The sequence below is a fragment of the Lepisma saccharinum genome, chromosome 11 (genome assembly GCF_977018435.1).
Source record: "Lepisma saccharinum chromosome 11, izLepSacc3.1, whole genome shotgun sequence".
Classification (NCBI taxonomy): domain Eukaryota; kingdom Metazoa; phylum Arthropoda; class Insecta; order Zygentoma; family Lepismatidae; genus Lepisma; species Lepisma saccharinum.
The window spans coordinates 81,862,958-82,007,136 of NC_139239.1; the positions used below are offsets into that span (position 1 = coordinate 81,862,958).

Here is a 144,179-nt window from a genome sequence, read left to right on the forward strand (position 1 = left end):
AGGCGCTCACGAATCAAGACATTGAATCTTTAGTTAAAATATTTAAAATTCGACGTTTCATGTCTGATTCTCTCCTTAAAGATAGTCCCCCTTTTTCACGATCATGTGGCGTGGTGAATTTGGATAAGTCCGAAAAAATTGGTATCCACTGGATATGCTATTATAAACAAAATAACAATGCCTTTATTTTCGATTCTTTCGGAGGGGTACCGCCTACAGAATTATTTCATTATTTAAAACATGTTAAGATTTATTACAACGACGAACGTATTCAAGATTTCGATCAAATTGTATGTTGTCATGTTTGCAATACGATGCTTAGAATATTAAATAAAATACACAACATCAAATTACAAGATTTTCAAAAAGCAGTGCGGAATGTTAAATATGGGAATTTTTCATCTCTCCAGCGAGACTTCGCTCTTGAAACTACATCTCCACAATGATATTATCTATCCAAAATCCATAGCTCTGAGAGCCTTCTACAGCATGTATCTCATTCCAAATGTAACTACCTACAACAATTCTATATTTGTAGGTAATGAAAAAAATATTATTTCTCCTGGCCAATATAATTTATCTACTTTACAATCTGAACTTCCTAACACTATATTGATATCTCAAAACTCTGTAACACACAGAGTGGAGATCGTATCCACCAAAGAAACAGTAGACCTTTCTAACATGGGCGAACTTCTAGGTTTCCCCAACAATAGCAAATTAGGAGCAGGTATTAGGCACATAGGTACATTTATACCAAAATTCTTAGCTATAGAAACATTGAATATTCACTGCAACATTGCCAAGGGAATGATTATCAAAGCTGAAGAAAATTCAGTTGGTAGCCACAAGGAGACAGGTACCATTGCTACATTTAAGCCAAATTCAGAATTTATGGAACCTATCATCTATTCCCCAATCCCACCAGTCTATTTCTCTGTTTGTCTTGAGGAAGTGAATTACATAGAGATAACAATTACAAATGGGAAAAACGAGATCATCTATTTTGCCGGTGCTAATACCACTGCAATAATAGAAATTAATATTTAAAATAAATAAATAAATACCAATGGAAAATATCGAGAGTTATGAGTTGCAGTCAATCCATCCAAACAGGAGGACATTTGCTAACCTCATTGAACCGAATAAAGATATTCAATTTGACATTACAATAGGGGACGGTTTTATTCATCCACATAGATTAGATCTGTATATAAAATTTGACATCGTCAAGAAAAGTAATGGTGAAGAATATCCAGCTACTGCTAATGTAAAACTTATAGATAATTTTGTTCCATTTTTATTCTCACAAATTGAAATCAGAAAGCATGGTACAGTCATAGACAGAATTGATTATCCTGGGATTAAATCCACTACAGTGGGGACATTAAAATTATCCAAATCATAGACTGTATATTATAAAGTTAGTGGGTTCGAGGCTGGAACAAAAAATCAAGTAAAAAGTCACACACTATTGTTCCCCATGAGATTGCTATTTGGCTTTTTCACATATACAAAACTATCAGTATCCATGTATGCTATTTCAATTTTATCTTTGTATCTAAGTTTCATAACATGATCAAATTTATACATCTCTAATTTAGCTAATTCAAGAATTGCAACACCCACAGCTGTTGGTGCATTACACATTACATTGGTACTAAATCTTTCAATGAGAGTCAGATTATCAGTAATTCTTGTAAAACCTTTGTATGTGGGATCGGCAATACGTTTCTGAAGTTTTTTTCGATCGGACACCAAATTATACCTTACTCGATTTTCTTTGTTCTCTATACATTTTCCAAATATGGAGTTACTCCTTAATTTATAATATTTTTTTTCAACTTTCGAATTTGTTTGTCACACACTATTGTTCCCCATGAGATTGCTATTTGGCTTTTTCTCTGATTACAAAGAAATTATGTTGAAAGGTGGTTTAAGTATCATTTGATTTGATTTTTGATTTGTTTTAGTTTATTTTACTTCGCGTTTTGTGCCTCTTGGCTAATTTGCGAAGATGGGGATGAGTGATGAAATGATGAAATTCATGAATGGACATTCACAAACAACCAAGACCGACCGGGATTCTAACCTGGGACCCTTGGCGTCGCAGCGCGATGTGCTAACCACTCGGCCACAGGGTCGGGCGGTTTAAGTATCATATTTCGCAGATCACCCAATGATCATAATTCGATAATGAGATACAAAACTTTGAATCCAGATTGAACAGCCAATGATGCTAGTTTACCCGAAGCTGCAAAATGTGTGATGCAGTCTATGGAGTTACGCATGCCTATAGTTGAATATGAATCGAATTATGCTCTCAAATACAAAGCCAACATTTTGAAAAATCCTCAAATTCCGATTCACTTTTATACATATCAATGCATACAGAGGTCAGTGGAGGGAAAATTCTTCAAATTCGATATTACTAATCAGTTTCAATCTCTACAATACGATATGCCAGAGTATGTAGCTGTATTGTTTCAGACAGGGAGCGACGATCAAGATTATTTGAAATTATATGAAGCATTTTGTACATTTAAAAGGGTAACTGAAGGAAATATTGATATGTATTATAATCCAGACGAGTTTATAATTCACAGACCAATGTTTTTAATAAATGCATCAAAAAGAAAATTGGTAGTTATTAATGATCAAACAAATATTAAGTTAATATGTAGGTTTCTGAAACTTTACCTGAAAGTAGCATATGCAATGCAATTTTAATTGTAGAGAAATCATATATATATGATGTAAAGAATGAGAGAGCGATAGAACAATTTTAATTTTCATACTATTTAATACTAATATATATAATACAATATAGTACAATATATTTTTATTTTTTACTTTAGAACAAAAATTTAGCCTTAGGGCCACTCTACCACCACCTAACGCTGCAAATAGATATTATAATAAATAAGAAAAATATTAAAAAATATAATATTAATATTTAATATAATATAATAAAAATAGAACAATTTTAATACTATTTAAAAAATACTTTTTAATTCATAAACATTTATCACATTTTTTACTTATGTTATAATGTCCATATTCTCTAGTATGGACAATGCAATCTAATATTTCCATTTTATTATCATCCCCATTAAGAGCTATTTTGTTTCTTTTTATTGTATGCACACTAGCTAATTTGCTAGACAGATGATATGAAGACCTCTTTATTGTTTTCTTTTCAAATAAACATTCTTTAAAATGTTCCGTTATAAAATTTCTTATACATGGTCGACTTACACCCTTACCTTTTTAATTTCTTCTTTGCCTTTAATATTTATGTAATACATTTTTGGTCTTAGACCAGTAAATTCTGTTATTATAGACCCTGCTGCCTCATCTTTCATTTTCCCAGGGATCATCTGATTTTCGAGACTGTATAATAAATTATTTTCTGGATAGTTGCTAAAATCAAAATATTCTTTCATAGAAAGCAAGTCACTGTATAAATCAGGTGTTTCTATCACATACACAAAACTATCAGTATCCATGTATGCTATTTCAATTTTATCTTTGTATCTAAGTTTCATAACATGATCAAATTTATACATCTCTAATTTAGCTAATTCAAGAATTGCAACACCCACAGCTGTTGGTGCATTACACATTACATTGGTACTAGATCTTTCAATGAGAGTCAGATTATCAGTAATTCTTGTAAAACCTTTGTATGTGGGATCGGCAATAAGTTTCTGAAGTTTTTTCGATCGGACACCAAATTACACCTTACTCAATTTTCTTTGTTCTCTATGCATTATCCAAATATGGAGTTACTCCTTAATTTATAATATTTTTTTTTCAACTTTCGAATTTGTTTGTATTCGATTGTCTGTATTTTTCTTAATATATTGAGCTAACAATTTTTCTTGGTCAAATTTTAACCCCTTATGGATTTTTATTAATTTCATACCATGTTCCAAGTAAAATTTTAACAGTCGATAATGAAGAACGTAATTAGTTTTGTTCTCAAATGAGAATATTAATTTTGTTTCCTTTGTACCTGGGACCTTTTGAGAAACTGGTGCCATAGCTAATCCATGGTGTTTGTCATGAAGATCTGATGGATATTCCAAATCAACTTCCAGTAGACAACCTTTTGGATGATCTTCAGACCAGTTTAAGGTATCTCTGTTTTCCAGTTCTATATCGGTCATCCATTCGTAATTACGAATTGGGAGCGATTGAGTCATGACACACGCATATAAAGCGTTCATATCGATGTAAAATATGTATTTAGATGGTTGCAGAGGATCATAGCTAGGTAAATATTTATTGTTTGCTTTTGCATATCTTAAAAGACACTGGACTATACCACCACGTTTAGCAGATTTAACGAACATGGGCTGGTCGATATCGTTAATAGACCAATTTCAACTTTTGTATTTAAAAGCATATCCTGCCAGGATAAACCGGGTGTTGTGTACATAAATACAGGATCTAGTTCATATAGTTTAAAACAACGTTCTCGAAAAGTTTCGAACACATCAGATAACAAGAGAACATCTAGAAACAAGTACTTGTCATGATAATCTCCCATTGTTTTGCAATTTAGTGTTTTCCAGATTGTTACCCCTTCCATAAAATATTGACAGGCATCTATCACATATAGTAATTTTATAATGAACTGATGTTATTTGTTTTCTTACCAATTTTGGGAGATCCTGTATGAGACAACAGTGTTTCTTGTTTCCCTTTTTAACATATAATAATCTTATAATATGTGCACCATATGGTTGTGAATGGTGTTTAAGTATATTAATATCATGATTTTCATTATAACAATAAACATGCAAAGCTATCGATTGATTATTATACTGTTTATATTGTTTTTTTAAATTGCTCGATAGCTGAGATGTGTACTGGATATTTCATTCCTGACATGGCTTTTTTAAATTTTGTTTCAAAATTTTTTGTATTGGAGACACGGTATTTATGATTTTTATCTGGATTAAAATATGCTACGATGCACCAGAAAAAACATTTATTATCATTATTTTTAATATTCAGTACAGCTATTTTGCTTTCAATCTGTTCAGGCAGTTTAATATAACTAGATCCACCCCCAAGGGGGGTATATTTTGCTATTTTCAATTCAAGTTTATGGTTTGTGTCACAAAGTGACCAACCTGAACCTCTCCCTTGGAACTCTTGTTGTTTTAACTTGAGTTCGTCACAAATTCTATCATAAATATCATCTAATTTAAGAATGTCATCCTTGTGTAAAATTAACACACGGGTAGGATGAAAATATTTTTCTTTTTCATTCCGAGGATTTTTATACATTGATGATAAAATGAAATATATTTTGAGGGAAAATTCTGTAAGTTTCTTATAGATTTCATATTTAATTTTGGATTTAAGATTAGCTACAAAATTTGGAATATCTAATGCTTCATTATTTATATCTGTTGTTTCATATACAACGCGAGCCAGTATTATTGATGTGACATTCTTAACAGGTCAATGTTTACATGCAGCTGTAAGTGCATCAATACACACACACACACACACCATCACACACACACACACACACACACACACACACACACACACACACACTCGGGAATGTTTGGAATGCAAAGAAATCTCGTGACAAGACTATTAATGGGAAATTCCCCTTAGCCAACCAATCATCACAAGTCACATGACATTCCCCGAGCCAGTATTATTGATGTGACATTCTTAACGGGTCAATGTCTTAATGTTTACACGCACCCGTAAGTGCATCAATCTCTACACACACACGCACACACTCAGGAATGTTTGGAATGCAAGGAATTCTCGTGACAAAACTATTGATTTGTCTGAGTAAAAAAAAACACTAGGTTACATGAGAATTCTTTCCAACATTTCTGTTAATATTTAATTTGCTTAGAAAAATCTGCAGTAGAAAAAGGATTTTGAAATTCAACCCTGTTCAAAACAAATAAATAACATTTTTTATAAAATTAGAATTTTAAAAAAGTGAAATTTTAAAAAAATAAGGGGAAATTATCTAAATCTTGCGAGTTTACTCTATAAAAATTGAATGTTGAACTCTTGCGTGAAGCAAATTTTCACTTTTTTACACTTAGAAAAACAGCTAATTTATTTTTTTGATTAAATTACTCTTGAAGAGATCACTATACAATGGTTAGAGTTTGGGAGGTGGCCCAGAACGTATCGTTTACTCTACTGCTGTTCATGTTGCTTTCCTAATGTTAAGTAACACGTTTTAGTCATATTCACTAAGGCACCAGATTCTATTTCATATTTTCGTATACATTCTATTAAATTCTTAATCGCTGTATGATTTTGGCATATGACTGTGACATCATCGATATAAGCTCCAATCGTAAGTTTTTCATTATTCCCTCGAATACGTTATTATGTGACACTTCAATTCGGTGCAAGTTCCTTGGAATGTAGAATATCATTCGAAGAAATATTTTGACTATACAGGGTAATAAACTAAGGATGTGCTATACGACACCCTAGATTATCAGATCTTCGCGGCCACAGTTTGGGCATGAGGGAATTTTTAAATTTTCCCCTTATACTCGGTACGTATGATTCCATTCAAAATGCCCTAAAACCTAGAATCCGATTCGAAGAAATATATGAAGCATACAGGGTGATTGGCGAAGGAACGTGCTATGACTTCATGGTGAAACCAAATCCTCGCGGGCCACAGGTTCGGTACCGTGGGACATTAAGTTTTTCATTATTTCCTCGTATACGTTATTTTATGACATTTCAATTCGGTGCAAGTTCTCTGGAAGGTAGAATATCATTCGAATAAATATTTTGACTATACAGGATGATAAACAAAGAATGTGCTTATGACACCCTAGATTATCAGATCTTCGCGGGCCACAGTTTGAACATGAGGGAATTTTATAATTTTCCCCTTATACTCGGTACGTATGATTCCATTGAAAATGAACTAGAACCTAGAGTCCGATTCGAAGAAATATATGGAGCATACAGGGTGTTTGGGGAAGGAACCTGCTTTTATTTCATTGGGAAACCAAATCCTCGCGGGCCACAGGTTGAGTACGGTGGGACATTAAGTTTTTCATCATTCCCTCGTATACGTTATTTTGTGACATTTCAATTCGGTGCAAGTTCCCTAGAGGCAAGAATATCGTTCGAAGAAATATTTTGACTATACAGGGTGATAAACAAAGGACGTGCTTACGACACCCTAGATTATCAGATCTTCGCGGGCCACAGTTTGTACATGAGGGGATTTTAAAATTTCCACCTTATACTCGGTACGTATGATTCCATTGAAAATGCCCTATAACCTAGAATCCGATTCGAAGAAATATATGGAGCATACAGGGTGTTTGTGGAAGGAACCTGCTTTGATTTCATGAATCCTCGCGGGCCACAGGTTAGGTACCCTGGGACATTAAGCTTTTCATTATTCCCTCGTATACGTTATTATGTGGCATTTCAATTCGGTGCAAGTTCCCTAGAAGAAAGAATATCGTTCGAAGAAATATTTTGACTATACAGGGTGATAAACAAAGGATGTGCTTACGACACCCTAGATTATCAGATCTTCGCTGGCCACAGTTTGGACATGAGGGAATTTTAAAATTTCCACCTTATACTCGGTACGTATGATTCCATTGAAAATGCCCTATAACCTAGAATCCGATTCGAAGAAATATATGGAGCATACAGGATGATTGGCGAAGGAACGTGCTTTGACTTCATGGTAAAACCAAATCCTAGCGGGCCACGGATTGGTAGCGCGCGACATTAAATTTTTCATTATTCCCTCGTATACGTTATTTTGTGACATTTCAATTCGGTGCGATCATCCTAGATGCTAAAGTCGTTTTCACGTTCAGAAGACACAATGGGCTCTTATGGACAATGCTTTTCTTATGGGAAATACGAGTGCGCTGTTGTGAAATTTCTCGATTTACAAATTTAGCTTACGTAAAATCGGTACCTGCAGTTTTGCAGGAAATTTTGTAGACAATACGATGGTGAGCACAAAAAAGTGGTAACTTGTTTACATATTTTTAGATAAATTAAAAACGCAAATTTTCTGTGAAAACAAAATTTTTACATTGTTTTCATTCCTAACGTTGAAACATGCCGTAAAATTGAAGCATTCATTGTAGTATGTGTTAACGGAGCGAATTGACAATATAGAGAAAGTCTCCAATTTTGTTAATTTTCGGTATACTAACTAATTTTAGCCTCCTAATCACGAATCTGTTGTAAAAAACCGGGGGTCACGTCTGGAACTTTGAAAAAAAGCCGATTGATTTTTTTTATATATATAGGTGTATATGCGTAGTTTTACGAACGAAAATGTTATCTCCTGTCATTGTTTCCAACGACACCGTTGTTTTACAAGAAAATGATTTATAATGTTCAATTTTAGTACGAACCCTATTTTTTCGATGAATTTAGGGGTGAAATGAGTGCTAATGGAACCTAACCTAACAGGCCTAACCTAACCTCGTGTGAATGGTTCGTGGGGATACTCGTGGATGGTTTTTGGGGCTAACGTCAATGGTTTTTTGGGCTACCCATGTACGGTTTAGGGGGCTAACGTCAATGGTTTGTGGGTACCCGTGGATGGTTTTTGGGGCTAACGAACAATGTTTCATCAAAATGTACAATTTCCAGACGTGACCTCCGGTTTTTTACAACAGATTCGTGATTAGGAGGCCAAAATTAGTTAGTATACCGAAAATAAACAAAATTGGAAAGATTTCTCTATATTGTCAATTCTTACCGTGTTAACAGACGTAAATCGAAATCGAACCATGCAAAAATTACGTACTTAGCATGATGAAATCGCAATAAAACAAAAGGAACTTGGGCCCCAAAATCACTACAAATTGGGCATTTATGAAAAAATGTGGGGGTTGTACGGATATATCATTGCCTCACATAACACACTCATATCAACATATTTCAAGAAGCTTGCACTAAAATATCATTAACTATTTAATGTAAAAAAAAAACAGTGCATTACAGCCCCTCACAGAAGAGGTTTATTCGGAAATATTAATTTGGCGTCTGAACTCATCCAGTATAATCTTATGTTGGGTTTGTGTCTGTTGTCCCTGTATGTTTGTGACTGTCCCTTCATCCATCTTATCTTACCACCGTTCATCCTCATCTTCGCGATTAACCAAAGGGGTAGAAAAAGTTAAGTAAAATAAACTAAATCAGTCATTGTGATAAAATTCTTGACCACAAGAATAATTTATTGCCTTTTTATTGATTTCTTTACTTTTTCTTGACTTCCATTACTCTCTTGACTGGCAGGCACACTGAATAACTTTGTTCTCCATACCCCTGCTTTACAATCAAAATATTGAATAAGAATGGGAAGCACCTTATTTCATCAGTATAAACCCAAAGACAAGAAATTCCGCTTAGGCATTGAATAGTAACATCATTAGAAAGTGGTCCGAAAACTTTGTTCATTAATTGCTTCCATTTTATCGTTTGTTTTCTAGCAGGACAAACTTTTATTTTCTTTTTGGGCAATGACTGAATCAAAATAAATTTCACTAATGAGTTTGGAAGCGCAGTCCATAGAATTGTAACTTGCATGATTTTTTTTGTTATGTATTTCCCTAATTTAACTAATATTATATGATGCTCAAAATGTAGGACATTTACGATATTTTTCAAATTCCTCCCGGACACCGGACATAAGGCTAGAATGTAGGACATGTCCGGGAAAACCGGACGTCTGGTAACCCTAGGTTAGGCAGGCTAGCTATGTATGCACAAGGTAGCAAAACCGACAAGAAAGACCCGTGCTTTACTGTAGAATTCGAAACTTCTCAGTTCTTTGTTTCGTACCGTCCTATAAATTTGAGACTGGTGGAAGCTGGAAACTAATATCTGAATACACAATGCGTGATTTTGATCATGACGTGATTTTTTTTCTCTTGGGATACGATTCATTGGTTTGTATAACTGAATGAAGCACAGATGCTTACTTTTGGTAACATAATTTTGTACTTGGAAAGATAAATTGATCTGGAGAATCTATTATCACACTGCAGGTTGTTTTCTGCTATATAAACTGTTCAGGCAGAGGGAAATATTTCACTCTGATTTTTCCAGGACGAGGATAGTAATTCTATAATATTTAGTTTCTTGAAATTTAGATGAATATGAATCCTAACCTACTTCAGCAGTGGCGGAAAAAGGGGGGCTATTACCCCCAACTTTTGTCTTTTTGAGAATTTTCCCCGTCCCAAATGTCGGGATTTAAAGAATTTCCCGCCCCGACCCAAAAAATTCTGCCCCGCAGTATGGTAAACCTTATCTCCAAAGGGAAATAAACTGTCCTTGCCGCCACTGTACTCATAAAAATGAGTATTTTATATTTAACGACTTTAACTATAATTTACTGGGAAAAGGTTGACTTTCTGTTGTTTAAAAAATGTTTAAAACATGTTTAAACAATTTTTAACTCATGTTTAAAACTATGTTTAAAAAAACATGTTTTAAACAAAAAAACAGTTTGTTTTGTTCCTTTTAAAAAACACAAATTTTGCCAACCCTGACCGGGATAGACCTCACCAATGTTTATGTTTACATTTTTAACACGGTCTATAGTCGATTCTTAGTAGACGGTTTCGTGAATCGCACTTTACTACATCTTTTACTACTAAAAACTACTACTTCGTTGTGGACTCGATTTTGTAGACATTTTCGTGAATCGCCCTGCAGAAGATCTGCTACAAAATCCGATGATCTAATAGTAGCGGATGAACAACGTTCTCGTTGGCGGGGGGGGGGCTAGGCGTGCGCACTGGGGGGCAAGGGGACGTCCAAAGATTTTTTCCAGCGAGGGGGAAACAATGTATTTTTATCAGGTGGGTAAACAAGGCATATTATCCCGTAATAATGTTGCCCTCTCAGAAAACACCAATTGAATTTGAAATTATCACGTTCCTACATCCAATATATATCTGCAAAGGCGTTGTGGGCCAAAAGAGGAAGAACACGAGAAGGACTTTTCTAATTTTGATCTGGCAACACTGCAGCCATTTTGGCGCTTTGGTTAGTGTTTTGTTTCTTCATCTTTCTTGTTTACCTCGAACACATGGAGTTGTGTCAGGCTGTTTACATTCTGTGTGGGTAAATACCCCCAGTTTCTATAATAAAATCAGGCTGTTTACTTTGTTCCCGTGTAAGAAAGTTAGTACCATAGACGTTAGTACCTTCAGTGGCGTATACTTTAGGTGTAAAGTAATTCCACTGCGTATCAGTGCCAGGGGTTTATGCAGAACTTTTCATGTGTGTGTGATCTTTAGAGGGGTGAAATTATCATTGAATTCAAGCAGGAAGAGAGCGGAGCCTAAAACCAAAGGGGCTCAAGTTCCTTTTGTTTTATTGCGATTTCATCATGCTACGAATGCAATTTTTTGATGGTTCGATTGCGATTTTCGTCTGTTAGGTAAGACTCTAGTTTACGTCCTTTTCCTAAGGAATACGTGTCATATATCGTTGGAAAGCTTATTTTATAAGGAATTCAACAACGTAAATCCCAATGACGCACATATTTAGGGTGAAATGAGTGCTAATGGAACCTAACCTAACAGGCCTAACCTAACCTCGTAGGCATACCTCGTCCCCGTGAATGGATAGTGGGGCTATTGTGAACAGAAAGTGTAAAAATAAAAAGGTACTTACCCGAAGAGATGCCGGCTGCCGCACCACGAACGTGAACCGCGAATGCAGAGAAGCAATCACCATGCAGATAAGGACGTAAAGTAGAGTCTAGCCGTGTGTTAACATCAGTGACGTGCGGTGACCTCGACACTTGGGGTTGTGAAGGTTGGTTGGTGTGGGTCATACCCTCCCCCCCCCCCCAACACACACAAATCTGAAATTTGGCAGTTTTTGTCCTCTTGAATTTCAGCTGCAGCAAAATCTTTATTAGCATCCGCCTGTCCAAGTGCCTATTGTTTACTTCCAGTTCTTTCATGGCCACTACATTTTTTACGTAGTAAGGCAAAGGTAAAGCACCATGCCATGAAGCCACATTTAGGGGATGTGGAGGTGGGGCTCCACGCATTTTCGATCTGCTCTTTTGGAGGTGATGTGCTCAGCACATGCTTCATCTGCCTTTGTCCCCCAAGGTTGCCCCCAGGTACCCATTGGTTTAAGGTTGGGCAAACCCCAGAACCACTTTTTGCAGGGACAAGGCCAGAAAAACCCGACCTTAGATAACCCACCCTGCAAGCCGAACCTGGGTCTCCCATGTGGCAGTCAAGTGGGTAACAGTTGTCAATTTCATTTGTTCATTTTTACACAAGAAAGTACTTACTGAAATGAGTTTCTGTAGCATTATCGAAGTTGGTGGAGATGTTTTCTTTCATCGTTGAATCTGTTTTATGGGGAATTCATGTATTTTTGAAGAGAAATATCTCTCAGATGCACAATTGGCGTTGCTTCCATTTGCTTTCTCGTGAACCGGATGTTGCACATGCTTGATGACGTAATATCCTGTCATAGTTTTCAACCATGCCATTGATTTACAGGAAAATAATTAAGGGAATTTTTCGATGAATTTAGAGGTGAAATGAGTGCTAATGGAACCTAAGCTAACAGGCCTAACCTAACCTCGTGTGAATGGTTCATGGGGCTACCCATGGATGGTTTTTGTGGCTAACGTCAATGGTTTGTGAGGATAGCGTGAATGGTTTGTGGGTCTACCTGTGGATGGTTTTTGAGGCTAACGTCAATGGTTTTGGGGCTATCTGTTGGGCATTTTTCGGTTAGTAAAGTTGGAAACACTGCATGTCCACTATGCAAATCAAGCTGCGTGGCATATTGTGTGTTATCCGCTACGCAAGTCAAGCTGTGTATAGCGGAAGGGAAACAAGGAAGAATATTGGGGCTATTATCGACATTATTTTCGTCAGAAAAGCAGAGTAACACCTAAAAGAATGTTTCGCAATGCACGATAGGTAAGTTCCAATGTAAGAAGTGACGAAATAAATGAGTGCGGCGTGTTCGGCCGATAGACAACTGGTAATGTCAAATGCCCTACCGACTAGTGTGAGTTCTTTGCTTTTTGTGCCATTTTTGGCTAATTTCCGAAGAAGGGGATGAGTGATGATATAAAATTGATGAATGGGCACTCACAAACATTCATGCTCAGCCTGGATTCATAGCATCGTAGCACGATGTGCTAATCACTCCGTCACGGAGAATGGTCCTTACCGACTAGACCGCTGTGGTATTTTACGTGGTTTTATTTCTAATTATGTCTGTTAACACATATCATGCTTCAGAGGTTTCGTGACTACTTACTGCACGTTTTATGGAGAACAATTTTTCCCTCCCATGCACTTCTATCTGATTGTTTGCAAGCAGTCATTCATTTACTATTGTCTTAGTTACAGACTTCTGCTACCATCTTCTTTCACGTGTGTGGGATGTGAAGGAGTATTATTTCACTCCTAAATGTTTTTGTTGTTATGTTAGTCAGGTCAGGTTTAGGGCTCTTGGAATTAATACAATATTCTGAAATCCTTTCATTGTTAGATTAGGTGGATCACCTTTAGGTCTCTTAGCAGTAGAATAATTGGTAACAGTTAGATATAGCGAAAACACATTTCTTCAAATTTACAGGAGAAAAGACTGAAAAGTACTTACGGAATTGAGTTCCTGTGGACTTTTGGAAGCTGGGAATAGTGTTTTTTCCATTCATGCAACTTATTCAGCCAGTAAATAATGTAATTTTCGACATTCATGTATCTCCGTTGCACGATAGCTCGTGCCACCATTACCGTCGTCTACGTGAATCAAATGTTCCGTGCGTTTGATTATGTAACCCTCTGTCAGTGTAGCAACCATGCGGTAGTTTTACAAGATGACGTGTGAGCATTGTTTTTTTTCAATTTAATTTTCTATGTTTGCCTAACCTAACTGAACCTAACCTAACCTTCCGTGAATGGTTTGTGGATCAATTTTTGCTTAAAAACCTGTTGTGAATAGGTTGTGAGGCATTTATCGGTTCATAAGTTTGGTAACACTGCATATCAGCTGACGATAGACAACGTGAGTCAAGATTTGGCTGCCAATTAGCAACGACCAATAAATACTTATAATGTTAAAAATAACGCTTTATTCATTGAAAAAAAAGTAATCCCAAGTTGAAAAATGTTCTGCTATGCATATGAGGTAAGTACAAATGAAATTAATTTGAAAATAAACGAGTTAAATGTGTTTTCGCTATATCTAACTAGTACCAAATAATTAATGCCCCTAAATGCTTTACACACCTGATCACTTCTTGATCTGGATTTGAGCACAAATCTTCCTTTGAGCCTCTCATAATAATTTGCAAATAATTGAAGAAAGTTCAGCAGGGGGAAGGAGAGACTACATTCCATCTTACTATTTCACAAATTCGGTATTACATCCAAAACAGGGGTATAGCTAGTATGACTCCCAAAATTCCCATTCCTGTCTACATTTAGTGTAATTTTACATGTAATTATATAGTGTACATTTGATACCTCTGATGCAGAAATGGAACCTGTATTAACCGTGTAAACAAAACCAAACTAAAAGTTTCACTACTCACCTGGTTGCAAATGACTGCACGTATATGTACAAAAATTGGATAGCATATGAAACACAGTTGGTACACATGAGAATGAATTTGTCCAGCTTTTCAAAATTATTCTATCACAGTGGTTCCCCAAGTGTGCGTCGCGGTGGGGTGGGCCACCATTGATAGCTTACAGGGGTGCCTCGAAATGTTCCAATATTTTCACTGAAATGACACTTCCAGATATGTGCTTATTTAGTACTTTTGGTACCTGTTCGATCTCTGACGAACACCTCTCACTCGTTTATTTCGTCATTTTTAACATACCTACTTATCTATTCTGCATTGCGGAACATTCTTTAAGGTGGGATTATGCTTTTTTCATTAAAATAATGTCACTTTTTCACATTATGAGTAATTATTGTTCTTCCTTTTTTCGCTTGCGTAACACACAATATGGCATGCACAGCTGTGGTATTCTAGATCATTGCGTGTCGTGATTGTCGATTTGCAGCATTTCCAACCTTCTTAACCAAAAAATACCTACTATTATGCTTTATCGTTTTACATGTTTCGATGATTTCTTGCACGGGTAGCCCCACGAACCATGCACGGTAAGGGGTTAGGTTAGGCAAACATAGTTAAAATTTGGGGTCATAGTAATGTCATCTTCTTGCATGGGTAGCCCCACAAACCATTCACGGATAATCCCAAAAACCGTTCACGGATAGCACCATGCATGATAAGGTTAGGTTACGTTAGGAAATCATAGTTAAAATTGGGGGTCGTAATAATGTCAGGAAGTACACATCAGGAAATCATAGTTAAAATTGGGGGTCGTAATAATGTCAGGAAGTACACATCACCTTCTTGCAAAACCACTGCATGGTTGACAGGGGGTTACGTCATCAAACGCACACAACATCCGATTCAGGTAGAGGAAGCAAATGAAAGGAACGGCAATTGCGTGTTGGGGAGATATTTCTCAAGAATATATATATATATATATATATATATATATATATATAAAAGAATTCACACTCAAACAGATTACATGATGAGAGAAAACACCTTCACGAACTTTAACAATGCTACAGAAAGTGATTTCCGTAAGTAGTTTCTTCCGTAAAAATGAAGAAATCTGTTCAGCAGACATCGAACAGTTACTGTACTTTTTACATGTAAAATGTTTGTGAATTTCATATATATGTTTATTTTTTAACATAAGGCAAGCAACATAACTACACTAACTGAGCATAGCAAGTTATCTAATAGGCTTACATTCTGACTTGGGTGCTGCAGAAAAATTTTCAAACATAAGGGCCCCATGAAATGAAAAAGTTTGGGACGTACGTTACGTACCTTTCACCAAGTTCAGGAATTTACCCGTCACTCCGCATGTCGTTGTCACAAGACTCATTATCAATGAAATGAACTTTAAGTCACATATTGCAATTTTTCAAGACATCTTTTTCCACTATATTTTTTTAGTTGCTATGGTATTTCTTGCTTGTTGATAAATCTATTAGTTTCTTACATGTTGCCAGGTCCTTTCACATCAAGGTTAGTTTATTTTCTATCTGACACTAGTTCTCTATGGCATCATAAATATTTGCCAAATTGAAAACGCACAAATACTATATTTTTACTACATAACAAAGAGTCACAATGTAATGTTCAGAACATTACACCCTGTTCTATCATACAGTCTTCATTCTGTTGGTCCAAGAGTTTTAAACATCTCAACTATGTCACTGATGAATTTGATCACATAAGAAAAATGCTCCCTCATTGCTTGAAACTTTTATGAGCTTGAAAATGCTTCATCTTTTTATTTTCAAGAGTATAATATTGTATATTAACATGCAATCGGTCTTGGGTGCACGCCACACTCACTTACAATTTAATAAAGTGTCATTTTAACAATATTTAAAATATTGACCTGCAGCACACACTACCAAATTTTAGAGTACCACTGGAAGTACAACAAATTAATTTCAAACAATTAAAATTTGGATTTGAAATTCTTATACAATTAACAATTATTTTTGTATATTAATGTATTCCTTAACATTTGTGACTTGTGTTTGTAGATGTAAGTATTTCGAGCATGAACTAGTGAAATGGCAAATGTAAACCACTCTGCACCTGAAATTAAATATTATGTAGAGATAGATGTGTGTGTGTGTGTGTACGTATGCCATTTAATTAATTTAGTATTTTGTGGATACGTTGTAATCACAGACACAGACCCTTTATATTTGTTTGGGGAGTTGAGAGGTGGTAATTTGTAAGGTTGCAATAGAGAAAACATCTGTTTATACCCTTGAATTTTTGGATAGTTCACCTTAAACCAGGAATTATACAGTAGTGGCCATACTGAGTAAGAGATGTGAATGTATCTAGGAAAGTGAGGACATGCAATATATAATACGGGAATGACCAAAATATAGTAGAAATAGAAATATATAAAGCTTTGTATAATTTAAAAATACAGTTTACAACAAATTTTTGCATGTTTGGTAGGGAATCCAGATGTTCAACTGTAACAATTGCTAAGAGGAATGTTTATATTTTTGTCTCAGTACAAAATATAAACGGGAACATTTAATTTGTAATAAATATCTACTTTTGAGGTACATAACTAAAATAGAGAAAGGCACATCGGGTGATAGGGAGGTATAAAGCTCCACATATTCTTGATTGTGACCAAAGTTGTGATGGCAATCAGTTTCCTGCCTGGATGCCTTTACCCTCCAGGATTGCCCCCAGGTACCCATTTATACGAGGCTGGGTGATCCTCGGAGCCATGCAGATAGAGGGAATTGACTGGAAAATTTTCCTTGTACAGATCTCCTGCCGTGAAATGAGCCTAGGTCTTCCGAGTGATAGCCAGATGCTCTACGAACTGAGCTATGGCGTGGTGGCTCTTGGTAGATGACTAAAGTTTTAATAAATACCCAGTATTTACCCAATACTACCCAGTGTTTAAATACCCATGTCCCAACCCTATCCTACTTATGACTTCAGTTTTCTTCATTCTAGGTTTCAGAGGATGACAGTTTGCGAAAGTTCGTGTGCTATCCATGCATAGACAAGCCAGAGAATCTTGCAGGACTTCCATAACATGTCTTCTGAATCGGAAAACCTTCTCAATGAATACCCATCATCTGCAGAAGAGAAGCAGAGAGGGGAGACGGACTTTGAGGTAAAGTTAATTTTTTTTACTTGAATATATTGTAATACTAACAAATAGTCGATCTGGCTAGACTGCACAATCGACCCTTGGGTTTTACGGTTTGAAAGTAAAAGAAAGAAATGTTCGCTAATAGTACGTATTTCACACTACGATTTGCCACTGTTCATTTCTTAATTTGAAGTTACACTTCTATGAAATAATAAAAAAATTACTACTACATTACTCACCATAGATTGTTTCCTTTAAACTAATCCATGTTAGTTTTAAACACACAGTATTGCCAGGTCGAACTTTGGTTTTCAACGTAGATATATATACGAATTTTCACTAGGATTGAACTTTTTTAAAATCATGTTTTCATTTGTATTTCTTTGCGCAGGTTCTAACATGCCTTTAAAGGATATCTTTAGAGAAAGGCTGGGCCGCGGTAGTGGTAGGGGGCGTAGGTCAATTACCCCAGGGGGGGAGCCTGGAATCGGGGGGACGGGGCAATTTTTATGAAATTTTTACACTTCCAATTGTTCCTTACCTTAAATCATACATATCTGGAATCCTTGACTCCTACCCTTTCCAACGATATATGACCGTCGAATCTTATTTGCTCTTGGTGTGGTAATAGATGTATTTCTAAGGTATAGAAAGTATTATTTTTACACCTGCTGTTACTAATAATGAAATCATGTATACTTCTTGAAGAACCACTGTGAAAGGAATATGTAAGGATCAGGGTTCTTGTGAATAACATTGTATTTCATTCTACTCTATTCTGTTGTATTTTCATATGTGTGTGTGGCGTGGACTTCATTGTAAAACTCTTTCAAAATGCATGAGGAATGGAATATATGTAACTAGTATTTTGTAGGGAGAAGTTTCTGACCTTGGTGCCTATTAATATATATATGTAACTAGAACAAGATATTGCCATGCTTAAATAAAATTTAAATTCATTATATTTTACCCTACATTTTTGATAATAAAATGATGATAAATTAAGGCCAAGGGATCACGACCAACAAGGAGCAATGTCCGTGTGAAGAACGATGCTTTATTGTCGTTGCGTCTCCCACATTATTCTAAGGGCCGTGCATTATGTTTCCTGCATCTAGTTCGTTGCAAATGCCAAAAATAGGATAACGTGTAGCCTAATTAAAATAAAATGGCATCCTTTCACGCACATCTCACTACCAGGAGTCATATCAAAGAAAATCAAGTCTGATATCATATTGTAGATTTAACTATTTTAGACTGGTAGAGTCTGTGTTAAAATGATTTGAATTTGCTCCAAGTATGAGATTAACATCACATAACTTAATTTGGAAAACGTAAATGACTAAATTATAAGAACTTTTTGTTTTATTACATTATTATTTAATTAATTAATCAATGTAAGGGGAGTAGAAGTACGTGATTCATGTTTATGAAACTAAATATATGATTTCCCTTTATTACATTCACCTGTTAAAATTATATATGTTTAAAGTACAGAAAATATAAACATATTAATATTACATAAGAAAAAAAAATAGAATACCAATTTTGCATATTGTTTGTGAATATTATATTGTGAAAGATATATATATATATATATATATATATATATATATAATAAAATTACGTTATATTATATAATGTAAAGAAGAAAGAAAAGTATGTAATTATCATTACCACGTTACCTTCCCCTATTGGAATAATATATGCGTAAATACAGGAAATATGAGCATTTTAACATTTCATGAAGAACAAAAACTAATTTTGCAAATTTTTAACGAATATTTTCACACAAGATACATATATTGAATACTGAAAGTATGTTAAACCATCCTAAGCGTACAACTTGTGTAAGTTAATTGAACGCAATGAACATAGTTAATTACAAAGATTGCATAGAGCTCTATAATAAATTATAAATTAGATACATATGTTAGTTGTTGTTAAATTATAATCTTAAATTCCAATCTCAGTCCCGAGCTTAATTCCGAGGGAGTCCACTGGCTTCCAGCGGTGATTCATTTATTTGATTTAATTTGATCAGATAAGCTTTCTTAAGTAAATTAAAAATCTCCAGTAGGGAAGCTCCCGGGATGTCAGTTTCTTTGTTTTGGGAATTTTGTTTAAAGTTGTTTCATTAGCATTTTTTGGTCCTCCCCGGGGATCGAGCTGAGATCGTTTACTTAATACTGCTTGTTCCTCCTAACGCCGTCTCATGTAGTCCCTGTGTCGCTCCCCAGGTGTGCGGGGTGGGTGAATTAGTCTTCTCTCGGCCACCTCCTTCATCCAGCGCTGACAACGCAGCAGCGACGGCCCAACGCACCCTCCGGCGACTCCTCTTCGTGTTACCCCTCTTCGGGGAGGGGCTTGGGAGGGGGTGTAGGGATTCCTCTCCTCGGATTCCTTCTTGGTGTTTCGGTTGGGGCAGGGGGGCAAAAGGTTGCCGACGATTTTCTCGTATGAATATCTTCAGCTCTGTATCAGACACCGTGTCTGCCAGAGCATTTAGTTTATCAAAATGTGGACTCCTTCCGTGTAGGGAAGTTCCCACCTCGCTGCGATGATACTTTCGTCCGAAGCTTGGCAGAAAAATACCTTGTGCTCTGGGGTGTCGATTTCTGTCGTGCAGGACCTGCAGAGATCATTGTCTCGTCTCTCCATTTTTAAAAGATGGGTGCCGTATGGGCTGTGGCCCGTGAGAAAATAGATCAAGCCCTTTGAGAACCCCTTGTTTTTATGCACCAAAGGCTCGTTCGTGTTCGGCATGAAGTGGTAGAGTCTCCTACCGTTCTCGGAAGAGCTCCATTCCCTCTGCCAATCCTCTCTTACTCTTTGCTTATGTCACAGAATGTTGGGTAGAAGTTTCCTAGCATCTCGGTTATCTTTCTTTCGTTGCCCTTCCTGAAAAAGTAGGAAAGGGCCCAGAGCTTTATAATGTATTCTAATGGCAAGGTGTCCGTTACTGTGAGCAAGGCTTCGGTAGATGTTGTTCTGAACGCCCCGGTTAGCCTGAGCAGAACCTTTCTCTGCGACGATCTGAGTTTATGTACATATGTCGATTTCCCCAGGGATGTCGATGCACCATACGATACTATTGAGTCATAAATGGAGACCAAGTACGTTTTCCAGGTTGTGGGTGGCAGATGGAATTTGTTGGAGGCTATCGTGGCCACCTTGTTCATTATTAACCATAACCCCACAGCTCTACAGCACCTTGGCGGGCCTTGGCTTACCTACCGACTGCTGGTCTCCCTCCCACACTGTTCCGCCGTCACCTGTTATAGCGTGGAGGTCTCAGACCAGTGTTGGGGTGACGGGTGATCAGCCCGACGAACCCCCAGCCGTTGTTGTAGGTCTTCTCGACCGGGTTACGCTCACTCACTCGGAGCTTCCCAATTTCCTCACGATGGTGGGTTGCCACCGGCCCTATACGTAGGCCGAATAAATTCCGACCAGAGCCGGATTCGAACCTACGCCATCCCGCAGCGAACGATCTCAAGACGAGTGAACGCCTTAACCCGCTCGACTACGGAGGAGGACACCTTGTTCATTATTAGTTCTGCTTTAGAGGTAATGGTTTCGATGTGCCTCTTGAAAAGCAGCCCCTCGTAAAGAGTAACTCCGAACTATTTTACTTCCTTCACTCTTTTGATGGAATTATTATTTATTTTAATTGTAGGGTTTCTGTTAAAACTTAATTTTCCTTTTAGTAAAACATAGTTGGTTTTATTCGCAGAAAGATCTAATTTGACTTTGTTACACCATTGCGTTAATCTATTAAGAGCAGTAGAAGTGCGTGATTCAATCTCCCGTCTGGAATTTCCAGTTATCACCAGCAATAAGTCATCTGCATACGCAATACACTTGTGTACTACCTGTAGACCCTTCATGACTTGGAGACATGGTTCGAAATTAGAATTCCACAAGTGTGGACCAAGGACTGATCCCTGTGGGCACCCTTTAGATATAAGTTTGTTGATTTTTCCTTCTAGAAGAGATAAAAACATCTCCTGTCGGTGAGGTAGTCAAGTAAGATAGTGTACAGTGTCCCAGGACAGTCCAAGTTCCGCAAAGTTTGGAAGAGGTAGGGCCACCAGAGGTTGTCGAAGGCCCCCGATATATCTGCCAGCTCCGCCACTGCATATTTCTCATCAACCAAGCCAATCGTGTTTGATAGATTGTTTATAGCATCTTCGGTAGATCTGCCTTTTGTGAAGCCGAATTGAGTGTCTCAGCTGTTTGTTAAAGCTGTGAATTCCAAAAGTCTTTTAGTCAGTAATTTTTCGAATATTTTTCCCAATATATTGATAAAGACAGATCTGTCTGTACGACTTGGGGTATGTTTCCTCTTTTTTCCCGGCAGGAATTTTGTCTGGACCAGGCGATTTTTTGCTTCTTGTGGCCGTGATTACAGTTATGACCTCCTCCACGCTGAAGGGAAGAAGGGGTCTGTTGTTGTTTTTTCTTTATAATTACTTCTGATGTATTTATGGGTGTCGTTATCTTCATTTGCATTATCATCTGGAAGTAGAGTGTTAAGTAGCAATTCCGCTGTGTCTTGCAGGTCCTTGGTGTAGGTGCCGTCTTCTTTCTGCAGAGTTGTAAAACCAGTTCCAATCTTTATCTTGTCCATTGCAGCCCTATAGGGGAGTCCCCATTTGTCTTTTTTTAATATTGATTCGACAAAGCGTTTCCAGCTATTTGTTTTAAAGTTCTTCAGCTCGGCTTTGTATCTGCTTTTTTCCCTCCTGTAGAGATCTAAGTTTGTTACCCTCAGAGCGTGTATTCGCATCCTCTGCTACAGCTTACATGCTTTCTTCATGACTTACTTTAGGTTTTTAAGTTTTTTGGTCAAGAGCTTACCAGATTGTCTCCCGCTGGACGATATTTTTGGGGTTGATTGATCTATTGCATTTTTTAGTTCTTCTTCTGTCACGTATTTTGCCCATTCATGCACGGTCTTTGTAAAGTCCACTTGTGGTGGGAGATTTATTGTTTGCATAAGAAGCCTATGATTAGTTTTTCTCCAGTCGTACGTATTTTCGGCATTGGTTGTGGGTTCGTTGATGTCGGTTAATAAACAGAAGGTGATTATGTTATGGTCACTCGTGGTTTCCATGTCGAAGACCTTCCACTCTCGCACTTTTCCTGAGAGTTTGTTGTTTGATAAAGTGATGTCTATATTGCTGGAGGCCCCCGTTCTTCTCCTGTACGTTGGTGGATTTCCAGGAGCATTTTTGACAAAGAGGTTGTGGCTCGCAATAAAATCTTCCATCAACACTCCATTAGGATCCGTTGTGTCGCTGTGCCACCAAGGGGAGGAAGAGTTCGCATCCGCAGTTATCAGTAATTTGTGGATGTTGTAGGCATCGCATGCTTCCTCAATCTTGTCAAGAAAAAATTCAAGGTTAGTGCTGAATTGACAGTAACTATTTATAAGGATGAACGTAAAGTTTTCTAGGGAGAGTTGTACACAATTAATGTGAGAGTTCGAAAATTGAGCGATTTTGGTTGGAATGATGTTCTTGTTCATTAAAATTATAGCAGCTTGTGGTTTCTCGCTGTCATGTAATACTTTTATTCCTGACGGTACGTATGGTATTTTACTATTAATAGTATACGGTTCTTGTATGGACAGTATATCAATTTTATTTATATTTGCGAATTTGAATATTTCCTGCGTAGCTAGTTTTGCACCATTGAGGTTAGACCGGTAAGACTCTTATTTGGCTGTTCATGGATGCCTGACGATCTGGTAACATTGCGGCCATTCTTTATGGTAGATAAACGCGACTCTTCCCTATGCCCTTGCGAAGTCAGCATAAATGTCTTCCAGCTTGAAGGGCAATTCCCTACGTGAGAAAACCTTTTCAAGGAGTTCAAAGAGTTTGTTCTCCGTAATTGGTATGTTATTCGATGCTAGAGTTATTTTGTCTATAGCCTCCGGATATGGAAAAGTAATGTTTCTGCCTTTCTTATGTTTATATCTGATTATTAGTCTCAGTGCGGTTGCCAGGTTATCTTTCTGTTCCAGCCGACTGAGGTGTAAAGACGTTTCGAAATCTTTATATATTGTATCTGGGTTTATGTTATTGAAAGTGACTTCCGGTTTAGGTGGGTTTAGGAGAGTCGGTTTGCAAAAGTTAGCGTATTTACTGGAAGGTTGGAACTCAGGAGCATTGGGGTTGAGGTTCTTTTCTGCAGCAGAGGTTATGTTTACAAGGTTTGTTCACGGAAGTTCTGAGGGGGTGGGCTCCAGGTGCAGTTGCCCAAGGATGTTTGTTGGCGAGGGGGGTGAGGGAGTAGTCCTTTTGAGTTTACTAGAATAGTAGATAGTGTGAGGTCTCTCGGGTGATTCCGATGGGGAATCGGGTGGGGTCATAGGCAGAGTTAAAAGATTGTTTGTATTAGGTTCATGGACTGGTGAGGAGAAACTGTTGATGGCAGGGTGGATGAGGAAAGTGGGGAATAACTGTGTGACATTTCCGAGTAGGATGACTCCGGGGAGCCATATGGGGGTTAAGTGTGGGGAAAATGCAGGGCAAGGCGGTGAAAACACTCATGGGTAGCCCGGGAATATTTCGACTAATTATTTGGTAAGGTAGTCTCGCTAGAGGGGTGGATTGATTGTTGGTTAGGTAAAAATTTGATAGTGGATTGTTATTGCAGTGAGTATTGCAATGCTCTGAGTTAAGTATTGTCGATTTTAGCAGGTTAATAATTAGATCGTCAATCGGTTTCTCTTCTTTAGCAGCTAAGATTAGTTTCCATTCTCTTATCTTTTTTTCTCTGTATGCTGCGGCCCTTGCTGCATTGCGGCGAACACGGCTGGTTGTTTTCCTGTTCTTGGCCCTGAATGACTGTTTGGAGTTTGTCTTATAGTCCATAATCGGTTCTTTCAATTAGTCTTTGTAAATGGATGTTATATGTGGGGCAGTCTTTGCCATCACATTCTTTTTTCCTTCTGAGGCAGGGTATACACTTCTTTGGTTCTTCGATCCTGGGGCACTTATTTCTGGTATGCCCCTCGCAAGCACAGTGAGTGCAGATTTCGTTGTCCTTGCACTTTTTGCTTACGTGTCCTAAATTTCCACATTTATGGCAGTTTGACACGGCAATGTAGTCTTTTATAGACAATGACTGGAAGGATATGAAAACCTGGCCTGTTTTTAGTAGGATATTTCTTATGTCAGGGGTAGCTTCGAATGCGCAATGACAATATGCCCTGTTGCGTGGTCCTGTTTTAAATCTGAGATTAAACTTTTTGATGTAGTCCTCCCATGATATATGATTCTCTAAATTCAACAAGAAAATCTCCTCATAAAGTTCCATTTCAGTTTTATTTGAAGGGACATCGTAGACAATGAGAAGCGGATTTCTCTTTTTAGGAAATTTGGCCTTGATCTTGAGTTTGGCAATTTGGTGATGATTTATTATCTTCTCTGCCTCTTCTTTGGTCTCTGTTTCCACTATAAGCATTTTGTTAGTCGTACGCATTTGCTTTATTTTAATACCATCCCTGGGGTGTTTAATTGCCTTTGTAAATACCTCCTGCACCTTTTTTGAATCTTTTGTTCGATTCTCATCTGATATGAAGATAGTGTGCTTGGGTTTCTGCACTGTCTTCTGTATTTGCACAGTTTTCCCTGATTGTGTTACCGCCGGTTGGGCCAGCGTTTGAGCATAGGAGGGTTTTGAGTCTGCTTTGGCAGTGCTCTGCAGAATGTCGCATGCTATTTTTAGAGACTTGTTCTCCGCCACTGTGTCTTGGTGTACCTGAGCCATTTTAGCAACTATTTCCAGAATAGGTGTCTTATTCTCTGATGCGATGTTCCTGTCTTTGGTTATCATCAGGTTTAGCTGTAGTGACAGTTTAATGAAGTGTCCAAGCTGTATATCCGCAGTATCTGGAATATTTTCCATTATGGGGTTCATTGTATCCAATTTCTTTCCCTTTGCCCTTGTAAATATGGGGGGTGGGGGGCTGGACTGGGGACCGCCCCCTATCTGCTTGTGTCTCTTCTTTCTTGGGTCCTCTAATGTTTCCTGGGAGTGCAGTCTTTTATTAACTACTGCTGTTTGTGAGTGGAGGCCAGACCGATCGGAGACTGGACCGCCAATTTGGAAGGATGGAGTATCATTTTCTCTTGTTTTATTCTGTGTGGGGGTTTTCCGATTTGATTCCCCTTCTTGGGGCATTCGGAATTGTTTTTCACTAAACAGGTGTGTAATTTGTCTGCGATTATAAGTTCAAAGTTTATTTTTCAGTGTGGTGTCGACGGTTTGCTGACTGTTCCGAAAAGTCAACGCGTGGGAAAACTCGGAGGATAGTTCTCATAAAGCAAATTGTGTATAAAAGCTCAATACTTACGGCTTCCTGGAGAGCTGGCTTCCAGATCTCCACACAACACCAAAAACAAAACACTCACCACACACACCGCACTAACCCCCGGCACATTTGGACACACAAAACATACGTTCCAACTCGATTTAAACGAACTAAGACAGAGCTCGCGATCGAGACGTCTTCTTCCTAGCACGTCACTCAGCGAAGAGAAGATTGTAAAATGAACAATGACTACTAAAAACAGTACACGTAACTCCCACCTCCTTTCGAGAATCAAAAACGATTTGATTTGACTAGTAAGCCAGAGAGAGATCACAGCTTGGTCATGGGTGTTCTTTGTGTATGTCCCTTCATCAATTTTATCTTATCATCTTCGCGATTAGCCAAAAGTGGCAGGAAACCGAAGTAAAATGAACCCAATCAATCAATCAATGATTTGATTTTTGTTACTTAGCGTTGATTTTTTGTCACATTTGATTAATCGTGAAGATGATACAATAAAATTAGTGAAGGGACAAACACAAAGAACACCCATGACCAGGTCGAGGTTCGAAACCGGAACTCCTGGTGTCGTAGAACACTGTGATAACCACTCTGCCATGGTTGGTTGATTTGTTTTTTTAAGTCCACATTATGCACAGAAAGGCTAATCGGGACTGGTCCTACAGTTTAAAGTGGAATCCGAACCACTATGTGCCTCCACCGGTTGCTGACCCAGGACCACTTGCACCCCCCCCCCCACCCCAGCACGTAGATCGGCCGATGACAAAGATATGAGGAAAGCACTAACCATTTGGATACGTGAGTATCGGTAATGCAAACTGCATTTTCGCTCAGTGGTAATTGTCAATTGGATTTTTGAAACACCATCTTTGTGTATGATTAATGTTTTTTTTTTTAAAAAAAACTTCTCGACCTCAGCATCCGACGACACCAAGACAAATTCATCACATCCATATACAGGAAACCAGGTTCGGGCACCCAGTACATCCATGCAAAATCCAACCACCCACCAAAACAGAAAGCTGGAGTATGGATGAACTTTTACAGAAGAGCCTTCACACAACTGCATAGAAGATGACCTCCTTGATGAAATAGCATGCGTAACTGAAATAGGACTAAACAACAGTTACACCGAACACCAACTATCCATGTGGTGTGCAAAAACAGAAGCCCAACAGAGATAACCCGAACCAAAATCCTAAACCCAAATGGATCGCTTTTCCATACCACCACACCACATCTGGCAAATTTGCCAAGGTTCTCAAACCTTTCAACAACCGAGTGGCACACAAACCCATATCCCAAATCGGAAGAGCACTACCCAACTTCAAGAGATACTACCTACCCAAAGTTGCATCCCCTGGTGTCTACAAGACCACACGCCAATGCTACAACACCTACATTGGCAGAACCATCTGCACTGTCCAAGAACGGATTAATGAACACGTAAAACATGCCAAAAATGACACACCAAAAATCAGGCCTCTCTCAACACCTCCACTCCACTAACCACACCATCTCCTCCATATCCATACTTCACCCAACCGGCTCTGTCATAGAAAACACTGTCAAAGAAACCCATGCTATCATCCAACAGAAACCAGCACTGAACCTGGACAATGGAGAGCCACACCCGTGTTGTCACCCTGTCCTCAGAAAGATCCCCGACCTGAAAAAGAAAAGATGAGGTGCACATACTCGACCCCCCTTCAGCCATGCAGGGAACAGGAACGGCACCATGCAAAGCAGCACAGCCCAGCCCCCCAACCACCAACTGGCAACACCACCTGACAACAGGAAGCAGATGGCACAAACCAGGATAAGCGTGCCAGCGCTGCTGAATGGGAGAAATCGCAACTACCGCTGCCCGGGAACAAACAATGCAGTGACGCGGTACCATCTCTGCTTCAAATGCTGTACCATTTTCTGAATGAAGGCAGTGGATCTTTGAAATAAATAGGATTTAACAACTAAATTGTGCAACGGGGAAGTGCGAAATTTTCTAAATTTCACGTAAGAAATTTTAAACCACGTTTACCGCAACCATCATGAATACATTCCATATTATACATACACATTGTACAATGTTTAAAAGTTGTGGTGTAAATACAGAGAACATAAGTAATGCAGAAATTTTTTTCCCCGAGTTCTTTAGAGGATTTGCAATGGAATGGGGGGAGGGGGAAACCAATCCCCTATCTGTTCCTATAAGAGATAGACTGGAGCACTTGAAACCACGACCTTTAAGCCATTGCAGCAGGGGGTGAGAGGGCAAGGGAGATAGAGGCAGGAATCTTCCCTTTCCCTACCGTCGGCTGTTCCTACCTGGAACTGGTGAGGTCGAGGAACAGTCAGCTAAGGCAGCCTTGTCCGCAGATCGCGAGAAGCACGTGAAAAACAGTGTTGCATATGGACTGTGGCTTCAACAAGACAATAAATATTGTGATTTGATAATAATTAGAGATGTGAGATTGATTGATCTTTCTCTACTAGACTAGCTACTCCTCAGTGCATGTCACTGGCTATAGCCTAGTATCAAATACCCACTGCTTCTATTTAAGAAAAGCAGGAAGACTAGTGTGCTTGCTTTTATGCTATATTTTTCATGCTAGTTTGTTCTATGCATTGGCTCGAGAACTATTTACGAAGTAAAATGACTCAAAAGCATGTAAACTTTGTGGCACTGTGTCAAGTACACATAAGGAGAAACTGCATAATATTAATACTATATGGACCATGAAATATTTCATTGAATGTTGTTTCCTTTCATAGAAGTCGAGTAGTAGTTGAAAATATTTTGTTTTGCAAAATGCCACTGCTTTGTTTAATCAGGATTAGTAAAATTTTACTCATACGTATGCCTGTAAACGTGTGTGTGCTTCTTCGTACTGCATTACTTTTGGTAGTGTCACTTATACAATCTGTAACTAATGTATATATATGTGTGAGCAACTGAGCATGTGCGAAGATATTAATATTAAACTCCCATAAAGGATTGTGGCAAGAAGTACAGCATATAAGCAGTTTATGATAATCAAATTCTCAATCAAAAGTTGCAGAGAAAATATTATGTTAAGCATTGGCGTCGGCAGAATTACTTGTAAATGTGTGCACCCAGTTTATAATCATATTTTTGCTAACATCGACTCTTTTAGATACCCTATTTTACGCTTGCTTAAATATATTACACATACTTAATTCAAGAAAAGTAAATATGTAATTTAGAAGACTAATTTACTCTACTTTTAAATCTAACTAAATACACATGCCGAAATTGAAAACAATTGTTTTTTGCAGCTAGCGTTGTAATCCAGGCAGTCTCAATAGCAATGTGAAATGATGACACTTGACACCTCTCAACAACCACATACACACACACACACAAAGGTGGTTGGAAATATCAAGTGACACCTGCAGTCAACATGCATGTGACTATGTGCAACACGGGTTGAATTCAAATTGTTAAAACAGAAAGGTTTTTAAGACACATTAAATAATTTTTCGAGTCCTACTTTGCAACCCACCAAATGCCCTCTCAGGACCCACCAGTGGGCAGCACCCATAGGTTGAGAAACGATGCACTGGGTGTATCAAACCTCACATCCATTTTTTTCTTTAGAAAGTCAAAGGCATAAAGTGCGTAGAAGTTTGTGTGTGTTCATTTTTTTTAAATTATAAACTGTGACAGAGAAAATCTGATTAAATATTTTTTAAATAAAAATCGTGATTTTAATCCACCCTCCTTGTGATTGTATTTCAGAAGTGGTGCTGGTCTCATGATAGTCAAGAAAATTTGGCTGCTCCAATGTCTGATACGGGTTTCTCTTCTGTGGAAGTGCGCATTGAGTCTGAAACAGAAAGTGCTGATCCATTAGTTTGTGAACAAACATCTCTGGAGAATGTTTGGCTTCCGGATGTGTCGTGTGTCAAGACTGAAACAGAATCATTCGAGGAGCCTCCTGATGTTGATATTTCTGTTGACATCAAACCATCTAACGAGTGCATAGAGGATGCTTCTGTTGACATCAAACCATCTAATCAGTGCATACATGATGCTTCTCTTGACATCAAACTATCTAGTGGGTACATGAAAGAAATGTCAGTTTGTAAAGTGGAAAGTGTGAATGGTGATAGTTGGATGCACTTTGAAGGCAAAACTCCGGAAGTTCCTGGTGGACAAAATGTTCCTAAAAGTGAAGGATTTTATCCATGTGATCATGGACAATTTGTTGAAAAAATGCCAGCTGAAGACGGCGACAATGGTGAATTAATTTTAAGTGAAGATAAAGACATGAAGTATAGTGTAGAGAATCCTGACCAAGTAGAAAGTGAAGTGGTAGATCCTGGAGAAAGGTAGGTGAAGGAATTTTTAGTACTTGGATTGAAAATGAGCATGAGAGCACTAAGGTTCAAGATTGGATGTTATTACTTACGAGTTATGATTCACGTAATTTCTGTATTGTGCCACCAGTGCTGCAGGGTTACATATAAGATTGTCCATGAGTGTCCATCCCACCATGTCAGATTAGAATGAAATTTGTTACAGGTACTTATCTGATAACCGAACACCTCTCACTCGTTTATTTCCTTAATTTTAGCATTGATACTTACCTATTCTGCATAGCGGAAGATTCTTTAAGGTGAGGTTATGCCTTTTTCCATAAAATAATGTCAACTTTTCATATTACGAGTCATTATTTGTCTTCCTTGTTATGTTTCCACTTTTCACAATTACAGTTACAATTACAATTGAAATAAGCTCGTACCTTGTCGCAAGGATGCTGGAAGAGGTGTCCTCCCAAATACAAATATTTCTGGAACCTTATTTCTGACATCTAATCTTAGATTAGACATCGCTACTTTATCCTCAGTTGACAGAAAGGGAAGACAGCATCCCGGCGCATAAAGCAAACCGAAAGCATAAAATGTTATTTAAAAGTAATAATAATGATCACTATGGATCGACCACAAGGGAAAAAACCGTGGGACGAAAAGTCCCTGCGCAGCTTTCCCTTCTTCCCTCCACCTCGGGCCATATGGAAGCATGGCCCCTACTCGTGGGAGTACGGTGCACAGGAGTCGCAGGTCTGCGCAGGTTGTTTTGCTCGTGGTTCCACTATAACATCCTGTGTTATAAGAGATGTTGAAAATAACCTCCTTCAACAGCAATACAACACGGTTTCATAGGTTCAAGAGATCCTGTCTCTCATAATTGCCTGACCACTTTTCTGCTAGAGTTCGTTTTCACGTAATTATCGTACATAAAAACTCTTTGTTCAAGACTATATTTGTTTAGCAGAATAACTAATGAATGAATAACAATTAACACACAATAAAGCACTAGCACTGAATAACAGACCTATTCAATGACACAGTGTAAACAACACATGTACTGATAAACCCTAACAGAAGTGAACATAGCGTAGACTCACTACGTCTGGTAGCCGACAGTGTTGCTAACCATTTTCCGGCAATGTCCCTACAGACGTAGTCAAAATCTCCCTATAACTGACCAAATGTTCCTACGCCAAGTAAAGCGACTAAAAAAAACAACATCTCATGAACTTGCAAAACGGAAGATAAAAGATACACATTTACTTACCAAATCTTTCTGCTCGGTGCTTCCGCAATTAATGAAGGAGCGAATTTACAGGACCCCTCCCCGATTTTTTTAATATTTCGCATACTCACGAATTGAGGCCTCTTAATCACAAATTTGAAGTTAAAATTTGGGGGTCACGTGTAGAAATTGCAAAATAAGTTAAATTGAGTAGTCTGTTGCTCGTTATTTACCGGAATATTTTGTGTTTCCAATACTTAAAAAACAAAATATACATTCCTGGTATTACTACGGCCCCAAATTTTAACTGTTTGCCTATCCTAACCTAACCTTACCATCAATGGTTCGTGGGGCTATCCGTCAATGGTTTGTGGGGCTATCTGTGCATGGTTTTTCAACCCCAAATTTTAACTATGTTTGCCTTGCCTAACCTAACTTAACCTAACCTTACCGAGAATGGTCAGTGGGGCTATCCGTGAATGGTTTTACGCTAATTGTGATTACGAACCGATAAAAAAAATCTTATTTTCGTAGCACTTTAACGGCAAACGTTCATCATCGAAGATGTCATTTTCGTATCCTGCAATTTTACGATCGATGCACTGTTGCTAAACTTACCTGTAATCAAATCAGTCCACATTCCACATATTCTTCTACATCGTGATTGTCACTGTCACATGTAAGCACCTTCTTTGAGCAATATACCGAAATCCATAAGTTTATTAATTAGCCCACGGCAATCATCCTGCACACTCCACCTAAAAATATATACAACATTAACATTTTTTTTTACTGTTCTCTTCCGCCATTTTTACACGATCCCTGCTCTCCAAGTATGAAATCAACAGTGTGGCAATGCTGTAGACAGCGTAACTAATTGCAAACGTCAATTGTTCATATCAACAAATATGGCTATCATACTTGTATACGGAGAATCATTGCAAGAATTGAAAAACTTATTTTACAACTTCTATACGTTAATGAACAATTTTTTCACCTCACCCCAACATGTTAACTTGAGATAAATCATCGCGACTAATTATTTTGTGAGTATAAGACGTAGCATAGAAATTTCAGAATGGTCCGGTATTGTAAATTCTTGCCTTACTGAATAATAGGGATGTGCGGGACAGAATTTTTTGTGTCCAGATGGGATCGGGACGGGAATTTTTTAAATCCCGAAATTCTGGACGGGAAAAATTTGCAATTTCCCGACCAGGTCGGGAAAAGTTTCGGGACAGGAAATTTCCGAAGCCTTGGAAATCTCGAATTCTACACATCATTTTCACTTTAAGTGTTTGTTTTTGCATTTGTAGAATAATAACTTAAAATTTCCGATAAGTTCCAGAAAGTTACAATGCAGAAAACGTCGAGAAGTAACGACTTTTTGAAGTGACCATTCGGTATTTCCACTTTAGAATGTGGCAATGTTAGCACTATTTTTACGAGAGTGGAAATGTTTTCAAAAAAGTACTTGCCTTGAAAGTTCTTGGTAACCGATAACATGTTCCAAAATTCTGATGGAGATTTGTTAGTTCTTTTTTCTCCTCGCTAAAGTATCCAGATAAACTAATCTATTCATTCCAAACCAAGAACGAAGAAAGTGCAACTGACTGGCGAGTAAGCTTTGCACCTTTGCACAATAAAATGTTATTTTCCAAGATTGAAAAAAGTCCCTACGTTTTCCCTCATTTGTCAATTCTGTCCCTACGTGGGCAAAATATAGTGAAGAGTCCCTATGCGTAGGGACATGTCCCTACTGTTGGCATAACTGCCGACAGGTGCAGTATGAAGCACCCTCTCGTGGTTGACAACTCCCCGATAAGCTGCCGGCGCTCTCGCGACAACTGAGGATAAAGTAGCGATGTCTAATCTAAGATTAGATGTCAGAAATAAGGCACAAGAAATATTTGTATTTGGGAGGGCACCTTTTCCAGCATCCTTGCGACAAGTTACATGCTTATTTCAATTGTAACTGTAATTGTGAAAAGTGGAAACATTACAAAACAAGCAGTTTCTGTTACGGACTTCCTGTCCTTTTGCCGGGCCCTGTTGCATGAAGGGGCTGCTGAGCAACCAGCGCTGTCGCGGTAAACTACTGAAATAATCTCCCTGTATAAGAACCCATATTTTTTTATTTTTGGAATATTCACTCTAGTTTGGAATTCATAGTCCATTGAAATTTCCTGCCATTTGATGCTCCCCCCCCTTTTTTGTGGGATCAAGCAATGTATACAGTGGCGTGTCCAGTATTTTTGAAAGGGAAGGGGGGCTACATATACTTTTTGGTTGTCAGCCTGCATTTTGTCATCTTTTCCTGCATCCTAGGGTTGGCATTTTGCAGGTTTTTTTTTTTAGAAAAAACCCAGGCAAAATTCGATTTTTGGTTTTTTCAGGTTATGTTTATAGATATATACTATATATTTTAAAAATGAAACACATTTTTCCCTGATAGTAATATATTGGAACATTCAATTTGTATTGTTTTAGTTCACTGAATCAAAAACTATTTAATATTTTCTGTTAACATTGTGAAGAATTGACAATCAAGGTCTCACACCTTGAAATGATTAAACTACATACATAACCCATGCTGCAACAGACAATTGAGCACCCAGGCCTACCTACAGACTGCCGGCTGCACTCCCACCTGACCCTATTCTGAGATGGGAGGTGATGTGTGGTCAGCACAACGAACCCCCAGTCGTCGTCGTAGATTTTCATGACCGGGTTACGCTGCTCATTCATATCTCCCCAATTTAATCATTGTGGTGAGTGTTCACCAGTCTTATACATAGGCCGAAATCTCAGGAGAAAAGCTGTTACGTTTCCCCAAGGTGACTCAAACCTGCACGCGTCCGATAGCTGGAGCCCAGAGCATGACTCCACAACCACAGTGCGAGACAAATGATTAAATGATTAAATTATCAAATATACTATATTCTGAAAAATTCTACTCTTGCTGGATGGTGTAACAATTAATATATCTATGATCAGTTCCCAGGGTTGCGCATTGCAATTCTATACTAATACTTGATAGCTGTGGTGGTTTAGTCGACCTTAATGGCAGAGTGGTTGGCATAGCATGCTGCAATGCCAGGGTTTCCTGGTTCAGACATGGATGTTTGTGTTTGTTCCAATGAGAATACAGAAAAAAATAGAGAAAATTGATAATTGATGTCTGTGTGAAAATTGAGCAAATAGAGAGAAAAAAAGGGGGGTAAAGGTGACTGGAGTTTGGTTCTGATCACATTATCTTCAAAATGACCGAGATGAAGAATATGTCGGGCCCTACTCCCATATCCCCTGAATGTGCCTTCATGGCATGGTGCTATATGCATGGGAACTTTACCTTTACCTACTATACAACATGCAGTAGCTGCACACACACTTTTAATTCTACTTCAATACAGTTTGTTCACAGTTTGTATTTTCTCATTATTTTTGTGGACGTTTCAAGTTTAAATATCTCCTCGGTGTATTAACCATGTCAATATTATAAGGCTGACATATTTAATTGTCTTGACTGATTTCATCCAAATGGAATACTGTATCAATCCTCCAAAATAACTGGTTGCTATGAAACTATAACAGTTCCCATTAGTGGCCCATATTTTGATCAGAACATACATATGCACTATATTGTTAAAAAAATTATTTGTCAAGCCATAGCTTAAGAAATGCCCTAAAATATTTAAGTATCTTTTCTTAATGTCCAAAAATGTAGTTTAGACAGATATTTGAAAGTGACATCAGAAGCTACCTAAGAATATGAAAAATCATTACCACTTCGATCGGGTGGATACACCTATAACTTATTTATTTCGTACATTTTTACATTGCTACTTACGTATTCTGCTTCGCGGAACATTCTTTAAGGGGTTATTATGAATTTCTCAAGGAAATAATGTCCATTTTTCACATTACGACTACTTATTGTTGTTCGTTTTTTTTGCTTCCCTAACATACAATATGGCACGAGAGTAATGGTTCATCGCGCGTCGTGCTTGTGTTTTGTCGATGGTATGCAGTGTTTCCAACCTTCTTAACTGAAAAATACCTACTTTCGTGTTACTAATTTTGTATTTTTTCCTGGGTTTTAAATTGTGGTTCGTGATCGCATTGCACCACAAACCATTCAATGATACCCCCACAAACCATTCATGGATAGCCCCAAAAATCATTTACGATCGAATAACCATCCACGGGTAGCCCCATAAACTATTCAGACACCATCACGGTAAGGTTAGGTTAGGTTACTTACATTAGGCAAACATAGTTAAAAAATGGTGTGGTTGGAAACACTTACAGGGGGTTACGTCATCAAACGCACGGGACATCTGGTTCACATACAGGAAGGAAATGAAAGCAATGTCAATTGCATGTCGGAGATATATTTTCCTAGAAAAAAACAACATGAATTTGAGCTAAAAAAGATAGAAAACACATTCACGAACTTCCACAGAAAGTGATTTCCGTAAGTAGTTTCTTCTGTAAAAATGAAGAAATCCATATTCAGTAGATCGAAGTGTTACCGAAAAATCTATTTTTCATCCACCATCTTGAAATACTTTCAACAAATGCAAATGCTAAATAAAATCATTCCCTGGGTGTATCTATTTGCAACATGAATTTAAGCTTAAAACTGTCCTAACGTAGCTGAGACTTGTTTTCTTAATCTACAAAAATCTAACCTCAAATATTTGCATAACTTCAAACTCTCGCAAGGCATGTTGAATCAGTCGTTCGTCCACCATCTTTAAACAGAGTGACAAATTTTTCTCATACATGACACCAATTCTTTAAATTATCTTGTAACTCTAAAAATTGCAACTTAAAAGCTTTAAATTTATGGCAAAATGTATGTTTGCAATTTTACCACCACCCCCCTTCTAAACTATGAAATATAATTTTAAAAGTTTTCCTTCAAAATTGCATACCGATGAATTATCTACAATGACTCGGTTTAGTTTCTTATACTCCGAATATCATTGTAGACACTTTTGGGGAAACAGAGAGCATGGTATAGATAGTGCATGCAACATGAGGAAAATCAGTTTTTCATTCACCACCTTGAAACACATTGTTCAATTTCACTGACATGTAATACCATTGCAGTCTGTCAAGTTTTCTAGGTACAGAAACATGTTATCATGGTCACTAAATACAGGGAGGTTATTTCAGTCATTTACCGTCAGACCGTCGGCCACAGAGCGCCCCCTTCATGCAACAGTTCCCAGCAAATTGACTTGCAGGAAGATCGTAACAGAAACAGCTTGCATTGTAATGTTTCCACTTTTCACAATTACAGTTACAATTACACTTGAAATAAGCATGTACCTTGTCGCAAGGATGCTGGAAAAGGTGTCCTCCCAACTACAAATATTTCTGGCACCTTATTTCTGACATCTAATCTTAGATTAGACATCTCTACTTTATTCTCAGTTGACAGAAAGGGAAGACAGCATCCCGGCGCATAAAGCAAACTGAAAGCGTAAAATGATATTTAAAAGTAATAATAATGATGATCACTAACCTCCTGTGTTATAAGAGATGTTGAAAATGACCTCCTTCAACAGCAATACAACACGTTTCTTAGGTTCAAGAGATCCTGTCTCTTGTAATTGCCTGACCACTTTTCTGCAAGAATTCGTTTTCACGTAATTATCGTACAGAAAACCTCTTTGTTCAAGACTATATTTGTTTAGGGGCATAACTAATGAATGAAAAACAATTAACACACAATAAAGCACTAGCACTGAATCTAACTCAATAACACAGTATAAAAAACACGCATACTGATAAACCCTAACAGAAGTGAACATGAACGTAGACTCACTTCGTCTTGTAGCCAACAGTGTTGCTAACCATTTTTCGGCAATGTCCCTACAACTGACCAAATGTCCCTACGCCAAGTAAAGCGACAAAAAAAAACAACACCTCATGAGCATGCAAAACAGAAGATAAAATATACACATTTACTTACCAAATCTTTCTGCTCGGTGCTTCCACAGTTAATGAAGGAGTGAATTTACAATACAGGACCCCTCTCCGTTTTTTGTAATATTTCGCATACTCACTAATTGAGGCCTCCTAATCATGAATTTGAAGTTAAAATTTGGGGGTCACGTGTAGAAATTGCAAAATAAGTGAAATTGAGTGGTCCGCGATCGGCTCATTGTTTACTGGAAGATTTTGTGTTTCCAATACTTAAAAAACAAAATACATTCCTGATATTACTACGACCCCAAATCTTAACTGTTTGCCTATCCTATCTTAACCTAACCTGGACGGGAAAAATTTGCAATTTCCCGACCAGGTCGGGAAAAGTTTCGGGACGGGAAATTTCCGAAGCCCTGGAAATCTCGAATTCTACACGTCATTTTCACTTTAAATGTTTGGTTTTGCATTTGTAGAATAATAACTTAAAATTTCCGATAAGTTCCAGAAACCTACAATGCAGAAAACGCCAAGAATTAACGACTTTTTAAAGTGACCGTTCGGTATTTCCCGACTGCTTGGGATCCCGAAAAGTCGGGAAGTCATTTCCCCAAAGTCAGGATCAGGACGGGAAATTTTTTTCCCAATCCCGGTCCTGACTTTTTGGGATCCCGCACACCCCTAATGAATAACGTTGAGTCGTTTACTGTTGATTATGTTATTTGAAGACATACATGCCGCTGCTGTGAAGAGCTAGATGTTGGTTGGTGATGCTGTATTTCCTGCAGTCTTGAACAATTCTGGTCCCATTTTATTTCTCTTTTTTGTTGGTTGTATCACTTAACATTGAAAATATTCTTTCAGTTTCCGCGTTAGAATGTGGCAATGTTAGCACTATTTTGGCGAGAGTGGAAATGTTTTCAAAAAAGAACATGCCTTGAAAGTTCTTGGTAACCGATAACATGTTTCAAAATTCTGATGAAGATTTGTTGGTTAGTTCTTTTTTCTCCTCCTCGCTCAAGTATCCAGATAAACTAATCCATTCTATTCCAAACCAAGCACGAAGAAAGTGCAACTGATTGGCGAGTAAGCTTTGCACCTTTTCACAATAAAATGTTGTTTTCCAAGATTGAAAAAAGTCCCTACGTACCTGTACCTATGAGGGGAGAAATATAGTGAAAAGTTCCTATGCGTAGGGAGATGTCCCTACGGTTGGCATCACTGGCGACAGGTGTTGCGTTTGTTCAGTATGAAGCGCCCTCTCGTGGCTGACAACTCACCCGACCCCCGATAAGCTGCCGGCGCTGTTGCGACAACTGAGGATAAAGTAGCGATGTCTAATCTAAGATTAGATATCAGAAATAAGGTGCCAGAAATATTTGTATTTGGGAGGACACCTTTTCCAGCATCCTTGCAACAAGGTACGTGCTTATTTCAATTGTAATTGTAACTGTAATTGTGAAAAGTGGAAACATTACAAAGCAAGCGGTTTCTGTTACTGACTTCCTGTTATGGAACTGTTGCATGAAGGGGGCGCTCGGCTGGAAATTGTAGTATGTAAAAGGGTTTGAAAATGTCAAAAATTGTCAAAATAAGGAAGTATACGTATGCATTGTATTTACTTGAGTAACCCACACCCCCTATATTTAAGATAAAATAAATCGTGGTAGATTATGAGAGTGCTCGACTGCTTGGGTATAGAGCTCCTAACCACAAATAAGATTTATCCTACATTGACAAGGAACCCATTATGTTCAATGAATACACTGAACTGGAGGGAGGGCAGCAGCGTAGTGCCCACGTAAGGCTTGTAAGTCCACCTTACAAGTTGAAATTATTGAAGAAAACTTATTTCATTCCCGTATTTATCGTTTGAACTCACATAGCAATATCAGACTTCAAGTAGAACTTTTAACGAAACAATCGAGGACTTGTTTTGATTCGAGTTGTTTCTCTGTAAGGCTTCTTGAGAGGACTTACGTACGGGTGAATGGAAGAAATGATTTGGACTCGACCATGGCGAGTGTGTTTGCTTACATAGTATTTTCTCAACCAATGACAGGGCACCCCGATTCTCACGCACTGTAAGACGCATTAGCAGTGTGTACTAACTGGCGAAATTTCTGACCCCGCTGCGTCTGTGCCATGGTCGGAAGAGAACTAAGAAAATCGACTACCGTGTTGTTTCAACAATGCTTGACTGGAGGTGTAGCTAACAAAACGGGTGTCATTATAAATGTGTAAACTAAGTATTAAGTTCGCAAAGAGATGGTTTAATGTTGGATATTACCTTCATTAGAAGCAGCGAAGTTAAAGATAAAAGAGGAATGTCGGGCAATCCTGGATCCGGCAGCGCCCGCAAAGTTAGGCGCGTGCATCCCAGTTGCCCGTAATGTTTAAAGCATACGCGTAATACTTAGCGTTATGATTTACAGATTTGTTTTACCTTTTCCTTTCACTAAGTTGCTTGATATGCTTTTCAAAATGTACGCAAATATCGTAACCATGATAATGAGTAATATTCTCGAATGCATTTGCAAATTGTATCCTACGCATTTCCCATAAATGGCTTTTTAGTGAAAGAAAAAGAATAATAAGAATAAAAATATGACATGGCCTTTCCAGAAGAAGAGTTTGCATCTTTAACTAAGCTGTATGCGAAGTTTGTCAATTGCTATCAGTTGAAAATTGAGCTACAGGTAATTTATTCTGAAGCCGAATATTGAGTAAAGAGTGTGTTTGAACTTCATGAGTACTTGCGTACTATGCATTTGAATGAAGCTGTTGAACAAGTGTACAAACTAACAGAATTGTTCCTCACCGTTCCTGCCTCAAGCTTGTCGGTGGAAAAGTAGTTTTCTACACTGAAGAGGATTCACAGATTTCAACGCAGCACACAGACTCAGGCAAGGAAATCTGACTTGGGACTGATATCCGTTGAAAAGGAGCTGCTAAAGAAATTGACCAGAAACTCCTGATTCTACATGATTGAGGTGTTCAGACTAAAGGATCGTTGGATCGAGTTACAGTATACATGAGAATTTTCATTAAGTAATACATACATATACTATTATTGTTAACATAGAGTGTGTGCATTTTGTGTTTGAAATTGAGTATGCCCATGCATGACTTACATTCAAATAGATTCTATTTAGTTAAAATATCTTTGGGTTTTCTTTATCCAATATTCAGATCAGGTTTATCTAAGGAAGCCTTACACCTTTCGTAGAATCACGCTACGCCACTGAGGGAGGGGTCAGTGCCCAGTGCAAGGCATTGGAAAGAAAACAACATTTGCACACATACAAAATTTTGAGAAATTAAATGAATCATTTGAAAAGTGTTTGATTTAATTATACCACAGTTTACTTTATTCTACTTTCACGACTTTTCAATAAAATGTACTCAATTCTCCTTTGTAATGCCTCTCTCCAGAGACAACCCATTCATTTATACAAGAAGAAAATCTAAATTCTTGCAAAATCTGTTATTTTTGTAGGTTTGCATCGAAATATTTCATGGCTCGAGGGGGGCATGGCCCCCCTGCCCTCCTGGGTACGGGACTGACCCAGACATTTACATGCATATATGTGTGTGAAACAAGGGAATTGCTGCATGAATGACAGAGCACACTGAAATACATTGATCAATATGATCCACAATTTTCGAATTTTTGTTTCTGCACTTCATTTTTTTTAAAGAAAAGATTTTTTTATTTATTAAGAATATTAATGTTCAATCTTCCAGTAAAGAAACATACACTCCAGACTCAAAATTGATTGAGTAACTGACAGTAAAATATTTTACTTGGCACCCAGTTGGTGTGTGTGCTGGTAGGGGGGGTTATTACTTTGACCATGTGGGGAATCAAAACCTAGGTATTTCAGCTTGTTGGCAACACTTGTGACAGTAACAAGCATCATGTGCTTAAATATTGCCCATATATTTATATGGAGAATCATAAATCGTAAGTTTGCACTAGAATTTTGTACACTTGGCAACGCTGTTGCAAGATGCCAGTCCACATAGCTTGTTTTAAAATTCCAAGAGCTAGTCATAAATACAGCAACTAGAAGTCTCTATTTTGTGGAGACTGTATATTCATTTTAATCTCTATGACTTTCTTTCCAAAAAGTACAGATTAGCCTTTAAATGTCCCAATTTTGTCATTAATCATGTGCTCTATCATTGAGTGAATAAATTTATATGGTCCTACATACACCTCATTCATTGCTGGTTTCCAGAAATCGACCCACCATTCATAAAATTGTTGCTCTTTGAAGTACGGCAAAAGCAAGGTATTTTTTTGGAACACCTGTTGCATGCCTGGGCATCCATGGTGATGTAGTGGTAACATTGTCATCTTGTAATCAAGGGTTCCTCGGTTCAATACCTGGTGGAGGCACTCAGCATTTTGGATTCCACTCTAAACTGTAGGTCCAGTCCCAATTAGCCCTATTATGCATAAAAGAATTAAAGTATAAAGTGTTCCCCTGTGCTATGCTTCACACCATGAAGGTGTATAGGGAGTGTGGAGTTAGGGCCCCACATTTTCTTGATCATGGCTAAAGGTGTAGGTGATGTGATTAGCACCATATAAAGTGGACATAAAACAAAAACTCGAGCAAACAAACTCTTGCATACGAGTATAAGGGCAAGTAGTAGAGAGAATACTCTGTAAGAATGCACACATGCTGTTCCAATGAATCTTTTGAGGATTGGGCATTCCAGGCAGGCACTTCCTAAATATGACAGTGACATGTTTAAAAGTTTCAAAAGTGGTATTTTGTCATGATTACCTACAAATTTCAAGCTATTTATACCCACAGGGCCAATGGCAGAGCCTGACTTAAATAACATTGAAGATCTTTCCTTGGGGGGGGGGGGGGAGGGGGAGGAGGCAGTCTTTCATAAATCAGTGAAAATAAATTTATTATTTCGTTATTTGAGCATTAAAAATTGTTTTCATAAAGCACTGAAAATAAATTTATTATTTTGTTATTTGAACAGGTCATAAAATCAATTTTATATTAATGAAATAGAAACAGAACTTGAAGTATCATTATTGGTTTCGGAAATATGGTGTGTTAAATGAAGTCACATTGTGCCAGTCTAGTACTGTGTTCAGGCACAGTAGTGATGGTAGCGGGTGAAGAGAAATCAGTGTAGCCAGTGTTGTGTTCGATTCACTCAGTAGTTAAATTTTGGTGCAAAATACAGAATTTATAATTTTTCATTTAAATGTATGGCCAATACTTCAGCACATGTTCTCTGTGTCCTGTTGACAAAATTTCAACCAGCTACAATGGGAGGTATACAACTAAAACAGTCATTTGTAGATTATACCATTCACAGCCTGTTCACCTCAAGTACAAGACAAATGGTTCATGATTGTGAATAAATAAACTTCCTAGAAGATATCAAACTCTGGAATGATTTAATCAATATTGTCCGTTTCAAGCAAGTGGTCATGCTGGTGATATATCAGAATTTCTAATGCTTCAAATCCCTTGTAGGAGCATGCACTAATTTTGGTCACGCAGGTGAGAAATTTATCTCATAATATTTAATACTTTTTTTTAATGCCTCATTGGAGTGTGCACAAATTCCATCATAGCATGCACAAAATAGCCAGTATTGTGCCCTGAATATTGGCACTGGTTTAGGCCCATTTTGAGCCATTGATCAGGGTAGTGTGAAGTTGGCACAACCATTTTGAATTACTAATTCTTCCCAAACCATGCACACACAAATTGAGGGATAGTGTGCATATATTATGCACTAATTCATGGCATTTTTTATAGAGGTGTTAGATCATGTGATACAGCAAACTTCAGATGACTAAAATATTTGTACAACACAGTATAGTGTGTGCAACAAGTGAAAAATTGTTGTTTTTTTTTTTTATCTGCAATCTTGATACACCTTAACAGGTTTTATTTGATGCAATAACATTGCAGTTTACGAAGATTTTTAGTTGAGTAACAATTATCTAAATGATTCTAAAATTACGGTATTTATTAGGGCTGAGCTGATGCCACTTTGAACCAATACTGATACTCTCATTGATACACACTGACGCTGATACCAATATTTCTAAATTTGATTTTAAAATAATGAAGGCTAGTTACCAAGTCATCACATCACATTCCTTTAATCACCTTAAATAACTCACTAGCATTATAATACTTTGAGCCATGATGGTGTAGTCTGTGGGGTCAGAATTTTTCTGTCCTTCTCTCCCCCCCCCCCCCCCTAAAGCATCTCTGGGGCTCGACCAGATATCAATGCATACCTGGGGGCAACCCCGTGGTTTAGAGGCAGCTGGAGTGTGGTTCTGATCACATCACCTCCAAAAATGGCCGAGATCGAGAATGTATCTAGCCCTACCCCTACATCCCATAAATGTGCCTTCATGTCATTGTGCTATATGCACAGGGAACTCCCTTTTTTCCTTAAAAAAATAAAAAATAAAAACCATTATGATACTTTAAAATGTGTTGTGACATTTGGTAATTTTTTTGTGAACTTCTCTGTAGACCCAGAGGATGCAAAGAGAGAGGTTTTTTGAAATATTTCTAGCATTGCTGCAGTTACAAAGAAAAATTAAAAAATCGGTGGATTGTCTCTTCTTCAGTTTCATGTAAATACTATTCATTCCTGTCATTTGGGTTAGCCTGGTGAAAGAGAAAAGAGACGTAATAATATATACAAATACAGTTATTAAAATAATGCCTCTTTTTGCCATGCTGGCCATCATTCTCTGTCATTTGTGACAAAAACAAGTCGCTGTGGTATAGGCTGATACCAACAGTCACATAAAAGACACAGAAGGGAAGAGTGCAAGAAGAAATTATACAATCCACAACCCTCCTGCCCTGATTGAATGTAGATAATACAAATCAAATTCCACAGCGGCTTTCACACATCTTTCCCAAGAACTCCGAAATCATCTGGCCTGGAGACAGCCCAGCATGGTAGTAATGCTAGTATTTTTTGTATGTTGCCCTGGTGAACCAAATATATACTGTGTTGGCCTCATGTACCAAAATGTGCTTGTCTGTTGGACTGAGCTGAGTCTTGTCTAATTTTCCACAATGCACGCAAAACAAAATGATATTACTTACTGGGCGTCGCGTTTAGCACAAACCCTTGCCTCTGGAGTGGAGGACCATATGTTGTGTTCCTTAGGGTTAATTCAACTCAGATGTTTGCAGAATGACACTCGCTGATAACAAACGATGCTATATTGATTAATTGTACCGTATATACAACTTGCTGTAATGCAATGGTAAATGGAACGAATCACCGCACACACTCCACCATATTGTCTAGTGAACTGTCTGAGTGTCGCTCACCTGGATTTGAGAGTGCGCATAAAGAGCAAAACTGAAAGCCCCTGTTAACAATATCAAACATATTAATTATGATCTGAGACAGCTGGTTTTTAAAACGTCCACCACGATCATGCGAGCAGGAATTTAAAATGAAATATATATTCTATTTCCATAAAACCTTTTCCTGGTACTTATATTCCTTCAAGAAGTTTAGTCACAGCTTTCCCTTTACCCATGCCTTTGATCTTGTCAATCATGTGCTTCCCAGGAGATGGACGGTTTGTTCAGTAATTCTCCTTAAAACTAATCTGTCTCAAGGAAGGGTGACCGAACTTTTGGAAAGGATAAATGTTGCTCTTGCCCTTGGTTGTAGCAACTCAAAAACAATGGTATCGGAAGGTATCTGTTGGAAAATTTCAACCAATACTTACTGATACCATTGGTATCAGCCAATACGATTACATCGGTATCTGTATCTTCTCAGCCCTAGTAGTTATTGTAGTTAATTAATACATTTTTCCTAAAGTTCCCACATGAGGAAGAGACTGGTAACTAAAGTGCTACCACACGTTATTTCCAAATTATAACTTTGTTCAACCTTATTCTGCAAATGTGTACCTTTTTTTGTTGTAATTGTCAACAACCAATTTTAGTATGATTTGAGGAAAATTGCCTAATGAATGAAACCTTTTGACTTGTTGACTTTTACTGTATTAATTATTTGGAGTGATGCAAGCTCTTCTAAGTCTTTACTTTTCTTTGAATTTTTCTAACTTTTCTAACAGTCGTTGATACTCAAAGTACTTAAAAAGACCCAGTCAACTCTGAGTGCCGTGGGGAAGAGCATTCGCTTTACTACAAGAGTGTGGAAAAATAATTTTGGACATTTGCATCCCTCCCTTCATTAGAAAATTAATATGTCAAATGTCTAACGAGCTTTCTTTCAACAATTGCCTCAGGATGATATTCTTTATTTGAGTGACCTGCATGGATTGTGCAACAAAAGTCAACTCCCCTTCCTCCCCTCCTCCCCCCCTTTTTGCTGACTTTCTTCTTCAAACTCAAGAGATTTTGCCAATGCTGGCTCATATAATTACAAGGAAGCTTTTGGTATCATCCTTTCATCATAAACAAATGAGAAAAACAACACTTTGTGAGATTTCACACTGTAACAATCCATTTAGCTAGCAGAGCTTTCTGGAATATAAAACCAAACCAAATTTTGACTGTCATTCTCATTTTTAGTCTGTTATTTCAGGTGTTGTAATGTTTTTTTTGTCTTTTGTTTGATGTGTCTGACTGGAAAAGGACTAAAGGGACCAATAGGATTTCAGTGGCCACAGTTCAGGTTTATCTAGGGTAGTGGGTGAAGTATGTCATCATTCAATCAATCAGTGACCCCTATCCAACAATGTGTTGCAGCAGCAGATCATGGCCATTTGTAGCAGATCGTAAATCTTGTTTGTAGTAAATTATTAGGGGATACTACAGGGTACACACAATAGGAAATGTGAGAACATTAATATCACATGAACTTTTAGATATAGAAATATGGTAGACTGAAATGGTATGGTCGCAGGATGATCCTTTTATTTCCACATTTAATAACGATGTATTTTGAACTTCTTTAAATTGCCAAATTTCCAAGTATGTCTCAATATCAGCAAAAATTCATATGAGTAATATTCATATTGATTCAGGCTAGTGCTGGTCCCCAAAGCAACCTCACTTTACTTCAAAGAAAGTGCCGAAAGATCAGTTTTCCCCCTAACAACCGCATGTCAGGTCCACGTGGAGTGCAATAAATCGTCCCCTGAAACCTTTCCCACCAATAGCATCCGTCCAAGAAATGACAGCTCTCGTCAAGTCCACGTGGACTAAATGAGATGTTGCTAATTCAGTTTCTTTAGAGATTACTGAACGCCAGGTTTCGGTTCTTTATCTTTGCTAGGTTGTGCCATTTTTTATACAATATAAAGACCATGGGAGTAAAACGTTGCAGTGAATGAATGGATGTCTAAACACTGCAGGTAAAAGTGACAACAGTGCTTTACAGAAGAACAGGTGGTGGCTCGAAACCAGATACGGTTCTAGTCTGTTACCTCTGGGGTTATGTCAAAGATGCCGAACTGTTCACGCTTGGAAGACTTGGGGTATATCTCAACCCTAGTATGTGTGATGTGCTGTATATTCAAGGTACTTACGTAGGTTGCAATTCAATAGGTTTGTCATATTTTCTATATGATTTTGTCAAATAGGTGTTATTGTGTACAAGAGTAACAGTTCTGCTAAATTCATTGACCCTGGACTAAAACTCGTTTCATTAATGGAATTAAAATATCTGGATTAAGATCAGTCAAAGGAGAGAAGTCTTCTGTAAAAATTTTGAGAGGAGTAAGTTCTTCATGATTGACAGATTCTAGGATGGCACTTATTTTACTCCACCACTTATCATATCGTTTCCAAGCCAACACTACCCACCTGCACTGTGCTCTTAGACTAAGGAACTTTAAGAATCGTGAAAGGATGCAAGCATGATAAACTTGCCTCATTGCATTTAAGGTAAGTCATGTGATGATAGGGGCAAATTTGATTTCCATGTTTCTTGATAATTTCATGACAATATCACTTTATTTTGTGTATGCACTTGGCTATGACAATGTATCTGCAATGCTGTGTTAACTGTAGCAATGAAATTGAGTAAGAAGGTATACAAGCGTGGGATTTAACCTCATAGTGTTTGACATTCGAGCACTACATGGGACATAAATATCTACTTCCATAGTTTTTTTACTTTTTATCAGGTAGGCTACATATTGTATTCCTATGTTCTTATTAAAGATTTTCATAACCACTTTTTACAGATGCAAAATAATCTAACACAGTTATTTTTAGATGTTTTTATTTTATTTTATGGTTTCCCAGAACTTTCTCAAGCTACACTAAGAGATACATACAAAAACAGAATCTCACTTGGCTAGTCACTCTACACTTTTCTCACTTGGGGCTCTACAAAAGTGTAGATTGACTAGCCATGTGAGGTTGTGTTTTTGTATGTATCTCTTAGTGTACCTTTTTCAAGTTCTGGGAAACTCACTCACATTACGCATTTGTTTGCATCTAACTAGTGTGATCTGGAATACAGGTAGCCAGATACCGATTATTCGGATATCTGAATTGTCTGGATTATCCAGATGTCTGTTTTACAGGCTATCCAATCTTTTATTTGTTGTATTTGTATTTCACTACACGGATTTCCTACAGAGTGACCACAAACAAAAGAACCTTCTGCTAAAATGCTTCTCCCCTCGAACCGTTCAGCTCCGTCCACAAGGAAGCATGCTCCCCTCTGCTCCTCCCCTTCTTGCAGAAGTGCTGTGAACAGGAGTCGTGGGTCTGCACAGGTTCATTTGCTGGTGGTTCCATTATACAAATCATCCATCAGCTCTGTACTATCCGCATTATCAGGATATTCAGATTTTCTGTTGTATCCAAAATGAATGAATATCAGATGATTTGAATATGGATACCCATTACCTGGATTTTGTTGCCACCCCTAACCTGGTAGTGGTTGTAATCTTTAAAAATTTTACAACAATTAGTTAAGTTATTGAGCTCACTCTGAATAGAACATTACATAACCACTTTTGTGGCTAGTCACCTAAACCTGGATTGGCCAACCACAACATTACTCTTTTTCTGACAATAATTTTGGCACTGTCTTCAACCTGATGGAGTGGTATTGTTAAACTTTGCATTTCCATGCGAGGAATTGCATCACTCTTTGTCCAGACCATGCGTGAGTTGATCTTAACATTTCCACTTGCATGCTGAAGACTAGAAGCAGGAAGAAGCAACTTGGCAGCTGTCAGCACTACATTTGTTGTCCAATCGTTGAATTGAAAAAGAAGAATGCCGACTTGTTTCCAATTTCACTATCTGAAGATATTTTCCACAAGAGGCTCAACTTTGTCTAAATATTTCAGGTAACTCAGCTTCATTATTTTTTCTTCATTTTTATTTTTTAGTTATTTGCGTAAAATTTTATTACTTTGATTTCTTTAAAAACTCTTTCAATGACGGTCAAAAGTTTTGGCAATTAGCAACTTCTCATAGTTTCTTAGATTCATAATATATCTGAAGTGACACAAGTGACAGGAAGTAAATGTGTGTGTCTTGTATCTCTCTTCTTGGTCCCCTGCTTATGTTCAGGTCATACTTACTATGGTCTAGCACTGACTGAAGGGTAACTTCAACATGTGATTTAGTTTTCAAGAACTCCTTCAGGATTTCCCCTTTTTATGGCTTCCAGAACCTGGTTCTATGAAGGGTGCCTGTTTTGCTGAATGATTGATCAAGGTGTTAAATACGAAGAAGCAGTTTTCTTGGAAAAATATCATGTACTCAATAACATTTCCCATTTTATTAAAAAGGGCAATAATTAATTAATCTTGAAACTTGAAACATTAACTTCTGGTTGTTTGTTGTTTTGTTACTCTATTCACAAACTTGAGTTATGGCATATTAGAAATGCAACACTACATAAGAACAGATTATGAGACATCACTTTAAGATTAGAGTTTAGAAGTACAAAAACTAAGTTTCAAACCAGAATTGGCATCTATAAAGGTTTGTAAAGAGATGAAGCTAACTGGATAAAAAAGTCTATCCTATTAAAAAAAAAGGTAAAGTGCTCCCCTGTGCATAGCACCACTCCATAAAGGCGTATAGGGGGTGTGGGGGTAACGCCCCACACTTTCTTGATCCGGTCGTGCGTGGGGGTGATGTGATCAGCATCATGCCCCTGACCGCCTTTACCCCCCAGGGTTTCCCCCAGGTACCCATGTTATTCGACGCTGGGTAGGCGCCGGGGCCGCTTCCATCGTTAGAAAAGTTCCCAGATTTGAACTGGCCGGGGATCGAACCCGGGACCTTGAGCATGGTAGTCAGACGTGTTACCGACTGAGCCACCCCGGCCACACTATCTATCCTATTACAAAGTAAAATAGATCACTTCATCAAGAGATGACTCTCATCTTATAACTGCAGGTAGCTTTCAATTCTAGAATTCTTATATTCCAGTGGCTTTCTGTTCTTGAATCACAAGTGTACTGAATCTATTTTCACAACTTCTAGTTAATGGTGAATTCGCTTGGACCACTATGCAAAAGCCTGGCCCAGTAGAAAATGTTACATACTGGGAGTTGTATGTGTGAATTCATGTTGTCTTATAATAGCTTATTAACTTCCTATATCATTTGTAAAATTAAAGAAAAGTTGAACAAATCAAAAGAATAAGAATAAATTATGCAATCAGAGCCACACATGTCATCGAAAGATTTCAAACCTGTCTTAAATTCAGTCTTCACACAGCAATCGTGTTAATTACAAAATCCAACTGTATAGATTTTTTTTGTGTGCCCAGAGAATCTGCACATTTCACAATCATCTGATTATTCAGACATGCGGCACTATCCATAACAAAACTCACTATATTTTCATATAAATTATTTATTCATAATTGGGGAATGAGAGACGTGGTAGTAGATGAATACAGAGAAACTAGTACTCACTTTATCCTTTTTTCTTTGTTCTATTAATTTCAGTGGCCACTGACATCACCTCATTGGAACTTATTGTACTGTTGCCTGGCGTGCTTCTAATGTTTGTAGTTCTCCGGCTGCCGCTAGGTGCCCTGTTGTTCAATGTTCGTCTGTGTCCATGTCATCTGGTATTTCCCAGCGCTACCTGTTGCAGTAGGGGAATCTAAGTGTGGTGTTCCTGTCCACCAGCGACAGGAATTTACATTAAATTTGTTTAAATGTAAAAATATTAAAGTTTTAATATAGAACTATGACTTTGGATGTTCAAACTCTCTAAAATATAATAATAAATAAGAATAAAATGCAATCGGCTACCAGTTGGAAAAATGTAACTTCATGCAAGAGCTTTTTAGAATTAATTCTAAGACAATAACAGAATTGAGTAATTACCTAATGCCAACATGAGACCTGGAAGACACTTATCTTGAAGAAATTTCACCTTATACATATAATATGCAAATGCATGTCAAGCAAGGTGTTGGTGATTGTGTAAGGAATCTGCTGTACGCAAAGTTTTCGTTTTACATGGTAGTTACAGAAGAACTAAGATGTCACTTGAAACTTGATTACCAATATTACCATCACTGTTAATGTTGCCAATGTGAATTAATTTGACATACGCATAAAGAAATTTGGTTTATGTTAGTCACAGGGACTTTTTGATTATAAATGCTTAATTCTTGTAACTTTTACATTCACTATTTTTCCATAAGAATATGTCACGATTATAACAAACTGACCATCACATAGGTATTCTCCAAATTTATTGTGATAGACTTGAAATATGGGTTCTGTGTTTAGCTTATTATTCATCACTTTTCTGCTTGAAATCGTAAATCATCTCTTGGTTTAATTTTGACTACTTTATTTTTTCCACTTCCACCTGTTTATTGAAATGTGTGGCTGCATCTGGACTGCCAGCTATTTGCATCCATTTCAAGATACGAACTAACAAAGAGTTATTTTGCATCATGTTACTATCACTGCAGTCTCTAGACTAGATAAGTTTGCAACAATGTGGACAAATGATGAATTGTTGAAAAGAAATTTCACATAATTCCCAGAATTGAGAGAATTCCCGTTCAATATATACAGCCCCTTCAGTATTGGTAACTACACAATGCCATGTTGATGGTTGAATGTGTTGAGTGACAAATGATCTCATCACAGAAGGTTGCAGGATTCGTTGTCCTGATTAGCCAAAAAGAAAACAAAACTGACAGTAAATAACAAATATACATACACTTATACAATGTGGTTGTTATCATTTTATGCTAAGATTTTCCAAGAATTTACCAATCATTCATTTTCTGAATATTCAACTGTGCAGTGGTATCCATTAAAAGAAATGCCTATTCATGTTCAAACAATGATAATAGAAATTAAATACAAAATATATTTGTCATTTACTAATCATAACCAAGATCCCGATGGAAGTCCCCACTGTTTAGCATGAGGGAAATACAGACATCATGAAACATCATTTTTCTGGAAATTCCAATAAGAAGACTCAGCCCATTCAGAGTGGTCAAAGTGCTGACTCAAAGTGGGCAATGTCTCCTCTCTAGCTATGTCCCTTATCAGAAACACAATTCTGAGTATTCTCTTTTGTAAGTATTCTGCAAATATATGTATTTTGTCAAACATACAATTAAAATTATATGCCTTTATCAGCTGATATGTAAATAGCATTCATTAATCTGTCTAATTCCTAGAATATAATGAAATTGTCTTAAGAGATCTCTCTTTTATGGAAAATATTTGCTAATAATGAAACATATATTTGTTTTTCCTCCTCTTAGCATATTGAATAATCTCATTTTTACTTTCTGGAAGTAATTGTGAAGAAACAGGCTTCATTATTCTCCCATTCATGTATACATTATAAATAGTTATTTGGGTATTGTTGTAAAGTTGTTTGCCTGGAGTTTTCTGATGCTAATGGCATGCATGTAATTGGTATATCTTGCATGCTGATGATACATTCCTTGTAGTATCTCTTCTGGTTTCAGAAAAAGGGGGAGAGATAATAAGACACAAATGTCAATTTTGCCAGATTAACATTCAAATTAATGCACTAAACTAAGAAAATAATTTACGGTTATAATGTACTAGTTGGGAATAAGGGTTTGATTTTAGCGCAACTGAGGCTGTGAATGTCAAATCCCAAACTAGCATTAACAGAAATAACTTTGTTGTGAAGCAATGGCTTGCGGTTAATGCAGACTCTTAAGAGTTTCACCAGGAATTGGGATATTGTAGCCCAAAACACTAATATGTTCAACAATACTCAAAGTCCAACATTCAATTAATTCAAAATTCATTATCAGCAAAACGGTGATGCAATTCCAACACGTAATCATGCATTAACTACAATTCTACTATCTACGCTGTTTTCAAATCTACAACTACTTTAGGACACCTTCATTTATGTTTCATTAATTCTTCATGTGAGAAAAGATCAAAACTTATTTTTATAATAATAATCCTTTGCGCGACAGCCCATGAAGGGCCTTGGCATACCTACAGACTGCCGGTCTCCCTCCCACACTTTCCTTCGTCACCTCTAAGCATGGAGATCTTCAACCAGTATTGGAATAGTCGGGGGGTCAGCCTGACGTATCCCCAGCCGTTATAGTAGATCGTCTCGACCGGATTACGCTCACTCATTCGGAGCTCCCCAATTTCCTCACGATGGTGGGTTGCCACCGGCCCTATACGTAGGCCGAATAAATTCCGACCAGAGCCGGATTCGAACCTACGCCATCCCGCAGCGAACGATCGCAAGACGAGTGAACGCCTTAACCCGCTCGACTACGGAGGAGGACAAAACTTATTTTTACCAATGTTTATTTTGTACTAAATTGGCATATAACAAATACAGGTGATTCAAAAAGGACTTTACAACTTTGAAAGCATATAGAAATGTATTCAGGTAACTTACAGAGTCGGTTGAGGCGCCATTGCAAATCAAAACACATCAAGTTTGTCATACAATATTCATGTTGGGTCGATGTGGCTACCATTTGTAATACGGCATTCATCCTACCTGAAGTCTGTTTCATTCCAGACTTACACCAGTAAGTCAGGCATCACTTCTGCCGTTGCAGCGGTAATGTGAAGTCTCATTTCAGCAAGATCAGGAGGTAAAGGTTGTACAAAACCTGATCTTTAATGAAACCCCCAGAAGAAAAATCTAGCGGGGTCAAATCTGGGGAGCGAGAGTGTCATGCAATTGGACCTGTACTTCTAATCCACCGACATGGGAATCTGGTATCAAGAAAATCTCTTGACTGCTAAGTGGTAGTGAGGTGGTGCCCTATCTTGCTGATAGTAAATTAGTAAAGGTGTACATCTTGGTCATCCTTGTCGAACTGAGGAATTAGAAAATTTTGTTATATATCCAGATACACAAAATATATTGTAGCATATCCAGATACACAATACCATTTATGTTTGCCTCTTGGCAGAAAAACAGGCCGTACAATTTTTGTTTGCTAAGGGCACAAAAAAAATTGACCTTAGGGCTATCACGAATACACTGCACAGTTTCATGGGTTATGGGTGTTCACCTGTCCACTGATGTGAAATGTTGACTCATCACTAAAAATGACATTGTCTAGGAATGCCTTGTTATCTGTAATTCTATCCTACATTTGCACACAGAATTGCTGGCGAGCAACTTCATCTGCATTCATAATGTGTTGAATCATTGTTAGTTTGTATGGCTTCAAGAGAAAGCGTTTACCTAATACATGCCAAACAGTCGGTTGTGGAATGCCAGTCTCACGTGATGCACATCATGATGATTTCGTAGGACTCCAGGCAAATCATTCTCTGAGTTGTTCCACAGCAGCTTCAGGATCTTGTGGACTTCCTGGTGATTTTGCATGTCATACAGAACAACCAGTCTCAACGAAGGTTTGGTGCCAAGAGTAAATTTTAGGCCTGCTATTAGGAAGTGCCTTACGATACTCTGTACGAAACTTATGTTGGGTCTTGTGAAACCAAAACACACAGCAAGCACGTTCCGCACCAGTAAAAGTTGCAATTTTGAGGAACAATGCTGACAGTGCTACTGGTGGGTGACTTCGGTATTAATGGAAAGGAAAATGAATAATTAGGTTGCTTTAACAACCAGGACAAATTACCTTCATGTTTTTGCTTTTAGATGTCTTGTAGATGCGTGCCTGTAGCTAAGTCATGTTGCTTCCAGTAGTTGTAACGACAGAGTAGTTTGCTACTTCTTAACCATGTGCTACCACAGTAAATTTCTCCTGAGTAGATCAATTTTAAATAATGCACATTAAACAATATAAATAAAATTTTAATCATCCTAATTAATGAATGCTTATTGGTTCGTCATGTTTTCAATGAGGTAAGTAAGATTCTAATTAGGGAACAGTTAGTTTCTTAGTTGCAACAATTTTCATGTGGAACATGAACATCTAAATATGGTTTCACTTGTTCCACATGTATCTAAATTGTGTCGTGCCAAGGTTACATATTTTCAAGGTATCCAAGAACTTCATCAATTCTCGATTATTATTGATAACCACTCACTTATTTGTCCTCCTCCGTAGTCGAGCGGGTTAAGGCGTTCACTCGTCTTGAGATCGTTCGCTGCGGGACGGCGTAGGTTCGAATCCGGCTCTAGTCGGAATTTATTCGGCCTACGTATAGGGCCGGTGGCAACCCACCATCGTGAGGAAATTGGGGAGCTCCGAGTGAGTGACCGTAACCCGGTCAAGAAGACCTACAATAACGGCTGGGGGTTCGTCGGGCTGATCACCTGTCACCCCAACACTGGTCTGAGACCTCCACGCTATAACAGGTGACGGCGGAACAGTGTGGGAGGGAGACCAGCAGTCGGTAGGTAAGCCAAGGCCCGCCAAGGTGCTGTAGAGCTGTGGGGTTATGTTATGGTTACTCACTTATTTAGTTATGTCCCCTTTCACTTCAAAACAAAGGACTTCACTGTGATTATGTGGATGGCAAACCCATCCATTAATATTGTCAGTTTTCACACTTTTGCATGAGTAAATGCAAGACCATCACTTCGATTCATTTTTTGCACTACTCTTGACACACATATTGAATAACACTATAATTTTCATTGGGTATGTATCTTGAAATTGACGTATACTTGCCAATCGTGAATTAGGTTATCATAAGTTCCAACAATTACTGCATGCTGCTGTACCATTCCAAACAATGAATCCTCTTATTTGAAAATGCAACAAGGATGAGAAAATTTCCATCATAAAATTGTGGGGAAAAAAATGCTGTGTAAGCTGTGTGATGTGACCACCCTCTTCTTTTTGATGCACCTATGCTTCCATATACATACTGTATGTGCTACAAAGTATGTAAATAGCGCCATTTAATAAGTGATATCAATCCATGCATGCATATCCTGAAACTTCACCAAGCATCCCCCAGCTCGGAATTTTCACTTGATTCACTTGCTAATGCATGTCCTTAATGACAGTCTATTCTACTATCCTTTCTTCTCAGTGACTAATTCTTTTTTTTCCCCTTCCAGATATCTGAACAAGAACTACAGGAAAGGACAGAACCAAGATGTTCCAAGGTCAGTTAAACTAGTGCCTTCAGGAAAATTAAGTGAACAAGAACAAGCAAAAGACAATACAGAATGTGTCAATAGAGAAGTTAACTTTGAACCTGAACCTTCACTAAAATACTCTAAAACCAAGGCAGATATTAAAGATACCAAGCAGTGTAACAGGAAAAAATAACATATCTCTTCAATGTTCAACCAAATTTTCTCCAAGGAAGGAAACTTATTTGCTCATTCAAATGTCCTTGCAAAGGAGAAGTTTTTTAATCACTCAGTTTGCAAGAGAAAATTAATTCCTGAAACTAACCTTACAAGTGAAAAACCTTTTAAGTGTGCAATTTGCAACAAATATTTTGCCAAAAAAAATAACCTTAATAGACACATGAGAATCCACACAAAGGAGAAACCTTTTAATTGTTCTATTTGCAGTAAAGATTTTTCCCAAAAATGCTCTCTTAATAAACATATTAGGGCACACACAAATGAAAAACCTTTTAAGTGTGCTATTTGCAACAAAGATTTTGCCCAAAAACATAACCTTAATACACACTTGGCAGTACACAGAAAGGAGAAACCTTTTAATTGTTCTATTTGCAGTAAAGATTTTTCCTACAAATCCTCGCTTAATATACATATGAGGGCACACACAAATGAAAAACCTTTTAAGTGTGCAATTTGCACCAAAGATTTTACCCAGAAATCAAACCTTTATATGCATATGAGGGTTCACAACAAAGAGAAACCTTTTACTTGCGCAATTTGCAAAAAAGAATTTGCCTGGAAATTTTATTTTAATCTACATGTGAGGTATCACACTGAAGAAATACCTTTTAAGTGCTCAGTTTGTGGCAAAGGTTTTTCCCGTAGAGGAGGTTATCGTCATGTGTTTGTTCACAGCAATGAGAGGCCTTTTAAGTGTTCAGTGTGTGACAAAGATTTTTCCGAGAAATCAACCCTTGGAATTCATATGAGGGTTCACAACAAAGATAAACCTTTCAAGTGTTCAATTTGCAACAAAGATTTTACCCAGAAATCTAGCCTTTATATACATTTGAGGGGTCACAACAAAGAGAAACCTTTTAAGTGTTCAATTTGCAACAAAGATTTCACCCAGAAATCTGGCCTTGATATTCATATGAGGGTTCACTACAAAGAGAAGCTTTTTAAGTGTTTGATTTGCAACAAAAATTTTGCCTATAAAGGAAATCTTAGTGTACATGTGAGGTATCACAGCAAAGAGAGGCCTTTTAAATGTTCAATTTGTGACAAAGGTTTCGCCCAGAAAGATGCTCTTCGAGTGCATGTGAGGACTCACGCTAAGGAGAAACCTTTTAATTGTTCAATTTGCAGTAAAGATTTTTCCAACAAAGACTCGCTTAGAAAACATATGAGAGCACACAGAAATGAAAAACCTTTTAAGTGTGCAATTTGCAACAAAGATTTTACCCAAAAACAACACCTTAATACACACATGACAGTACACACAAAAGAGAAACCTTTTAATTGTATTATTTGCAGTAAAGATTTTTCCCACAAATACTCGTTTAATAAACATATGAGGGCACACAAATGAAAAACCTTTTAAGTGTGCAATTTGCAACGAAAATTTTGCCCAAAAACTTCAACTTATATACACATGAGAGTACACACAAAGAAAAACTCTATAATTGTTTAAAATCTGACAAGTATTTTACCCATAAGTATATATACTTACTAAACATGTGAAGAGGGTGCATAGCAAATAGAACTTAAAAACAATTTGCACACAGGGAATGGTGTTTCTGAGTAGAAATCTCTGTAAATTCTTGTCATTCTGTGCATATATCATTTGGGATGGGATCCAGCTCTGTACTATACAAATCATTTTTTCATGTCTACAACTATGGTGCAAACCATTTTATTAATTGAGATCTCAACCATCCATTTCATTGAAACTGTGCAAACCTGTTTTTGATAGCCCTACTGAAAATTCTGTTTACTGTTTTCAGTAGATCAATGAGTGTTTTGAAACATCTACTGTTTTCAGTATATGAACTGTAATGCTACTGTCTTCTACTGTTTTCAGTAGCCCAACTGTGTCTACTGTTTTCAGTACTGAACTGCACTGCTAATGTTTTCTACTGTTTTTAGCAGCACAACTGTGTCTACTGTTTTCAGTAGGTGAACTGTACTACTAATGTTTTCTACTGTTTTTGGTAGTCCAACTGTTTCTCCTATCTTAAGTGGCTGAACTGTACTCTTCATGTGTTCAGTAACATAATTGTACAACTAACATATTTTATTGTGTTCAGCATATTGATGTATGAAAACAGTACTATTATCAGTAATGAAAAATTTCTTATCAATACAACTGAAAATGCAATGGAAAAATCTAACTAACTAACTAACTCTCTAGCCTTCTTAAACCCGAAGGTTCATGGCTGCAGCAACACAGGCCTTCCATCTGTCCCTATCTTGAGCAAGATCTATATACTCTTTTCCATCCCTACCAATTTCCCTTAGGTCCATCTCAACGTTGTCCCTCCATCTTCGTCTTGGCCTTCCTACTGGTCTCTTACCATCAGGTTTCCCAACAAGAATACTGTAAACTCCTCTTTCCTCTCCCATTCGTGCCACATGGCCTGCCCACCTAAGTCTTCTTGATTTAATTATTCTAATAATATCTGGACATGAATACAAATTATGTAGTTCTAAATTATGTAACCTTCTCCACTCACCTGTCTCCTCATCCCTTTTAGGTCCAAATATTTTCCTAAGGATCCTATTTTCAAATACTCTCAATTTATGTTCCTCTTTCAATGTAAGGGACCGAGTTTCACACCCATATAATACTACAGGCAAAATTACTGTTTTGTATATTTTAACTTTTAGTTTCTTAGATATTAAATGAGAAGACAAAAGTTTATGAAGAGAGAAGTAACATGCATTTCCTGAATTAAGCCTACTTTTTATTTCCTCTTTAATATAATTTTCATTTGTTAATATTACTCCTAAATATTTGAATTTGGAAACTGGTTCAAACGAGTTGTTATAATAATTAGATTTTGATTATTACCTAACACTTGGTTTCGGCCTGTAAGCATATATTTAGTTTTCTCTTTGTTAACTTCCAAACCTATCTCTTTAGCAATTTTGAAAAATATTTTAGCATTATTCTTAATTGTATCCACATCATCCCCCAGTAAGTCTACATCATCTGCATAATCTAACAACTGAGTCACACCATTTAATTTTAGTCCTTCTTTAGTTTCTTTTACCTTCCTAACAGCATATTCTAAGGCAAAATTAAAGAGCAATGGAGATAATGCATCTCCTTGTTTTAACCCATCATGAATTGTAAATTTGTCAGACATATTAATACCCACACGAATTTTACTTTCTGTTTCACTGGTGCATATTTTTATCATACTAACAAGCTTCTTAGGTATTCCAAACTCTACTAATATATTATATAATTTATCTCTTTTGACCGAATCATATGCTTTTTTGAAATGAATGAATAGCTGATGGACATTTTGATTATATTCCCACTTTTTTTCAAGTGTCTGTCTGATGTGAAAAATTTGATCTGTAGTTGATCTGTTACGTTTAAATCCACATTGATAATCACCTATAATTTCATTAGCATATGGGGTTAGTCTTGTTAAAATAATGTTAGATAATATTTTATATGTTGTTGAGAGTAGAGAAATCCACGGTAATTATTGCAGTTCATTTTATCACCTTTTTTAAACACAGGAACAATTATGGATTCTTTCCACTGTTGAGGGATTTCTTCTTTATTCCATATTAAAAAAATTAATTTATGAATTTGACATATTAATGAATTTCCACCATATTTAATTAACTCAGCTGGTATTAAATCAATGCCAGGTGCTTTGTTATTCTTTAGCCTTTTAATAGCATATTTAACTTCAGTCAAGTTAGTTTCTGGAACTAAAGGTTCTGCTGTGTGTACTTCATTCACTTCTGATTTATCTCCTACATGGACATTTAGAAGATCATTAAAGTAGTTCTTCCATCTATTTAGAATATCGCTTGGGTCAGCAAGAAAATCACCGTCTTTATCTTTTATCAAGTTTACTTTAGGTTGCCACCCCTTTCTAAACTCATTTACACCTTTATATAAATCTCTGATATTTTTATTTTTGCTGTTTGTTTCAATTTCGTTAATTTTGCTTTTCAAGTAATCTCTTTTTTATCTTCTAAACGTGCGGTTAACTTCTCGCTTTATTCTATTATAATTGTTTAGATTTGTATCATCAGAGTTATTTAACCACCTAAGTCTAGCCTGATTTCTTATTTCTATTAGATTATGACATTCATTATCAAACCATGGCTTACTTTTTCTCGGTTTATGGTATCCTATACTTTCTTTAGCTGCTGATTCTATTGCATTACGTATGTGCTCCCAATTCTTATTTACGTCTGTTTCATTTATATTTTCATCATCATTTAAATTCTGCAAAACATCAAATCTATTTGACAGTTTAATTTGGTAATCTTTCTTAATTCTTTCATCAGTAAACTTTCCTGTATCAAATTTTGTAACTTTTAGATTTTGTTGCTTATGATTTATCACTGAGAGTCTTTCTCTTAATTTAGCAATTACTAAATAATGGTCACTGGCACAGTCAGCACCTCTATGTGTACGAACATCAATTATACTAGTATGCCTTCTCTTATCAATGAGAATATGATCTATCTGATTATGAGTTTTACCATCTGGAGAAGACCAGGTATATTTATGGATATCTTTATGTTTAAAAGTGGTACTTTTCACGATTAAATTCTTTGAGGTTGCAAAAGTAATCAATCTTATACCATTATCATTACTTAATTGATGAAGACTTTCTTTACCAATTGTGGGTTTAAATGTCTCTTCTTTGCCAATCTGTGCATTACAGTCACCTAACAGAATTTTCATATCATACTGAGAAAATTTATCAAAGACCTGTTCTAACTCTGTATAAAAATCATCTTGAGTATTATCATCTTTATCTTCCGTTGGTGCATGTATGTTTATTAAAATAATTTTACACCACCTACTCTGTAAAACTGCATATGATATCCTATCATTAATAAATTCTACTGTTTTAAGAGCCGAGATAATTCTATTATTTATGAAGAAGCCTGTTCCAAAATTATGATTTTCAGTACCACCATAGAAAAAAGTATAATTTTTAGTTTTACAATTCCCTTCTCCTCGCCACCTAACTTCCTGGACAGCTACTACATCTAATTTATACTTAACTATCTCATTAACTGTACACTGAAATGCTCCAGGCCGGTAAAGGCTCAGAACATTCCAGGTGCCTAATTTAATATCCTTATTCTAACGTAGATCTTATCCTTAGTCCAGGGACCTCCCAAAGTAGTCCCCACCCGGAGATCCGAACGGGGGACTATTTTACCTCCGGAATATTTTACCTTGGGAACATCCATGGCCTTATGGAAAAATCATATAAACAAATAAAATAAATGTATGGTAAAGCGTGTGGAACTTGCCACTTAGGAATGCATATGCACAACAAAAAAATACAAACAAACAAATAAAGTTAATTTAGGGTACCTTCCACATAGGTGCCCAAAAGTCAACCTCACTTCCACATAGTACACTTTGGACTGCATTTTGCAGACAAACTATGCTCTGGCGACTGGCTGTATGGCCAGTATAATTTTGTGTGTGTTGTCCTGTTTTTTGTCCTTGTGTGTGCTGAGTGCCCGTTTACAGCCTCAGGTTTTAACAGAAGTCAGAAAATTTTAAGATTTTTAGTTCTGCAACGTTCGAGTTGTTATTTGTAACGATAAGGGGCTGGACCTCGTATAATGTGATGGGTGCAAAATAGCCCAAGTGCTTATGCACCAAACATTTTAAATTTAAAATCAAATTCAAATAAAGTGAACACAATTTTAAGTGTTTAGCTTCAATGTGGTTAATGCACTTGTAGAAAATTGAAAAAAATACTGTTATATACTTAAGTTGACATATTGTTTTTCATATATTCACACGAAAACAGAAAAAATAATAGTTTAAACAAGACCTGATCCTCAATGCTTGAAAAACAAAAACATGCAAGCACTGTTTACTATGTTGATCAAAAGATGCACTACACAGATATAATAATAACCATGGAAATTCCATGCTGAAAAAAATCAACTGATATGATAATGTATTCAAACTACTAGCTGCTTTAAAGCTGAGCTATTTCTTAAGTAAGATTTGTAATAACTTATTCATTAATATATATGTGACTTCAGTAGTATTCATTAGAAAAACAGTAGAAATTCAGTTCATGTACTGTTTTTTTTCCAATGAACTTCAAAATTACTGAATATATTCTTGGAATCAATAAATAATTTTATAATACAGGGTTAGTCAAAATTATGTTAACACTAATGGATTGGTTTGTCCCATTTAATGTTAACATAATTTTGACTAACCCTGTATGTTATAGCAAGTATTATGCATAATTATTCACATTGTTTTTTGAGTACAGTAGTCCTACTGTAGAGTACAGTAACTGTACAGTAGATCTGCAATAGGATTTCAGTAGATTTCACAGTACACAGTAGAAGACATTTGAAAACAGTAGAATTTGTTTACTGAAAACAGTAGAAATTTCGAGCAGGGAGTTGTAAGAAAATAACCATTCATAACAGGATGTGGGCTTTTTAAATAGCAAGCCATTGTTTAAGAATTTTTTTGAGCCAAAGTACCAAGCAAAGAAAGGAGCTTCATCACCATTAGCAATAACTCAGGGTGGCTACTCACTGGGAATTATGCATGAATTATTGTCTCTGTGAATTATGCAGGAATTTTGATCCTTGGACATGAACAATTGCAACTTTTGTCATAAATTTTCTGAGGCATGTTTTTCACAGTTTAGATTTTATGTTTGTCGAGTGTAACAGTCTGCTTCGGTGGTACAAAAAAAAAAAAAAAAAAGTAAGCTACCAAGTTATAAATCTTAGAGGCCGAGATCAAAAAAAATATTAACGTTGCAGAACACTTACAAAATTACTAAGGTTGGAAAGCAGCATGAGCTGTTTGCCGTGTTGTTCACAGCACCTCAATTACAATTGTAATAGTACTCTGGACCCAATCAAATATGCATCATATGCTACTCATGTGTATAACTAAATTACAGATATTCATTTGTAATAAGGGACGTATGCTAGGCTTCTCATTTTGTGCCTAATTCAACCTGCAAAATAAATGTTAGGCGAAATTTCTAAAATTGCGTACAAGTAACGGAAAGTATAATCATCACTATTATTACCTTCACCACTAACTGCACAAGTCATGTGTGCCCACACTTATTGATTGGTATGGCAAGTTCAAATTATCGTACTCGTAGTTAAGTTTTAACAACTTTTGGCAACTTTATTCAAAGGTTTCGTTTTAACAACAACATTCTAATCTTCACAGCCTTATCTTGCATTAATAATTTTTGTATGAACAGCAAGCAATAACAAGAAGTGAACAATTACTTTGCGAACATCACATTTGTCAATTTCAAGTTCATCGATCATAATTCCAACATTTGCATAAATGCGTAAAAAGATAAATAACAATTTTAGCAAACTCTTCAGTATTATAACGTACATGTTTGCTTAAAATTAACTATAACTTTCTGTCCAGCAAAAACTTGATTAATCAACAAGTTCAACACTTGGCATTCATAAGATACAACACTACAATGTTTACCTACGTGGCTTTCATTTCATTGCTTTGTTTAAGAACCTCGATGCTTTTTGTAGTTTACAATAAATTACAAGACTAACACAAAAAGATGTGCATTAAACTAAATGCTCATTTGGAAAGAAGGTTACGGGAGTAATTACTTTCTTTACTTCATTCAGAAATGTTTGCATGTAACGTGATGAAAATCGACGATGTCGCGATTAGTAAATGTTACTTTTGGTGACAGTATCTTTCTTTCTTAAATGTTTTTTTGTTTTACTGCAAAAGACACAACCTGGTAACACCAAAATGTTCTACTTGCAAATAATTAAGAATTTTAGGTCAGTACTTTTTCCAATTTTACAAGAATCACTATTACATAAATTCAATAATGATTTATCTGTTCAAACTTATTTGCCACTTAGTTCAAAGTGAGCAACTTCACTGGTGGAGTTAATTTAAATACGTTTTGTGCATTTAAAGTACTAGTAAACGTACATTATGCAACCAGAACTATTTTCTTGGGCACTTGCACTAATTCGTTCATTTTAACACTGGGGTGAGCACAATATAACACCAAATACTGTGGGCACACTTTAAGAACGTAATTTTCATACCTTATTTAGAAGTTCAATGCGACGTTCCACGCACTAGTATAGGTACCTGTCGTGTTTCCCAAAACGTATTTACAGCACATCATTCACCAAGAAGTATGGGGCGGATTTCCAAGTCGAAAGTCCACGCAATGCCAAGTCGAACTGCCAAGACGGCAATTACAACTGCCTCATGCTGCTAGGTGATTAGAATTGTGTGTGTCAGTACAAGCTTGCTTCCCACGGCACGTCTGGTTGCATCATGCACCAGGTGGACTGATTATGAAAACAGCCGAGCTAGCAAAACAGGTGCTGCCACCTATTGTGAGTTTCTAGAACTATGTCACTTCTTTCGTAACATTAGCGGGTTACTGCAAACAACACTCGATGTTGAGAAATTGTATGATTTTCTTTAATTTTATAAATATTATACCAGGTTTTTACCAAAAATCGGTACGCGAGGAAGTAAAGGAAAGCTGCATTGGAAAATATAATAAAACAGAATAATTCTCTGAACTCGTGGTAGGACAAATGTATAATTGCTAAAGGCAAAAAAAAAATCCAGAGGGAAGTACAATACAGTAATGGAATATGTATTTTAACTTCTCGTGCAGTCTTTCCTTATTTTTAGTTTGCCTTGCTAAGTGTCATTGGTTTGAAATTTATTTGTATGAACAATGTTTAATTTCTAAAACTGTGAACGTTTATGTATGAGTATAATATCAGAGATCATTGATATTTCTTTAGGATAGAAACAGCAATGTTGGTTTATTTCACTCTGTTCAGTACTTGCATGCAATATGGTCCATATAAAATCTTGGATGAACCTATTTTTTTTGGTACATGTATTCCGAAAAACTGACTCCAAAACGTGTATGATTCTGAATTGTGTTTATTGATCGATGTAACATTCTAGAAATACAACGCCATTTATCTATATTGTGTGTTTTAAGTGCTTTTGCCCCTATTGTTTCTTTCTAACACAAGGAATATTGTAAAGGAAAAGTTTTCCCTGAACAGTCCCCGTCAATAAAAATTGGGCATATAGATCCTGAAAAACTCTCTTCCCTCATGGCATTGTGTGTGGTGCCTAACTCTAGGGGATAAGCCAATTCTAACAGTGAAATTTCAGTGGCAATTTCTACCAGCCCCGTAGATTTATGCAACACCCACAACATGTAGGCAAACCAGGATTTCAGGCTACAGAACTTATTCTGCAGGGACATTTTCTGAATATTCCCAACTGAAATCACCAAACTCGTGATTGGAACTTTTTATCTGTGAAGTATTTCAATTTGGTCCAGGAACCTTTTTTTCCAGATGAATTTAAATACAGTGTAGAAACCTTTTTTCTGGATATGAATTTAAATTCCATCCAGGAACCTTTTTTCTGAATCAATTTAAATATGGTCCAGGATCCTTTTTTTCTGAATCTATTTATATTCGGTCTAGAAACCTTTTTTCCAGGATCAATTTAAATACGGTTGAGGAACCCTTTTTCCGAGATCAGTTTAAATATGGCAGAGGAATCATGTTTTCCGAATCAGTTTAAATAGGGCCCAAATTCTGTATTGAAATGAAACAATATGCAACTTGGATCGAATTTTAAATTGTGGAGAAAAAAGTTCCTTCAACAACCCTGTTTCTCATTACGAACCTTTCGAAAAACAATTATCCACTTGTGAGCATGAGAGACTAATCCAGGTGCTGGCTGTTTCGAGAATCTAAGGAACAAGGCAGCACATAGCGGCACAAATGGGTGAGATGCAAACACTGCAGTCACATTATCCCTCTCCATGTACCCCATTCTCTCATGTGGAACCATGTTTCTGGATCAATTTAAATACTGTTGAAGAACCGTTTTTTGGGATGTATTGAAATTCGGTCCAGAAACCTTTTTCCGGAAGAATTTCAATTTTGTCCAGGAACCTTTTTTCTGGATCAATTTAAATACTGTTCACTAACTACCAACTAACTAACTCTCTAGCCTTCTTAAACCCGAAGGTTCATGGCTGCAGCAACATAGGCCTTCCATCTTTCCCTATCTTGAGCAAGATCTATATACTCTTTTCCATCCCTACCGATTTCCCTTAGGTCCATCTCGACGTTGTCCCTCCATCTTCGTCTTGGCCTTCCTACAGGTCTCTTACCATCAGGTTTCCCAACAAGAATCCTGTAAACTCCTCTTTCCTCTCCCATTCGTGCCACATGGCCTGCCCACATAAGTCTTCTTGATTTAATTATTCTAATAATATCTGGACATGAATACAAATTATGTAGTTCTAAATTATGTAACCTTCTCCACTCACCTGTCTCCTCATCCCTTTTAGGTCCAAATATTTTCCTAAGGATTTTATTTTCAAATACTCTTAATTTATGTTCCTCTTTCAATGTAAGGGACCAAGTTTCACATCCATATAATACTACAGGCAAAATTACTGTTTTGTATATTTTAACTTTTAGTTTCTTAGATATTAAATGAGAAGACAAAAGTTTATGAAGAGAGAAGTAACATGCATTTCCTGAATTAAGCCTACTTTTTATTTCCTCTTTAATATAATTTTCATTTGTTAATATTACTCCTAAATATTTGAATTTGGAAACTGGTTCAAACGAGTTGTTATCAATAATTAGATTTTGATTATTACCTAACACTTGGTTTCGGCCTGTAAGCATATATTTAGTTTTCTCTTTGTTAACTTCCAAACCTATCTCTTTAGCAGTTTTGAAAAATATTTTAGCATTATTCTTAATTGTATTCACATCATCCCCCAGTAAGTCTACATCATCTGCATATGCTAACAACTGAGTCACACCATTTAATTTTAGTCCTTCTTTAGTTTCTTTTACCTTCCTAACAGCATATTCTAAGGCAAAATTAAAGAGCAATGGAGATAATGCATCTCCTTGTTTTAACCCATCATGAATTGTAAATTTGTCAGACATATTAATACCCACACGAATTTTACTTTCTGTTTCACTGGTGCATATTTTTATCATACTAACAAGCTTCTTAGGTATTCCAAACTCTACTAATATATTATATAATTTATCTCTTTTGACCAAATCATATGCTTTTTTGAAATGAATGAATAGCTGATGGACATTTTGATTATATTCCCACTTTTTTTCAAGTGTCTGTCTGATGTGAAAAATTTGATCTGTAGCTGATCTGTTACGTTTAAACCCACATTGATAATCACCTATAATTTCATTAGCAGATGGGGTTAGTCTTGTTAAAAGAATGTTAGATAATATTTTATATGTTGTTGAGAGTAGAGAAATTCCACGGTAATGTTTGCAGTTCTTTTTATCACCTTTTTTAAACACAGTAACTTCTTCTTTATTCCATATTAAACAAATTAATTTATGAATTTGACATATTAATGAATTTCCACCATATTTAATTAACTCAGCTGGTATTAAATCAGTGCCAGGTGCTTTGTTATTCTTTAGCCTTTTAATAGCATCTTTAACTTCAGTCAAGTTAGGTTCTGGAACTAAAGGTTCTGCTGTGTGTACTTCATTCACTTCTGATTTATCTCCTACTTTATTTATTTATTTATTTATTTATTTCAGAAATTGAACGCAACAGGTATATTACCCATTAATGGCGTTCATTATACAATAATTTTGTGATAACATTATTGAAATATTGCACAGATGAATGTAGTATATAGACAGAAAACATTTAACAAACATATAAATCTTAGGTTCTATCGTAATTTATGTAATTTTAGTATACTCCTTTTCAAAATTGCGGTCGGGCAAAATAAGTCCACACTGTTTTCACTTTTGATGGTATCATTAAATGTTTTACACATATTCCAAATTGGGGATATTGTCAGAGCGTTGGTTCTATTACGACGCAGGCTGAAGAGTTGCGTTCTTGGTCGTAATTTGCTTGAGGGGACGTAGAAGTCGAGCTGTGACAGGGCGAAAGGAGCTTCGATGAGATTATTTAAAATTTTGTAAAGGAAAATGAGCTGATGCATGATGCGTCTGTTGTTGAGAGTTGTTAGGTTAAAATATCTGAGAAGGTTCTCACGGGATTCCATTTGAGGGTATATACCATCTAGTTTGTACTTTAAGTGTCTTAAGAATTTACTTTGAATTTGTTCTATTTTGTTTATATCTTGCTGGGTTTGAGGGTGCCACACTATGCTTGCGTATTCAATTTTCGCTCTAACGTAAGCATTATAAAGCATCATTAAGCTTCCGACATTTTTGAACTCTTTGCATGTACGCATTATAAATCCCAGAAGTCTGTAAGCCTCGTTTGTTACAAAGTTAACGTGCGCGTGAAATGTAAGTTTAGAATCAAACAGAACTCCTAGATCTTTGATTGTTTCTACCCGTTTTAATTTTTGTTTATTTATGCAATAGTCGTATTTTATTGGTGTAGTGTTTCGAGTATATGACATTTGGTAACATTTTTCGCTATTTAAGATTAGTTTGTTGCTTTCGCACCATTCCACAAGACTGTTTATGTCCGCTTGTAACTCGGTACAGTCACTGTAACTGCAAATTTTTTTGTATATTTTTAAATCGTCCGCAAAAAGTAGTTTACCCGATTGATTCATATGTTCGTGAAGATCATTTATGTACATGAGAAAGAATAAGGGACCAAGGTTAGAGCCTTGGGGAACTCCGGATGTAGCTTCAAATTCATCGGAAGTATTTCCCTGAAACGTTACGTACTGTTTGCGGTTTGTTAAGTAGGATTGACACAATTCTAACATCGGATTCGATAGATTGTATGATTTCAGTTTTTCTATTAAGATTCTATGGTTTACGATATCAAACGCTTTCGAAAAATCTGTATATATTACATCTACTTGAGCTCCGCTATCTATCGCGGTTGGGATAAAATGAGTGATTTCTGATAGGTTGGTACAGACAGACTTTTTACATAAGAAACCATGTTGATAAGGAGAGATCACTGATCGTATGTGATAAGAAATGTGCTTGTAAAGAATTTGCTCTAAGAGCTTGGCAGGTGCTGCCAGGACTGCTATTGGCCTGTAATTCTCTACATCATTTTGCTTATTTGTTTTTGGTATCGGGGTAATTTTTGCTAATTTCCAAATATCTGGAAATGTTGAGGTGGAAAGTACAAGATTGAACAGCGTGTGCAGGGGGTATTTGAGTATCTCACCGCATCCTTTAAGTATGTAAGGCGGAATTTTATCGGAACCAATAGATTTTTTCGGTTTAAGATTTTTAATGGCATCTTCGATTTCTTTAAGACTAATATCTGATAGGTTTAGTTTATCGATTTCACTGTAAGTTTGAATATTCAAAGTCTTATTTTTTCCATCATTCTGCCGGTACACCGATTGAAAATATTTAGCAAACGCTGTTGTTACTTCTAGAGTGTCAGAAAGTACTTTACCTTGATATTGAAAAGGTTCTGCTCTTTTTTGTTTTTTCATATTTTTGGCAAAGCTGAAGATGAGATTAGGGGTATGAAGTATGTTATACTCTGTGCTTGAAATATAATGCGTATATGCTTTTTGAATCCCTCGTTTAACAATATTCCGAAGTTCTTTAAATTTCTCATGATGATGTTCAGCGTGGGGAGCATTATTTTTCCATTTTTGCCTATGATATGCTTTTTTCCTGATATTCTTTATAATTTCCCGTGAGAACCAGCTCGGAAATTTCTTCGGTTGAGTTTTCGTTGAAGGTACGCATTTGTTAAATATGTCATACACCATTTCATAGAACTTATCAATAGCGGCATTAATATTAGTGTATTTCTTCAGATCATTCCAATTTACAGCTCTCATAAGATTATACATTTTTAAAAAATCTGCATTCCTAAAGTTATAGTTATATTCTGCTTGAATTGAATTTTTCGTGATAGATTTAAATTTAGTCATGGAAATGTCAATATTTAAAGCTGGGTGATGAATGTCTTCTGGTATGAGAGGATCGGATTCCCTTGTGACTGTTATGCTATTAACGTTACTTAAAATCAAATTTAACGTTCGTTGGTTATCATTTTTTATGTCATTGAAGCTGTTTAGTAGGTGGAGTGACATGAAATGACTCAATTCTACGCAAGCTTCGTTTGAAGATAAGAGATTGTGATCCGCCCCCTTTATCTCAGGAAAATTAAAATCCCCTGCAATAATAAGGGAAGACCCCTGCTCATAAAGTGATTCTAAAGTTTGATAGAAGGAACTGTATACAGATCGATTCGTATTTGGGGGGAAATAGGCTACACAAATATGCATATTTATTTCGCTAATTTTTACTAACAAGTAATTTATCAGAGGGTCAATTACCGGAGTTTCAATTTCGATAGCTCGAAAAGCCCTGTTTACAGCCAGAAGTACCCCTCCCCCCAAACCTTTGTTAGAAGATTGTGCATCGCGATCCGACCGAAACAGAATATATCTATCGTCAATTACTTCCCTGTCACTGAACGATGGATTTAACCATGTTTCCGTACCCATGATTACATCAAAATCGTTATTTAATACACTCAGGTAGAATGTTTTGAGTTTAGTTCTTAAGCCCCTCACATTTTGGTAGGAAACACTTACACTTGCAGTTCCTTTATCGACATAATTGCTGGTCACGTGACCATTACCACTTACTTTTTTACATCTGGCCTCACCTCAGGCTCTCGTTCCTTGGTTGCTTCCCTGGCGCTTGGGATATCGCTGAGTAGAGGGAGGGGGAAACTGGTGACCTATTTGCGATATCCGGTTGTTCTCTTCTTTCCTTGTCCCGTTGGAGGTGGAGGGGGGAAACGGATCACCGCATGAAGATGGCTGGAATGCGGTCGTTGTCACTTGTGCTCCCTGAGACGTCACATTTCCATTGGTGGGGGGTGGAGGGAAAGCCTGTTTCTGGGAATTGGACGCAGCTGAAGGTTCTCGGGTCTCGATGCATTCTTGAAAATCGCCATGGTTGTCTTCCAAGTCCCAAATTGTATATTTTCTGCCGTTGACGTTGAGATATTTATATTGCAGATGAGCTCTACATCCTTGCTGTCTGGCTTCGAAGAGATGCTTTTTAAGTCTCTGTCGTTGTTGCCTAACAGAAAATGAATAGTCTGTGCTCGATGTAAATATCTGAGCCTTTCAATTTGCTGCTACTTCCAAGAATTTTCTCTTTCTCCGTATCGCGGAGGAACTTGCACACAATGGGACGAGGTCTTCCGGACCGCGTGCTTCCGGTACGATGAGCCCTCTGGATTGCGTCCGTTGGTAGGGAAAGATGAAGTCTTTCTTCGACTAATTGTCGCACTGCGCTAGCCGATTCATCCCATGTCTCGTTCATTTTTTCATGCATGCCGTGGAAAACGAGGTTTTGTCTCCTCGATCGGTTTTCGAGATCGTCCAGATGATCCTCCAGAGTCCGAACATACGATTGAAGCTCACCGATGTCACACTTAATCTTGCTTGTCTCTGCCTCAATCACGTCAATCCTTCCAACGAGTTTGTTCACAGTGACGGTCAGCTGCTTGACCTCACACATAATAACATCATTCGAACTTTTCACTTGAAGCATAACTTGCTTCAGTTCCATAATTTCGCTTGAGAAATCAACATTGTTACGGGGGCCTGGATTTTGCTCGATGCCGCCTATAATGAGCAATGATAGCAGAACCACTCCATAAGCATGGTACACAGTTTTCGGAAAAACACTTCCCTTTTCCATTCGGATGTTTGGGCACCAAGCTGCGCGAAAGAGGCCGATCGCCTGCCGCCACTGCCCCAAGGAATTTCCCATCTTGTTCCGCTTCGCTGCACTCTGGAGACCACCGAAAACACGTCCGTTCGCTTTCACATTTAGAAGATCATTAAAGTAGTTCTTCCTTCTATTTAGAATATCGCTTGGGTCAGCTAGAAAATCACCGTCTTTATCTTTTATCAAGTTTACTTTAGGTTGCCACCCCTTTCTAAACTCATTTACACCTTTATATATATCTCTGATATTTTTTTCTTGCTTTATTCTATTATAATTGTTTAGATTTGTATCATCAGAGTTATTTAACCACCTAAGTCTAGCCTGATTTCTTATTTCTATTAGATTATGACATTCATTATCAAACCATGGCTTACTTTTTCTCGGTTTATGGTATCCTATACTTTCTTTAGCTGCTGATTCTATTGCATTACGTATGTGCTCCCAATTCTTATTTACGTCTGTTTCATTTATATTTTCATCATCATTTAAATCCTGCAAAATATCAAATCTATTTGACAGTTTAATTTGGTAATCTTTCTTAATTCTTTCATCAGTAAACTTTCCTGTATCAAATTTTATAACTTTTAGATTTTGTTGCTTATGATTTATCACTGAGAGTCTTTCTCTTAATTTAGTAATTACTAAATTGTGGTCACTGGCACAGTCAGCACCTCTATGTGTACGAACGTCCATTATACTAGTATGCCTTCTCTTATCAATGAGAATATGATCTATCTGATTATGAGTTTTACCATCTGGAGAAGACCAGGTATATTTATGGATATCTTTATGTTTAAAAGTGGTACTTTTCACAATTAAATTCTTTGAGGTTGCAAAAGTAATCAATCTTATACCATTATCATTACTTAATTGATGAAGACTTTCTTTACCAATCGTGGGTTTAAATGTCTCTTCTTTGCCAATCTGTGCATTACAGTCACCTAACAGAATTTTCATATCATACTGAGAAAATTTATAAATACTGTTCAGGAACCTTTTTTTTTTATGAATTTAAATTCGGTCCATAAACCTTTTTTCCAGAAGAATTTAAATTTGTTCCAGGACCCTTTTTATCTTGCGTGAATTTAAATACTGTCCAGAAAATTTTATGCAGGATCAATTAAAATATGATCCAGGAACCTTTTTCCAGGATTGATTCGAATACAGTCCAGGAATCTTATTTCAATGAAACAATACACAACTTAACCTGAATTTAAATTGTGCGAGGAAAAAGGTTCTGGTCCTGCAGGGGAACCCAATAGAATTTATGGGTTTGTGGACCTTTAACAACCCTGGTCCTAGGTTTGAATCCCAGCCTGTGAATGGATGTTCTTTGTGAGTATCCCTTCATCAATTTAATTATATCATCACTCATCCTCATTTTTGCAATTAGCAAAAAGTGGCAGAAATGTGAAGTAAAATAATCAATCAATATATTGAAAACATTTTTATCAGATATCAAAATATCTTGAACTTGATTAGGTAAATTTGGGTTTGAAATTCATATGCAATTAACAATTCTTATAGATTAGTATATCCTGTAACATTTGCGACTCGTGTTTGTAGATGTATTTCATGTCTAAGTATGTGAAATGCGAAATGTAAACTTCACATATTTAATAAAATATTTTAAATATTGAATTGAACCTTTTAATTGAATTGCATTAGAATGTTTTGATGCAATGGAATCTCATTTATGCTTTATATTGCTAATATATTTGTGTGTGTGTGTGTGTGTGAGTGGGTGGTGAGAGGCAGTAATACATAATATTGAAGTAGAGAAACCATCTGTTTGGTACCCTTGAATTTCTGGAAAGTTCGCCTTAGATACCAGGAATTATACTTGAAATTTATCATGATCCTACAGTGGCTACCTTGTACTAGCAAATTTATATTCAGTTATGGGCACAGATTTTGTGATACGGTAATGACAAATTTATTTTTAATGGTGATAAAGTTTATTGCACTGATAATCTCTACCTCTTTTCAAATAATGTTTAAATCTTATGTTTGTGTGATTGGAATGAGATTGCATTGATTGAAATTAATTTCTTCTCTTTGAAAATTATTGTGATATTTCATGTTCAATTTTGTGCATTAAATTTTGTGTTTCTTAACATATTGAATAATTTTGATGAAGAATTTTGCAAATATATTCAAAGTTAGCTTGTTGTGCAAATTACTCACTATTAATAACTAAACAGGTATTTTTTTAAAAAATGCAAGTCTAATTTTACTTAACGTTTTGTGAGTATCTGGTTTTTCTTGAACGACGTTTCGAGAACAACTGTTTCCTTCTTCAGGTTCTTACGTTACATGGTCTATTCAAAATGCATCATAGCCACGTCAATTCTTTTCTCCCAAAGTTCCAGGAATAAGGATACAGGTTTGGTTATTAAAAAGGGAGAAATTGTTTGGAATACATATTAAAACCCCTTAAAAACTTACAAGCCCTTCGTTATAGCTAAGTCACGGTATAAAACCTTCACTTCCACAATAAAACATAGTTTTAACATTTTACAGTTTCATTGTGGAAGTGTTCTTTTAACCTGAGATGGTTTTATACCGTGACTTAGCTATAACGAAGGGCTTGTAAGTTTTTAAGGGGTTTTAATATGTACTCCAATTTTTCGTTTTTTAATAACCAAACCTATATCCTTATTCCTGGAATTTTGGGAGAAAAGATTTGACGTGGCTATGATGTATTTTGAATAGCCTATGTAATGTAATAAACTGACAAAACATTGAGGTTTTTTGAAATGTTGCTTGACTTTTTAACATCCTGCAGTTACAAAGAAAAAATAGAAAAATCGATGGATTATCTCTTCTTCAGTTTCATGTAAATACTATTCATCCCTGCCTTTTGGGTTAACCTGGAGAGGGAGAAATGCAACGTAAAAATATATGCAAATAAAGTTATTAAAATAACGCCTCTTTATACGTGCTGTCCATCATTCTCTGTCATTTGCGACAAAAACAAGTCACTGTGGTATAGGCTGATACCAACAGTTACATAAAAGACACAGAAGGGAAGAGTGCAAGAAGAAATCCTACAATCCACAACCCTCCTGCCTCACTTCAATGTAGATAAAACAACTCAAATTCCACAGCGGCCTTCACACGTATTTTGCAAGAAATCCGAAATCATCTGACCCGGAAACAGCCAAGCATGGTACGAGGGTCACTATTTATAATTTGAGCCTAACAATGAAAAAACAGGAATTTGGCATTGAAAACTGCTTTATTGTTTTTCGAAGTATTTTCCTTTATGGTCAATACACTTTTGCATTCGTTCGAACCATTTGTCAAAGCAGTTTTTCCAATCTTCTTGAGACACTCCATAATATGGTTTTTGAACGTATCAACGGCGTATTCCGCCGACGAAAATCGTTGTCCACGCAATTTATTCTTGACATTCGGGAACAAGAAGAAGTCATTGGGTGCCAAATCAGGACTGTACGGCGGATGACCCATCAATTCGATTTTTTGACTGTTCATAAAGTCGGTTGTTAGACGAGATGTGTGACAGCTGGCATTGTCTTGATGAAGAATGATCCGACGGCGTTTGTTTGTTTTCCGTATTTGACCCAAGACCTCTGGCAAACGAATTGTTGTGTACCATTCAGAGTTGACCGTTCTACGTTCCTCTAAAGGCACAGTTGCCACATGACCAGTTTTCCCGAAAAAAACAGGCGACCATTTGTTTCGATGTGCTTCGAGCACGAACAACTTTTGTTGGATTGGGTTCATCTTGAAACACCCATACAGTCGACTGCTGTTTACGTTCCGGCTCATATGCATATATCCATGATTCGTCACCTGTTACAATCTTATATACGTCTTTTGAAGCACCATGATTGTATTTATTGAGCATTTGTTTGCACCAATTGACGCAAGCGTCTTTTTGAGTTTTTGTCAAATTGTGTGGGATCCAACGAGAATATACCTTTCTCGCAGCTAAATGATCATGTAATATTTTATATATGCTGGTGGAACTAATGCCTATGGTTGCCTCAATCTCACAGTATGTCGCATGACGATCTTGCAGTATTAGGTTTTGCACAGCATCAATGTTTTCTTGAACAACAACTGATTTTGGACGACCTTCGCGAATCTCGTCGGTGAGCGAATGGCGGCCACGATTAAATTCGTTATACCAGCGTTTCACAGTGGCAAAGGATGGGGCTTCATCGCCAAATGTGGAAGTAAGTTGATCGATGCACTGTTGTCTTGATAATCCACGTCGAAAATCGTAAAAAATCATCGCACGAAAATGTTTACGAGTTAATTCCATTATATTGTTGTAGCGCAATCTCCAAGGCAACATAAACAACACAAATGAAGCTATTGACAAAACATTTGAAGTACGTTATGGTCAATAATGCCAGACGATTCCGTGCAAACGTCAAATCGCGCCTAACTTCAATCAGTGTTGCCAAGGCTCAAAATATAAATAGTGACCCTCGTAGTAATTCTAGTTTTTAAAACATCCACCATGAGCGTGCAAGCAGGAATTTAAAATGAAATATGTCTTCTGTTTCCACACAGCCTTTACCTACCAGGTAGTTACATGCCTTCGAGAAGTTTGGGCACAGCTTTCCCTTTAGCCATCCATGCCTTTGATCTTGTCAATCATCTGCTTCCCAGGAAGGGGGGGGGGGGGGTTGTTGTTCAGTAATTCTCTGTAAAACTAATCTGTCTCAAGGAAGGGTGAGCAAACATTTGGAAAGGACAAATGTTGCTCTTGGCCTTGGTTCTAGCAACTCAAAAACAATGGTATCGGAAGGTATCTGTTGGAAAATTTCAACCAGTACTTTCCAATACCACTTGTATCAGCCAATGCGTTTTTCGTTTTTGCGCTATCAGCCATCCACCATTGCCCACTATGATGTTCAGCCAAAGTTCCCACATAAGGAAGTGACTGGTAACTAAAGTGCTACCACACATTATTTCAAAATTATAACTTTGTTCAACCATATTCTGGAAATGTGTACCTTTTTTTTGTAATTGCCAACAACCAATTTTAGTATGATTTGAGGAATAATGCCTAATGAATGAAACCTTTTGACTTGTTGGCTTTTACTGTATAAATTATTTAGAGTGCTGCAAGCTCTTCTAAGTCTTTACTTTTCTTTGAATTTTTCTAACTTTTCTAACAGTCGTTGATACTCAAAGTACTTAAAAAGACCCAGTCAACTCTGAGTGCCGTGGGGAAGAGCATACAATTACTTACAAGAGGGTGGAAAATAATTTTGGACATTTGCATCCCTCCCTCCCTTCATTACAAAATTCATATGTCAAATGTCTAAACGGCTTTCTTTCAACAATTGCCTCAGGTTGATATTCTTTATTTGAGTGTCTTGCATGGATTGTGCAACAAATCTCAACCCCCTTCCTCCCCTCTCCCCCCCCCCCCTTGCTGGCTTTCTTCCTCAAACTCAAGAGATTTTGCCAATGCTGGCTCATATTGAGACATACTTCCCCGTAATTATATCAGCAGAAATTTGTATGAGTAAAATTCATATTTGTTCAGGCTAGTGTTATCTCAACCCTAGTACGTGTGCTGTGCTGTATATGAAATACTTATGTAGGATGCAATTCAATGGCTTTGTCATATTTTCTAGGTGTTATTCGGTACAAGAGTAGCAGTTCTGCTAAATTCATTGACCCTGAACTCAAACTCGTTTCATTAATGGAATTAAAATATCTGAATTAAGGTCTGTCAAAGGAGACAAGCCTTCTATAAAAGTTTTGAAAGGAATAAGTTCTTCATGATTGACAGATTCTAGGATGGCACTTAGGTTACTCCACCACTTATCATATAGTTTCCAAGCCAACACTACCCACCTGCACTGTGCCCTTAGACTAACTTACTTAATTCCTTTTGCTCCATCAGGAGCATTGGGCTTTAGTGAGACGCCTCCATTTGGCTCTGTGACGTGCCAACTCCTTGACCTCTCTCCATGTTTTTCCTTTCTCGGCTGCTGTATATTGTATTCCTGTGTTCTTAAAGATGTGCATAACCACTTTTTGTAGATGGAAAATAATCTAACAGTAATTTTTAGTGGTTATTATTTTATTTTGTCTGTGATATTTTGTTCTGGTTTCCCAGAACTTTCTCAAGCTACACTAAGAGATACATACAACCAGAACGAAACGTCACAGATAAAATAAAATAATAACCACTAAAAATAACTGTGTTAGATTATTTTCCATATTGTATTTCTTAGTAGGTTTGCAATTTTGATTTTTCTGCTTCTTCTTGGGATTTTTGCACTTGATTTTACAGTCACATATGTGAATTCTGTAGTATAACATTTGAAAAGTACACCCAGTAAATTTTAACGATTATGGACTTATGCCATAATTCGTTTTAATACATTTAGAAATTCTACCCATCACACATCTATTTTTCATTGCTCAAAGTGCAAGTCACACCTATTCACATTATGTATTTGTTTGCATCCACCTACTACAACATACTAGTGCAATCTGGAATATGGATAGCCAAATCCCGATAAAATGTTATCCAGATGTTGGAAAATTTTCTATCTGGATTTCAAATATCCAATCATCAGATATGAAGATATACCGATTATTTGGATATCTGAATTATCTGGATTATCCAGATGTCTGTTTTACAGGCTATCCAATCTTTTATTTGTCGTATTCGTATTTCACTACACGGATTTCCTACAGAGTGACCACAAACAAAAGAACCTTCTGCTAAAATGCTTCTCCCCTCGAAACGTTCTGCTTTGTCCACAAGGAATCATGCTCACCTCTGCCCCTCCCCTCCTTGCAGAAGTGCTGTGAACAGGAGTCGTGGGTCTGCGCAGGTTCATTTGCTGGTGGTTCCATTATACAAATCATCCATCAGCTCTGTACTATCCGAATTATCAGGATATTCAGATTATCTGTTGTATCCAAAATGAATGAATATCAGATGATTTGAATATGGATACCCATTACCTGGATTTTGTTGCCACCCCTAACTTGGTAGTGGTTGCAATCTTTAAAGATTTTACAACAATTAGTTAGTTACGTTCTTGTGCTTATTCTGAATTAACTTTTCATTACCACTTTTGTGGCTAGTCATCTAAAGCTGGATGGGCCAACCACAACATTACTCTTTTTCTGACAATAATTTTGGCACTGTCTTCAACCTGATATTCTGGTATTGTTAAACTTTGCATTTCCATGCGAGGAATTGCATCACTTTTTGTCCAGCTCATGCGTGAGTTGACCTTAACATTTCCACCTGCATGCTGAAGAATAGAAGCAGGAAGAATCAACTTGGCAGCTGCCAGCACTACATTGTTGTCCAATCGTTGAATTGAAAAAAGAAGAATGCTGACTTGTTTCCAATTTCGCTTTCTGAAGATATTTTCCACAAGAGGCTCAACTTTGTCTAAATATTTCAGGTAACTCAGCTGCATTATATTTTCTTCATTTTTATTTTTTAGTTGTTTGCGAAATTTTTTTTTACTTTGACAAAAATCCTTTCAATGACTGTCGATAGTTTTGACAAAGAGCAACTTCTCATAGTTTCTTAGATTCATAGTATATCTGAAGTGACACAAGTGACAGGAAGTAAATGTGTGTGTCTTGTATCTCTCTTCTTGGTCCCCTGCTTATGTTCAGGTCATACTTACTATGGTCTAGCACTGACTGAAGGGTAACTTCAACATGTGATTTAGTTTTCAAGAACTCCTTCAGGATTTCCCCTTTTTATGGCTTCCAGAACCTGGTTCTATGAAGGGTGCCTGTTTTGCTGAATGATTGATCAAGGTGTTAAATACGAAGAAGCAGTTTTCTTGGAAAAATATCATGTACTCAATAACATTTCCCATTTTATTAAAAAGGGCAATAATTAATTAATCTTGAAACTTGAAACATTAACTTCTGGTTGTTTGTTGTTTTGTTACTCTATTCACAAACTTGAGTTATGGCATATTAGAAATGCAACACTACATAAGAACAGATTATGAGACATCACTTTAAGATTAGAGTTTAGAAGTACAAAAACTAAGTTTCAAACCAGAATTGGCATCTATAAAGGTTTGTAAAGAGATGAGGCAAACTGGATAAAAAAGTCTATCCTATTACAAAGTAAAATATATTACATCATCAGAAGATGAACCTCATCTTAAATGTAATGAATCTATTTTCACAACTTCTAGTTAATGGTGAATTCGCTTGGACCACTGTGCAAAAGCCTGGCCCAGTAGAAAATGTTACATACTGGAAGTTGTATGTGTGAATTCATGTTGTCTTATAATAGCTTATTAACTTCCTATATCATTTGTAAAATTAAAGAAAAGTTGAACAAATCAAAAGAATAAGAGTAAATTATGCATTCAGAGCCACACATGTCATCGAAAGATTTCAAACCTGTCTTAAATTCAGTCTTCACACAGCAATCGTGTTAATTACAAAATCCAACTGTATAGATTTTTTTGTGTGCCCAGAGAATCTGCACATTTCACAATCATCTGATTATTCAGACATGCAGCACTATCCATAACAAAACTCACTATATTTTCATATAAATTATTTATTCATAATTGGGAAATGAGAAACGTGGTAGTAGATGAATACAGAGAAACTAGTACTCACTTTATCCTTTTTTCTTTGTTCTATTAATTTCAGTTGCTACTGACACCACCTCATTGGAACTTATTGTACTGTTGCCTGGCGTGCTTCTAATGTTTGTAGTTCTCCGGCTGCCGCTAGGTGCCCTGTTGTTCAATGTTCGTCTGTGTCCATGTCATCTGGTATTTCCCAGCGCTACCTGTTGCAGTAGGGGAATCTAAGTGTGGTGTTCCTGTCCACCAGCGACAGGAATTTACATTAATTTGTTTTAATGTAAAAATGCTGAAATTTAAATACAGAACTATGACTTTGGATTTTCAAACTCTCTAAAATATAATAATAAATAAGAATAAAATGCAATCGGCTACCAGCTGGAAAAATGTAACTTCATGCAGAAACTTTTAGAATTAATTATAAAAAATGAACAGAATTGAGTCATTATCTGAGGCCTGCATATGATCAGGAATACACTTATCTACAAGAAGTTGCACCTAATATAATATGCAAAATGCATATCAAGTAAGGTGTTGGTGATTGTGGAAGCAATCTGCCTTACACAAAGTTTTCCTCTGTACATGGTAGTTACAGAAGAACTTTAATGCACTGAAACTTGATGGTGTTGCATCAGTTCAATGTTAGCACCAATGTTGCCAATGTGAATTAATTCGACATAGCATCAAGAAATTCGATTTATGTTAGTCACAGGGACTTTGAGATTATAAATGCTAGCCCTTGTAACTTTTACATTCATTTTTTTCCATTAAGAATATGTCACGATTATAACAACTAACCACCACATAGATATTCTCCAAATTTATTGTGATAGACTTGAAATATGGGTTTTTGTGTTTAGCTTATTATACATCACTTTTCTTGTCTTGAAATCATAAATTATCTCTTGGTTTCATTTTGACTACCTTTTTTTCCCCCCCACTTCCACATGTATTAAAATGGGTGGGTGCATCTGGACTGCCAGCTATTTGCATCCATTTCAAGATACGAACTAACAAAGAGTTATTTTGCATCATGTTACTATCACTGCAGTCTCTAGACTAGATAAGTTTGCAACAATGTGGACAAATGATGAATTGTTGAAAAGAAATTTCACATAATTCCCAGAATTGAGAGAATTCCCGTTCAATATATACAGCCCCTTCAGTGTTGATAACTACACAATGCCATGTTGATGGTTGAGTGTGTTGAGTGACAAATGATCTCATCACAGAAGGTTGCAAGCTTCATTGTCCTGATTATGCAAAAAGAAATCAAAACCAACAGTAAATAACAAATATACATACACTTATACATTGCGGTTGTTAACATTTTATGCTAAGATTTTCCAAGAATTTACCAATCATTCGCTTTCTGAATATTCAACTGTACAGTGGTATCCATTAAAAAAAATGCCTATTCATGTTCAAACAACGTTATTACAATGATAATTGAAATTAAATACAAAATATATTTGTCATTTACTAATCATAACCAAGATCCCGATGGAAGTCCCCACTGTTTAGCATGAGTGAAATACAGACATCATGAAACATCATTTTTCTGGAAATTCCAATAAGAAGACTCAGGTCGTGTCCGAAAGGTGCAAGACCGTACTTGAAGCGAGCATCCTCCGCGTATGGTCTTGGAGTGCGGTCTTCAAGTCGTGGACTGGAAGTACACGTCTTTCGAATTGCACTTCGACTGCAGCGCCAAATACGATCAGTAGATAAAACTGCCTACTCATTGTTTTCCTCGCGTTTTAAACAATTATTTTTCACCATAGAAATCACAGCATTTTCAAGTGTTCGTACACATACATTTCCACACATTAGAAGAACTATAACCAACAACTTGCTGGCCCATAACGTATATCTACCTGTGTTGCTGGCTTTCTACCTCCGTGATTATAAACAAATGAACAATGAGTGCAGAAACCATGTGACCTAGTCACCAACCATCTGCACTGCGAGCTGTTCACTTGCGTGCTTCTGTTCTTGTAGCTTTCGAACTGTACTAGGTGACGTCACTTCTGCCAAGACCATACTTCAAGTCTGTACTTTGTACCTTTCGGACTGAGCCTCAGCCCATTGAGAGTGGGCAAAGTGATGACTCAATGTCTCCTCTCTAGCTATGTCCCTTATGAGAAACACAATTCAAAATGTCAATTCTGACTATTCTCTTTTGTAAGTATTCTGCAAATATTTGTGTTTTGTCAACCATACAATTAAAATTATATGCCTTTATCAGCTGATATGTAAATAACATTCATTAATCTGTCTAATTCCTAGAATATAATGAAATTGCTAAAAAAAAAAAAAAAAATTATAAACAGTGTGATTTTAATGCCGGCATACATCCTACCTGAAGTCATTTTCATTTTCACCAGTAACTCAAGCAGGTAAAGGTTGTACAAAATCTGATCTTTAATGAAACCCCACAAGAAAACATTTAGCAGGGTCAAATCTTGGGAGCGAGGGGGCCATGCAATTGGAACTGTACGACCAATCCACCCACCTGGGAATCGGGTATCAAGAAAATCTCTGACTGCTATGTGGTAGTGAGGTGGTGCCTCTTCTTGCTGATAGTAAAGGTGTACATCTTGGTCATCCTTGTCGAACTGAGGAATTAGAATATTTTGTAATATATCCAGATAAACAGAAAGTTTTGTAGCATTTCGAGATACACGATACCATTTATGTTTGCCTCCTGGAAGAAGAACAGGCCATACAATTTTTGTTTGCTAAGGGCACAAGAAACGTTGACCGTAAGGCTATCACGAATATGCTCCACAGTTTCATGGGGGGTTTCACTACCCCATATTCTGCAGTTATGGGTGTTCACCTTTCCACTGATGTGAAACATTGACTCATCACTAAAAATGACATTGTCTAGGAATGTCTTGTTATCTGCAATTCTATCCAACATTTGCACACAAAATTGCTGGCGAGCAACTTTATCTGCATCCATAATGTGTTGAACCATTGTTAGTTTGTATGGCTTCAATAGCAAGCGTTTACGTAATATGTGCCAAACAGTCGGTTGTGGAATGCCAGTCTCATGTGATGCACGTCGTGATGATTTCGTAGGACTCTGGGCAAAGCATTCTCTGAGTTGTTCCACAGCATCTTCAGAACTTGTGGACGTCCTGGTGATTTTCCTTGTCTTACAGAACAACCAGTCTCAACAAAGGTTTGGTGCAAATTTAGGTGTCTTACGATACTCCGTACGAAACTTACGTATGTTGCAATGAAGTTGCTGATTGCATCTCGTGAAACCGCAACACACAGCGAACACGTTCCGCACCAGTAAAAGTAACCATTTTGAGGAACAATGCTGACAGCGCTACTGGTGGGTGAGTTCGGTACTAATGCAAACGAAAATAAATAATTAGGTTGTTTAAACAACAATAGATCAATCGACGACAAGCATCTGGTTTAACCAAGATAAGCACACATTATTATGTAATGCAGAAATACTTATTTCGCAACTTATAAGTTAGTTCGAACTTCTGTGTGTGTTGAGTACAAAAGTACTCCTGACATAATTTGACAGTTTTGTGTCGTAGAATGCAGCAATGGTAAATTTCTCACTGTCACTTTCACTTTGCACATACCTTCTTGATAACGTGCCCCCTTTTGTGATCCAGAGAAATGATTGGATTATTGGATGAAGTCTTCATATTGCATCCCCCCTTCGCTCCACAACACTGGAACCCAGGTCTCAGACAGTTAAAGTGGATGGTGGAAACCTTTAATGCTTGTCTTCTCTGTCTGTCTGTCTCGTATCGGAACTCCAATCTAATACTTCAGGACGTATGTACAAATGTTGCGGGCATGACAAAAATCTGGTAGTTCAATCTTCCAAAACATCGTCATATATCATGGAACTGTTACTCGTAGTAGAAATAAACTCTGAGCACTGTTCATTTCACATAGTTATAACACAATACTCAAAGAAGCATTTCAATGCAGTTGCCCCCATTCTCATGTTTGTTGCTTTTGACATCGTGCATGTGTGTGGCCTTGTAGACGCATGCCTGTAACTAAGTCATGTTGCTTCCAGTAGTTGTAACGACAGAGTAGTTTTCTCGTTTTGGAATTGCTGGGAAGGAAGGCATGACCTGCAGAGCCCTCGCACGTTTGCGAGAACTACATTCAAACAAATGAAGGTTGATAATTGCAAACACAGCCAGGGACAGAAGTCCCAACTTGTGATGTATTTTAGGGACACAATATAACATACTTTTAAGGCAAATATGCAAGGAGCCTGAAATTTGGCACAATGTGAGGAATGTTAATGGAAAAAATAGTATGTGTGTCAAACCTCATACAACAATAAATGCTATATTTTCTTCTAAGTTCATAAAACATCAAAGTGCATATTGTAGTGTTAAATAATATTAATATAAATTAAGTGATACATGTCATATCCTTGTTTAGTTTCCTTCATACCCACTATTTATTACTTTTTCTGCTTTGTTGAAAAAGCATGTTGTGAGGTCAACCTAAGTCATTTTATGTAAATGGTTTTGGGTTGAAATTGTGATATGTCATAGGTGTTACTTCATCGATTTTATCCAATCATCATTCATCCTTATCAATGCAATTGGCCAAAGGTGCCAGATAGTATGTAACAAAAAACACAAATACAGTCGAAACCGTTGATAGCGACATTGCTTGTAACTACGTATTTAGTGTAATGGCGAAATCTAGCAGTCCCGTCTAAAACCTATATAAACACTACATTTAAAAAATCTCTTAGATCGACATCGCTCACGTATTTTTATCACGTTTTCGGAGAAATGTATCGGCTATAACATCCAATGTTGATTTTTTTAGGGGGGGGGGATTGCTGACAACAATGTAACGCTTATTTTCAAATTCTAGTTTTCAGTAGATTGTAGATTTCAAATCAGTATGTCTGTCAAATAGTCAAGGTAAGCATCGCTGTTAAGATGTCGCCAAAGTAAAGGAAAGTGTTTAATATTGAAGAAAATTCACACATAATATGGCGATTAGAAAATGGGGAAACAAACGTCTGCATCGCGAAGGAATTGGGTGTATCACACTCGACAATTTCTACAATTTGGAAATGCAGTGTGTTTTCAAACAAAATTCTCTAAAAATCAAGTGGGCAAGATCATCTGAGCACAAAGACATTGAAGAAGCTTTACTTAGATGGTTTAAGCAGTAAAGAACAAGTAATGTGCTGATCAATGGACCTATTCTGCAAGTGAAAGCCAATGAATTTGCGCGTCGATTGGGCAATTCGAACTTCAGTTGTTCTTCCTCTTGTATACAATGTTTCCGAGCTTGCCATGATATTGTCGCCAGGAAAATTTGTGGCGAAGCTGCCGGTGTACCTGATGGCGTAACAGACAAGGGGCTATCTAAGAAGTGGCCTGCTTTGTGTGAAGGTTACAACCCAGATGATATATTCAATGCAGATGAAACTGGCTTGTTTTAAAATATGACCCCAGAGTTTTTCTAATACAGTAACTGGAACGATGATGTTTCATTCATGACTATTATAGCACATACAGCAAGTATAAAACATAAAACTTATGGATTTGAAATGTTTAGGGAAAAAAAGAACGGTTTGTGCAACTTTCGGCTATAACGACCGTAAATTGGCGGTCCCTTCAGAGTCATTATAACCAGTTTCGACTGTATTTATTTAATACTCTGAACTTTAGTAGAATTGGCTGTTGTTCAAGGACCAGGATGCATTTGGTCACTGATACAAAACAATATTTTATTAATCTGAAAGAAATTTTAACATGTCCCATGAAGAGACTGAATGACACATTTACCCTTTCAATAAATGAATGTAACCAGACTTCTGTTTTCGAAAATGAAAACCTGCATTTTAACATTTACTTTTCCAGAGTACAGTCATGAACACTTCTGGGTGGTAACAATTTAATTAACTTACAATGGGATCATTACATCCCAGAAGTGTGTGTGACTAGATGAATAACCACATGGCTTATGCTAAATGTCTAGTTATAATCCTATATGGGTCAATCACAAATGGTCCAGCATGTAATGGGTTTCCTGGTTGAAATAACTTTGATCATAGATCGGGCCCTAAATGATCCCGACAAAGTCATATGATCAGAATAATCCAGTTTCAAAATTTGCTTTGCCTTAGGGTTGTGTAAATGATCAAGAAATAATTTTTATTAATCAATAGCATAATGACAAACATAGAAAATCTTAAAGACTCAACTTTAATCTGATGACTGTAACTACTCTTTGATCATGTGGTTTGGCTAATAAGATTTCAACATGCACTCATCAGATTAATTCATGGCCATACCAATAATTGAAAATTCACTTCACAAATAATTAATTTCTACACTGCACCATTCGTTAATTTTTTGTTAATTCCCAATAACATGCTTATAATTAAGTATATATTCTGGCATGCAAATTCAATAGTCCAGGACAAGCTACAAAATTACCTTCAGGTTTTTGCTTTTAGATGCCAGTTATTATTCAACAGTTTATACCGTAAACCAGTACTACTTCTTAACCATGTGTTACCACAGTAAATTTCTCCTGAGTAGATCAATTTTAAATAATGCACATTGAACAATATAAATAAAATTTTAATCCTAATTAATGAATGCCTATTGGTGCGTCATGTTTTCAGGGAGGTAAGATTCTAATTAGGGAACAGTTATTTTCTTATTTGCAAGAATTTTCATGTGGAACATAAATGTCTACAAATTGTTTCACTTTTGCCACATGTATCTAAATTGTATTGTGCCAAATTAAATATTTTCAAGTTATCAAAGACCTTCAACAATTCTCGATTATTATTGATAACCACTCGCTTATTTAGTCATGTCCCCTTTTCACTTCAAAACAAAATACTTCACTGTGATTATGTGGAAGGTGAACCCATCCATTAATTGTGTCAGTTCTCACTCTTTTGCATGAGTAAATGCAAGACCATCACTTTGATTCATTTTTTGCAGTACTATTAAGACATTTATTAAATAACACTATAACATTCATTGGGTATATATCTTGAAATTCGCATATACTTGTGAATCGTGAATTAGGTTATCATAAGTTCCAACAATTAATGCATGCTGCTTTACCATTCCAAACATTGAATCCTCTTATTTGAAAATGTCACAAGGATGAGAAAATTTCCATCATACAATTTTGGAAAAATGTCATGAAGACCTGATTGTGTCTGGACTGCCCCCTCCTTGCTCATTGGTGCACCCATGCTTCCATACACATACTGTATGTCCTACAAAGCATGTAAATAGTGCCATTTAATAAGTGATATCAATACATACATGCATATCCTGAAATTTCACCAACCATCTCCCAACTATTAATTTTCACTTCAATCATTTACTAATGCAATGACAATGTACACTCTTTTGATATGCAGTAAGGCGAGCCTAAAGTGAACTACTGCAAACGTGTGAATAATATATGACTAACCTTAATAGATTTGGCAAAATCTGGAGAAAAATATTGCTGAACCAATAACATATTTACATTTTTCCAAGTATGTCCTTAATGACAGGCTATTATACTACCTAATCCTTTCTTCTCAGTGATCTTTAAATGTCTGACCTTTTTTTTTCAGATATCTGAACAAGAACTACATGGAAGGACAGAGCCAAGATGTTTTAAGGTCAGTTACACTAGTACCTTCAGGAAAATTAAGTGAAAAAGTACAAGTAAACGACACTACAGAATGTGTCAATAGACAAGGTAACTTTGAACCTGAACCTTCACTAAAATACTGTAAAAGAAATCCAGATATTGAAGATACCAAGCACTGTAACAGGAAAAAGCAACACCTCTCTTCAATTTTCAACCAAGTTTTCTCCAAGGAAGGAAATTTATTTGCTCATTCAAATGTCCTTGCAAAGGAGAAGTTTTTTAATCACTCAGTTTACAAAAGAAAATTTATTCCTGAAGATAACCTTTGCACACAAAAAAAGGTTCACACCAAAGATAAACGTTTTAATTGCTCAAGTTGCAACAAAGATTTTACTCAGAAATCAAACCTTAATATTCATATGAGGGTTCACACCAAAGAGAAACCTTTTAAGTGTTCAATTTGCAACAAAGATTTTACCCGGAAATCAAGTCTTAATACTCATATGACGGTTCACACCAAAGAGAGGCCTTTTAAGTGTTCAGTTTGTGACAAAGATTTTGCCCAGAAAGCAGCTCTTCGAGCGCATGTGAGGGTTCACACTAAGGTGAAATCTTTTAAGTGTACAATTTGCAACAATGATTTTGCCCAAAAACATCACCTTAATAGGCACATGAGAATACACACAAAAGAGAAACCTTTTAATTGTTCTATTTGTAGCAAAGGGTTATCCTACAAAGACTCGCTTAATAGACACATGAGGGCACACAGAAATAAAAAAAACCTTTTAAGTGTACAATTTGCAACATAGATTTTGCCCAAAAACATCACCTTTATAGACACAAGAAATTACACACAAAGAGAAACCTTTAATTGTTTAAAATATGACAAGTATTTTACCCATAAATATATATACTTACTAAACACGTGAAGAGGTTGCATAGCAAATAGAACTTATAAACCGTTTGCCCACAGGAAATGATGTTTCTGAGTAAAAATCTCTGGAAATTCTTGTCATTCTGTGCATATATCATTTGTGATGGGATCGTGAGCTCTGTATTATACAAATCATTTCTTCATGTCTACAACTATGGTGCAACCATTTTATTAATTGAGATCTCAACCATCCATTCCAATGGTACTGCGCACACCTGTTTTTGATGGAAGAAAATAACCATTCATAACAGGATGTGGACTTTTTAAATAGGTAGCCATTGTTTAAGTACTTTTTTTTAGCCAAAGTACAAAGCAAAGAGAGAAGCTTCATCACCAGTAGCAGTGACTCAGGGTGGCTACTCACCGGGAATTCCTTGAATTCCAGGAATTATGCATGAATTATTGGCTCTGGGAATTATATGTGAATTATGCGGGAATTTTGCTCCTTAGATGTGAAAAATTGCAACTTTTATTAATCCAGATCCCAAATTTATCTATACATATTCATAAATGTTGTGTGGCATGTTTTTCAAAGTTTAGATTTTATGTTTGTCAAGGTAGTAAAAGGAAGCTGCATTGGAAAATATAATAAAACAGAATTCTTCTCTGAACTGGTGGTAGGACAAATGTATAACGTTGGTAGGCTAGGATAATTGCTAAATGCGAAAAAAAAATCCAGAGGAAAGTAGAGTACAGTAATGGAATACGTGTAGATTCCTATTTTAACTTCTCGTGCAGTCTTTCCTTATTTTTAGCTTGCCTTGCTAAGTGTCATTGGTTTGAAACTTTATGTCTCATTTCTAAAACTGTGAACGTTTATGTACGAGTATAATATCAGAGATCATTGATATTTTTTTAGGATAGAAACAGCAATGTGGGTTTACGTGGTGTGATTGGAAAGTTTTAAGACTGGGCGTGTAATTGAAAAATGGCAGATCTTACAGGCTATTGGGATGATCTCCTTCAAGGTAGTTCCCTTCTGACTTCCACTTTGGAAGCAGTCCTGGAAATTTTCTTTCATAAGGATGTTAAGAACCCTCTTCGTATTTTCAGTTCCCTTTCAGCGAAAATTTCAATTTAGGAAAGAGGTAGAAGTCGGCAGGGATATCAGGTTAATAAGGGGGTTGTGGAGGCACAGGAATTTGGAATTTGGCAAAAAATTCCATGATTGAGAACCCATTATGAACGTGTGCATTGTCGTAGTGGAGGACCCAATTTGTCATGCCAGATTGCAGGCCTTTTTTCCACAAATTTTTGCGCAAATGCTGAAGGACACTTTTGTAGTATTCCTGGTTGACTGTCTGCCCCCTAGGGGCAAATTCGTGATTCACGATTCCTGTAGAATAAAAAAATACACCAACATTGTCTTCACTTTGTCAACCTTTTTTCGGTCATTGAGAACTTGGACCCTTCCACTGTGATGATTGTGCTTTTGTTTCTGGGTCATACCAATAAACCCATGATTCATCACATGTAATTTCCCTATTTAACAAATCTGAGTCAGTTTCGGCTCTATTAATCAGTTCTTGTAAAACTTCAATTTTGGAATGAATTTTGCTGACACTCGACGCATGTTAAATCTTCAGTTAAAATTGACAGAACTGCATAGAAACTTAAATTCAGTTCATCAGCCATCTCCCTATTTCTAAGTCTATGGTCAGAGTGCACAAAATCATGAACTTTCACAACGTTTTCGTTGATTTTTGAAGTGGAATGTTGGCCGGACCGGGGGTCATCTTCGACTGATTCGCGGCCATCTTTGAATCTGTTGAACCAGATAAAAAACATTTGACCGGCTCAACATTTATCCCAGAAAGCTGTTTTTAACAGTTCATGGGTCTCCGAAGTTGATTTCCTGGTTTTAAAACAAAATTTGACACAAACACGTTGTTCCATTTTTTCATCCATTTTGCGATATCAATAATCCGCCAAGAACTGAGAACACGTCTTCACTCACCAGGATTCCACTCTCTACTGAACAAAGATACAGCGTTGATCTTTCATGATGTTTCAAGGACAAAACAAGCTTCCCTTTCCACACCGGTGGGCAAACCTAGCCCCTCCTTATTGAGCAATGGTGCCTCCTGTCTTAAAACTTTCCAATCACACCACGTATTTCACGCTGTTCAGTACTTCCATGCAATAGGGTCCATATTAAATCTTGGATGAACCTCATTTTTTTGGGTACATATATTCCGAAGAACTGGCTCAAAAACATATGATTCTGAATCGTGTTTATTGAACAACATAACATTTTAGAAATACAACGCCATTTATCTATATTGTGTGTTTTAGTGCTTTTGCCCCTATTGTTTCTTTCTAACACAAGGAATATTGTAAATGAAAAGTTTTCCCTGAACAGTCACCGGCAATAAAAATTGGACGTATAGATCCTGAAAAACTCTCTTCCCTGCATGGCGTTGTGTGTGGTGCCTAACTCTACGAGGATAAGCGAATTTTAATAGGGAAGTTTCAACGGCAACTTCTACCAGCCCCGTAGATTTATGCAACATCCACAACACGTTGTAGGCAAACGAGGACTACAGGATCTAGGTGTCCCATTTTTATTACCGGGGACTATACATTGCACCATGCCATTCAGGAATACAGAAGGTGTGGAGGATAGAGTTTCATACATTATTGATCTAGGCCATACTGGAGGTGATGTGATCAGCACTATGCTCTGCCCATCTTTATCCCCCAAGTGCCCATTGATGAGAGGCTGCGTAAGCCACAGAACTTCTTCTGCAGGGACATTTTCTGAATATTCCCACCTGAAATGTCCAAACTTTATCTTTCAGTTGAATTGAATTAGAACTTTTCGACACATTGGAACCACAAAGACCCTTTGTATTATATTTTGGGGTCAGGGTAATAAGTAAGCTTGAAACAGAGGAAACTCTTGCTTGTACCCTTAATATTTTTGCCTTGAATTTTTTCAAAGTTCCCATTGAAGACTGGCATTTATACTTGAATTTTATCACAGTCTTAGCTGGCATTAAACCTTCCCTATTTTGATATATTTTTAGATTGATTGATTTGTTGTTTTAAGTCCACTTTATGCATAGTAAGGCTAATCGGGACTGGACCTACAGTTTAAAGTGGGATCCAAACCACTATGTGCCTCCACTGGGAATCGAACCTGCGACCCCTTGATTATAAGGCGACGATGCTACCACTGCGCCATCGGGAAGTTCTGATGTATTTTTATTAATTCATGTTAATTATTGTTATCATTTATATTATACCAATGATACCAAAGTCCATGGCAGAGGCATTAGCACAGCGCTGTGATGCTAGGGGTCCTACGCAAGGTTGTTAAAGGTCCAGACATTTTAAGTAAATTCAATTCTGATCCAGGAGAGAAAATCAGGAAGCGTAAATGGGTTCTGGACCGTAAGGAATCTTTTTATCTGTGAAGTATTTCATTTTGGTCCAGGAACCTTTTTCCCAGATGAATTTAATTACAGTCTAGGAACCTTTTTCTGGATGAATTTAAATTCCATCCAGGAACCTTTTTTCTGAATCAATTTAAATATGGTCCAGGAAAGTTTTTCTGAATCTATTTATATTCGGTAAAAAAAGGTAAAGTGCTCCCCTGTGCTTAGCACCACGCCATGGAGGCGTATAATGGGTCGGGGGGGGGGGGGGTAACGCCCCACACTTTCTTGATCCGGTCGTGAGTGGGGGTGATGTGATCAGCATCATGCCCCTGACCACCTTTACCCCCCAGGGTTTCCCCCAGGTACCCATGTCATTCGACGCTGAGTGGGCGCTGGGGCCGCTTTCAATGTTAGAAAAGTTCCCGGATTTGAACCGGCCGGGCATCGAACCCAGGACCTTGAGCATGGTAGTCAGACACGTTACTGACCGAGCTACCACGGCCACTAATTTATATTCGGTCCAGGAACCTTTTTTCCAGGATCAATTTAAATATGGTCCAGGAACCTTTTTTCTGTGATTATTTTAAATACGGCCCAAGAGCCTTTTTTTTTCTTTTTTTTTTTTTCTTTCTTCAGAATCAGTTTAAACAGGGTCCAAATTCTGTATTGAAATGAAACAATACGCAACTTGGATCGAATTTTAAATTGTGTGAGAAAAAAGTTCCTTCAACAACCCTGTTTCTCATTATGGACCTAACGAAAAACAACTAACCACTAGTGAGCATGAAAGACTAATCCATGTGCTGGCTGTTTCGAGAATCTAAGGAACAAGGCCACGCACAATGGCAGAAATGGTCGAATGCGAATGCTGCAGTCCACATTACCCATCTCCATGTAGCCCCATTCTCTCGCCCGTGTTCCTTCTCTTAGTTGAGAACTCTCGAGTCACTACTTGTGAAGACTTGTTTTAGTTTGCTTGCTTGTTGCCTTCGTTGAAAGAGAACAACTAAATATGCTGACCAACGTAGTAATTTATTTTATTATAAAACATAAACTAAACGTAACATTTCAACCTTCTAGCAAGGTCTTCTTCAGACTCTGTACCAAGTACAAATGTAACAAGATACAAGAATAGGACGATATATATATATACACAAACATTACTCCCCTCTAGACTATTAGAAAGTTGTTCTGGAACATTCTAGCAGGTGGCCTTCCCTTGTCAACTGTACTTTCACCTAAAATACTAAAATATTAACTTCCATCTAGGATGTGGTTGGACTCTTTATATCATGCTCTTTTTCCTTCATTCTTCTTCCTTCTTCTCTCCTCTTTCTCTCTTGTCCTTTCCACTCTTTCTCTTTCTCTCTTGTCCTTTCCACTCTTTCTAACACCTTCTTCCATTCTTTGTTTAACTTCAGTCCCCCATTCCATTTCATTGTGTCTTCACCTTTCTTCTCTATTTCCTTGGCCTCCTTCCATTTTCTCACTAGTATTCTATTCTCCCTTCCTATCTGCTTAGCCTCATTCCACTCTGTGTCATGTCCTGTTTCTCTCATGTGTTTAGATATTGCATTTCTCTCTCTCTCTTAAGTCGTACATCATCCCTATGATGAAAAGGAAGAGAGGACAAGAAATTGAAACCGCTTGGCATCAGAAAAGTGTGCTGCAGGGGTTTTCTGCCACAAAAGAAGTGATGTAAGTGAGGTGACAAAAATAAATTTTATAAAGAATATGGAGGACAGAATAAAGAAATATGCACAAAGGAATGTGAAAAAGAAGGCAAAATAAATAGCCTATGGAAACAGTTGGAAAAGAATGGCTATGAAAAGGAGGATAGACTGGACATAAGCAGAAGAAGGAAGTAAAGAGGAAGGGGAGAATTGGAAGAGGAAGAAAAAGAAAGAGAGAGGAGGTTTTGAATAAGGAGTATGGGGAAGACCACAGAGAAGATATGCAAAGTACTTAGGAAAGCGGGCATTAAAACTTACAGGAAGGGAGGGAGAAGCATCTTAAGAATAGCGAAGAATGCAAACAAGAAAACGGAAAACAGAGAAGAGGAAGAGGAAGGGATTATCTACAAAGTGAAATGTAAAGAATGTCAGAGTGTGTACATAGGAGAAACGAAAAAGAGGCTGAAAGACAGGTTGAAACAACATAGGGATGATGTACGACTTAAGAGAGAGAGAAATTTGATATTTAAACACACGAGAGAAACAGGACATGACATAGAGTGGGATGAGGCTAAGCAGATAGGAAGGGAGAAGAGAATGCTAGTGAGAAAATGGAAGGAAGCGAAGGAAATAGAGAAGAAAGGTGAAGAAGACACAATGAACTGGAATGGGAAGTTAAACAAAGAATGGAAGAAGGTGTTAGAAAGAGTGGAAAGGACAAGAGAGAAAGAGGAGAGAAGAAGGAAGAAGAATGAAGGAAAAAGAGCATGATATAAAGAGTCCAACCACATTCTAGATGGAAGTAAATATTTTAGTCTTTTAGGTGAAAGTACAGTTGACAAGGGAAAGCCACCTGCTAGAATGTTCCAGAATAACTTTCTAATAGTCTAGAGGGGAGTAATGTTTGTGTATATATATCGTTCTATTCTTGTATCTTGTTACATTTGTACTTGGTACGGAGTCTGAAGAAGACCTTGCTAGAAGGTTGAAACATTACATTTAGTTTATGTTTTATAATAAAATAAATTACTGCCTTGGTCAGCATATTTAGTTTTTCATATTATGGAAACAAGGCTTAAGGGTGATATAATTGAAAACAACGTTTGAATAGCCACCCCATCGCACTGCAATGTAAATCTTAGGGCAACCAAGTGACGAACGAAACTCTTTAGGGACATGACAGAGGTGGAGTCTGCACTGGAAAAGTTTGTCAACGAACAGCCCCAATTACTCTGAATTTCTTTTCATAAAGGACAATTTCCCTTGATGTAGCAACACTGCCCGTCCCTGTTGTGATAGCTGCAGCCTCACGTTACCTCATTTATAGCTCCTATTGGCTGCGGTTCCTGGATCGGATGCCTGAGCAACACATGACGGGTTTGTTTGCACTCAATATGACATCACACTAATATGGTTCATTGCATTCTGTAACACTTCGACAAGGGAGGTTTTTGAAAGTGACCCACGAGAGAGCAACAGCTTTATGTTTTTTCCCCTTGCTACGATTTCTACAACCGCAGTTTGGCATTCCAATGTATAATGTACTCACAGATATTTTTAGAAGGTAACTTTTAACCCATCAACTCTGGTCCAGGAATTGTAAATAAACTATATCCTGGACTGGAAGATAAAATCTGCAAATGTAAATGACTTCTAGACATTGTAAAACCTTTTCATATTTAAAGCATTTCAATTTGGTCCAGGAACCTTTTTACCGGATCAATTTAAATACTGTTCAGGAACCTTTGTTTGGGATGAATTTAAATTCGGTCCAGGAACCTTTTTTCGAGACAAATTTAAATTCGGTCCAGGAACCTTTTTTTCTGCATGAATTTAAATACGATCCAGGAAACTTTTCTTCAGGATCAATTAAAATACATTCCAGGAACCTTATTTCAATGAAACAATACGCAACTTGGACCGAATTTAAATTGTGCAAGAAAAAGGTTCCGGTCCTGCAGCAGAACCCAATAGAACCCATTAGATTTTATGGGTTCGTGGACCTTTAACAACCCTGGTCCCAGGTTTGAATCCCAGCCTGTGAATGGATGTTCTTTGTGAGTATCCCTTCATCAATTTAATCATATCATCACTCATCCTCATCTTTGCAATTAGCAAAATGTGGCAGAAATGTGAAGTAAAATAACCAATCAATGCTTGAATAATTATATTGAAAACATTTTTACCCTTGAACTTGATTAGGTAAATTTCAGTTTGAAATTCTTATACAGTTAATAATTTCTTATAGATTAGTATACCCTGTAACATTTGCGACTCGTGTTTGTAGATGTATTTCATGTCTAAGTATGTGAAATGGCGAATGTAAACTTCACATGTCATATAAAATATTTTAAATATTGAATTGAATCTTTTAATTGAATTGTATTAGAATGTTTTGATACAATGGAATCTCATTTATGATTTATATTGTTAATATATTTGTGTGTGTATGTGTGTAGGTGGTGAGAGGCAGTAATACGTAATATTGAAATAGCTGGGCTGAAAGATGATCAGTAAAATCAGTAAAAGTAATTTTTTTCATCTTAATTTGTCAGGTTTTTTTTCAAAAACTGTCAGTAAAACCTGTATTTATATGTTTATGTGACTACTATTTGCATTTTTTTAAATTTTGTTGCTCGATTTTGAGGGTTACATGATGACTGCTTAAGGAGATGAAATTTTTTCATGTGACGAGGCATCTCCAGACTTGCTTCATGGGATCAGCAACAAGTAAAGATATTTACAGTAAATTTGATGAAGTATTGGATTCAGCACAACTTCGTCGATCAAAACTGCTAATGTTAAGTAGTGATGGGCCAAATGTCAACAAGGCTGTCACAAAACTCATGAATGATTATCTTATTTTGGCAGGGAGGCAGGCTCTTGTAGATATTGGCACTTGTAACATCCATGTAGTCCATAATGCTTTCTGCAGGCGCATGCCAGAACTGGGAGATGATGCATCAAACTAAATTTTCCTTCTTCATTCATACTATGGGAATGAGAGACGCGGTAATAGATAATTAAGGTACTCACGTTTTCCGCGAAGTTGTTTTACATTATGTTCTATTAATTTCAGTAGCCACTGCCACCATCCTCGTTGGAATTCGTAGGGTCGTTGCTTGGTGCATTTCTGTTGTTTCTTCCTAAATCGCCGCTAGGTGTGCTGTTGTCGCCTGTATGTCTGTGTATATGTCGTCTGTTTGGCCATCACGATGGGAAGACTTCACTAAAGTTCAAAGATATCTCGGTATTCCAAATATCTTTTCTTGAAACACGTTTCTTCTAGGTGGTTAACACTAGAGAATGCAGCTGAGAGACTAAATGAACAATGGCCAGCAGTTACAAGGTACTTTAAGGAATTTGTTCGTAAAAGTAAAAGTATTTTGGTGACATTGCCTTCAAAGTATAGAAATATAATAAATCTCTTAAAACATGAGACAATGAAAGTAGAGGTGATGTTCTGTTGCACAAGTGCCCAGTTATTTACAAAGTTCACTGGTCTCTTCCAAAGACAAGAGCCTTTGGTGCATGTGCTGTACAGTGAACTAAAAGAACAGTAATTGTGTTTGTAAGAGTTCAGCACCATTGTCCCTTGAAGCTTTCACAGATGAATACTCTCTACCTGTGACAGAAGTAATCAATGACAGTAGAATATGTGATAAACTGAGGAAACTTTCTGAAAAGGAAAAGCTACTGTTTTTAACGGCAGAAAAAAATATTTCACAGCAGCCTGCAAATACCTTTTACTTCAGTCATCTTTGGACAAAAACATCCTTATTATTATTTTTATTTGTGATACCCCTCTTCTACTTATAGGATGGCAATTTATTGACATAGTGTAAATAAACTGGTCAGTATTTGGTAAGTTTTTTTTAAATTTTGGTCACTTAAATCAGTAATTTTGACCACTTGACTAGTTTCCACCCCTGAAATAGAGAAAGCATCTGCTTGTACCCTTGAATTTCTGGAAAGTTTAACTTGGATACCAGGAATTATACTTGAATTTTATCATGATCCTATAGTAGCAAAGTTATAATCAGTTAAGGACAGAGATTTTGTGATACGTTAATGACAAATTTATTTTTAATGGTGATAAAGTTTAATACACTGATAATCTCTACCTCATTTCAAATAATGCTTAAATCTTATGTTGGTGTCATTGGAATGAGAATGCTTTGATTGGAATTAATTTCTTCTCTTTGAAAATTATTGTGATGTTTTATGTTCAATTTTGTGCATGAAGTTTTTGTGTTTCTTAACATATTGAATAATTTTGATGAAGAATCTTGTAAATGTGTAATATTTCAAACTTCCCATTTTTCAGAAAGCAGTGATTCATGATTCATGATTAGTAAAGAAGCTCTAGTTTCTAGATCATCCTTCTGAAAACTCAACTTTTAATTAGAAATTTCAGCAAAAAATCATCGATTTGCAACACCTAAACCTCATGTCACAGCTAAGAAATACTGTGTTTGCAATCAATTCCATTTGAAAATAATAAAGGCTAGTTACCAAGTTATCATATCACGTTCCTTTCATGACATTAAATAACTCACTAATTATTCTCCTGCAGCATTATAATACTTTGAGCCATGGTGGTGTAGTCTGTTGGATGTCTTGTTTCCATGCAGGAGACCCGGGTTCGATTCTCAGGGTGGGTGATGGAATGTTAGAATTTTTCTGACATTCTCCCCCCCCCCCAAACCATCTCCGGGATTCACCCAGCCTCAAATCAATGGATATCTGGGGGCAACTCCATAGGGTAAAGGCAGCTGGAGTATGGTTCTGATCACATCACCTCCAAAAATGGCAGAGATCGAGAATGTGATAATAAAAAAAAATCATGATACTTCAAAATGTCTTGTGGCATTTGGTAATGTTTTTGTGAACTTCTCTGTAGACCCAGAGGATGCAAAGAGAGAGGTTTTTTATAATAATTCTAGACATTTTAGCATGCTGCAGTTACAAAGAAAAATTAAAAAATCGGTGGATTATCTCTTCTTCAGTTTCATGTAAATATTATTCATTCCTGCCTTTTGGGGGGTTAACCTGGAGAGGGAGATATGCAACGTCGAAATATATACAAATACAGTTATTAAAATAACACCTTTTTATGCCATGCTGTCCTTCATTCTCTGTCGTTTGCGACAAAAACAAGTCACTGTGGTATAGACTGATACCAACAGTCACATAAAAGACACAGAAGGGAAGAGTGCAAGAAGAAATTATTTATCCAAAACCCTCCTGTCTCGCTTGAATTTATATGAAACAAATCAAATTCCACAGCAGCCTTCACACGTCTTTCGCAAGAACTCCGAAATCATCTGACCCGGAAACAGCCCAGGATGGTAGTATGCTGGTTTTAAAGATATTCACCACGAGTGTGCAATCATGAATTTAAAATGAAATATATCTTCTGTTTCGACACAGCCTTTACCTACCAGGTTAAGAAGTTTGGTCACAGCTTTCCCGTTATCCATGCCTTTGATCTTGTCAAACATCTGCTTCCCAGGAGGTGGAGGGTTTGTTCAGTAATTCTCTGAAAAACTAATCTGCAACAACGAAGGGTGAGCGAATTTTTGGAAAGGACAAATGTTGCTCTTGGCCTTGATTCTAGCAACTCAAAGACAATGGTATCCGTTGGAAAATTTCAACCAATACTTACCGATACCATTGGTATCAGCCAATATGGATACGTCGGTATCTGTATTTGCTCAGTCATTGTAGTTATTGTAGTTAATTAAAACATGACTTTTTCGTTTTTGGGCTCTCAGCCATCCACCATTGCCCATTATAATGTTCAGCTAAAGTTCCCACATGAGGAAGTTACTGGTAACTAAAGTGCTACCACATAAATTATTTCATAATTATAACTTTGTTCAACCTTATTCTGGGAATGTGTACCTTTTTTAGTTGTAATTGTCAACAACTAATTTTAGTATGATTTGAGGAAAATTGCCTAATGAATGAAACCTTGAACTCGTTGACTTTACTGTATTAATGATTTGGAGTGCTGCAAGCTCTTCTAAATTTTATTATTTTCTTTGAATTTTTCCAACCTTTGACAATCGTTGATCCTCAAAGTACTTGAAAACACCCACCCAACTCTGAGTACCATGAAGGAGAGCATACCATTTACTACAAGAGGCTGGAAAAATAACTGTGGACATTTGCATCCTGATACGTCAAATGTCTAAACAGCTTTCTTTCAACAATTGCCTCAGGTTGATATTCTCTATTTGAGTACCTGCATGGATTGTGCAACATCAGTCAACCCCATTCCTCCCCCCTCTCCCCTTCTTCCTGACTTCCTTCTTCACACTCAACAGATTTTGCCAATGCTGGTTCATATAATTACGGGGAAACTTTTGGTATCATCCTTTCATCATAAACAAATGAGGAAAACAGCACTTTGTGAGATTTCACACTGTGACAATCAATTTACCTAGCAGAGATTTCTGGAATATAAAAGCAAACCAAATTTTGACTGTCATGCTCATTTTTAGTCTGATATTTGAGGTGTTGTAGTGTTTATTTTTGTCTTTTCTTTGATGTGTCTGACTGGAAAGGGACCAAAGGGGCCAATAGGATTTCTCTGGCCACAGTGCAGGTTTATCTAGGGTAGTGGGTGAGGTACGCCATCAATCAACCAATCAGTGACACTCGTCTACCCATCCGACAATGTGTTGCAGCAGCGGATCATGGCCATTTGTAGCAGATCGTAAATCTTGTTTGTAGTAAATTATTATAGTATACTACAGGGTACACACAATATCTTTGTAACTGAAAGAAGCAAATGTGAGAACATTAATATCACATGAACTTTTGGATATGGAAATATGGTAGACTGAAATGGTATGGTTGCAAGATGATCCTTTTATTTCCACATTTAATAAAAATGTATTTTGAACTTCTTTAAATTGCCAAATTTCCAAGTATGTCTCAAATATCAGCAGAAGTTCTTATGAGTAATATTCATATTGGTTCAAGCTAGTGTTATCTCAACCCTAGTACATGGGCTATGCTGTACTTATGTAGGATGCAATTCAATGGGTTTGTCATATTTTCTATATGATTTTGTCAAACAGGTGTTATTCTGTACAAGAGTAGCCATTCTGCTAAATGCATTGACACTGAACTCAAACTCGTTTTATTAATGGTATTAAAATATCTGAATTAAGGTCTGTCGAAGGAGAGAAGTCTTCTATAAAAATTTTGAGAGGAATAAGTTCTTTATGATTGACAGATTCTAGGATGGCACTTAGTTTACTCCACCACTTATCATATAGTTCCCAAGCCAAAGCTACCCACCTGCACTGTGCCCTTAGACTAAGGAACTTTAAGAATTGTGAAAGGATGCAAGCACCCTTGTGGGTTGTCTATCATTCAATAAGTAAGGATGTTTGATAAACTTGCTTCATCGCATAATTTCATGACAATATCACTTTCTTTTGTGTATGCACTTGACTATGAAGATGTATCTGTAATGCTGTGTTAACTGTAGCAATGAAATTGGAGTAAGTACATATACAGCCTTGGGATTTAACCTCATAGTGTTTGACATTCGAGCACTACATGGGACATGGAAAACTACTTCCATAGTTTTTTTACTTTTCAGGTAGGCTACATATTTTATTACTATGTTCTTCTTGAAGATTCGCATAACCACTTTTTATAGATGCAAAATAATCTGACACAGTTCTTTTAGTGGTAATTATTTTATTTTATCTGCAACGTTTCGTTCTGGTTTCCCAGAACTTTCTCAAGCTACACTAAGAGATACGTACAAAAACACAACCTCACTTGGCTAGTTACTCTATACTTCTGTAAAGCCACAAGTGAAAGACAAGGAGAAGAAGTGGCAGGTGACCAACGTCGTTGATCAACAACAATCACCTCAGGGATGATGAGCTCATTCGAGAGGATAGACGCATCGCCATCCAGGAAATTTCTGATGCAGTGCACATGTCCTATGGGTCAGGACATGCAATGATTGAGAGTGTGGGATACCATACAGTCTGAGCTAAGTCTGTGTTTTGTGACATGAGGTTCGATGACCTACAGGAGGTTAAAACAGCTGTAAACGGTGGGGCAGGGAGTGTGTGACTGACCCAAAGATGTTCATATTTAGGTTGTTATCAATTACTATTTTGTTATGTTCCAAAAGGTTGTTGAATTAATAAGATGTATAATTAATTATTGATAATGTGAAATTGCGATGTATAAATTTCTATACTTATTTTGAGCATAGCAACAAAAAACAAAAGACAGTAGATCAATAATTGAAAAATATATTGAAATTATATATAGTGACGTCCGAGTTTTCTTTGAATTTAACAAACTGTAAGTAGATTTGGATAAAGATAAATACTAGGATGTTTCATTGAAGTACAAGTAAAAGGCTTGCTTCAAGTGTTTAGTGGAATTTTTCCAAACTGGTTTTGAGGGCTGGATAAAACGCTGGCTCAAATGCATCAAACGTGATGGAAACTGTGTGGAAGGGTAACTCTAAGTAGAGGAAACTACAGGCAAACTACATGTACGTTCATTGTTACAATCTTTCCATTATTAAACAAATTATATCTCAACAGGCATTACTTTTTGATACCCCCCTTGTATAATATGCAAAATGCATGTCAAGCAAGGTGTTGGCGATTGTGTAACCAACCTGCCTTACACAAAGTTTTCCTCTTTACATGGTAGTTACAGAAGAACTAAAATGCACTTGAAACTTGATGGTGTTGCATCAGTGTTGCAACCACTGTTAATGTTGCCAATGTGAATAAATTTCACATATGCATCAAGAAATTCACAGGGACTTATAAATGCGCTAAGCATTGTACCGTATGTACTCATGTATAATGCGCACATTTTTCCAAAATTTTTGCTCCCAAAAACTGAGGTGCATATTATTCATGGCATAATTCGGACAGCCAACATGAAACTGTACAGGGTTATTCCATGATTTTGGGACACTTGCATTGATTTTTCATGTTTACGGAACCCTATCATGTTATATATTATTGTAAAGCTTAAATCCTGCAGTTTCTGAATATGCCATCAATATTCCATTCAAGATAAAGACACTAGTGTGAAATGCGGTTGAAATAAGTTCATCACAAAATGAAGGAACGTTCTGATTTCTGTGGTGCTTTGGATGAAAGAAAACATAAGGAAAAAGAAAACAATAATTAAAATGTATTACTGGCCAAATAATAATAAAATAATTAAAGTGTATTACTGGCCAAATAATAGGGGAGGTGGCATGGGTTGGAGACTTATTGCTTACACAGGAGGATATTCTCCTCTTGGTCCACATTGCAACAGCAACTCATTGAATAGATAAGATGTTATTCACTCTTGATCAGCATAGCAACAGCTCTACGACCTACAACTAAAAAAGCTATTTCTTGAAAGTGGATTGTACTGCGCATTATATACGAGATATAAATTTTTTGTAACTTTTACCCATCAAAAGCCAGGGTGTGCATTATACATGCTCGCGCACTATACACGCGTAAATACAGTATTCTCCAAATTTATTGTGATAAACTTGAAATATGGGTTTTTGTGTTTAGCTTATTATACATCACTTTTCTGGTCTTGAAATTGTAAATCATCAATTGGTTTCATTTTGACTACTTCCCCCTCCCCCCACTTCCACGTTTATTAAAATGTGTCTCATTTCAATAAAATTATCTCAAGATATTAAGTAACCAAAAATTATTTTACATCATGTTACTATCATTGCAGTCTCTAGAACTATAGGGTGTATCAAGCTTCATTATTCTCCCATTCATGTATATATTATAAATAGTTATTGGGTAATCTTGTAAACTTGTTTGCCTGGAGTTTTCTGATACTAATAGCATGGATGTAATTGGGATATCTTGAATGCTGATGATATATTTGTTGTAGTATCTGTTCTGGCATCTGAAAGAGGGGGAAGTAATAATGAGACACAAATGTCAATTTTGCCAGATTAACATTCAAATTAATGCACTAATCTAAGAAAAGAATCTATGGTTATAATGTAATAGTTGGGAGTAAGGTTTTGATCGGAGTGCAAGTGAGGCTGTGGAAGTCAAATCCCAAACTAGCATTAACAGAAATAACTTTGTTGTGAAGCAATAGCTTGTGGTTAATGCACGGCTTCAAGACTCTTAAGAGTTTCACTAGGAATTGGGATATTGTAACCCAAAACAGTAATATGTTCAAGAATACTCATAATCCAACATTCAATTAATTCAAAATTCAGATGCAATTCCAACACTTAATCATGCATTTACTACAATTCTACTATCTACGCTGTTCCCCATCTACAGCTACTGTATGACACCTTAATTTATGAGTCTTTAATTCTTCATGTGAGCAAAGATCAAAACTTATTTTTACCCATGTTTATTTTGTACTAAATTGGCATATTACAAATACAGGTGATTCAAAAAGGACTTTACAACTTTGAAAGCATATTGAAATTTATTCAGATAACTTACAGAGTCTGTTGAGGTGCCATTGCAAAGCAAAACACATCAAGTTTGTCATACAACATTCATGTTGGGTCGATGTGGCTACCATTTGTAATGCGGCATACATCCCACCTGAAGTCAATTTGATTCAATACTTTCGCCAGTAAGTCAGGCATCACTTCTGCAGTGGCAGCGGTAATGCAAAGTCTCAGTTCAGCAAGATCAGGAGGTAAAGGTTGTACAAAATCTGATCTTTAATGAAATCCCACAAGTAAACATCTAGCGGGGTCAAATCTTGGGAGCGAGGGTGCCATGCAATTGGACCTGTACGACCAATCCACCGACCTGGGAATCGGGTATCAAGAAAATCTCCTGACTGCTAAGTGGTAGTGAGGTGGTGCCCCATCTTGGTGATAGTAAATTTGTACATCTTGGTTATCCTTGTTGAACTGAGGAATTAGAAAATTTTGAAACATATCCAGATACACAGAAAATTTTGTAGTATATCCAGATACACAATACCATTTATATTTGCCTCCTGGAAGAAGAACAGGCCGTACAATTTTTGTTTGATAAAGGCACAAAAAACATTGACCTTAGGCCTATCACAAATATGCTGCACATTTTCATGGGGTTTTTCACTACCCCATATTCTGCAGTTATGGGTGTTCACCTGTCCACTGATGTGAAACATTGACTCATCACTAGAAATGACATTGTCTAGGAATGTCTTGTTATCTGCAATTCTATCCAACATTTGCACACAAAATTGCTGGCGAGCAACTTTATCTGAATCCATAATGTGTTGAACCATTGTTAGTTTGTACGACTTCAATAGCAAGCATTTACGTAATATGTGCCAAACAGTTGGTTCTGGAATGCCAGTCTCGCGTGATGGACGTCGTGATGATTTCGTATGACTCCGGGCAAAGTGTTCTCTGAGTTGTTCCACAGCAGCTTCAGGAACTTGTGGACGTCCTGGTGATTTTGCATGTGGTAGAGAACAACCAGTCTCAATGAAGGTTTGGTGCCAAGAGTAAATTGTAGGCTTGCTAGGAGGTGCCTTTTGATACTCCGTAGGAAACTTACGTTGCACTGCAGTTGCTGATTGAGTCTCGTGAAAGCAAAACACACAGTGAGCACGTTCCACATCAGTAAATGTAGCCAGTTTGAGGAACAATGCTGACAGTGCTACTTGTGGGTGAGTTCGGTACTAATGGAAATGAAAATAAATGATGAGGTTGCTTAAACAATAATAGATCAATCGACAACAATGTTCCAAGGAGTCCGGCTCGAACTTGAACATAAGCATCTGGTTTAACCAAAATAAGCACACATTATTAGGCAACAAAGCAATTTATGAGTTAGTTCTGTATGTGTTGAGCACAAACATACTCCTGATGTAATTTGACAGTTTTGTGTAGTAGAATGCAGCAATGCTAAAATTCTCACTTCTCACTTGTCACTTTCACTTTGCACATACCTTGTTGATAATGTGCCCCCTTTTGTGATCCAGAGAAGTGATTGGAGTATTGGATGAAGTGTGGGAATACAGCCAGGTCTTCATATAGCATCCTCCCTTCTTCTACAACACTGGAACCCAGGTCTCAGACAGTTGAGGCGGATGGTGGAAACCTTCGGTACTAGTCTTCTCTGTCTGTCTCGTATCGGGACTCCAATCTAATACTTCAGGATGTATGTACAAATGTTGCAGGCGTGACAAGAATCTCGTAGTGCCATCTTCCAAAACATCGTCATATATCTTGAAACTGTTACTCGTAGTAGAAATAAACTCGCAGCACTGTTCATTTCACATAGGTATACCACAATACTCAAAGAAGCGTTTCAATGCAGTTGCCCCCATTCTCAGGTTCGTTGCTTTCGACGTCATGCATGGGTGTGGCCTTGTAGACGCGTGCCTGTAACAAAGTCATGTTCCTTCCTGTAGTTGTAACGACAGAGTAGTTTGCTCATTTTATAATTGCTGGGAAGGAAGGCATGATCAGCGGATCCCTTAGATGTTTGCGAGAACCACATGCAAACAAATGAAGGTTGATAATTGCAAACGCAGCCAGGGACGGAAGTCCTAAATTGTGATGTATTTTAGGGATGCAATATAACATACTTTAAGGCAAATATTTAAGGATCCTGAAATTTGGCACAATGTGAGGAATGTAAATGGAAGAAATAGTATGTGTGTCAAACCTCTTACAAAAATAAATGCTATATTTTCTTCTAAGTTCATAAAACATCGAAACACATATTGTAGTGTTGAATAATATTAATATAAATTAAGTAATATATGTCATTTCCTTGTTTAGTTTCCTTCATACCCACTATTTATTACTTTCTATGCTTTGTTGGACAAACATGTTGTGAGGTCAACCTAAGTCATTTTATGTAAAAGGTTTTGGGTTCAAATTGTGATATGTCATAGGTGTTACTTCATCGTTTTTATCCAATCATCATTCATCCTCATCAATGCAATTGGCCAAAGGTGCCTGAAAGAATGTAACAAAAAATACAAATATTTATTTATAACTCTGAACTTTTGTAGAATTGGCTGTTGTTGAAGGACCAGGATGCATTTGGTCACTGATACAAAACAGTATTTTATTAATCTGAAAGAAATTTGAACATGTCCCATGAAGAGCCTGAATGACACATTCACCCTTTCAATAAATGAAAGTAACCAGACTTCTGTTTTGGAAAAAGAAACAGTGCATTTTGACATTTACTTTTCCAGAGTACAGTCATGGACACTTGTGGGTAGTAACAATTTCATTGACTTACAGTGGGATTGTTACAACCCAGAAGTGTCTGTGACTAGATGAATAACCACATGGCTTATGCTAAATGTCTAGTAATAAACCAATATGGGTCAATCCATAACAAATGGTCCAGCATGTAATGGGTTTTCTGGTCGATACAACTTTGATCATAGATCGGGCCCTAAACAATCCCGATGAAGACATATAACCAGAATGACCCAGTTACAAAATTTGCTTTGCCTTAGGGTTGTGTAAATGATCAAACAATAATTTTTATTAATCAATAGCATAATGACAAACATAGAAAATCTTAAAGACTCAACTTTAATCTGATGACTGTAACTACTCTTGAATCATGTGGTTTGGCTAATAAGATTTCAACATGCACTCATCAGATTAATTCATGGCCATACCAATAAATGAAAATTCACTTCACAAATAATTAATTTCTGCACTGCACCATTCGTTCATTTTTGGTAAATTTCCAATAACATGTTTACAATTAAGTATATATGTTCTGTTATGCAAATACAATAGTCCAGGACAAGCTACAAAATTACCTTCAGGTTTTTGCTTTGAGATGCTAGTTGTTAATCAACAGTTCATGCATTGTGCATTTATGTTGTAAACCAGTACTATAGTGGAACCACGAGCAAAACAACCTGCGCAGACCCACGACTCCTGTGCACCGTACCCCGCGAGTAGGGGAGGGGGAGAGTGGACCATGCTTCGTTATGGCCCGAGGTGGAGGGAAGAAGGGAAAGCTGCGCGGGGACTTTTCGTCCTAAGGTTTTCTTCCTTGTGGTTGTTCTATACTTCTTAACCATGTGTTACCACAGTAAATGTCTCCTGAGTAGATCAATTTTAAATAATGAACATTGAACAATATAAATAAAAATTTAATCATCATAATTAATGAATGCTTATTGTTGCTTCATGTTTTGAGGTAGGTAAGATTCTAATTAGGGAATGGTTATTGTCTTAGTTGCAAGAATTTTTATGTGGAACATGGAACATGTATCTAAATTGCGTCGTTCGTGCCAAGGTTACATATTTTCAAGGTACCCAAGAACTTCAACAATTCTCCATTATTATTGATAACCACTCCCTTGTTTAGTTATGTCCCCTTTTCACTTCAGAACAAAAGACTTCTCTGTGATTATGTGGAAGCTGAACCCATCCATTAATTTTGTCAGTTTCCACACTTTTGCATAAGTAAACGCGAGACCATCACTTTGATTCATTTTTCGCAGTACTATTGACACATTTATTAAATAACACTATAACATTCATTGCGTGTATATCTTGAAATTTATGTATACTTGTGAATCGTGAATTAGGTTATCATAAGTTCCAACAATTGATGCATGCTGCTGTACCATTTTAAACAATGAATCCTCTTATTTGAAAATGCCACAAGGATGAGAAAATCTCCATCATAAATTTGTGGAAATAAGTAATTTGCTGTGCAAGATGAAGACCTAGGTTATCTGACCCCCCCCCCCCTTTCTGCTCCTTGATGCACCTATCCTTTCATACATATATTGTATGTGCTACAAAGTATGTAAGTAGCGCCATTTAATAAGTGATATCAATCCATACATGCATATCCTGAAATTTCACCAAGCATCCCCCAACTAGGAATTTTCACTCCATTCACTTTCTATGCAATAATAATAATAATAATCTGTTGATATGCAGAAAGAAATAAGGCCAGCCTAAAGTGAATTACTGCAAAAGTGAGAATAATATTTGATTGACCTTAATAGATTTGGGAAAAAGCTGACAAAAAATATTACTGAACCAATAGCATATTTACATTTTTTCAAGTATGTTCTTAATGACAGTCTGTTGTACTCAGTGATATGTAAATCTCAGTGACAAATTCTTTTTTTTTTCCACTCCAGATATCTGAACAAGAACTACATGGAAGGACAGAGCCAAGATATTTCAAGGTCAGTTACACTAGTACCTTCAGGCAAATTAAGTGATCAAGAACAAGCAAAAGACAATACAGAATGTGTCAATAGAAAAGGTAACTTTGAACCTGAACCTTCATCAAAATGCTCCAAAACCAAGGCAGATATTAAAGGTACCAAGCACTGTAACAGGAAAAAACAACATATCTCTTCAATGTTAAACCAAGTTTTCTCCAATGAAGGAAATTTATTTGCTCATTCAAATGTCCTTGCAAAGGAGAAGTTTTTGAATCGCTCAGTTTGCAAGAGAAAATTTATTCCTGAAGATAACCTTTACACACAAAGAAGGGTTCACACCAAAGATAAACCTTTTAATTGTTCAATTTGCAACAAAGATTTTACCCGGAAATCAAACCTTAATATTCATATGAATGTTCACACCAGAGATAAACCTTTTAATTGTTCAATTTGCAACAAAGATTTTACCCGGAAATCAACCCTTAATAATCATATGAGGGTTTACACCAAAGAGAAACCTTTTAAGTGTTCAATTTGCAACAAAGATTTTAACCGGAAATCAAACCTTAATAATCATATGAGGGTTCACGCCAAAGATAAACCTTTTAATTGTTCAATTTGCAGCAAAGATTTTACCCGGAAATCAAACCTTAATATTCATATGAATGTTCACACCAAAGATAAACCTTTTAATTGTTCAATTTGTGACAAAGCTTTTTCCCAGAAAGCAGATCTTCGAGTGCATGTGAGGATTCACACTAAGGAGAAACCTTTTAAGTGTTCAATTTGCAACAAAGATTTTACCCAGAAATCAACCCTTAATAATCATATGAGGGTTCACACCAAAGATAAACCTTTTAATTGCTCGATTTGCAACAAAGATTTTACCCAGAAATCAACCCTTAATATTCATATGAGGGTTCACAACAAAGAGAAACCATTTACTTGCGCAATTTGCAAAAAAGAATTCGCCTGGGAAAATTATCTTAATCTTCATATGAGGTATCACACTGAAGAAATACCTTTTAAGTGTTCAATTTGTGGAAAAGGTTTTGCCTGTAGAGGAAGTTATAATCGTCATGTGTATGTTCACATCAAAGAGAGGCCTTTTAGGTGTTTAGTTTGTGACAAGTATTTTGCACGTAAAGAAGACTGTAATGTGCATGTGAGATCTCACACCAAAGAGAGGCCTTTTAGGTGTTCAATTTGCAACAAAGTTTTTACCCATAAATCTAATCTTGAAATTCATATGAGGGTTCACAACAAAGAGAAACCTTTTAAGTGTTCAATTTGTGACAAAGATTTTACCCAAAAACAACACCTTAATACACACATGACAGTACACACAAAAGAGAAACCTTTTAATTGTTCTACTTGTAGCAAAGAGTTTTCCTACAAACGCTCGCTTCGTAAACATATGAGGACACACACAAATGAAAAACCTTTAAGTGTACAATTTGCAACAAAGATTGTGCCCAAAAAGATCACCTTAATAGACACATGAAATTACACACAAGGAGAAACCCTTTAATTGTTTAAAATCTGACAAGTATTTTACCCATAAATATATATACTTACTAAACATGTGAAGAGGGTGCATAGCAAATATAACTTAAAAACAATTTGCACACAGGGAATGGTGTTTCTGAGTAGAAATCTCTGGAAATTCTTGTCATTCTGTGTATATATAATTTGTGATGGGATCGTGAGCTCTGTATTATACAAATCATCATTTCATATTTACAACTATGGTGCAACCATTTTATTAATTGAGATCTCAACCGTCCTTTCCAATGGTACTGTGCAAACCTTTTTTTGATAGCCCTACTGAAAATTCTGTCTACTGTTTTCAGTAGATCAATGGGTGTTTTGAAACATCTACTGTTTTATGTAGGTGAACTGTAATGCTACTGTTTTCAGTAGCCCAACTGTGTCTACTGTTTTCAATAGCTGAACTGTACTGATAATGTTTTCTACTGATTTTAGTAGCCCAACTGTGTCTACTGTTTTCAGTAGGTGAACTGTACTACTAATAGTAAGACATGAAGCTTTCCTGGTGACGAATGATGAATAGATTCTCTCGAGCTATCTCACTTCAACCCTGAAGATGAGAGTGACAAAGCTCTCAAAAGCTTGGAATATTTTCCACAACTCACCTGGTCGATAGCCCGGGAGAATCTATTCATGTACTACTAATGTTTTCTACTGTTTTTGGTAGTCCAATGGTTTCTCCTATCTTAAGTGGCTGTGGCTGAACTGTACTCTTTATGTTTTCAGTAACATAATTATACAACCAAGATCTTTTATTATTGTGTTCAGCGTATTTATTTATAAAAACAGTACTATTATCAGTAATGAAATATTTCTTATCAATACAACTGAAAATGCAATGGAGAAATCGTATAAACAACTAAAATGAATATATAGTAAAGCATGTGGAACTTGCTACTTAGGAATGTGCCCACACAAAAAAAATTAAGTGTAGTGAACATGTTTTTAAGTGTGTAGCTTCACTGTGGTTAATGCACTTGTAGAAAATTGAAAAACATACTGTTTTATACATAAATTGACATATTGTTTTTCATATATTCACACGAAAACATCAAAAAATTATTTTAAACAAGACCTGATCCTCAATGCTTGATAAACCAACATAAGCAAACATTCTTGACTATGTTGATCAAGAGATGGCAGTTTTCTGCAATTGCACTACACAGACATAATAATAACCATGGAAATTCAATGCTGAAAAGAAAATCAACTGGTATGATAATGTATTAAAACTACTAGCTGCTTTATGGCTGAGCTATTTCTTAAGAAAGAGTTGTAGTAACTTATTCATTAAGATATATCTGACTTCAGTAGTATTCATTACAAAAACAGTAGAAATTCAGTTCGTGTACTGTTTTTTCCAATGCACTTCAAAATCTCAAAATTACTGAATATATGGTGTCAAGAATGAATTTGCCTATTCTTGGAATCAATAAATGATTTTATAATATATTGTAGCAAGTATTATGCATAATTATTCACATTGTTTCTTCAGTACAATAGTCCTACTGCAGAGTACATTAGCTGTACAGTAATCTGCAATAGGGTTCCATTAGATTTCACAGTACACAGTAAGAGATATTTGAAAACAGTAGAAATTTCCAGCAAGGAGTTGTAAGAAAATAACCATTCATAACAGGGTGTGGGCTTTTTAAATAGCTAGCCAGTTTAAGTAATTTTTTTAGCCAAAGTACAAAGCAAAGAAAGAAGCTTCATCACCAGTAGCAGTGACTCAGGGTGGCTACTCACCGGGAATTCCTTGAATTCCAGGAATTATGCATGAATTATTGGCTCTGGGAATTATATGTGAATTATGCGGGAATTTTGCTCCTTAAACGTGAAAAATTGCAACTTTTGTTAATCCAGATCTCAAATTTATCTATACATATTCATAAATGTTGTGAGGCATGTTTTTCACAGTTTAGATTTAATGTTTTGTCAAGGAAGTAAAAGAAAGCTGCATTGGAAAATATATTAAAACAGAATTCTTCTCTGAACTGGTGGTAGGACAAATGTATACTGTTGGTAGGCTAGGATAATTGCTAAATGCAAAAAAGATCCCAGAGGAAAATACAGTATAGTAATGGAATATGTATAGATTCCTATTTTAACTTCTCGTGCAGTCTTTCCTTATTTTTACTTGCCTTGCTAAGTGTCATTGGTTTCAAACTTATTTTTTGGAACGATGTTTCATTTCTAAAACTGTGAACGTTTATGTACGAGTACAATATCAGAGATCATTGATATTTCTTTAGGATAGAAACAGCAATGTGGGTTTATTTCATGTTGTTCAGTACTTGAATGCAATAGGGTCCATATTAAATCTTGGATGAACCTCATTTTTTGGGTACATTCTAGGTATATTCGAAAAAACTGACTCCAAAACATATGATTCTGAATCGTGTTTATTGAACAACGTAACATTTTAGAAATACAACTCCATTTATCTATATTGTGTGTTTTAAGTGCTTTTGCCCCTATTGTTTCTTTCTAACACAAGGAATATCGTAAGGGAAAGTTTTATCTGTACACTCACCAGCAATAAAAATTGGACACAGAGACCTGAAATACTCGCTTCCCTGCGAGTCGTTGTGTGTGTTGCCTAACTCTATGGCGATAAGCGTATTTTAATAGGGAAGTTTCAACGGCAACTTCTACAAGCCCTGTATATTTATGCAACACACACAACGCCTTGTAGGCAAGCGAGGATGTCAGGATCTAGGTGTCCCAATTTTATTGCCTGTAACTGTACGTTGCACCATGCCATTCAGGAATACCGAAGGTGTGGAGGATAGAGTTTCATAAATTATCGATCTCTACCATACTGGAGGTGACGTGATCAGGACTACACTCTGTGCATCTGTACCTCCCCCCCACCCCCACGTACCGATTGTTGAGAGGTTGGCTAAGCCACAGAACTTCTTCTGCAGGGACATTTTCTGAATATTCCCACATGAAATGTCCAAACTCGTGATTGGAACTTGGGTCACTTAACAATGAACCATGGAATTTATCTTTCAGTAGAATTGAATTAGATCTTTTCGACACATTGGAACCACAAAGACCATTTGTATTAATGATAATATTTTTTGGGGGGCGGGGTAATAAGTAAGGTTGAAACAGAGGAAACTCTTGCTTGTGTCCTTAATTTTTTTGCCTTAAATTTTTTGAAACTTAGCATTGAAGACTGCCATTTATACTTGAATTTTATCACTGTCTTAGAGTGGCCACCCTGTAACTGGTGTTAAAGCTTCCCTATTTTGATGTATTTTTATTAATTCATGATAATTATTGTTATCATTTGTATTATTCCGGTTTTTTCAACAGACTGATCTCCCTCACCATGAATATTTACTTGTGATACCAATGTCCATGGCAGAGTGGTTAGCACAGCACACTATGATGCTAGGGTCCGAGGCTGGGTTGTTAAAGCTCCAGACATTTTAAGTAAATTCAATTCCGATCCAGAAGAGAAAATCAGGAAGCGTAAGTGGGTTCTGGACCGTAAAGAACCTTTTTATCTGTGAAGTATTTCAATTCGGTGTAGGAACTTTTTTCCGGATGAATTTGAATACAGTCTAGGAACCTTTTTTCTGAATCTATTTATATTCTGTCCAGGAACCTTTTTTCCAGGATCAATTTAAATATGGTTCAGGAACCTTTTTTTCAAGATCAATTTAAGTATGGTTCAGGAATCTTCTTATCCGAATCAGTTCAAATAGGGTCCAAATTCTCTATTGAAATGAAACAATATGCAACTTGGATCGAATCTTAAATTGTACGAGAAAAAAGTTTCTTCAACAACCCTTCATCAATTTAATCATATCATGACTCATCCTCATCTTTGCAATTAGCAAAAAGTGGCAGAAATGTGAAGTAAAATAAATCAACCAATCAATGCTTGAATAATTATATTGAAAACATTTTTACTTGAAGTTGATTAGGTAAATTTGAGTTTGAAATTCTTATGCAATTAAAAATTTCTTATATATTAGTATATCCTGTAACATTTGTGACTCGTGTTTGTAGATGTATTTCATGTCTAAGTATGTGAAATGGCAAATGTAAACTTCACATATGAAATAAAATATTTTAAATATTGAACTGAACCTTTTAATTGAATTGTTGTAACACTTGTGTAGGGCGGTGCTAACTGACCCAAATTAGTTTAACAATAATATAATGGAAACGCGTGGTATGGTTACCCTTGTCAGCACCTACCCCTAGACAAGAGATACAAAACACTAATCACTCAACAGAAAGGTCGCGTCAGGTTCCATTATTTACTGGAATCCAAGAGAACGGGCGTAATCCTAGAGATTCCGTTCTTTTTTCTTATCTTAAACAAATAGGGGAAATAAGGTGGTGGCTATATTCATAGATGTAAATTATATTATAATTGGGCACTTATCCTAATGCCTCAAAAGGCCGTTAAAGCTTGTAAACACAAAGGTACACTTGCATAAGTAGACACATAACATAAACCAAACAAACTGTTGCGTGTCAATCTCCTCAAGGCGTTGCAAAGAAAAAAGGACTAATCGCGACGTTTCAACATTTACGGATGATTACTTTGACACAACCCAAAAGGAAAGGGGAACAATTGTTAATATGAGGCACCATTCTCTTTACGTATGTAACTGTCTAATCGAATACGTTAAAAAAAAAAAGGCTGTTCAAACAGGGAAAATTCTAATCAAACAAGAACAAACCGATTTTTCATATCTTTAACAATTTCTGTTTGATTTATTTCTCAACAACATATATATAAAAATCCTTCTGGATTTAACATTAACAGTTATGTCAGTCGAAGAGGACAAAATTCAGAACAGGCTCAATATAGCATGCCACGCTATTTGCGTGAAAACTTAAAGTTCTAACAATTTACAGTTATTATTTCGCAATGGTATGATTTCTTACGCATGGGAATTGATGCTACTATATTGGTATTTAGGTAAGTTTTAATTCAGGTTGGTAATGCGAGGGTTGCAACGTTCGAATCAAAAAGGGATATAGTTAAGTGCAAGATTCTGACAAGCTCCCCAACAATTCATAAGCAGCACTCTAAATATGAAGAGGACTTTTCATCATGTGATAGCTCGCATAGTCAAAAAGGAGTCGCGTTTGAGTATCCTATATTACAGTCATTATTCTACGCGAGTAACGTTCGTATGTCCGACACTTTATGCAGCCTACGTTTAAGTCAATTCCCTTTGGAGGCAATTAGGCTTGGTTACTGTTCATGCTATCAACACACGACACTCGCTTGTCACCACAAAAAGGGGGGGAATGGGACGTCAAATGTGAGTTCGCAGATAAAAGTTCTGAAGCAAGCAAACTACAGGATTTCAAGATAGTAGTGTCCGATTTACCTTGTTTATGTTCCTTTGGTGTCTCATCCTAAATCATTCTCTCTCGTCTGTTTGGGTACCCATTGCTACAGGCGAGAATTCCCACTTGAGTCCGGAACCATAGCTGGTAAGAAAAGGTCTTCCGTCTCCGTCGTCCTGGCGGGCACTCAAAGGAACAGGCACTCTAGGCGAAGGTTTCCTGTGTTGCTGCTTGGAAGTCTGGTTGTGAACTGAAGGTTACCCCGATCGGAATCATCTGGGAGAAAAAAAGGGAGGGGGGGAGAAGTAGTTTTCATTATCACCGCTTGACGGGGAGAAGCTCCAAACACCGTAGTGCTGCCGTCTATTGGGTTTGTTTGAGAGCTTATTTAAACAAATAAGGTCTATATCCGTACCATATCGTACGTGTAATATTCGCAAGTGAAAGATAGAAATTGTGAATATTACAAATTCCCGGGTCTTGGGAGAATACAAAAACCTACTCCACGAAACAAAGGGAGGAATAACATGAAAAAGCCTAAACGGCTGAGTAGCACCAATAGCGTGACAACTTGTGAACAATTAACATATATATTAAAGAACAATATAGGTAACAAAAAACAACTAACAATATTACCTGATACATTCAGCACAATTGCCAATTTGTTATCCCAGAAAAGATTAAGATTCAAGAGCACATCATTAAGAATCTGATCTACAGAAATCCAGCCCAATTGAACATAAACTTAATGGAGTTATTCATAATACAAACGTATACATATAAACATCCAAAAAAAACAACAACCTTACTTCCTAGAAAATTGTGTCAAAAGGATTTTTTTTTTTGTGTAACCACAATACTTCACCAAACCAAGGAATCAATCACTGGTGAGCGCACCCGTAATACTAATAGCATATAAAATATTTGAGACCATACAAATAATCAAGGTATAAGAGCATACCTATATACATCCTTACTCCCAAACAGTAGGGAGATGGAGAACATGTGATAATTCAGAACAAACATATATGATTAATTAACATATAACTCCATGCTGGCCATCCTGGATCCAACATCTAAGGGAGAAACAAATTTAAGCATAGAAATCACCATGTACACACAACAAAGAACTTCGGCAATGCCAAACACACAACTAATAAGGAGTAAAAAAAAAAATGGCAGCGCCATAAGCGTAGAAGCGGAAGGTAACGGCGAAGTATGAGGGGGGGGGGTGATGCACTGTAGATCCATAATCCCATAGGTGTTGAACACACACGAAGTAAAACGGTCCAGATAGCAATGACGATGCATAGTCTTCCTAAGGCGTAACTGTAGCGCAGGAGCCTCGTGAAATATGTAACAAAACAAAAGGAAAGGAATCAACAAAAGAAGAGTAATCAAGTAGGAAGTTAGAATGAGAAATAGAAAAGTTAAGGCAACTAACTACGAAAGGAAGGAAGAGAAGGAAAGTAGCATCATCATAGAGCCGCATGCATCACAATTATATCAATGATCCAAATAAACCCAAACTACATACAAAAATATAAGTTAAAAATTCACATGATATACCATCAATAAACTTTTATATTGAATTACAAACACGTATTGAGACCAATATTAGACCTGGTCCAAATCAAAAAAAAAATAACAGGTAATATAACTGTGACACATATATCATATTCACATCCTTATATCTAAAGGTAACAATTTGCAATGAAAGAATAAGCCCGAATATGTTGTAGAAAAAGTCTAGGTATTACCATTATAAGATTGTGAAGTATGCCCCACCTGGGTAGGTCCTAAGGAATGAGCAGGGCTCGGACGGCGGCGACATGTAGATAAGGAATGACCCCTCCGACGGCAGTAGGAACAATAAGGTCCAGCGTCCCTATTTACCGAGTGGTGTGAAGCTTGGGGAGTACGCGCCATTAAATTAAATGATTGTCTCCAAGAAGCCGACTTATTAGTTTCGATAGAGATCACTTCCTTGGCATATCCGCTAAGGACTGGGGATGACCACGAAACAGAAGACATCCCATTGAGATGTGATTGAGATGAAGAAGGATAGTTTGTAATAGAGTAAATTCATCCCAGACCAATGCCAAGGCGGATGCAGAGTTGACAATATCAGTTACAAAAGGATATAAGTTTTCATCGATTCGTTGAAGGCGAGTAACGTACTGATTCACTAACATAAGATATTGATGATTCGGAACAAGACAGTTCCAAATAGTCGACTTAAGGTCTTCCCAGGATACCGATTGAGACAATGCCTCCAACCACGTAGTCTCGAGGAAACCAGACGTACGGCGTAAGGCATTATGCAGAACCCACTCAAGGGGAAAATGACCATATCCAATAAGGCGCTGTAAGGCAGCCATAAACAGAAAAAGACGAGGAGGGTCCATACCGTCACAAACTGGTAAAGCATCAATTGCCCTATTGAGGTTCTTCATCTTTATTGTATCCAGAGGTGAATGGGACGTCACTAATGGGCTAGGAACCTGAGAAGCGCACCCAGAGAAACGGAAGGAGCAGAAACAAAAGGAGGAGGGGGTGTTGTCAATGATCGAGGTGGCATAGCCAACGAAGGGCGAACCGCCAAATCGGGACACCTATAAAACGGAGGAAAAGACCAAGAAGAATGAGAAGATGGAGCAGGGGGGCCGAAGGCACGGACGGAACCGCGCCTGCCGAGGGCGGCGCGACAGGAAACGACAATGCCGTCTGGCAACTAGCATCAAGGAGCTTCATCTCGTCTGGGGGTGCCATCATAGGGAAGAAATTAGCTCTAAAAAGACGCAGCGAAAAAATCGAACAAGGGGAAAAAAATTGGGGGGTGTAAAAAAATTTCTGTTACTAGTAGCGTAATTAATAATGTGGAACAAAAAAAATAACCATGCTCTGCTACCAAAACTTTGTAATGCTTGTGTAGGGCAGTGCTAACTGACCCAAATTAGTTTAACAATAATATAATGGAAAGGCATGGTATGGTTACCCTTGTCACCACCTACCCCTAGACAAGAGATACAAAACACAAACTAACGCGACGTTCCTGTTACGTGGTTGTTCCCAAAACACTAATAACTCAACAGAAAGGTCGTGTCAGGTTCCATTATTTACTGGAATCCAAGAGAACGGGCGTAATCCTAGAGATTCCGTTCTTTTTCCTTATCTTAAACAAATAGGGGAAATAATGTGGTGGCTATATTCATAGATGTAAATTATATTATAATTGGGCACTTATCCTAATGCCTCAAAAGGCCGTTAAAGCTTGTAAACACAAAGGTACACTTGCATAAGTAGACACATAACATAAACCAAACAAACTGTTGCATGTCAATCTCCTCAAGGCGTCGCAAAGAAAAAAGGACTAATCGCGACGTTTCAACATTTACGAATGATTACTTTGACACAACCCAAAAGGAAAGGGGAACAATTGTTAATATGAGGCACCATTCTCTTTACGTATGTAACTGTCTAATCGAATACGTTAAAAAAAAAGGCTGTTCAAACAGGGAAAATTCTAATCAAACAAGAACAAACCGATTTTTAATATCTTTAACAATTTCTGTTTGATTTATTTCTCAACAACATATATATAAAAATCCTTCTGGATTTTTACATTAACAGTTATGTCACTCGAAGAGGACAAAATTCAGAACAGACGCAATATAGCATGCCATGCTATTTGCGTGAAAACTTACAGTTCTAACAAATTACAGTTATTATTTCGCAATGGTATGATTTCTTACGCATGGGAATTGATGCTACTATATTGGTATTTAGGTAAGTTTTAATTCAGGTTGGTAATGCGAGGGTTGAAACGTTCGAATCAAAAAGGGATATAGTTAAGTGCAAGATTCTGACAAGCTCCCCAACGATTCATAAGCAGCACTCTAAATATGAAGAGGACTTTTCATCATGTGATAGCTCGCATAGTCAAAAAGGAGTCGCGTTTGAGTATCCCATATTTCAGTCATTATTCTACGCGAGTAACGTTCGTATGTCCGACACTTTATGCAGCCTACGTTTAAGTCAATTCCCTTTGGAGGCAATTAGGCTTGGTTACTGTTCATGCTATCAACACACGACACTCGCTTGTCACCACAAAAAGGGGGGGAATGGGACGTCAAATGTGAGTTCGCAGATAAAAGTTCTGAAGCAAGCAAACTACAGGATTTCAAGATAGTAGTGTCCGATTTACCTTGTTTATGTTCCTTTGGTGTCTCATCCTAAATCATTCTCTCTCGTCTGTTTGGGTACCCATTGCTACAGGCGAGAATTCCCACTTGAGTCCGGAACCATAGCTGGTAAGAAAAGGTCTTCCGTCTCCGTCGTCCTGGCGGGCACTCAAAGGAACAGGCACTCTAGGCGAAGGTTTCCTGTGTTGCTGCTTGGAAGTCTGGTTGTGAACTGAAGGTTACCCCGATCGGAATCATCTGGGAGAAAAAAAGGGAGGGGGGGAGAAGTAGTTTTCATTATCACCGCTTGACGGGGAGAAGCTCCAAACACCGTAGTGCTGCCGTCTATTGGGTTTGTTTGAGAGCTTATTTAAACAAATAAGGTCTATATCCGTACCATATCGTACGTGTAATATTCGCAAGTGAAAGATAGAAATTGTGAATATTACATTGTATTAGACTGTTTTGATACATTGGAATCTCATTTATGCTTTATATTGTTAATATATGTGTGTGCTTATGTGTGTGGGTGGTGAGAGGCGGTAATACATAATATTGAAATAGAGAAAACATTTGCTTGTACCCTGGAATGTTCGGAAAGTTCGTCTTGGATACCGGGAATTATACTTGAATCATGATCCTGCAGTGGCCACCTTATACTAGCAAAGTTATAATCACTTATGGACACAGATTTTGTGATATGTTACTGACAAATTTATTTTTAATGCTGATAAAGTTTAATGCACTGATAAACTCTACCTCTTTTGAAATAATGTTTAAATATTATGTTGTTGTGGTTGAATGAGATTGCATTGATTGAAATTAATTTCTTCTGTTTGAAAATTATTGTGATATTTTATATTCAATTTTGTGCATGACGTTTTTGTGTTTCTTAACATATTGAATAATTTTGATGAAGAATCTTGTAAATGTGTAATATTTCAAACTTCCCATTTTTCAGAAAGCAATACTCAATGCCAGTGATTCATGAATAGTAATCAAGGGCCAGTTCTAGATTATTCTTCTGAAAAAGGAAGTTTTAATTAGCAATTTTAAGGAAATAATAGTTTTGCAACACCTAAACCTCATCGCACAGCTGGGAAATGCTGTGTTTGCAATCGATTCCATTTTAAAATAAAAAAGGTTAGTTACCAAGTCGCATATCACATTCCTTTCATGACATTAATTAACTCACTAATTATTCTCCTGCAGCATTATAATACTTTGAGCCACGGAGGTGTATTCTGTAGGGTGTCTGTTTCCATGCAGGAGACCTGGGTTTGGTTCTCAGGGTGGGTGATGTAAGGTCAGAATTTTTCTGGCCTTCTCCCCCCTGCCCCCTAAAGCATCTCTGGGGCTCACCCATCCTCAAATCAATGGATACCTGGGGGTAACCCCGTGTGGGTAAAGGCAGCTGGAGTGTGGTTCTGATCACATCACCTATAAAAATGGTAGAGATCGAGAATGTGTCCAGCCGTACCCCCACATCCCTTAAGTGTGCCTTCATGGCATTGTGCTAAATGCACGGGGAATTTTTTTTAAGCATTATGATACTTTAAAACATCTTGTGACATTTAGTAATGTTTTTTGAACCTCTCTGTAGACCCAGAGGATGCAGAGATAGGATTTTTGAAGTGTTGCAAGACTTTTTAACATGCTGCAGTTAAAATAATAAAAAATAAATAAATTAATTAAAAAATCGGTTGATTGTCTCTTCTTCAGTTTCACATAAATACTAAATATTCCTGCCTTTTGGGTTAGCCTGGAGATGGAGAAAAGAGACATAATAATATATACAAATACAGTTATTAAAATAATGCCTCTTTTATGCCATGCTGTCCATCATTCTCTGTCATTTGCAACAAAAACAAGTCTCTGTGTTATAGGCTGATACACCAAAAGATACAGCGTAACGTTCCTTAAGGAACTGGGTATCGAATCTGGGTGGCGTAGCTCATGTATGCCATCATCCGTAATGATGGCATATTCGCTGCTCATGGAGAGCTTAATGGTAACATGCAAGAGGTAACACATACACACTGTATGGCAAACACAACACTTGGCTTTTATAACCTTTAAAATTGGATCACCATGCTAAATGGAAATACCTGACTCTCACTGTGTTGAGGGGGCACCCTCGAGGTGTCGAACTACGGACTGGTTAATAAACGAGGTGTCTGTTTGTGATACTAGTCTGAATGCTCAGACTTCACTCTCCTTTACTTGGATTTCTTGATCGTAATTCTGCCTGACGACCTCCATTGTCCTAGATATTTATTGCGATGTATTTTGCTAAGCAATGCCGAGTCAGTCACCTGCAACTTCTTCCTGGGTTACACCTGTTTACGTGTTTATGCCTTTGGTGACCTGGTAAAGCTTTGGTAACATCCTGCATTCCTTACTGTTGAGTTCCTGTCTGAAAAGTGATAGCTAGTGTCTGGGATTTGGAAGTTCTTTTGTACCAATATATTACCATTATTTGTGGATTATTAGGACATAAAAGAAAGAGAAGGGAAGAGTACTAGCAGAAATTATACAATCCACAACCCTCCTGCCTTGCTTGAATGTAGATTAAACAAATTGAATTCTACAGCAGCCTTTACACGTCTTTATATATATATATATATATATATATATATATATATATATATATATATATATATATATACTGGCCGCAGTGGCTCAGTCGGTAACGCGTCTGACTACCATGCTCAAGGTCCTGGGTTCGATCCCCGGCCGGTTCAAATCCGGGAACTTTTCTAACGTTGTAAGCGGCCCCAGCGCCCACCCAGCGTCGGATAACATGGGTACCTGAGGGAAACCCTGGGGGGTAAAGGCGATCAGGGGTGTGATGCTGATCACCCCCACTCATGACCGGATCAAGAAAGTGTGGGGCGTTACCCCCACACCCCCTATACGCCTTCATGGCATGGTGCTAAGCACAGCGGAGCACTTTTACTTTTTTTTTTATATATATATCTTCTATTTCCACACAGCCTTTACAACTACCAGGTAGTTATTTAGGCACAGCTGTCCCTTTACCCATGTCTTTGATCTTGTCAATCAACTGCTTCCCAGGATGTGGAGGGTTTGTTCAGTAATCCTCTGAAAAACTGCCCCAAGGAAGGGTCAGCGAATTTTTGGAAAGGTGAAATGTTGCTCTTGGCCTTGATTGTAGCAACTCAAAAACAATGGTATCGGAAGGTATCTATTGGAAAATTTCAACCAATAGTTACCGATACCATTGGTATCACCCAATACGATTACATCGGTATCTGTATCTTCTCAGGCCTAGTAGTTATTGTAGTTAATAATTGTTTACGATTTTCGACGTGGATTATCAAGACAAGAGTGCATCGATCAACTTACTTCCACATTTGGCAATGAAGCCCCATCCTTTGCCACTGTGAAACGCTGGTATAACGAATTTAATCGTGGCCGCCATTAGCTCACCGAAGAGATTCACGAAGGTCGTCCAAAATCAGTTGTTGTTCAAGAAAACATTGATGCTGTGCAAAACCTAATACTGCAAGATCGTCATGTGACATACTGTGAGATTGAGGCAACCATAGGCATTAGTTCCACCAGCATATATAAAATATTACATGATCATTTAGCTGTGAGAAAGGTATGTTCTCGTTGGATCCCACACAATTTGACAAAAACTCAAAAAGACGCTCGCGTCAATTGGTGCAAACAAATGCTCAATAAATACAATCGTGGTGCTTCAAAAGACGTATATAAGATTGTAACAGGTGACGAATCATGGATATATGCATATGAGCCGGAACATAAACAGCAGTCGACTGTATGGGTGTTTCAAGATGAACCCAATCCAACAAAAGTTGTTCGCGCTCGAAGCACATCGAAACAAATGGTCGCCTGTTTTTTTCGGGAAAACTGGTCATGTGGCAACTTTGCCTTTAGAGGAACGTAGAACGGTCAACTCTGAATGGTACACAACAATTTGTTTGCCAGAGGTCTTGGGTCAAATACGGAAAACAAACAAACGCCGTCGGATCATTCTTCATCAAGACAATGCCAGCTGTCACACATCTCGTCTAACAACCGACTTTATGAACAGTCAAAAAATCGAATTGATGGGTCATCCGCCGTACAGTCCTGATTTGGCACCCAATGACTTCTTCTTGTTCCCGAATGTGAAGAATAAATTGCATGGACAACGATTTTCGTCGGCGGAAGATGCCGTTGATGCGTTCAAAAACCATATTATGGAGGTGTCTCAAGAAGATTGGAAAAACTGCTTTGACAAATGGTTCGAACGAATGCAAAAGTGTATTGACCATAAAGGAAAATACTTCCATGCTATCCCGATCCTCTCAAGTGTTCATTGGTGAAGCTGTCTGGTGTCACTACTTGCGCAAAGACTTGTTTTTGTTCACCTGCTCCATTGTTTTTTGGAGCAGCAGATAAACTTGCCTTAAACTTCATATAATCAGTCAGGCGACGTTACTTAGCTATAATTTCTTTATTCTTCTTTTTTTCTCTTTTGCAATCTTTCGTTTGTCACTTCCGCTTTTAAATACCTCTTTCTTTTTATAGCGATTAGTTTGTATTTTATTTCCATCCATAATACTAGATTACACGGGAAAATATTTATAAAAAAATATTACAGTGATATCTTTACTTTGTTGTTCTGAAAACGTTTTAATAACAAATTGAAACAGTAGGCCTACCACCAAAACAGTAGTGCACGAAGATAGCCTACATGGAATTTTTGATGCAAGCATGACAGTCCTTTACAAAGTCATTTTTTAAAGATAAGTGTGCTTTTTTTTTTTAGAACAATGAGCTAGATTTCTTTGTGAAGCTAGAATGTTAGTAAAAAAAGTGAGCATTACGAGTTCCAGACTCTGCAATGTCTGGAATCTGCCTTCAAAATGAACGATAACAGATAAATCTGGTGGCGTTGAAGACTGTGTTGATCAAAGGATCGGTTCTGAAAATTTACAAGTGCATCTACACAAGAAGGCAGTAGTGGTAAAGTGGCAAGTTCGTTTTGATTGTTGGTTGCCCGTGAAAAATTTAAGAAATGGAAAAATTTCACAGCTGTAGCTTGATGTACGAGGTCCAACAATTAAGTAATGAGACTGATTTTATATTGTCCCACATGGGCATTCTGTCTCTGAAGTAATGCTTTCCTGATGTATTGTGGTCCATAATCCACAACCTGGCAACACCTCATGAACTTGCGATAGGCATGCTGGGAATTATGCCGCCATGTCGTGAAGGAGGTGCAAGGGTGTCATCACGTAATAGCTATGGAGCATCAAGTGAACATCAAGTTTCATGAGGGACATTCTGAAAACTGCTTGCGGGAATAAACATTTCTTGAATTCTATTGTTGTGGAGGACAAAACAGAGCATTTTTACTACGGACCTTGTACGAACTAACAAATTGCTGAATTGAAGTCACTAAATATACCAAGAGGCAAGAAAATGCAGCTAACAAAAACAATGTTGTGTTTTTTAATGATAGCAAAGACATTATTCATCATGAAATTGTTCCAGAGGGTGAAAGTGTAATTGGTTGTTACTATCGTAGTGCTCGGAATGATTATTGAAGAGAACATGAAGGTATCAGACCTCAGTATCCTGAACCGGGCAGTTGGTTCCTGCTCCACGATAATGCATGGTCCAACAGAGCAGTGGTTGTCTATACATTTCTAGTCCAAAAACAAGTGAATGTGTTGAATCATCGGCTTTACTCCCCAGATTTATCCCCCTGTGATTATTTCCCGTTCCCGAAAGTGAAGCTCCTGCTGAAATTTCACACTTTTGATGAACACAAGAAAAGCCAACAGGTTGTGACGTCCAATCTTCAAGTCATACCACATGAAGACTTGCAGATGTTGTATCGATCGTTGGCCAACTGTGCCAATTGCTGTATTGATGCAGGAGGGATGTACTTTTAGTAATAAACAAGCAATGTTCAATTATTTTGTTTCCTTTTCACAATATAAAATCTGTCCCATTACTTAATTGTCTGACCTCGTATATAGTGATGAAGTTACACATACATAATAATTCTATTCTTTGATTATTAGAAAAGTTGGGGGTGAGTCGGAAGGTGGTATCCTTTGTTGGAAATATTTTTCAGTTTCAGCATGCGTTGTCAAGTTGGTAGTTTTGGAATTTTGCAAGTTAAACACATTTGTAAAAAATCATGACTAAAAATACAGAAGGATCGAAAATGAATCCATTCAGTTCTGTAACAAGAATTGATCATGAAATTATATATACACAATGATGGACATTATATATACAGTACTGGTAATCACTTATGTTTTGTATTCAAGGAGACCTGGACTAATTATGTGTAACTTGGTGACCCTTCTAACGAATTTTCAGAATTAACAAGCTAATGGAACTGTTATTTTTTTTATTTATTTAAGTTGGGGTGGGGGGGGGGACCAACAGGCATTTAGCTGCCCAATTATAGGTCTCTGCTAATTACATTCAAAAGTTACAGCTACAAATATACATGTCACACACATACAAATAAATTTGACATGCAAATCTAGAATATGCTCAATCGAAAAAAGATAATATTATATAAAACTGCAAATTATTGATATGTACAGTGTGTCCGAGAAAAAATATACCAATAAAGAATTTAAATAACTCAACAATCGTTAACGACTGAAATGTCAAATAACGTTTATTTGGAAGAGAAAATCATAGATTTTTTTTTTAACCAAAGAACAAGAAAAAAATTTCACCTTAGTAGATCTCAATGTGTGCTCCTTTGGTGGTGCGACAAACATCAAGGCAGTACTCAAACTCCATTCAAGTGTTCTTCAACATTTGATGAGTGACGGAGCCACATGCATCGATAATTCTTTCACGGAGATCATTGAGGTCTTGCACAGGTGTTTGGAAAACCATAGTCTTCACACCCCAAAGGAAAAAGTCCAAAGGAGACAAGTCTGGTGACCATGGTGGCCATTTAATGGGTCCACCCCTCCCAATCCAATTACCAGCGAAAATATTATTAAGGAAGTTAGTAACACAACGGGCATAATGTGGGGGGGGGGGGGCATCTTGCTGAAATATGTACCCATGAGGTATACGAGGTACAGCATACTGTTGCAACATTTGCAGGTAACTTGCACCTGTAACTGTAGCTTCCTCAAAGAAAAAGGGCCCAATTACAGAATCTCGTGTCAAACCACACCACACATTCAACTTGGGGCTGTCGCGTTCATGTTCAACAACTGCATGGGGATTCTGCTCACCCCATATTCTACAGTTATGCCTATGCACTTTTCCGGAAAATGTTACGCGTGTCTGGAATTCATTGTCATCATCAATGCATGATAGCACTTCACTAGCATAATCAAACCTAGTGGGTTTATCACTGCACTTTAGTTTCTGAACAAGCTGTAACTTGTAAGCTCTAAGCCTTAACCTTTTATGTATGATATCATGCACAGTAGAACGTGGAATTTGAAGTTGAGAACTAGCACGTCTCACAGTTGTATGCGGGCTTCTCTGGAAAGCTTCCTGAACTGCAACCATTTTACCCTCGCTCACACGCTTCCGACCACTACCTTTCTTCCTCAACAAAAACCCTGTTTCCAGCAATTGTTTATGCCATTTAACAATGTAATGACATTCTGGTGCTTCCTGTCCATATTGTTACCAGAATCTTCTTGGTACAGTTACAGGAGACTTCAATTCTGCAAACCAAAAGCAGCACTCACTTTCTGATGAACAGTAAATGGCGCCATTGTACAGACTACTCACGAACAAAGCCGCGCATGCACTTAATTATGTTACGATTTTTTCCCTTCTGGTGGTTAAAAAAATTCCTTTCTTCCCTCTTCCAAATAAATGTTATTTGACATTTCTATCGTTAATGATTGTTGAGTTATCTAAATTCTTTATTGGTATATTTTTTCTCGGACACACTGTACAACAAAATTAATGCAAGAAATAGAAGTTTACCACACAGCTATATTTATTATTTTTCTGACAGGAGAATTCAACTAATGATGGTTCACTATGGGATATGTATATGTATATGAATATTAAAGTATATTAGAGTATATTTTGGATGCAATATTATCACTGGAAATTAATGCATCAAGTAAAAATAATTGGAAAAAAACACACACAAAAAACCTGAGATGCAAGTAAATGAGTAATTTTTATGATTTTGCAAATGTAGCAGTAATTTAGCAAAGTATCTTAGGTGCTATTTTATGGGGGTAGAAAATTTTTGATTCAGATGTATATATGTATGTGTGTGTTTATAGCTATGTAGGATATATATGCTGTCTCTAGACAGTCAGTAGAATTCCACCCCCCCCCCCCCCTCTGGAAATTTCTTAATACCACACTGCAGTTACCCAATAGAAATCCCACCCATGCTTTCAAATGGCACATTTAAAACATGTTGGCAGTAGTTGTAAGATGGAAAACCTTTTTTCCATGATGCAGGTTTTTTAACAGAGCAAACAATTGCTCATGGCTTTTCCTGATCCAAAGTACAAAGCAAATAAGGAAACTTCATCCCTTGGTGTCACATATTATTATAGAGCAATGACAGCAACTGATGTGCAACCACAGTGGAGAACAGTTATTTTGACAAAATCCTGTTTCCCTACTGGTTGATTTGGGGACGGTGATTTTGAACATGATTGCTTCCAAACACTAGGCCTAATTGGTTTTTTGACTGTGAGTTCCTTCGTAGGGAAATGTGGCAACAGAGGATCACTGCCATAAAGGCAGTTCTTGCACCGGATATAAGAACAGCGGGCCTGTAATATTTGGAAATTTTTTGCATGTTACATTTTGAACATTTATACAAACAAATTTATTGAAAATCATCTTCTTAATTTCAAGAAATTTTAAAAAGCTGGTATCAGAGTTCTTGTCCCTCGTTTTCACATGGTGCTGATATTTATAGTTTACTGTTATGTAGTACAGTAATATTAGACTTGTTGTGTTGCATGTTTAATGCCTACTCCTGAAATTAGCAAGTATATAAATCAGTTTATCTTGTGACTGCAATCTATAATTGTTCACATTGAAGAATTTAATGAAGTTAGTATTGGTGATAGTAAAAGGAGTGAAAGTCACAGTAATGTTATCTTGACATCTGAGGTAAGCAATTATTAAAGTACAGTTTCATTTCTTGATAGCACAGAAAACTAGATGCTACTCCCTTAAAGTCTTCTGTACTGCAGATATTAGTAATTATTTTAGAAGCACACCTACATTTGTATGTTCACTTTTTTTTTCAGATGCTTGAACAAGAGCTACATGGAAGGACAGGTCCAAAATGTTCCAAAGTTATTTATCCATTTATCAATATCTGCAGGAAAAATGAGTGAACAAGAGCAATCAAAAAATAATCCAGAATATCTAAGTGAAGAAGGGATAGTAGAGGCTGAAACTTCAAAATCGTCTAAAACCAAGGGATATATTGAAGATGACAAGGGTGATAACAGAAGAAAGCAATATTTTTGTTCCTTGTGCACCAAAAGTTTCTTCAAACAAGAACATTTGAATAAACATATATGGGTTCATACAAGAGAGAAGCCTTTCAATTGTTCAATATGCAAGAAACATTTTGAATATGAACATGGCCTTAATAGACATATGAGAAAGAAGAAACCTTTTAAGTGTCCATATGAAGGTGATCTTCAGATGCATGGGAGAGTTCACAGCCAAGAAAAGCCTATCAATTGCACAATTTGCGAAAAAAAAATTGCACATAAATATTACCTTAAAATACATAGGAGAACACACACAAAAGAAAAACCTTTTAAGTGTGCAATTTGCAACAAAGATTTTGCCCAAAAACCATACCTCAATAGACACATGAGAATACACACAAAAGAAAAACCTTTTAAGTGTGCAATTTGCAATAAAGATTTTGCCCAAAAAAATTATCTTATTATACACATGACAGTACACACAAAAGAGAAACCTTTTAATTGTTCTATTTGTAGCAAAGAGTTTTCCTACAAAGTCTCACTTAATACACATATGAGGACACACACAAATGAAAAACCTTTTAAGTGTACAATTTGCAATAAAGATTTTTTCCAAAAACCTAACCTTAATGTACACATGAGAACACACACAAAAGAGAAACCTTTTAATTGTTCTATTTGCAGCAAAGTGTTTTCCCACAAGAACTCGCTTAATATACATATGAGGACACACACAAAAGATAAACCTTTTAGGTGTACAATTTGCAACAAAGATTTTGTCCGAAAAGATTATCTTAATATACACATGAGAGTACACAAAAAAGAGAAACCTTTTAATTGTTGTATTTGTAGCAAAGAGTTTTCCCACAAGAACTTTCTTAATATACATATGAGGACACACACAAAAGAAAAACCTTTTAAGTGTACAATTTGCAACAAAGATTTTGCCCGAAAAGATTATCTTAATATACACATGAGAGTACACACAAAAGAGAAACCTTTTAATTGTTCTATTTGCAGCAAAGTGTTATCCTACAAGAACTCGCTTAATATACATATGAGGACACACACAAAAGAAAAACCTTTTAAGTGTTCAATTTGCAACAAAGATTTTGCCCGAAAAGATCACCTTAATAAACACATGAGGGTACACACAAAAGAAAAACCTTTTAATTGTTGTATTTGCAGCAAAGAGTTTTCCCGCAAGGACTTCCTTAATATACATATGAGGACACACACAAAATAAAAATTTTTTAAGTGTTCAATTTGCAACAAAGATTTTGCCAAAAATAACACAACCTTAACACATTCGGGTCTGGCCTCATTATACAGCATTGTTACCTCTGGTCTGTGGTTTTTGGTTGTTTTTTCAAAAAATCATAGAAAAAATATTTTTAATTTTGTTTTTATTTACAACATATTTCTTAAATCTACAAAACTTCCTCTTTTCAATGAACAAAAATTTGTTAAATTTTATTTTCATTTTCAGACTTTTTTTAATATTTTTTTCAGCAATGTTTTGTGAAGAAGAAAAAAGTACAACATTGTAACAAATGTTAATTTAGAGATATTTTAAGTTCGTAATCTGGAAATTTCAATAATTAACTACATAAACTATCAATACATCTTTTGAATCTTGCATAAGAATAATTCTTATGTGCACATAACGAAAAATAATTACAAAATACAAGTAATTATCTTTTGTATGAAAAAGTGGCTGCATCATCTGTAAAAATTAAACAAATAAATAAATAAACTAAATAAATAAAATAAATTTTCATTTGTCATACACTATACAAAATAATAAATGGAAAAACTAAAAATAGATCAGTGCATGTATGAGAATCAAGCAAGAGGCAAGATGAATAAAAATTACCTCTTCTCACTTCATTCATAAAATACTAGAGTTTGCAACACTGTTTATATTGTCGACAATAATTATTACGAATATAACCTACCATCCAAATCTTCAAATTCATCTGCATCATCAAAATCGTCGCTAACTTCAAACTCTGGGGTGGAATCCGCTATGCAGTCTGGATCTAACGACGCCATTCTAAACAATGCACAGTACATCAACCCGACAACAAACAATCACAGGTGCGAGACAAAAATAGCACATGAGTCACCTAGCGATCGGAATTCCAACAGAGGGGCTTGAATGAACACACGCATGAGACGAAGTACGTGCATAGCCCGTCGTTCAATCTGCAAAGCGATTGCATACCTCAGGATGGGCTATGCCCGTCGTTCGTCCACATTGACTTTAAGTGCACTGCGGGCTATGCCCGTCGTGAGACCCCAATGTGTTAATAGACACATGAGAATACACGTAAGAAAGAAACCTTTTAAATGTTATATTTCCATCAAAGATTTTTCCTACAAAGACTCACTTAATAAACATATGAGGGCACACACAAATGGAAAACCTTGTATGTGTAAAATTTGCAACAAAGATTTTGCCCCGAAAACAACACCTTAATGTACACACAAGAGTACACACAAAAGAAAAAACTTTTCATTGTTTAAAATATGACAAGTATTATACCCATACATGTATATACTTACTAAACATGTGAAGAATAGAATAGAACCATAAAAACCATTTGCACACAGGGAATGGTGGTTTGGCGCAGTGAGTGTTTCTGAGTATAAATCTCTGGAAATTCTTGTCATTCTGTGCATATATCATTTGGGATGGGATCCACAGCTCTATATTATACAAATCTATACTTCATGTCTACAACTATGGTGCCACCATTTTATTAATTGAGATCTCAACCATCCATTCTAATGGCACTGTGCAAACCTGATTTGATAGAGTTGTAAGAAAATAACCATTCATAACAGGATGTGGTTTTTTTTAAATAGCAAGCCATTGCTTAACAATTTATTTTTAGCCAAAGTACCAAGCAAAGAAAGAAGCTTCATCACAAGTAGGAGTAACTGGTGTTAAAGCTTCCCTATTTTGATGCATTTTTATTAATTCATCATAATTATTATCACTTGTATTATTCAAGTTTGATCAACAGACTGATCTCCCTCACCATGCAGTATTTACTTGCAATACCAATGTCCATGACAGAGTGGTTAGCACAGCGCACTATGATGCTAGAGGTCCAAGCCAAGGTTGTTGAAGGTCCAGACATTTTAGGAAAATTCATTTCCGGTCCAGGAGAGAAAATCAGCAAGCATAAATAGGTTCTGGACCATAGAGAACCGTTTTATCTGTGAAGTATTTCAATTCTGTCCAGGATCCTTTTTTCTGGAAGAATTTAAATACAGTCTAGGAACCTTTTTTTCTGAATTAATTTAAATACTGTCCAGGAACCTTTTTTCCGAATCTATTTATATTCGGTCGAAGAAGCTTTCTTCCAGGATCAAGTTAAATATGGTCCAGGAACCTTTTTTTCCAGGATCAATTTAAATATGGGCCAGGAACTTTTTTTTTCCGAATCATTTTAAATAGGGTCCAAATTCCATATTGAAATGAAACAATATGCAACTTGGATCGAATTTTAAATTATGCGAGAAAAGATATTTATAAAAATATTTATCCACTTGTGAGCATGTAAGATTAATCCAGGTGCTGGCTGTTTCGAGAATCTAAGGAACAAGACTGCGTATAATGGCAGCAATGGACAAAATGCAAAAGCTGCAATCATGTTACCCATCTCCATGTAGCCCCATTCTCTTAAATGTATTCCTTCTCTTTTTTGAGACCTCTTGAGTCACTACTTGCGCACACTTGTTTTCGTTCGCTTGCTTGTTGCCTTCGTTGAAAAGAACGTTTGAATAACCATCTCATCGCACTGCAATGTAAATCTTAGGGCAACCAAGTGACAAACAAAATTCTTTAGGGACATGACAGGGGTGGAGTCGACACCGGAAAACTTTGACAATGAACAGCGCCATTTACTCCGAATTTTATTGCATAAAGGACAATTTCCCTTGATGTAGAAACACTGCCCATCCCTGCTGTGATAGCTGCAGCCTCACGTTACCTCATCGATAGCTCCTATTGGTTGCGGTTCCTGGATTCGGATGTCTGAGCAACATGTGACGGGTTCTGTAACACTTCGACAAGGGAGGTTTTTGAACGTGGCTCATGAGAGAGCAACAGAGTTTTGATTGTTTTCCTTCGATACGGTTTCTACAACCGCAGTGTGGCATTCCAATGTATACCGTACTCGCAGACATTTTTAGAAGGTAACTTTTAATCCATCAACCCTGGTCCAGGAATTCTAACTAAAATTGAATCCCAGACTAGGAGAGAAAATCAGCAAATGTAAATGACTTCTAGACATTGTAAAACCTTTTAATAATTAAAGCATTTCAATTTGGTCCAGGAACCTTTTTAACGGATCAATTTAAATACTGTTAAGGAACCTTTGTTGGGATGAATTGGAATTCTGTCCAGAAACCTTTTTTCCAGAAGAATTTAAATTCGGTTTAGGAACCTTATTTCCTGCATGAATTTAAATACAGTCCAGGAACCTTTTTTAGAATCAATTAAAATACAGTCCAGGAACCTTATTTCAATGAAACAATATGCAACTTGGACCAAATTTAAATTGTGCGAGAGAAAAAAATTTTGGTCCTGCAGTAGAACCCAATAGATTTTATGGGCTCCTGGACCTTTAACAACTCTGGTCCCAGGTTTGAATCCCAGCCTGCGAATGGATGTTCTTTGTGAGTATCCCTTCATCAATTTAATTATATCATTACTCATCCTCATATTTGCAGTTAGCAAAACATGGCAGAAATGTGAAGTAAAATAAATCAACCAATCAATGCTTGAATAATTATATTGAAAACATTTTTACCCTTGAACTTGATTAGGTAAATTTCAGTGTGAAATTCTTATACAGTTAATAATTTCTTATAGATTAGTATATCCTGTAACATGAAGTTTGTAGATGTATTTCATGTCTAAGTATGTGAAATGGCAAATGTAAACTTCACATATGAAATAAAATATTTTAAATATTGAATTGCATTAGACTGTTTTGATACAATGGAATCTCATTTATGCTTTATATTGTTAATATATTTGTGTGTGTATGTGGGTGAGAGGCAGTAATAGATAATATTGAAATAGAGAAAACATTTTCTTGTACCCTTGAATTTCTGGAAAGTACGCCTTGGATACCGGGAATTATACTTGAATTTTATCATGATCCTGCAGTGGCCACCTTGTACTAGCAAAGTTATAATCAGTTATGGACACAGATTTTGTGATATGTTAATAACAAATTTATTTTTATTGGTGATAAAGTTTAATGCACTGATAATCTCTACCTCTTTTCAAATAATGTTTAAATATGATGTTAGTGTGATTGGAATGAGATTGCATTGATTGAAATTATTTTTTTCTCTTTGAAAATTATTATGATATTTTATGTTCAATTTTGTGCATGAAGTTTTTGTGTTTCTTAACATATTGAATTATTTTGATGAAGAATCTTTTAAATGTGTAATATTTCAAACTTCTCATTTTCAAAAAGCAACAATACTCAATGCCAGTGATTCATGAATAGTTCTAGATCATCCTTCTGAAAATGCAAGTTTTAATTAACAATTTTCAGCAAAAATCATTGTTTTGCAACAGCTAAACCTCATTGCACAGCTGGGAAATGCTGTCTTTGTAATTGATTCCATTTTAAAATATCACATTCGTTTCATGACATTAAATAACTCACTAATTATTCTCCTGCAGCATTATAATACTGGGAGCCATGGTGGGTAGGGTGTCTGTTTCCATGCAGGAGACCCGGGTTCAATTCCCAGGGTGGATGATAAAAGGTCAGAATTGTTCTGGGAGAAGTCCCCCCCCCCCAAAGCATATCTGGGGCTCACCAAGCCTCAAATCAATAGATACCTGTGTGCAGCCCCATGGGGTAAAGGCAGTTGGAGAGTGGTTCTGATCACATCACCTCCAAAAATGGCCGAGATCGAGAATGTGTCTCGGCCTACCCCCACATACCCTAAATGTGCCTTCATGGCATTGTGCTACATCCACAGGAAACTCATTTTGTTTTTATGTTTTTTAAAAAAAATCATTATGATACTTTAAAAAGTCTTGGGACATTTGGTACTTTTTTTTGTGAACTTCTCTGTAGACCCAGAGGATGCAAAGATAGGATTTTTGAAGTGTTGCAAGACTTTTTAACATGCTGCAGTTACAAAAGAAAAATATAAAAAAATCGGTTGATTGTCTCTTCTTCAGTTTCATGTAAATACTATTAATTCCTGCCTTTTGGGTTAGCCTGGAGATGGAGAAAAGAGACATAATAATATATGCAAATACAGTTGTTAAAATAATGCCTTTTTATGCCATGCTGTCCATCATTCTCTGTCATTTGCAACAAAAACAAGTTGCTGCGGTAAAGGCTGATACCAACAGTCACATAAGAGACACGGAAGGGAAGAGTGCAAGAATAAATTATACAAACCACAACCCTCCTGCCTCGCTTGAATGTAGATAAAACAAATCGAATTCCACAGCGGCCTTCACACGTCTTTTGCAAGAACTCCGAAATCATCTGACCCGGAAACGCCCAGGATGGTAGTAATGCTGGTTTTAAAAACGTCCACCACGAGCGTGCAAGCAGGAATTTAAAATGAAATATATCTTTTGTTTCCACACAGCCTTTACACCTACCAGGTAGTTATATGGCTTCGAGAAATTTGGTCACAGTTTTCCCTTTACCCATGCCTTTGATCTTGTCTATCATCTGCTTCCCAGGAGGTGGAGGGTTTGTTTGGTAATTCTCTGAAAAATTAATCTGCCACAAGGAAGGGTGAGCGAATTTTTGGAAAGGTCAAATGTTGCTCTTGGCCTTGATTGTAGCAACTCAAGGACAATGGTATCGGAAGGAATTGGTTGGAAAATTTCAACCAATACTTACTGATACCATTGGTATCATCCGATATGGTTACATCGGTATCTGTATTTGGTCAGTCCTAGTAGTTATTGTAGTTAATTAATACATGACTTTTTCCTTCATGCCTTCTGAAGCATCCATCCATGCCAACTATGATGTTCAGCCAAAGTTCCCACATGAGGATGCGACTGGTAACTACAGTGCTACCACACGTTATTTCAAAATTATAACTTTGTTCAACCTTATTCTGGAAATGTGTACCTTTTTTTGTTGTAATTGCCAACAACCAATTTTAGTATGATTTGAGGAAAATTGCCTAATGAATGAAACCTTTTGACTTGTTGACTTTTACTGTATTGATTATTTGGAGTGATGCAAGCTCTTCTAAGTCTTTACTTTTCTTTGAATTTTTCCAACTTTTGACAATCGTTGATCCTCAAAGTACTTAAAAAGACCCAGCCAACTCTTGAGTGCCACGGGAAAGAGCATTCACTTTACTACAAGAGTGGAAAAATAATTGTGGACATTTGCATCCCTCCCTTCATTAGAAAATTAATATGTCAAATGTCTAAACACCTTTCTTTCAACAATTGCCTCAAGTTGATATTCTTTATTTGAGTACCTGCATGGGTTGTGCAACATCAGTCAACCCCCCTTCCTCCCCTCTCCCCCTTCTTGCTGATTTTCTTCGTCAAACTCCAGAGATTTTGCCAATGCGGGCTCTTATAATTGCAGGGAAACTTTTGGTATCATCCTTTCATCATAAACAAATGAGAAAAACAGCACTTTGTGAGATTTCACACTGTAACAATCAATTTAGCTAGCAGAGATTTCTGGAATATAAAAGCAAACCAAATTTTGTTCTGTCATGCTCATTTTTAGTCTTATTTGAGGTGTTGTAATGTTTATTTTTGTCTTTTGTTTGATGTGTATAACTGGAAAGGGACCAAAGGGGCCAATAGGATTTCAGTGGACACAGTGCAGGTTTATGTAGGGTAGTGGGTGAAGTATGTTATCAATCAGTCAATCATAAATAATCAACAATAATAAATCTAGTAATTAATATTATATCAAAATCAGAAATTAACCATAAGTAATAAATATTTTTTCAACTACCATAATTTAATATTCAAGCAATACATAGTAAAATAAATACATCCCCAATTCGATTCGACAGGGCAGTTAATATCCCCGCAGAATAAGAATGAACATTCTGATAATAAATTACTAAGCAATATGAAACCAACCCTAAGCCATCTCAACCCAAAATAATTCTAATAATACAGTGTGACCGAGAAAAAATATACCAATAAAGAATTTAAATAACTCAACAATCGTTAACAATAGAAATGTCAAATAACGTTTATTTGGAAGAGGGAAGAAAGATTTTTTTTTACCACCAGAAGGGAAAGAATCGTAACATAATTAAGCGCATGCGCGGCTTTGTTCGTGATTAATCTGTACAATGGCGCCATTTACTGTTCGTCAGAAAGTTGAGTGCTGCTTATGGTTTGCAGAATTGAAGTCTCCTGTAACGATACAAAGAAGATTCCGGCAACAATATGGACAGGAAGCACCAGAACGTCATTACATTGTTAAATGGCATAAACAATTGCTGGAAACAGGGTCTTTGTTGAGGAAGAAAGGTAGTGGTCAGAAGCGTGTGAGCGAGGATAAAGTGGTTGCAGTTCAGGAAGCTTTCCAGAGAGCCCTCATACATCTGTGAGACGTGCTAGTTCTCAACTTCAAATTCCACGTTCTACTGTGCATGATATCGTACATAAAAGGTTAAGGCTTCGAGCTTACAAGTTACAGCTTGTTCAGAAACTAAAGTGCAGTGATAAACCCGCTAGGTTTGATTATGCTAGTGAAGTGCTATCATGCATTGATCATGACAATGAATTCCTGACACGCGTAACATTTTCAGATGAGGCTACCTTCCACATTTCCAGGCATAACTGTAGAATATGGGGTGAGCAGAATCCCCATGCAGTTATTGAACATGAATGCGACAGCCCCAAGTTGAATGTGTGATGTGGTTTGACACGAGATTCTGTAATTGGGCCCTTTTTCTTTGAGGAAGCTACAGTTACAGGTGCAAGTTACCTGCAAATGTTCCAACAGTATGCTGTACCTCGTATACCTCATGGGTACATATTTCAGCAGGATGGGGCCCCCCACATTATGCCCATTGTGTTACTAACTTCCTTAATAACAATTTCGCTGGTAATTGGATTGGGAGGGGTGGACCCATTAAATGGCCACCACAGCAGTGGCGGCTGCTTAATACATGCTACCGTGCTATAGCACGTTATTCAATTTACTAAAATGAAAGGAAAGAAAGGGACACATTTCATAGATTGAAGAAGTTTAATAAAAAAACTGCAGTGAAATGAAACTTCTCACGTTAAGAGGCTCAAAAATTTGCAGCGCGCTATAATATTTTCCGCACGCTGTTAAGCTGCAACGAATCGATTACCGTGCTATTGGCTTCATATAATCCGTCTGCTAGCGTGCTACATAGATCCACAGCACGGTAAGTGTTGTCATCTCAGTATAAGAAGAAAGTTTGCGGATAGCTTTACAGAATCAGACACAATTTTTTTTTCGCGCGGTTCATGGACATGTGCGTGGCATATGGAGCAGTCATTGTAAAGGACAGTTGTGCTCTGTTGTTCCAAGCAGTGGCGTTCGAGAGGTTGGGGCTAGGAAATTGATGGGGCTACATCCCATCTCCAAATTTTGAGTTTTGGATGAAAGCAGCAAAGAACTCGGAAACAAAAGAAATAGTGTTAAATGCAAACACCCCTTAAAATGATCTCCGATTACCATTTTTGTCTTTGAATAACTTAAGATGATGGTTTAAATCGGTGATTGCAAAATATTTTATACTTTATTCCAGCCGTACGTAGAAAGCAGCTATGTAATACAGACATTTACAATTCCAGACCCCTCGGGGAAAAAAAACCCTGCGTACGCTAGCAGCTCCAAGTGAGTGTGTAAATTTGTCTGTGTTGGCGGGAAGGGGGGTAATTGTAAATGCAAGAAACAACATCTACCTGTAGCACGCATCTATGAAAAGTCACGAGCCGCCGCTGCACCACAGTCACCAGACTTCACTCCTTTGGACTTTTTCCTTTGGGGTTATGTGAAGACTATGGTTTACCAAACACCTGTGCAAAACCTCAATGATCTCCGTGAAAGAATTATCGATACATGTGGTTCCATCACTCATCAAATGTTGAAGAACACTTGGATGGAGTTTGAGTACCGCCTTGATGTTTGTCGCGCCACCAAAGGAGCACACATTGAGATCTACTAAGGTGAAATTTTTTTCTTGTTCTTTGGTTAAAAACAATTCTATGATTTTCTCTTCGAAATAAACGTTATTAGACATTTCAGTCGTTAACGATTGTTGAGTTATTTAAATTCTTTATTCGTATATTTTTTCTCGGACACACTGTATTACGAGAAATTATGGAAAACATCATAGACACAACAAATATTAAGACTAAAATAATAAATTGATATATATTATAATCTACTCCTATATAAGAGAAGAAATGTATATAACCAACCCTATAAAAATTAAAGATATTCAATCAAATTATATTGTTATAATAATATTAGAACTATTTAAATTCATAATACTTCACTGAATAAAAATTGTAATATCTTTAATTAAAAATATTATTCCTAATAATAATAGGATTGAGCTACTAATTAATAAAATAATTGAACTTATAATTGTAATATAAAAACTAAAAAAAACATTGATTTAAGAACTTCATAGTTACCTCTAAGCCCACAACTTAATATTCTACTTAAGCTACTTAAATAATTTAAATTCAATGAAATATTGGAGAACAAAAAACAATTAAAAAATTTAATGGAAATAAATGACAAAATAATAATAATAAATATTCACGAATATTACTTCCTCAGCAAGAAAATATACCAGAATAGTATATTCCATGTTGAGTATACAAATTCAAATATAAAGTATAGGCCGTGCTTAACAAAGAGAGTATTGCAACTCCCATAAAACTAAAATAGGACCAACCAATAATTATTTAATAAGCTAATCTCCCCCAACAAATTAATAGTTGATGGAGCTGCTATATTAGTAATTTTTAATATAAACCATCATAAAGCTAATCTAGGAATATAGTTAATTATTCCCTTATTGATTAATATACTATGATTACCCAACCGCTCATAAGTAATGTTTACTAAGCAAAATATACCACAAGAACATGTGCCACTATTAAAGTAAGTCCACCACTCATGCCCCACACTCTTATAGTTATAATTCCTATTAAAAAAAATATACCCATATGTGCCACAGAAGAATATGCAACCAAAACCCTTAAATCAATTTGACGTATACAAACAAGACTAATTATTCAAACACCAATAATTCTAATTCCAAATCGAAAATCTTAAAAGGATTAAAAATATAAAATAAAAAATATACTTTAACACGTTAATAGCACAAAAGAATTAAAATAATCATTACCATGAGTACGTGTAACTGATACTATAGTAGATAAACCAAGAGCTCCCTCACATACACAAAATGAAAGAAATAGTAAGCAAAAATAGGATTCTTCTTGATTACTAATAAAGCAATAAGTTGTATATAAATATAAACTCAAGTCTTAATAAAGTTACTAATAAATGCCTCCGCTGAGAAATAAAGCATAAAATCTAATAAATAAAATAATTAATATTAATAATACTCTTAGCATAAGTTTTTATAGTTTAATAAAAACAGTGGTCTTGTAAATCACCAATGAATTAATAATTCTAAAAACATCAAGGAGGATATAACTACATCACCAATAACTCCAAAAGCTAACATTCTAATTAAACTACTACGGTGGCTCAGTCGGTAACGCATCTGACTACCATGCTAAAGGTCCCGGGTTCGATCCCCGGCCGGTTCAAATCCAGGAACTTTTCTAACGGTGGAAGCGGCCCCGGCGCCCACCCAGCGTCGAATAACATGGGTACCTGGGGGAAACCCTGGGGGGTAAAGGCGGTCAGGGGCGTGATGCTGATCACGTCACCCCCACTCACGACCGGATCTAGAAAGTGTGGGGCGTTACCCCCACACCCCCTATATGCCTTAATGGCGTGGTGCTATGCACAGGGGAGCACTTTTTTTACTTGATATTAAAATTCAGTTCATATTAATTACTATTATATTACTAATAGCACTAATAATAGTACAAATATAGCATCCACTATGTATAGGAATTATACTAATTATACAATCTATCACTGCCTGTCTAACAATATCAACATTTACAACATCCGCATGCCTTTCCAACGTATTATTCCTAGTATTTCTAGGAGGAAAACTAGTTATTTTTATTTATACAACATGACTCACACCAAATGAAATATTCAAATTAAGAATAAAAATATTAATAGTAAATATAATCCCAATATTATGTCTATTTCTGTTAATAGTAATAGACCCCTTAATAACACCCTCCACACTACAAAATATAGATACATATACAACATGAAGTAATAAAACCCCATTACTAGGAATAAAATTATATAATGAATCCATTATATTAATAACTATTATAACAGTAATCTACTTATTTATTACATTAATTGCAATTGTAAAAATCACTAGACTTTCAGAGAGATCTCTAAAAATTATTACAAATGACAAAGCCAACATGAGTTTATCACTCCCTACTTAAACTAGCAAACAATGCATTAGTATAATTACCAGCTCCATTAAATATTTCCTATTGATGAAATTTTGGTTCACTTATGGGTATATGTCTCTCAATTCAAATTTTAACAGGTCTTTTTCTAGCAATACACTATATTTCAAGAACAGATTTAGCCTTTACTAGAGTAATACACATTTGTCGAGATGTAAATTATGGGTGAATATTACGAACTATTCATGCTAACGGAGCCTCCTTATTCTTTATTTTATTTGTATATATATATATATATATATATATATATATATATATATATATATATATATATATATATATATGTATGTTGGACGAGGAGTATACCATGGATCTTATCTATATATTCATACATGGTCAGTTGGAGTTGTAATTATAATAACAACAATAGCAACAGCATTTGTTGGGTATGTATTACCATGAGGTCAAATATCATTTTGGGGTGCAACAGTAATTACTAATTTACTTTCAGCTGTCCCATATTTAGGAACCACATTAGTTCAATGAATTTGAGGTGGGTTTGCAGTAGATAACACCACCTTGACCCGATTCTTCACCTTTCACTTCTTACTACCATTTATTTTAAGAGCAATATCAATAGTTCATCTACTTTTCTTACACCAAACCGGATCTAATAATCCACTTTCTATTAACAGCAATATGGATAAGATCCCATTCGATCCATATTTTTCTATAAAAGATATATTAGGGTTTATAATTACAATCTTAATGCTAATACAACTTTCATTAATATTTCCCACAATCCTAGGAGACCCAGAAAACTTCACTCCAGCAAACCCACTAGTAACACCAGTACATATCCAACCAGAATGATATTTTCTATTCACATATACAATTTTACGATCAATCCCAAATAAATTAGGTGGGATACTAGCACTAGTATTATCTATTATAATTATACTAATTATACCAATACATCATAAAAGAAAATTCCGAGGTTTACAATTCTACCCAATAAACCAAATATTATTCTGAATAATGTTAGCAACAACTATTCTATTAACTTGGATTGCGGCCCAACCGGTAGAAAACCCATACCTCACTACTGGGCAAGTATTAACAATTATATATTTTATATACTTCATCATATCCCCAGCAACATTACTAATATGAGATAAAATATTAAAAAAATGCCTTCTCGGCCGAAATTTAAGCATATGTCTTGAAAACATAAAATAGAATATAAATATTCTAGAAGTCTATACATTCTAACTATTATGCAATTAAATATATATTGATATAATTAACCCCCTAAAACCAACGAAAGAAACGCAAATAATTCAAAGAAATTGGAAGAAATCTCCTCCAAGCCAAATATATTATTTAATCATAGCAAAATCGTGGTAAAGTACCCCAACCCCCCCCCCCCAAAAAAAACGTTAAATAAAATAAATAAGAAAAGGTATACCCCCAATAATAAAATTCTAAATAAAACACTCATAAATAAGATACTAGGATATTCAGATATAAAAATTAGGGCAAACCCACCAGCACCATATTCA

At 36.7% G+C, this 144,179-nt stretch overlaps 1 protein-coding gene across 2 annotated transcripts; it reads left to right on the forward strand.

The window, feature by feature from the left end:
* The first annotated feature begins 11,167 nt into the window (after positions 1 to 11,167).
* Positions 11,168 to 109,560, forward strand: LOC145995333 (uncharacterized). Of its 2 annotated transcripts, XM_083131942.1 has the most exons (6): positions 11,168 to 11,199; positions 17,612 to 17,774; positions 29,864 to 30,456; positions 56,089 to 56,136; positions 88,318 to 88,445; positions 109,478 to 109,560. In XM_083131942.1, exons 2-6 carry the CDS (start codon positions 17,694 to 17,696, stop codon positions 109,483 to 109,485), a joined length of 858 nt encoding a protein of 285 aa, XP_082988068.1. In that variant the 5' UTR covers positions 11,168 to 11,199; positions 17,612 to 17,693; the 3' UTR covers positions 109,486 to 109,560. The 2 variants fall into 2 exon arrangements, with proteins under 2 accessions (XP_082988068.1, XP_082988067.1); XM_083131941.1 differs by lacking the exons at positions 88,318 to 88,445; positions 109,478 to 109,560 and having other exon boundaries at positions 56,089 to 56,967.
* The last annotated feature ends 34,619 nt before the right edge of the window (positions 109,561 to 144,179 follow it).

Bases quoted from the DNA above. Each gene is read 5' to 3' on its own strand.
- LOC145995333 (XM_083131941.1), top strand. From the start codon at position 17,694: ATGTCTTCTGAATCGGAAAACCTTCTCAATGAATACCCATCATCTGCA. The intron at 17,775-29,863 runs GTAAAGTTAATT...ATTGTATTTCAG, and splicing joins GAGGGGAGACGGACTTTGAG to AAGTGGTGCTGGTCTCATGA. The intron at 30,457-56,088 runs GTAGGTGAAGGA...TTCCCCTTCCAG, and splicing joins GTGGTAGATCCTGGAGAAAG to ATATCTGAACAAGAACTACA.